Source organism: Miscanthus floridulus, chromosome 12 (genome assembly GCF_019320115.1).
Source record: "Miscanthus floridulus cultivar M001 chromosome 12, ASM1932011v1, whole genome shotgun sequence".
Taxonomy (NCBI): Eukaryota; Viridiplantae; Streptophyta; class Magnoliopsida; order Poales; family Poaceae; genus Miscanthus; species Miscanthus floridulus.
The window spans coordinates 19,418,978-19,563,156 of NC_089591.1; the positions used below are offsets into that span (position 1 = coordinate 19,418,978).

General features: G+C 45.3%; 2 protein-coding genes and 2 pseudogenes across 2 annotated transcripts; all 4 read left to right on the forward strand.

The window, feature by feature from the left end:
* Positions 1-14,949: 14,949 nt before the first annotated feature.
* On the forward strand, positions 14,950-16,303 carry LOC136495603 (uncharacterized). Its single transcript, XM_066491489.1, has 5 exons — positions 14,950-15,082; positions 15,193-15,231; positions 15,723-15,848; positions 15,937-16,061; positions 16,169-16,303. The coding sequence occupies exons 1-5, from the start codon at positions 15,070-15,072 to the stop codon at positions 16,301-16,303; spliced, it is 438 nt and encodes a 145-aa protein (XP_066347586.1). The 5' UTR covers positions 14,950-15,069.
* Positions 16,304-23,693: 7,390 nt separating this feature from the next.
* Positions 23,694-27,841, forward strand: LOC136496360 (transketolase, chloroplastic-like). Its single transcript, XM_066492017.1, has 7 exons — positions 23,694-24,174; positions 25,032-25,122; positions 25,215-25,320; positions 25,420-25,702; positions 25,795-25,943; positions 26,369-26,522; positions 26,632-27,841. Exons 1-7 carry the CDS (start codon positions 23,740-23,742, stop codon positions 27,586-27,588), a joined length of 2,175 nt encoding a protein of 724 aa, XP_066348114.1. The 5' UTR covers positions 23,694-23,739; the 3' UTR covers positions 27,589-27,841.
* A 2,691-nt stretch (positions 27,842-30,532) lies between these two features.
* On the forward strand, positions 30,533-108,435 carry LOC136495604 (amine oxidase [copper-containing] gamma 2-like; annotated as a pseudogene).
* Positions 108,436-111,212: 2,777 nt separating this feature from the next.
* LOC136495605 (amine oxidase [copper-containing] gamma 2-like) lies at positions 111,213-121,602 on the forward strand (annotated as a pseudogene).
* The last annotated feature ends 22,577 nt before the right edge of the window (positions 121,603-144,179 follow it).

Here is a 144,179-nt window from a genome sequence, read left to right on the forward strand (position 1 = left end):
TCCTAATCCTGTCCTTCTCCTTTGGGAACCTCCTACTATGGGATTTCATGCGGGGTCTCCTCTCCTTTGAGCTCAAACTCCAGCAGGGTCACTCCCTCTGTCAATCCTATATGCATGAGCACATAGATAATTATATAGAATGCACAAGGGATGATATGAATGATATGGTGCAATGCATATATATACATTCTTAACAACATGATGACAAGGTGATAATATGATTAACTTAGTTTTACTGAGTAGGTGCATATCTCTTCTCTAGTACAAGAAACATACACTCACCACTTTCTAGCAACCTAAGGTAAAGTTGTTCATCATCAGTAAGAGGCTGAAAACCTGAAGCTAACAACTTATCTTAATTAGCCTAAGCATCTAAATAGCAAGCATCAAGCTCACACAAAGCAATCAAGTCAAGAACCTAGACGCAAGTGAATTATAGAGCAATAAATAACTAAGTGCATACAACCAAACAAAACTAGGCTTAACTAATGGTACCGGCAGGTTATATATATCACCAACATGTTAAAAAGTATAATGGTTGGAGCCAAACCAATTTTATATAAGCCTTTATTAATTTATCAATTAATTTAGATGAAAATTGGAATTGCTATGTCCAGTGCTCAATAAATTCTAGAAACATTACAGCAGCCCATACATGCTCCCAAGAACCTACTGTTAAAATTTCATGCCCATAAGTTACATAGATCTACCACAATTAATTTCAAAAGAAACTAGCATTTAATCAAGCTAAATTACAAAGTCATACTCAAAGCATGCCTACTGTAGGTTTAATATTTTTCCTAGCTACAACATGTCAAAACAAGACCAACAAAATTGGAATCACATTTTTAGCATCTTCTAAACTCAAGTTATGCATTTTAAAAGATTAAATAGGTAATAAACAAGATAATTTAAACAAGGTATAAAACTATGGCACATACCAAGTTTCATATTTTTAACCGATAGTACTCATCAAGATGAAGCTAACAAAATTTGGGTCACTCAATTTGGACACTCCTAGCTCTAGATATGAATTCTACAAGTTTGCATCAAATTCTGTAAAAGAATAAAAAGAAAAACATCAAAAATTCCAGCCTTGGCTAAGTGCACCTGGCGCACTCCACCCAGAGGTGCTGACAGCTAGGTCACGTGGTTAGTGTGACCCCACCCATCAGCCACAGAGGGCAGAGACATGGCTTGACTGATGAAGAACTCGCCGACGGTGAGGTCTCCGACGATGCGGTCTTCACCACTAGCTTCCTCTCGTCACTCCACACTCAACGTTGTAGGTGGTTGGAGCTATTATAGCCTCTAGCTATGGTGGTAGTTGTAATGGCGGTTCAGCGGTGGCATGCGGTGGTGCTCTGAGCATCTTCAGCCATGACGAGTTCGGGTGAGCTCGACTATGGCTTTAGGGTGACCTAACAGAGATCTAGGGTTAGGGTTATGGCTCATGGAGGCACCGGTGAAGCACAGCCCCATGCATGGTGACATGGCGGTGTGAGCACGACGACGGCGTCATGGTGTCCCGGTGAGCTAGGTGATGGCTTCGTGCAACTGTCTTCCATTTGAGCTTCACTATCCTAAGGCAATGCTCTAACACCTAAAAGCAAGAAAGGAAGAAGACGGGGTGAGCATGGCCATGGTGACATGCATGATAGCGGTGTGGCTGGGCCACGGTGGTGTGGTGCTCATTCTACCTCCGGCAAGGCTAGCATTGGCCAAAGGCCAGCAGCTATAACATGCATGAGCCCTAGCGACTACGGAACATAAAAGAGAGAGTGGTGCATGCATGAGGTGGCCTGGCCATGGCGAGCTCAAGCTCGGCAATGCACTGTGGCCATGGCGACCATGGCGCATTGGCACTTCGGGCTTTACCTATGCTCGAATGGCGTTACTAGCAGTTCAGTGCGATGGAGCGCAACACAGCGGAGTTGTGGGTGAGACGAATCGAGCAGTGGTACGATTTGGGTGGCTAGCTTGGCCGGTGAAGGTGCGACAATGGTGGCGCTGCTGCCTTTCTCCGCTGCAGTGTGGTGTATGGGCGAGAGAGGGAGGGAGAGCGAGAGTGAGTGCACGAGAGTGTGGACGCCCACGTTTCCCCCTTCTGGCTTGATAGGGTACGTCGACGTCGGCGTATGGCCGCCACGTGTCACGCATGGCCTGCACGCAATCATCCACTGCTACTGCCCCTGGCCAATCTGAATTGACACTGAGCCACCACCATTACCGACTAAAACCTGATTTTTGAGCCACTAGAACTCCTAATACATGCAGTGATTTGGCAAACCAGTTCCACCATTTTGTAGAACTACAGGAGTACTACAAATTTGCTTAAAAGAGTTTGGCCAAATTCCAAATGGTTTTCAAACTAAAATGCTCCAAAGTCAACTACATTGAAACTGGAAATCAGTTTTAGACTTAGCCGATTTTTGAAGTTCTAAAACAACATCAAGTGGATTTTTGTGAGCCCTATTTGACTAAGCTAGGCACTAATTCAGCTCTTGACCTTTAAACAATGTTTGTTCTACATGAGCTAAACTACAACTTTATTTAGGGCCACTGTCATGCAAGCTCTCTAAGTAATTAGTCAAGATAGGTCAAACACTCAACATGATAAAAGGGCATTTCTAGTCATACCATCACTTAGAAGTATTTTTAGACCAAATCACCAATATAAACTTGGTTCCATTTGTCATCCTAAGTGTGTCTAAGTTGTTTTGGTGACCAAACAACACCCACTTGCATTACCAAGCATGATCACTAAATATTCACAAGGCAATTTAACACTTTATGAAAATAATCACAACTAGACAATGTATCATTTCATGCTCATGAATGCAAATGTATGAATGATGCCTATGCTCATGCAATGCAAGTGCAAGAATGCAAGCTTAACACTAGGGTGTTATATCCCCTCCCCCTTATTGCAATCTCGTCCTGAGATTGAAGTACCTACCATTTTTCATAAATCACAGGGTAAACTTTACGTAGATAATCCTCGCTTTCCCATGTTGCATCCCGTTCACTGTGATTATTGCACATTACTTTGGAACTTAATCACTCAGTTCTGAGTTACTCTCTCTTTACTATCCAATAGTTGTACCGGCTTTTCCTCATAAGCTAGGTGTGATTCTATTTTGATATCCGCTGTTTCAACTCTTTCTTCAGGAACACACAAGCATTTCCTCAATTGAGACATGTGGAAAACATTGAAAATAGCACTCATCTCTGGAGGTAACTATAGTTTGTAGGACACTCATCTACTTTGTTCAATGATTTTGTAGGGACCTACATACCTAGGTGAAAGTTTTCTTTTTCACACCAAACCATTGTACTTCCTTCATTGGTGATACCTTCAAGTATACATAGTCACCTACCTCATACTCAATAGGTCTTCTTCTTTTGTCAGCATAGCTCATTTTACCTAGATTGAGCGGCTTCAATGTGTTGTTGGATGATACAAACTTGCTCTTCAGCTTCTTTGACAAAATCAATTCCATAATTCCTCCTCTCCCTGGGCTCAACCTAGTTCAAAGGAGTTCTACATTTCTGAACATACAAGGCTTCGAAAGGGGCCATCTTAATACTCTCTTGGTAACTGTTGTTATAGGAAAACTCGGCTAGAGGTAGCCACTTTTCCCATGGCCCTTTTGAAGAGATTACACATGCTCTCAACATGTCTTTCAATATTTGATTCACTAACTTAGTCTGTCCAGATGTTTGAAGGTGATAGGTAGAACTTTGGACTAAGTTAGTGCCCAAATCTTTGTGCAAGTGCTCCTAGAAACGAGCAACAAACTAAGATCCCCTATCTGATATAATGGTCCTTGGTACACCATGTAAACGTACTATATGGGTGACATACAACTCTGTGTACTGATGTGGTCGGTAACTGGTGCTAATCAGAATGAAATGTGCAGACTTCATCAAACTGTCCACAATTACCCATATGGAGACAAAACCTTTCTGAGTGCGCAAAAGCCCAACAATGAAATACATGTTGATTTCCTCCCACTTCTAACCTAGAATAGACAAGGTTGAAGTAGTCCAGGAGGTTTCAAATGATATGCCTTGACTCTACTACAGGTATAACACCTGGCAACATAGGCTACGATTTCTTTCTTCATTTTTGTCCACTAAAAATGTGTCTTTAAGTCTTGATACATTTTACCACTACTAGGATGGATAGACAGTCTAGAAGAGTGAGCTTCATCTAGAAGTTGGTTTCTAAGTTCTCGATCCTTTGGCACTACAAGTCGATCTTTAAATCATAGCACACCCCTCTCATCTAGTCTAAAATGCTTGGTGTGTTTTTCCTTCATCTTTCTTTTAATGTGAAATACACCCACATCGGTCTTCTGACTCTCAATGACCTTGCTCTCAAGCGAGCAACTAACAGTGATATTGTGCAACACAATAGGGTGCAAGAGATTAAATCCATCTTTCAACAGTGAGTCCAAGAAATTACAATGAGACTTCCGGCTTAAGGCGTCTACAACCACATTCGCCTTACCAGGATCATAATGCACTTCTAAGTTATAATCCTTGATATACTCTAGCCATCTTCTCTGTCTTATGTTTAACTTAGGTTAAGTGAAAATATATTTGAGGCTCTTGTGAGAACAAATCTTATGTTAGAAAATTTTAGTTATTGTGATAAGAAACTTATAAGGGAAGGCACAATGCATAAATGCGAATGAATGAGTTATCATGATGCATGCACGTTCCGTACGTCCTCACAAACTTAGGAAAATTTTTAAAATTCTAGCGACATACACGGTGGCATACATACGTTCTCTCGTAATATAAGCGAAACTAGTCGGACTACGCGTTTCGCTGTTAGCATACCTGTAGAAGAATTTTATTTCAGTCCAATCCCCACAGTTATATATATACAGAAATGAAAGTCTAGTCTCTAGGTTTCATTCTAAATACTTCCATATATATATAGAATATATATACTTCTGTATCAAAGCTACCCATGTGTAAATACGTTCATACATACATATAAATATGCATATACAACCATATCAAAACTAACCCACAATTAAATACCTTTGTATATATATATATACTTCAGTACCAAAACTACGTTCCCCCTTAGACCGCATGATATCATCTTGCGGTCATGCCACTTACCTTCTTACGTGGGCATAGGGTATATTGATCCATACATTACCATTCAAGTGAATGGCACCCATACAATAGCGTGCCATATGGACGACGAAATAAAATTACAAGAAAGTAAACCCCCCAAAGTTAGTACTTATTAAGCCACCTAAAATCCTTAACTAGGCATAAAGGAGATGATCACTGGCACACTCTAGACTCAACTTTCAGATTTGAACACACCTCTATATATATATATATATATATATATATATATATATATATATATATATATATATATATATATATATATATATATATATATATATATATATATATATAAGCCGTGCTCCCCCAAGATTTCGTCTTGTGGGCTGGGCCACCCCTGGGGGCGTAGCCCATATGGTCTGTCGTGGATATCCAGGGACGTACCCCCCACAGTATCACTATCCAGTTTTGGCTTTACCCATCTGTTTTAAGTACCATTGGATATATCTAACTACCTATTACTTGTTTGTCTACCGTCCCATCTAGCTACCACCTAGGACCGGCCCCGAAGGTGGTCGGGCTGTGCAGCCGCTTCAAGCTCGTAGTCCTTGTGGGCCCTCTTCAGGTATATTACCAGCATCTCTATGAAAAAGTGGAGTTGGGGGACCACCTTTACATTTTTTTCTAGAGCACCTCAAGGGGTACTCTGGTTTTTAGAGTTTTGTACTCCCACATGGAGTTAGAAAAAATTATCCACAATTGCCACTCATTAATGAAAGCACTAGTTTGACTATTTTCTCACCCAGCGCCCATATGCACGGCTCGACCCCGATGTTTCTTCTTCCCCATGACGCTCTTTCTCTCTCCGCACCTCCTCCCCAAAAACCCTAGCACTGTCGCCCATGTTCCGGCCTCCCTCAGCCCCCTTAGCCACCCAGCTCCCTGTCTCGGCCAGCCAACTGCTGTGGCGGCGATTGTCGCCCAAGCCGCTAGCAGCCAAGCCACAGCCGACCAGGGCTATTGCTGGCCGCCCATTGCCTCCCAAGGGCGACTGTAGGTGCCCAAGGATGGACTGCAAGGAAGTGCACAACGACAACATCATTTAGGGGCAGGGGCATATTAGACCTTTCTAAGAGAAACCTCACAAAATTGCAGCTAGAGCTAGGCTGCATACCAAACAGAGCTAACTGCTTCACAAGCTCTAAATTGGAGCTGCTCCATGGTGAAGTTGGTAGAGGAGAGCTGAAAAAACAAGATCAGAGCAGGCTCAAACAGATCCTAAATGGGGCCTAGCCTCCAAGGTTTGCATCTCGGAAGCCATGCTTATGTGACAACCAACCAACCATGCAGACATGCGCGTTGTGCGATGGTGGTGTCTCTCGTCGTGGAGCGCACCCGCCAGCGTTCAATTCCCAGTCTGGGGATCAAACCAGGTGCTGCACCAAGGATTTTACTAAGAGGGAGCCGAGCTGGTGTATGAGTAATGTGTGTGCGTGTGTGCTCGGTAGACACGTTTCGAGAAATCTAAGGCAGTCTCACCCGTACTTGAGTGTACGGTCAGTACTGGTGTCTAATACGAGTCTTATATGATATGCCAGATGGTGTTATTAGAGGGAAAAAAACCCAACGAACCATATATTTGCATCCTTTGGCCGGGCCAAATTCAACTCAGGCCGGATCCACACCCACCTCCGACCCATCGCCATTCCTCCAATTCCACAGCCCAGTAATATAAACCGTACAATCTTCTGCGCCCGCATCTCTCCCTCCTCCGTGTACGCGAGCCTTTCCCTATGGCCCAACGCTACCTCCCCTGCGCCGCCTTCTCTCGTCTACTCTGGGTGAAAAGGCCGGCGCGCCCGTCGTCCCTTTTCCTCGGTCCTGGTCACGGAGGAGTCTGCGGCATCTGATTCGAAGCTGACTCCCAGGTTCTCCCCGTTGGGCAGCTGCCACGAAATCCTCGACCAGGCCGTCGTCACCCTCCTACCCGACTTCTTGAGGTGACTCCGATCAAATCCCTACATTCTAGCTACTATTATTGGGTCTGATTCTTTGTTGTTTTATAAGCTGACTGTTTGTCTGCAAACAATTTGTAATTTTGAATAAATCATTAATGTGTTAACTGATTTATCATCGCTGTTAAACACTAGTACATGCACACAAAAGCATCTCGATTTAGTGCTCATGATCTGAAGCCATCAGTCGAACTTTGTGTTTGGCACCAGACTTAGTTGCTTCGTGAGTATTGATCTGTTAAACACTAGTACTAGTACATGCACAAAAGCATCTCGATTTTGTGCTGTATGATATGAAGCTATTGGTTGCTGAACCTTGTGTTTGGCACCCGGCTAGGTTGATTCCCGAGTTTTGATAGGATTCTACCAATTCTTGTGCCACCAATTCATTACCATGTTATGGAACATATATATTAGTTAATTAGTTGAGCTCCCACCACTTGTGCCATGCCATATTATGTGATATTTGAACCAATTTATGTCCCTGTAACTAGGGATGAAAACGGTACGGATATTTTCCGACCGTATTCGAAACCGAATCCGTTTAGAGGGGTTGAGATCTGTCCGTATCCGAGTCCGGATATCCAACATCCGATACCGTATCCATATCTGAATACTCAAATCGCATATTTATGATGTCGATATCCGATCGTATCCTATCCGACATAGTTGACACTATCCGTATTCGAATCCGAATCCGGACAGAAATATGAAAACAAATGTAATATCGGTGATATCCGTCCGTATCCGATCCGTTTTCATCCCTACCTGTAACCAATCTGGACGAGCAGCTGTTCCCAGCTCATAAACCTTCCTAAACCAGCTTATGAATCTGTGGGGTTGTTCAAAATGTGCTCCAATGGTCAAACCTTCCTAACCTTGAACTTTACAGCTACAAGGTGGATTACCTATTGTCGAAACTCCATGTTTGATGACATGTTCCTGTTGAGTGTTGAATACAATTTTTGCTCATTATGTGACCCAAAGTCCCAAACATTGTGTAGAAGTAGAACATTTGTTTTTCTGATTTATTTCGTTGCATGTTTGTGATTGATCTGTTAGCATTGTCACATGCATGGCAACCTTTTTCTTGATAGTGTGTAAGGGCAGGTAGCAGATACAGGAGTGAAGTTTATCCTTTATATTCATATTATGGCATCATATGCGGTCACAGGATCTACATGTGCTTGCCCTTGTCGTTTGATAGGAGAAGATGCAGTTCCCGTTAGATGTAGATTCACCCTTATCCAACCCATCTAGAGAACATAGAAGCAATGCAAGGCAACAAAGGAGAAAGCTAAAAGAGGTACTACAGTTGTTCATTAGTTATGTGTTGTTACATAAACAGAGTATCTGTATCTTCATTTGTCTTGGTGCCATTACTGGTCTCTTATCATCATGCTTAAACACTTAGGGTGAGAGTTCTAGGACTGGGGACCTAGCTGCACATGTGGAGCAGAGGGCTTACAACATGCGCCCACAGAATGTTGATCCAGTTATAATGCAAAGGGGAGCAGGATTTGACGCAAGATGCAATAGAACCAGAAAAGGAAGCAGCTCGCTGAAGAAGATAAAAAAAAAGAGTATTGGATATGCGCAACGAATTCCTGGTAGTGATGAATCGATATTCTGAAGCATCTCGACGATCAAATCCAAACAGTGAAAAAACTGATCCTAAACTCTTACAAAGCCAAACCCCACTAGCTTATTTCTCTAGCATCTCCTTAAGCCACATCATCACCAGAGGCCCACTACCATCTTATGAAGCGCGATCCCTCAGCACTTATTGCGTCTCTTGCGCTCACCTCCTGCATGCGCACAGATCTTTTTTCTTGGTCTTCCACTAGCCACGGTAGATCATTATTATCCACCACTAATCAATCCATCCACAAAGCTCCACGATCCATTATTATCCACCACTAATCAATCCATCGACACAGCTCCGTGATCCTTCCTTTCAGCTTCTGTCTAATCTACCTCCTTATAAATTGTTTCACGGGCATAGAAGCCACGCCAAGGGCATGGACGCCAGTACCACAACCACTTGCTATCATTTTACAGCTTAGACGGGTCATCTAGCTCGCCAGCCTGCTTGCATCTTCATCTCTGCCGGTGCTGCTGGCCTCCACTCTGATAGCAGCTGCTCCTAATTTTAAGCTTCCTCTTTTCTCTGATCGCCAAGCTTATTGTTTTGAATTTTGTCAGGTTGTGGTTCAGCTCGAAAAGTGCTGGACGTTTTACCAGCCATATATATTACTATATGTAAGGTCTCTTAGTCTGCTGCTCGATATACACAAGCTCTCATCTCTTAATTTTCTTATTTACATTTGATAAGCACATGCGTCTTCTTTTTTTTACTCTTGCTACTCGCATGTACCTCCATCTCTGAATTTAATTACTACATTGGATGAGCATACGCACCTTCTTCCATCTGTATGATTGGAAAGAATGGATAATAATGTTGTTTTTCCTACCGTATGCAGAATATTGTCATGCATGCATACAAGCTTCTCACTACACTGTCTGCCTATTGCCTAAAGGTTGTGATCAATAGATTGACCATGTTCGATTGTAATTGAGAAGAACTATCATTAGTAATCCTTCATGATGATCATATGCATGCATCATCTCTTCTGGGCAAATCTATTTGCTTTTGTATCATGCATTATCAGTAAAGGCAGACCACTTATCTTATATGGACACTTTAATATGCATTCATTACACTAATACAAATCGTTACACTCCTGACTATATTTTCTTTCATTTCTCTATATATTGTGCACATTCCTATATAGTGGATATCCATGCAAATCCCGCGGCAACACGCGTGTCAAGGGCGTCAGCGCCTAGGGACGCCGGACTACGACTACGTAACTCGTAGTCGCGCTCCAGGCTCACCGCGAGGTTTTACCCCTCCGCAGGTGGCTTGTTTAGATTAGGGAAAGGATAGATTAGATGGGTAATGACTTGCTTGCCTTCTTCATTGTCCACGTACATGGCTAAATAGGCCTTGAGCCTAACAACTAGGAGCTAATTACTCCTCAATCTTAGGAACTAATTTGATCTCTCTTTCTATTCCTAGCCGCTGATTGAAACAGCCTGCTCCGCATGGCCTGAGGCCGATGGCTGTGAGCCAGCTGCGCGTTCAGTAGCGCGACGGACGTCTCGGGCGCGTCGTTTCCTAGAATAGGGGCGGCCCCACATGACATCTCTCCCCCCCCCCCTCGACGAGCAGCTCGTCCTCGAGCTAGAACGCTGGATGCTTGTCGCGGAAGGAGTCCAGATCTTCCCATGTAGCCAAGGCAGCAGGTTCGCCCTTCCACTGGATGAGCACTTGACGCACCCCACGGGCCAGTCGAGCGCGCACAACGCGTTCCGGCTCTGGCTCCACTGCACCATTGTGAATGACCGGCAGAGGAGGTGCTGCAGCTGGCGGCTCGCCCACCCACTTCTTGAGGAGGCCGACGTGGAAGACATCATGAAGCTTGGCGCGTGGAGGAAGAGCGAGGCGGACGACCACCTCGTTGATGAGCTCAGTGACGCGGTAGGGCCCAAAGAAGCGAGGCTGCAGCTTCCCTTTGGGCGCCTGGGACAGAGACGCGACTGGGCGATGGCGAAGGTGGAGCAGGACCTAGTCGCCCATTGCGTAGGAGACGTGACGGTGCTGCTTGTCGTAGTGGAGCTTCTGCACAGCTTGGGCTTGCTCCTGCCGGTACTGGACATCCGCCAGGAACTCCTCGCGCTCGGCCATTGTCTTGGCCACCGCAGCCACTCGCGTGTCCCCCGGCTCATCAGACCGGATGGTAGGAGGGTCGCGGCCGTAGACCACCTGGAATGGCGTGGCGCGCAGTGACGTCTGGTACGCCGTGTTGTAGGTGTACTAGGCCCATGGCAGCCAGCGAAGCCACTGGCGAGGACGGTCACCGGTGAAGCAGCGAAGGTACATGGCGATGACGCGGTTGGCCGCCTCCGTTTGGCCATCCGACTGTGGGTGGAACGCCGACGTCATGTGCAGCTTGGTACCCATGAGCCACATCAGCTCCTTCCAGAACACAGAGGTGAACACCGGGTCGCGGTCAGACACGATGGACTGCGGCATCCCATGAAGGCGCACGATGTCGGTGAAGAACGCCTGAGCCATAGACTCCGCTGAGTACGGGTGGGCGAGGGGGATGAAATGGCAATACTTGCTGAAGCGATCCACCACCGTTAAGATGACGGACTTTCCTCGTACACGCGGCAGCGCCTCCACGAAGTCCAGCCCGATGTCCGCCCAGATCACCGTCGGAACCGGCAGGGGAAGCAGCAACCCTGCGGGGTGAAGATGTTCCGACTTGTAACGTTGGCACGTGGCGCAGGCACGCACGAAATCCTGGACGATGCGGCGCATGTCGGGGAAGTGGAAGTCCCGACGAAGGCGATGCAAGGTGCACTGCACCCCCTCATGGCCGTCCTCGTGCACCGCGGCTAGGAGCTCGGCTAGGAGAGGCGACGCTGGTGGCACGTACAGCCGGCCATCATATGTCACCAAGTCATCAGTGAGAGCCCATAGCGCTCTGCGTGAACCTGCAGAAACCTCGTCCCGGAGGGCGACCAAGGCAGGGTCAGTGGCCTGAGCCTGACGCAGGCGGTCGATGTAGTCGAAGCGCGGAGCGGAGACGGCCAGAACGGCGCCGTCATCTGTGTCGCAGCGGGAGAGAGCGCCCGCCACCATGTTCTGCGCGCCGGGCTTGTATTCCACCGTGAAGTCAAACCCGAGCAGCTTCCCGACCCAGTGGTGTTGCGGGATCGTGGCGAGGCGCTGGTCGAGGAGGAACTTCAAGCTGTAGTGGTCCGTACGCACGGTGAAGCAACGTCCCCACAGGTACGGCCGCCAGTGTCTAATGGTGTGGGCGAGACCGATGAGCTCTCGCTCGTACGCGGCGAGGGAGCGATGCCGTGGGGCCATCGGTCGACTGAAGTAAGCGATGGGGTGCTTGTCCTGGATCAGCAGAGCCCCGAAGCCGTGGGTGGACGCGTCGCACTCGACGACGAATGGCCGTGTGAAGTCCGGTAGTGCCAGGACCGGCGCCGAGGTGACTGCGGCTTTGATGGCCTAGAAAGTAGCGGCAGCGGCGTCGTTCCAGGTGAAGCCGTCCTTCTTGAGCAACGCCGTAAGTGGGGCCGCGATGGCACCATAGTCGTGGACGAACTTGCGGTAATAGCCCGCAAGGCCCAAGAACCCCCGTACTATGCGAGCCGAACGGGGTTGGGGCCAGTCGGAGACCGCCTGCACCTTGGCGGGATCCATGGCGACACCGGCGTCGGAGATGACATGCCCCAGGTAGGCAATGGAGCGCTCGCCGAAAGCGCATTTGGAGCGCTTGATGAAAAGTCAGTGCTGCTGCAGGACGACGAAGACGCCCCGCAGATGGCGCAGGTGATCGGCCCACGATGCACTGTAGATCAAAATGTCATAAAAAATACCAGTACGAAGCGCCGAAGGAAGGGCCGCAGCACGTCGTTCATCAGAGCCTGGAATGTTGTCGGGGCATTGCACAACCCGAACGGCATGACCAGGAACTCGTATAGGCCATCATGGGTGCGGAATGCCGTCTTGGCGATGTCGTCGACGCGCATGCGGACCTGATGATAGCCTGAGCGAAGGTCGAGCTTGGTAAAGAACTTGGCGGCGTGAAGCTCGTCTAGCAGCTCGTCGATGACGGGAATGGGGAAGGCGTCCTTGACGGTGATGGCGTTCAGAGCACGGTAGTCGACGCAGAACCGCCACGAACCGTCAACTTTCTTGACGAGGAGGATGGGCAAAGAGAACACCGAAGAGCTCCGACGAATGAGGCCTTGGTGCAGCATCGCGGCGCACTGGCGTTCCAGCTCATCCTTGTGTGTCGTCGGGTAGCGGTAGGGGCGCACCGTGACCGACTGCGAACCCGGGACAAGAGTGATGCTGTGGTCCCGGGATCGGATCGGCGGTAGGCCGTGCGGCTCGACGAAGATGTCGTCGAAGGACGCGAGCAGCTCGGCCAGCAGAGTCATTGTGGCAGTGGTGGTGCGGACGGCGGGCGCCTCAGGCCCGGGAACCCCCTGCCAGCAGATGGACTGGCCCTGCCGCTGGAACGTCATGGTTCGGGCGCCAAAATCCCACAGGACAGGGCCCAGCGTCGCCAGCCACTATGTGCCCAACACCATGTCGTAACCTGCAAGCGGCATGATAAAAAGATCGGCGTGGAAGAGGTCGTCGTGGATGGTGATCGCGGCCTGGCGGATGACGCCGACGCAAGACACACGTTCGTCGTTCGCCACTGTAGCCGTGAGGCGAGGACGGCGTTGGAGGGGTAGACCGGTGCGCTGCGCCGCGGACTCGGAGATGAAATTGTGAGTAGACCCCGAGTCCAAAAGCGCGATGAGTGAGGTACCGCCGAGGTCAACGCCGAGCTGCATGGTGTCGGTGAAGCGGACGCCCGCGATGGCGTGAAGGGAGAAGAGGGGCGACTCCTCAGCGGCCGCCAGTTCGGAGGATTCCGGCAGATCCTCCGTGTCCTCCACGGCGCCATCTAGTAAAAATAGGCGTTTGCAGACGCGGTTGTGACCGCGAACGAATTTCTCGTTGCAGTTGTAGCAGAGGCCCAGCCGGCGGCGCTCTTCCTGTTCGGCTGTGGAGAGACGCTTGATCGGTCGGCCCTCCATGGTGACGGTGTTTGGGGCAGGATGATTGGCCCCCGGTGGTGCAGGCAGCGCCAGGCGATGCGGAGGCGCGGGCAGCAGTCCCCTTGTCGCTGCTCGCAGGGCTGGCGCCGCGTACTGCTCCTATAACTCCAGCTTGCGGGCGAGGCTCATAGCGCCGGCAAGGGTTTGCGGATTGTGGACCTCGACGTCGAGGCTGAGCGGCGGCTGAAGGCCCCCGGTGAAGAGCTGGACGCGCTGGTCCTCATCGAGGCACCCAGCACGGGGGAGGAGCGCTTGGAAGCGGTCCTAGTAGTCCGCGACGGTGCCCGTGTGCTTGCATGAAGCCAATTCGTGGAGGGGGTTGGAGCGCAGCGGTGGCCCGTAGCGGAGATGGAGAAGGTCCTTGAAGCGGCGCCACGAGGGAATGCCCTCGTCTTCCTGGACCTGGATGTACCACATCTGGGTGCCCTCTTCCAGGTTGTAGGAAGCCATCCACACCTCTTCCTCCATGATCCGCTGCTGGTGGAAGTAGGACTCGCACCGGTTGATGAAGATCAGCGGATCAGACTTGCCATCATAGCGTGGAAAGTCGAGCTTCTGGAACCGCGTCGGCCGATCCTGATGGTGTTCGCCTGTCCCGGCCTTGGAGGATGACGACCACGAGGAACGCTCCTCGCTCAGGCGCTTGATCGCCTGGGTATTGGACTCGACTGAGGTCTGGAGCGTCGTTAGGGTGGCGGCTAACGCGTCCAGGGTGGCCTGAAGGGCGGCGTTGGGCTGCTCTCCCATGACGTCGGCTGGAGGTGGTGCTGGATGGGTGGAGACAGTGGGGCGCGGTGGGGAAGGCTGGGGGGAGTGAGTGCGAATCGACGGCGGCGGTGGCGAGCCGGAGGAGAACCCGGACCGCGATACCAGGTTGTCAAGGGCGTCAGCGCCTAGGGACGCCGCACCGTGACTACGTAACTCGTAGTCGCGCTCCAGGCTCACCGCGAGGTTTTACCCCTCCGCAGGTGGCTTGTTTAGATTAGGGAAAGGATAGATTAGATGGGTAATGACTTGCTTGCCTTCTTCATTGTCCACGTACATGGCTAAATAGGCCTTGAGCCTAACAACTAGGAGCTAATTACTCCTCAATCTTAGGAACTAATTTGATCTCTCTTTCTATTCCTAGCCGCTGATTGAAACAGCCTGCTCCGCATGGCCTGAGGCCGACGGCTGTGAGCCAGTCGCGCGTTCAGTAGCGCGACGGACGTCTCGGGCACGCCGTTTCCTAGAATAGGGGCGGCCCCACATGACAACGCCGGGTATTCATCTAGTACCCATACAAGTAAACATCCACCCTTGCTTCTGTCTCCTGCCACTCCTATCTTAATTACTGTCACTAACTCCAGTGTATTTTAACTACTCTTTGCAGCTAAGGTATTAAATGCGGATGAAAGTGCACTAATGAATGGTGTGTCCCCTTTCTATTATCTTTTGTTGCTGAAAGAGTTTTCTTAACTGGATATTCTGAATGTTTACAGATATTTTTCTATCTGAGCTGCACAAACAATAATTGTTGAAGAGTATTAATGGCATCCATTCATAATTAATGTACTATATTTTTCCTCTAAAAATGACCATTTATTTTCACTCAACTCAAAGCTAGTTCAAATGGGCCAGCCAAAAGCAAGATTAAGAAGAATGAAAATATAATAGAACATATGCATCTGTTATTCATGTAAAATGTGTCATCTGAATTAACTGAAACAACACTTCAGATTAGTTATCAGTGATAAACCAGATGATCTCATTTACATCGCAGTCATATTACCATTTACTCTTTTTATGTGTTACATAGTTCAAACTGGCCTGGAAATACCCTGTCTGCGTTTTGTTATAAATCTGTTATGTACAAGTAAAACCTTTATAAATTCACAGTTACCTCTTTAAAATTTATACCAGAGTGGCACCCATATTGTTATGCTCCGGATGTTGTGTATTCATCTACTCTTAAAGAGGCGAGTTGGGAGGTTGAGAAGTTGGTTTTACAGGTTACTCCTTCTATGGTAGCACTTGTATCCTTTTCAGGTGAACCTTTCATTGATTGACATTCACCTATTGGTTATTCTGGTTTCAAGTCATTCGTTTCATGACAAATTAATTTTGTATACTGTAGGAGATACACAACATTTTGCTTGCTCTGGTACCATTGTTGAGTTATCAGATGGTATTATCTTAATTGTGACAGTTGTAAACTTGTTGAAACATCAAGATGCAGATGTACTTGCTGAGAAGCTTAAGGTTGGTCCATCCTTGTATTCTTTTTGGGTAATGCCTTTCTGTATTGGTGAAGTTTGGGTAATGCCTTTTTACAAAAACTAATTTTTGCCCTTTTTTCTCCTCTGTAGATCAATGTGTATTTGCAAAATGATGAAGTTACCAACGGTGATCTGTTGATCTATGATTTTTATCACAACATTTGTTTGATTAAAACTAAAATTGTGAGGCCTCTCCGTCGTCCAGAAAACTGCAAAATGATGTAGTTCAAGTGGACGGGTAACCTTTCCCCAAGCCACAAGACAGTGTCCTCCACGAGCATCTTTGCGGCCCCTCCAAAGAAAACTTCTCCGCAGTTTGTCCACAGCTTTCATTGCCCATGGTGGGAAATCAACTGCCATTGCCAAATAAATAAGCATGGCTGTGAGGACAAACTGCACCTGAATCCTTCGTCCTGCCCATGTCATGAGGTCTGCTTTCCATCCCAGAAGCCGATCAGCTATTCTATCTATAGTAGCTTGGATTTGTTCCTTAGTTAACTTCTTGAGAGAGAGAGGCAACCCCAAATATTTGCAGGGAAAATCCATGAGCGCATAGGGGAGAAGTTCCTGTACCAAGGCCAGTTCTGTATGCCCACACCTGATTGGTAACACATTGCTTTTCTGCAAATTGGTTTTGAGACCTGAAGCATCACCAAAAAGTCGGAGGATGTTCATTATGACAGCAATATCCGTTGCCTCCGGCCGGAGAAAAAGAACCACATCATCGGCATAGAGAGATATACGATGTTGAAGAGCACGAGATGATAGTGGCTGCAACAAAACATCAGCGGCTGCCTTGGCTACCATATGTCCCAACACATCCATAACAAGAATAAAAAGCATGGGTGATAACGGGTCACCTTGCCTTAGTCCTCTCCGGTGAGAAATACGCTCCCCAGGGATCCCATTCAAAATTACTTGAGTAGAAGAGGAGGAGAGTAACCCGCTGATTATGTCCCTCCAGATTTGGCCAAAGCCTAAGTGCTGCAGAACCTCAAGCAAAAAGGGCCAAGAAACTGAATCAAAGGCCTTTGAGATGTCTAATTTTAGAAGGATTCTGGGCTGCTTTTGTTGATTGAGAAATCTTGCCGTTTGCTGAATTAGCATGAAGTTGTCCTGTATGAAACGCCCTTTCATAAAAGCACTTTGATTGGGAGACACCATCTGCTGCAGCCGACATGCAAGTCGATTCGCCAACATTTTAGTGATCAACTTAGCAAAACTATGTACCAAGCTGATAGGCCGAAAGTCTTGTGGTTGCTCAGCTTCCTCCTTTTTAGGTAGAAGAGTGATGTAAGCTGCATTAAGTACCTCAAAACCAGCAAATCTCCTACTCCATACAGCAGAAACTGCAGCCATAATATCTTTCTTTATAACCGGCCAGCAAGCCTTGTAAAATCTGCCAGTAAAACCATCTGGACCGGGCGCTTTGTCCGGAGGCAGTTGCTTGATTGTTTTCCACACCTCTTCTTCAGTAAAAGGGAGCTCAAGATCAGCCAAATCATGGGAGAGGATCCCAAGCGCATCAAGGTTGATAGTACGCGCTCTGTCCAGGCTTGTCCCAAGCAAGCCCTCATAGAATTCATCTAACAATCTTGCTTTGTCTTCATGTTTGGTGTAGATCTGGTCACCTGAAACCAGCTTGCCTATGAAGTTCTTCCTCTTGCGGTGACGGGCATGGAGTTGGAAAAACTTTGTGTTGGCGTCCCCATCACGTACCCAATCAATTCTTGAGCGAAGACGGGCAATTGTCCGCTTGAGGGATGCAAGAGCAAGGCAATGCTTCTTAAGATTATTTTTCAGCCAGTCTTCTCTTGGTGAGAGGGTGCGACTGTCCTGGGCGATCTCCAGCTGATGGAGGATTTCACAGGCAAGGGCTAGCTGAGAATTAACGTGACCCACTGATTTATCACTCCAACTCTGTAAAGCTTTAGTGGCAGCTTTGAACTTGAGGTTCAAGGTGGAGAAAGGACAAGGACCAGCCGGCACTGAGGCCCAAGCAGCTGCTATAGTTTCCTGAAAACCCTCAAGCTTAGGCCAAAAAGCTTCAAAATGAAAGCGTCTGCGACCTGATTTATTATCCTGAAGTCCAAGCAAAAGAGGGCAATGGTCTGAGTCCTCCGAAGCCATGCTTTGCAGCAGACAGTTTGGGAAAAGATCCTCCCAGTCCACTGAACAAAACACCCTGTCCAGCTTTACCAAAGTAGGATTATTTTGCTGGTTTGACCATGTATACTTCCGACCATGTAGAGGAATTTCCTTGATAGCAAGATCATTAATTAAACGTCTGAAACGACCCATCATTGCTCGGTTATAGTTATCATTATTCTTGTCTTCCTCTTTGTAAATCAAGTTAAAATCGCCAACAAGAACCCATGGATCAGGACAGCCCCCTCTGATATCTCTCAGCTCCTGTAGAAACTGGATTTTCTCATCCATGCCCTGAGGACCATACACACAGGTTAACCACCAGGAAACACCATTAACCGGGCATAGTTGAACAGTTACGCTGTTGTTATTCACATGGCAGGCCCCTGCAGTACCAAGATGACGACGCCAAGCAACAAGAATACCACCGCTAGCACCTACAGAGGGGAGCTCAGCAAACTCTGAGAAATCAGTCCCCAGAGCAGACAGGATCACTCGCCTGGCTGACGTAGAGATTTTTGTTTCCTGGATGCACACAATATCTGACCGGGAAGCTTCCACAAGAGTGCGGAGAGAATCTTGCCTTGCTGTAGAATTGAGGGCCCTTACATTCCAAATTAAAATTTTAGCTGGATCCATTACAAGATTGTGAAAAAACGACCAAGAGCACAGACCAGAGCAGCTTATGTGGCTACTACATCTTCACCAACTTGATCATCATCCTCACAGAACTCGGGGATGGACCAGTTGAACAGGGCAGCCAAACCAATCAGATGGATGTCAGGAAGTGGGTTTTCAAAAAGCTTACAATACTCCTCTTCAGCCTGCTGACAGACACCATTCTGCTCACTAATGATTTCCAGCGAGCGCATAACCTTCTTTTTCGACCGCCTTGCCCAGTCCACCGGTTGGAACTCAGCCACTGCCCCCGCAAGACGTCGACTACGCCGTGGAGTCTCACCAGGTGGCAGAGCTTTTGCGCAACGTTTGCTGATGGTGGGGACTGGCAGCAGGCCTGCTGTCCGACGGGAGAGCTTGCTGATGAAGGTGTCATGGCTGGGGACGGAGCCGGAGCTGCCACATCCCCCGCCGGTATACACGGAGATTTGGGGGAGACCTCGGCCTCCAGCTCTATCGTCGGCGCCAACGTGGAGCTCTCTGGAAGAGCAGCCCCGCGCGGGCGAGAGCGGCGACGCGAGTAGACTTGTAGCAGGTTCGCAGAGCGTTTGCCCAAACCCGGAGGCGAACCCAGAGACCTGAACTCTGGTGGGGGAGAGGTCCATGGGGAGGCAAGAGCAGCCGGCGACCTTGGGGGATTTTCTTCAGTGGCCAAGCCTGAGGTGGGGTGCGGCGGTAACCATGGTGAGGCCGGCAAGACTAGGGGATTCCCCTCCGTTGCCTCACCATGGCCCATGACGAAGTTGTCAGCGATTGGGCCTTGCGCCTCATCAGGTCCAGGACCAGCCCCTTCCATCAGCCCAGGAGGAGCAGCAGTCACAAAAGAGTTTCTTTTCAGCACAAGCTTGTTCAAGACTCTCCTATCTCAAAATCTCAGCCAAGAGAACTTGCTTCAGTGATAAAGATTGGAGGAATTTACTGCCCTATCTTTGATGAGCATCTCTCTGTTCGGGCTTCCCATACTATTGGTCGTGCTACTAGTTTTATTGTTAACTGATGTTCTAGTTCCGGTGTTCATCAAATCCAGAAGGTTTCTATTGATGAACCTAGGCATCCTGCAAACAGTTCCAGAAGCATTCCAGCTCAAGCTAACGTGGGTCTGACTTCCCAAGGTGATCGCCTCATTCCACCCCCAGACACTTGTTCCCGCCGCTACTTCAGGTGCTTAAGTCCTAGACACCTTGTCAGAGACTGCCTAAGTAAAATTCGTTGCTTGTTCTGCCACAATTACGGTCACAAGGCCAAATAATGTGCTAAAAGGCGTGAGGCATTTAATCTCAAATGGGTTCAAAGGACTAGTAAGCCTTTTCTAATTGTTGTGCCAAGTAATACAGTGGCTGAGCCGGTTATTCAATTTGCACTTAGACCCAATCTCAAATGGGCACCACACCCTAATCCGCGCAGTACGTAGCGAACTCCACTTAAGTGAATTCGCTACCGCGATCAGTCCGCAGCACGCGCAGCTTCTTGCCGCTCTCCGCCTCCGCACGTGCCTTGAACTTCTTGACCGCTTCCGCTGCCTCGGTCTTGCTGGTCAGAAGCTGCAGCCACATGAACCGGCTGCAGTCATCCACCAGCAGGATGAAGTACTTGCGCCCGCCGTGCGTCGCCGGCGTGATCGGCCCGCAGAGGTCACCATGGACCAGCTCGAGGGCCTCTGTCATGCGGTACTTCGTATGCCATGCAGCCAAGCAGATGGGCTGCTCCACCTTTAAATCGAGCAGGTACAGCAGTTCCGGGACCTCTTCACCTTGGCAAGAAGGCGCTGCTCCCGGTCTCTGATCCTAAGGACATCGTCCTTGATCAGTACCTCGCTGCCGCGCTCATCCAGCTAGCCAATGCTGACGATGCTTGAACGCAGCTGCGGGATTTAATATACATCCGTCAGGACGCAGTGTTTGCCATTCTGGCACCTGAAGATGATGGTGCCGCGCCATCGGATCGCCACCCTTGAACCGTCACCGAACTTCACCGTGCTGGTCACGTTGCGGTCGAGCTCAGAGAAGGCTGCCTTGGAGCCCGTCATGTGGTTGCTAGCGCCGGAGTCCAGGTACCACCGCTGCTCCTGCTCGCCGCCCACACATCCGAGGTGGACTTGGGCGCACGGTTCGTTGAGGTTAACAGCCTTCAGAGCCTTGCCGTGCCCTTCCACCGCCATCACCTCTCCCTTCACCTTGGCCTCAACGTCGTGCAGTGCACAGAATGTCGCCATCAGGAGAGTGGCCTCATAATCCTCATCAGTCTGCGTTAAATGAGCCTCAGCCTTCTTCTCCTTCTTGGGATTTGAGCACTCCTTTGCCCAATGGCCCTTCTTCCCACAGCGTCGGCAGGCGTTGGAGTCAACCTTCTTCTTCTCCGAAGAAGCCTTGCCGCGGCACTTGCCATCACCACCGCGGCTGGAGGAGGCTTCCCCGGACTTTTTCTCTTTTATCCGAGCAGCCCACTCCTCTATCAGCAGCAACTTGCCGCTGACCATTGTTGTTGTGGCCTGCTCCATGCGCTCGTCCACCACCCGCAGACGGTCTGTCACATTCTCCAAGTGAACCTCCAAGTGAGTGAATCGCCACAACGAGGACTAGCTTGCCGGCAAGCAAGTGAACCTCGGTAAAAAATCATTGTGTTCATCATTGATTCCGAGGTGATTGGTCATCATTGTTATTCATCTTCGTGATTGATTGGTTCATTCATCTACACGGCGGTATAACCCTCTTGATCACTCTATTTACTTTACCGCAAACTAGTTGACAAGCTCTTTAGTGTAGCTAGTTGTGAGAGCTTGCATGCTTGGTCGGTGTGGCTCTTTAGTTAGCCTTTAAGAGCACACTAACATAGGGTAGTGTCATTGCTTTTGTGTGAATTGACACTATCTAAACTAGAATTGTGGTAGGTGGCTTGCATTTTGAGTAGGCTAGCGCAACACTCGCTTCGCCTCATAATTGTCTAACCATTTGGTTAAGTGTTGTTGTAGAAATTTTTATTAGGCTATTCACCCCCCCTCTAGCCATTAGGACCTTTCAACATGTAGCAGGTAGGCTTAAAACTAAGAGACATAAAGGTGACACTACGAAGAAGAAAAAGAAAGGGCCAGCACTGATGTCCTATTTGCTAGGACTATGGGCATCGTTAGCACAATTGCAAGCAAGGACACCTAGATGACATTGAAGTTATGAAGGTCGTGAGGTAAGAAATGTGTCTATGTTGTGCCTTATCAAATAGTTGTAAACAACCTTCTAACTAATCTCTTATTGCTCAATGTAGAGGACCATGAAAGAAGAAGGGAAAGATTACAAAGTCAGCTCAAAGTTCTATTATGCCTTTAGAGGATGAAGTACCAGCACCATCTATGTTTTTTTCACCTAGGTAATGCAATCTTTGCCATGTTCATATCTCTACTCTGAACATACTACTCGTGATGATTTCTAATTACATTCTTTAATAGCATAGTTAAATCTTGGGAACTACAACTAAGAAGTCTCCAATTAAGAAGACAACAACTAAGAAGAAGAAAAAAAGGCTTAATCTACATCTGGACCTTCAAAGAGTTCAAACTAGTAGAGTTGATTAGTTCTAAATTTTGTATTTGATTGAATGAAACATGGTTTCCAATTTAATTACCTTACCCCTCTCTAACCGTAGCCAAAGCATGGAGATTACAAGCCAGAAAAACAAGACACATGGTAACATCAACTCTAGAGCATCAAAAAGGTAAGATGTTACATTTCATATGGTACTTTCTTCCTGATCTTGTTACATCCAACGTCAACTTCGATACATCTACATGTGCAGGTCAAGAAGAGGATCTAATCAGCCTGAGCCAATTTCCATCAAACTTCATTCTCCAATCAAAGAGAAGGCCAAAGGAGAAACAAACAACTTGCTTCAAAGCCAAAAAAATACTATGCTGGCATTTGACAGGCTTGCAATGGGCACTAGGAATTAAACAACTGACCTTGCTAGTCTGCAAAGAGCACAAGAAGCAAAAAAAAAGGTTGAGCTTGTGATTCTGTATGTAGATGGAGCTCTATGAACTATAATGTAGTGCAACTCATGTATGTAGAACAATGCAAACTTGAACTCATGTGTGTTATGAATCTGGTAATGTATGGAGATCTCTAATATATGCATATATGGTGCGGACCTATTGTATGGATTTGTTAAGCTAATGTGGGTGTGCAAGTTGTGGTTCCTCTTTTTTTTCTTTAAGTATGCTGATATTGTGATGAAATTTGTGAAGCCTGTGCATGAAACTAGGTGTACCTACTCTTACTTATAATTTAAAAATTATTGATTACTTATTTGCAATCTTTAATTATGAGAGCCTTATGTTTTAGTTCATAGGTATATTTGCGATATTTATGCTTTCTTTATTTGACAACCTATCCATTTATTCTTTTTCTAAGGATATACATGGTATTTTGACAACCACTTAACACCGTTGTTGGACCAAATGGATGGTAGTGCAATTTAGAGAAGAAAAATTTAGAAAAGAAACTCTCAACTCAGTACAAGAGAAAAAAGTTCAACTTTTTAAGTGCATAAACAAAATTTATTTTAGCATCAAATAGATAATTCTCTATATACTATATCTCTTTCTCTGTCCTAAGTCCTACCTATCCAAACGCCTAACAACCACGAATTTCACTAGAGAAAACACGTCGAGCGAGACGTGGCATAATTCAGTTGCTTCCACGCCGGCCCCACCACATTTGGTGAGCAGCCTACACTTTCCGGTGACCAGGTGTCACGCCAGTACGCCACCTCCGCACTGCCGCATTGACTGGCCCTCTTCGTTAACGTGACCGCGACGCGCGTCCGAGAAGCATCCGCCCGCAACCATGGTGACACCAGCCTCCACCACCCCTGCGTCCACTGCTTCCGCTGCCGCGGCGCCCGGCTCCGGCCGTGGCGTCCTCCGCCTTCTCCGCTCTTCCACCTGCTCCCTCCTCCCTTTGGCTGCCGCGGCCAGGCCAGGCGCGCGGCTGACCACCGCGCTCCGCGCAAGAACCCAGCCGGCGGAGCCCGAGCTGGTGGAGCAGTCGGTGAACACGATCCGGTTCCTGGCCGTGGACGCCGTGGAGAAGGCGCAGTCCGGGCACCCAGGCCTCCCCATGGGCTGCGCGCCGCTGGGACACGTCCTGTTCGACGAGTTCCTCCGCTTCAACCCGAAGAACCCCGCCTGGTTCGACCGCGACCGCTTCGTGCTCTCCGCCGGCCACGGGTGCATGCTCCAGTACGCGCTTCTCCACCTCGCCGGGTACGATGCAGTCAAGGTGAGCTGGTTCGTTGCTAAACACCGGTGTTGATGTTGATGAATTCCGGGCTGCAAAACTTAAATATGTACTATTGTAGTCCCGAAAGGGGTGAATCCTTGCGGAGTGATAATGATCACGGCAATCAGTTGGACGCAAGTCGTAACTCTTCCCATCGTTCAGTTTTTTCTTAAATCAATGGCTCCGTCCCATAAAAAGAGTCACAGACTTCAGAAAAATTAAAAATAGTCCCACAGGAGTCATATTAGTCAAACTTGTTTGACTAAGTTTGTAGAAAATATTAGTAATATTTGTATGTGCAAATAAGTTTATTATAAAAATGTTAATATTTGTACTATAAATATTAATATTTTTTTATATATTTGGTGAAATTCAACATATTTTCTTTCTTACAAAGCGAGAATGACACTTTTTATGTGATGGGGGAGTACAAAGGAATAAGTTCATTTGGACATGAATTTTGCAAGCATCGTATAGGGTAATCACTTCAATTTCACACAAAAAAAAAGTAGGAACAGTTATATTTTTCCTAGGTTCCAAACATACCCTTAACCTTAAGGTTTCTTAGAAAGATTTGACGAAAGTTTGTGAACCGAAATTGGTAGATGGTAGAGATTTATATTACGGATTTAGTGCTTGGGAATTAAAGTAAACTGTTCTGAAAGCAAAAGGGCTCATAACTCTTAAGCTTTTCACAGTGGTACTGATCCACCAACATGTTACTCTGTTTCATATCCTGTTTTGCTATGTTCTTTCAATGCATGTGTGCTCATTTCTCATTTCTATGTGACTATCCCTCTTCGTCTCGCATGATCTTACTCTGACTTTTATATTTACAACCATGTTTATTGTCGCAGATGGATGATCTAAAAGCTTTCCGACAATGGAGAAGCAGAACTCCTGGTCACCCAGAGAATTTTGAAACACCTGGTGTTGAAGTCACCACTGGTTGCCAGCTGAAACATTTTAAATTTTGTTTTTCCTCTTATGCCTTCGTCTGAAAGTTAAATTGATATCTAAACTTTTCTTATGTCATATAGGTCCTCTGGGGCAGGGTTTTGCAAATGCTGTTGGATTAGCACTTGCTGAGAAACATCTAGCTTCACGTTTCAACAGGACTGACATGAAAATCGTGGACCATTACACGTAAATTACTAGCCACTTGCATTATAATTGGAGTTACTTTCGTGATGCACAAATTAGGATGTTGGTAATATGGTGTTGTTACTCGGTGTTCTTACTTAGGTATGCTATACTTGGGGATGGTTGCCAAATGGAAGGTGTTTCTAATGAAGCGGCCTCTCTTGCTGGTCACTGGGGCCTTGGAAAATTGATTGCTTTCTATGATGACAACCACATATCAATTGATGGTAATACAGATATTGCATTCACTGAAGATGTGCTTGCACGATATGAGGCACTAGGATGGCATACTATCTGGGTGAAGAATGGCAACACTGGGTATGATGACATACGTGCCGCAATAAAGGAAGCGAAGGGAGTTAAAGACAAGCCAACTCTCATCAAGGTAACTGGCAGTCTGGTAATATTATTTATTTATTCATTTGCTTGTCATTTTGCTGCAGCTCCATGAGATAAATGGCACATTATAATTTATAGGTGACTACCACTATTGGTTTTGGATCTCCGAATAAGGCCAACACATATAGTGTTCATGGTACTGCTTTAGGTTCAAAAGAAGTAGAGGCAACTAGAAGCAATCTTGGCTGGCTTCATGAGCCTTTCCATGTTCCAGATGAGGTGAAGAGGTATGTTTTATTCAGCAATGATGTTATTGCTAAACTCATGCTGCACTGTAAGAGAAAATTACTATAAATAGCTAATTGAGTTCTGTTTCTCAAAGAGGGGTGTGAGCTATAATAAGCAAACAGTAAATCACCATGATATATTTGCACCTGGTCTCAAAAGTAATGGAGGGGTCAGAAAGAATTCTACTACACAACGATGATCTAAGAACCACCTGCACCCATGCTTTGTTTCATTTTTCTCAGATGAAATTGTTCTTCCTGTACAAGATCTTAAATGTTTGATCTGGTTGAAGTAAAATATTTAATGGTTCTGGTTATATGTATGATGTGATTTGGATAAAAATATTTATACTCAGAGTAAATTAGTGTATTTAAACTCAATATGTTCTGCACACAAGTGTAATTATGTAACTTATCAATCGCAGGCACTGGAGCCTCCATATTGATGAGGGTGCTTCACTTGAAGCTGAATGGAATGCCAGGTTTGTAGAATATGAAAAGAAATACCACCAGGAGGCTGCTGAGTTAAAGAGCATAATTTCAGGGGAACTGCCTTCAGGATGGGACAATGCTCTTCCAGTTAGTGCTCTTCTGAACGTCAACTGTCATGTGTAATCAATATTCCGTTATCCATGTGAATGATAGATATATTTGCATTTAAATGTTCTGTTTGTTTGTCGCGTTGCAGACCTATGCTCCTGAAATCTCTCCTGATGCTACTAGGAACTTATCTCAACAGTGCTTGAATGCACTTGCCAAAGTGATACCTGGATTTCTTGGAGGTAGTGCTGATCTTGCAACATCAAATATGACAATGCTTAAGATGTTTGGTGACTTCCAGAGGGATACTCCTCAAGAGAGAAACATTCGTTTTGGTGTGAGAGAGCATGGGATGGGTGCCATTTCGAATGGCATCGCTGTTCATAGCCCTGGTCTGATACCTTATTGTGCAACATTCTTTGTGTTCACTGACTATATGAGAGCTTCCATCCGCCTTTCAGCCTTAAGCGAATCTGGAGTGATCTTCGTGATGACTCATGACTCCATTGGCCTTGGGAAAGATGGGCCAACCCATCAGCCTGTTGAGCAGTTATTCAGCCTCCGAGCAATGCCTAACATTTTAATGCTTCGTCCAGCTGATGGAAACGAGACATCAGGGGCCTATAAGATTGCAGTTCTTAATAGGAAAAGGCCCTCAATCATTGCCCTCTCACGGCAGAAGCTTCTGCAGCTGAAAGGAACATCGGTTGATGCTGTTTCTAAAGGAGGATATATTATTTCCGATAACTCATCAGGCAACAAACCTGATTTCATTCTCATTGGCACTGGTTCAGAGCTTGAGATTGCAGAAAATGCAGCAGGTGAGCTGCGGAATAAGGGGAGAACCGTACGAGTGGTTTCACTAGTTTGCTGGGAATTATTTGAAGAGCAGCCTGAGGATTATAAGGAAAGTGTTCTCCCAAATGAGGTTACTTCTAGAATTAGCATTGAGGCTGGGGTCACATTTGGATGGGAGAAATATATTGGACAGAAAGGCAAAGCTATTGGTATTGACCGTTTTGGTATAAGTGCTCCTGCGGGGAGAATATATAAGGAACTTGGTTTGACAGTGGAAAACGTCATTGCAGCAGCCGAGGCCCTATAAATGGTCATCACATTACTGAAATACACATATTTTGATGGGTATGTTCCAGTATTAAGATTTCAGTGATGCCACTGGTTTGAAGCACTATTTGTGGTCATGTGGTTGTATATGAACTTTTAAGGATCTCCTTTACGAGCTGCAAGTTGCCTGTTCACTTAATGATGCGTTTGCTCCTACAATCATACTTTGAGAACCTAATGTCATGAAATAAAATGCTGGTGATATTATCAGCCAAATTGTGATTTTATACTATATTGTGAATTTGTGACATTCATTTCCTCAATTCTGTTCTACTTCATATGCAAAGATAACGATCAGGCCCTCGCCAAAAAAAAAATAGTAATAACGATGAGGCTTGCCAAGTTCAATAGACACATATTTCCTTGGCTAGGAAGAACTACTTGAAGTTATTACTCACCTTTGCAAATGGGGTTAATTGGATTGCTGGAAAACGCCGCTATAATTCACTTTTTTTGACATTATAATTCTAGTACTCTCTTAATTACACCACACTCTATATTTGGCGCAGCCTTGGGCCTACATTTGGGGTGGCCTTGGGCCAGAGGGGAGGCTATATACGTTATATTTTCATATGGACTGTAATCCCTCTTTATTCTTCTTCATCTCTGTGCCCCTTTTTGCTCTCCCCTGCTTGCTCTCCATTGGCGTCAACCCCAATATGCCGACAACTACCCTCATCTCCTCCACCACTTATATGGTCTATTTCACTAGCCCTTTTCCTCGTGCATTCGCCCACAATAGCATAGTTCTTCTCTCTCCATGGGGGCAGTATGGCACGAGGTTCTCCACCACATGGTGGTGGATCGGAACACCAGCGGCGGCGGCCCACGAGATCTCTTCCTCGGATCCAGACCGAGCGCAAGGTCTAGGTGGTAGCAATGCACTCGAAGCCTCGAAGTTCAAGACCAGAGGTGGGAGGGTAGGGAAGCTCATCACACGTGTCAATGTGACGACAGGCCATGCATGGCTGCACACGAGCGCCTCTGCACCAATGAGCTCTGAATCGACATAACTGGGCCCACTCGAGGTGCTGCCATGTTAGGTTAAAGGGGAGGCAGCGTTGATATAGGTGTGACCAGTGTCGAGTGTTGAGCCGACGAACAACAGATGGGCTGGGGTAGACATGCCAACAAGGACCGAGCGGCGCAGACATAACACTTAGGGTCAGCGGTGCGACAGTGGTGGTTGGCCGGCGAACAACAGTTGGCCAGATGATGAGCATGCAAGTCGAGCTTTTTGCACTTGGTCCGGTGGCAGCCGGAGTGGGATAGCTGATCTCGCCCCCTGTCCTGACGTTGACCGGTTGACCCTGAAGGGGACCGTGATGCCTAAGAGGGGAGGTGAATTAGACAACTTAAAATTCTACTTCTCTAAACTATGACCTCTTTTTCTATCTTTAGTAAAATCTATGCAAAAGATAAACTATCTAAATGTGCAATTACGGTTTTGCTAGTGTGTTGCTATCCCTACCGCAAAAGGAGTAATGTGTATAATGAAAATGCGGAAGCTAAAGAGCAAGGTAGAGTCGTAGAGATATGCAAACTCCCGTCGACGACTCCGGTATTTTTACCGAGGTATCGAGAAGCGCACAAGCTTTCCCCTAGTCCTCATTGGAGCCCCTCGCAAGGAATCCCTCGTAAGGGCCAAGCTCCCGATCGGATAACTCTGTAGATAGCTCCGGGCCTTACCCACGCGCAAGTGGGTCTCCGGTTAAGCCACTCGTAGCAAAGTCTCTCATGGACCGCTCCCCGCCATCTTCACTATCAAGCTTCCAGCCAAAACGCCGCAGGTCTTGTTCCCTCCGGTAGACAGTGGTGGCCACACCATAAACGCGGTTGGTGTGATCTCGCAAAACTATAAGCCCCTCCGATGTACAACAATGGTGCGCGCAAGCACCGAGTGGTAAGAGGTATGCAAACCTCACTAAACACTAGGCTAAAACTTAGAGCAAGCGCATAAGCGGTGGTCTAATCAACCTAGGCACTTCGCAAAGCACCTACGCTAATCACTTAATGAATCACTAAGCACTATGCATGTGGATATCACTAAAATGGTGTATCAACATCCTAGATATGTTTCCTCAGCTCTACTCTTGTGAAATAGCCGGTTGGGGGGGTCTATTTATAAGCCCCATGGAGAAAGTAGCCGTTAGGGACGAAATCCCGCTTTTCTGCTACTGACCGGACGCTCATGTCATCCTGATCGGATGTGTCCGGTCGTCCCGACCGTTAGAGCCACGATCAACTGATCGAACACTGCTGGCGTCCGGTCACATGCCACCGGACGCGTCTGGTCGCAATTTCGCCGCTCTGGAACCTCTCTGTACTCGATTGGACGCTGTTGTTCCTGCGTCCGGTCGATTAGCCGCCAGCGTCCAGTCAATACTAAGCTGTTGCCGGGATTATGAACAGTGCCACCGGTGCGTCCGGTCACTTTTAGTCTTCAGCGTCCGATCACTGCTGCTGACGCCTGCTGTTGCCGAGCAACTGATCGGAGCGTCCGGTCGCTTTAAGGACAGCGTCCGGTGCTGCGTTCGGTCACCTCTGTGAGCTCGTTTCTTCGTGATCTTACGTCCGGTTTGGTTCCTATCTTCGTGCTTGGACTTTGCTTGATATCTTGGGTCTTCTCTTATGCTTCTAGGGTCTTGCTTAAGGTGTTGATCATCGGATCATCACGTCGCCTTCGTCCAAGTCACGCCTTGTACCATATTGAACTACAAAACAATCACTTACAAATTCATTAATCCAATTTAGTTGTGTTGGTCATCAAACATCAAAATCCAAAGTAAATGGGCCTAGGGTCCGTTTTCCTTACAGACCCTAGGAGGGGCTAAAGGAGGAAGAAAGAGAGAAAAATGAGGACTATGAGGGTATTTTGGTCTATTCAAAAGTAAATAGCTTTGCAGCTAGCCTATTGTGGGGAGATGTATAATGTGACAGTTTCTAGCTGTAAGTAAAATCACAATTACACATCTTAGAACAGGTGAATTTTAATGGTGTTTCTCGCTACCACGAAAATTGTAATGACACCATTGCAATTAACCCTTATAAATGAAATCAACTTTGCATCTACTCCCCCGTCCCAAAAAGAGTGTCATTTTTTACTTTCAGACATCTTGTTTGACCATCCGTGTTATTCAAATTTTTTGTATAAACATAATCTATTTTGTTATGATTTATTTTATCATTAGAGATACTTTAATAATGATTTATTTATTTTATAATTTATACAAATTTTTAAATAAGACGAACGGTCAAATACGATGTCTGAAAGTTAAAAACGTCACTTTTTAGGGGACGGAGGGAGTATGCACAAGTAACTAGGGCACGTGCACTGCATCATCAGGACATCAGCCCTCTTGCTATCTCATCTTTTTGCTCAGAACGTTTACTCTCTTCGTCCTGCAATACAGTGCGTTCTAAAAATTCTAAGACAACTTAAGGGAACACTCAAATGACGCATGTACCCATTGATTATTCCAATTATAGAGTTTCTCCTCAAATTATAGCTTCCTTTTTAACAAACATTAACAAATCTAAACATAGTCATTATGTAGAATATATTGTATTTTAATATAAATTTTAGAAGTCACACTACACTCTATTTTAAGACGGAGGTTGTAAGTGGCAAACTGAAAACGACTGATAGGTCTATGGTAATAAAACATGATGTATTAGAACATGTGATGTGAAGAGAGAAATTATTATATATTATATATATATATAAACTAATGTTGAGGCTCTGTAGCCTAAGTGCTTGCCTCCACCATTAAATTTGCTCTCACCACAGTCCTGACGAAATTATTGGACGTCTCTCATCTTCAAACTCGCCGGCCAGTAGCCAAAGAAAAATCTTTGCACTTAGAACAACGTAGTTCCTTCAAAAACAATAGTCCGTACACGTCACCACAATCCTTCAAAAACAATGTAGTTCCCAACCGGCAACTGCCAAAGAGCGACGCCGCCTCGCCATATATACTGACCCGCTTCTCACTCGGTAGCTCATTCCAAGACCAAAAAGAAGACAGCCGCTCTGATGGATCACTCCACCTCCGCTCGGCCTTCCGCCTCCCACGTGGAATCGACACACCCACCACCTCACTCTTCGATGACGCCACCGCAGGAAGCAGCTGCACCCGCTTCGCGCCATGGGGGTGCCGCCAGGCGGACCGGATTAAGCAGAAGCCGAAGCCGGAGCCGCCGTCGCACGAGAACGACGTGCCGCTGCATCCGCTCGACCCACTGACGGTTACCGAGATAAACCGCGCGTGCGAGTTCCTCCGCGCGCACCCGCCGTTCGCGTCGTCGCCGTCGTCCATGTTCGTGCACTCGCTGGCGCTCGATGAGCCGGACAAGCCCGTCGTCCTGAGCTGGCGGAAGGGCGCCGACCCGCTGCCCCCGCGACGCGCCGTGGCGGTGGTCCGGTTCCGCGGCGAGGCCTTCGTCCTCGCCACCTCGCCAGCGGCGCCGTGACTCCTCTGCCTGTCCCAGCTTCCGGGTACCCGACCATGACCATGGACGAGCAGGTGTCCCTCTGCTATGCCCCTTTCAGTGACCCGGCGTTCAACGCCACCATCCAGCGGCACGGCGTCCATATGTCCGATGTCGCCTGCCTGCCCGTCTCCCTCGGGTGGTACGGTCCCACCGAGGAGAACCGCTAGCTGATCAAGATCCAGTGCTTCTCCGCGGAGGGCACGGCCAACTTCTACATGCGCCCCATCGAGGGCCTCACCGTGCTGCTGGACATGGACACGAGGGAGGTCATCCGCATCTCCAACCGCGGCGCCGGCATCCCTATCCCGCCCGCCGCCAACACCGACTACCGGTACGCCCGCCACATGCAAGAAGACGACGACGGCGACCAGACATCCAAGAGTGAAGCGGGGTTCCCGAAGGTGCGGGCGCCGTCGATGAAGCCAGGGCCGTCGCGGCCGGGAGTGGAGCCGGTGGACAGCCACACGGTGCGGTGGGGTGGGTGGGAGTTCCACATGAAGGCGGACGCGCACGGCGACATGGTGGTGTCGCGCGCACGGGTGCAGTGTTGGCCCTAGATTTTCGGCACGGGTGAGCCGACCACTTATCAGCATTACCGACTATACACTATGGCTAGAGATAGAAGAAGGGAGGAAGAACAGAGCGCGCACACACACAACACAAGCACCAGCGTTGGTCGGAGCTCTGCAGAGGAGATGGCAAAACTGAACTCGCTCTTTGCCTCCACGCGCGCCTTGAACTTCTTGATCGCCGTCGCCGCCTCATCCTTGCTCATCAGGAGTTGTAGCCATATATAGCGACTACAATCATCCACGAGCAGGAGGAAGTACCACCGATCACCCATTTGTGGCTGGTGTGATTGGCCCGCAGAGATCACATGGACCAGCTCGAGGGTCTCTGCCGCGCGGTACTTTGCCGTCTTCGGGAACGTCAGCCTTCTTTGCTTCCTGGCCAGGCAGCTGTCACACAGCTCGCCTACGTGCTCGATGTGAGCCAGCCCAGTCACCATCTTCGCCATTAGGAGAGTAACGTCATCATCATCATCAGCCTGCGCCAGATGAGCCTAAATCTTCTTCTCCTGCTTGTGATTTGGGCAGTCCTTTGTCCAATGGCCCGTCTTCCCGCAGCGCTGACAGGCGTTGGGGTCAACCCTCTTGTTCTTCTCCGAAGAATGTAACACCCTAGGTGTTAGACTTGCATAATTTGACTTGCATTGCATGAGCATGAGCATCAAGCATTCACATTTATGCTTTTACATTTGAAACATGTGATTGAGACATATAAAACATATTGGTTATTTTATGTTTCTTTGTATATATGCATATGATCATGAGTGAATACATGTAAATGGTTGATGTGAGTCACTAAAACATCTTAGCTACACTTAGGATGACTAATGGAACATTGTTCATGAAGATCACTTTGTCTAATCAAGTCCTTAAGTGATGCTATGTATGTGGACCTAGAAAGCTTTATGTGTAACCAATGTATGAAATGATTATGTGACCTTAGGAATAGCTTAAACATGTTTAGAATGTCATTATGAACAACTTTGGTATTCATGACTGAGGGTAATTTGGTCACTAAGTCATGGTTCAAGTGTTAGTCATCATTTGAGTGTAGTAGGTTTGACCTAGTTTGAACCATATGATAGAGACTTTGCATGTATGTGGTCACTAAAGCAAAGTTATAGTATTTGAGTAGAGCAACAACTTTTATTTTTGGGTCATGAGCTAATTATATGAATAGCTTAGTCTTTTTGAGCTCACAAAAAGTCAACAATTCACTGATTTCCAACACTTAGAAAATTTCTAAGTGTTTATGCTTTTACAGTTTTGTCATGCCTACTTTGGGATGATATTCCTCGGTATTGGTTGAGATTTAGATCTAGATCCTTAAATAAGATTTGTAGCTGGTATATAGGTCTATGATTTTGGTTTAGGAAGTTTTCGCTAATATGCCTTGGATCAGGAGTTTGAACGCTGTCAAGTTGCGTGGTCAGTCGGGCGATCGAACGCTGATGACTGAATTGGCTTGGCTTCGGTGGCCGACTGGCGCATAGACGCTGGCCGCCGCGTGGAGGAAGTGAAGCCGCGCATCGCCATTGCCCTGACCAGCCAGGCCACACCGAGCCAGGGCGCGCCTTCAACATCCCCAGCACTCGCCCGCTCCCTCCCTATGCTCACATTTCATTTTCCCTGCCTCCTTCACCGGCCGTAGCAGCGCAGTAGCTCCGCCGATGCCATTGCTGGCCTTAGCTCGCACCGCGTCATCCCTTCGCCATGCAGCAGTGCCATCGTACTCCCACCATCCCACCGCACCGTACTCGCTAGCTAAAAGCGCACGGTGAGCCGTCGTGCCACGCGTGGTCCTCGCCGTTGCTTCACCACCGTACTCCGTCGTCGTGGCCGCAGCGCCTCCAACCGCCTTTCGCCGTAATAGTTGGTGCCACTGTCGACGAAATATGGTCGACAGTCTACCTAGGGGTATGCCCAAGGTAGTAGATTATCGGTAGACAGATGCGTAAGCCACAAACAAGACGGTGACACAAGACAGACACGAGGTTTTATCCAGGTTCGGCCGCCGCAAAGGCGTAATACCTACATCCTGCGTCTGATTGTATTGCTGTATGTCAATGAGAGATGTTTTTTAGAGGGGTCCCCTGCCCACCTTATATAGTCCGGGGGACAGGGTTACAGATCTGGAAACTAATCCTAGCCAGTTACAATTGCCATAGGTGGCCGGACAAGGATTCCTATTCTAACCGACCAGGATCTTGCTTGATCTCTAAATCTGTCTTGACTCCTTACGCGGGACTCCGAACAGGTTGGCCGGGCCATGTGTCGTCTTTTAGTGGACCGGACCCCCTGATCCGGGCCGGCCCAAGCCTAGCCGTAAGGGTATAGGGGTTAATACCCCCACAGCTAGTCCCCGAGCACCATGTATTATGCTGCGACACGCCGTTTGATCTCCTTCGACTAATGCAATCCGTCTTCATGTCATCTTCAACTGATTGAAACATTGACCAATCAAATGCGCCAACATTCTGATCAGAACAGAGAGCAGTAGACCATGATTATAGCCAAAGATTCCGGTTGTCCGAAGAATGCATGGTGCTCTTAAAGAAAAAGATTTCTTTCCTTATCAAGTGTGCCCACTTGTATTTCTGATAAGAAATGTAAGTGACCCTTGGATAGTAGTAATCCTGACAATCAGTCAAAGCGTATGGGTCGATTAAATAAACACATTCACCGCAAGGTGAAGTGTGCTCACTTAGTCCCCGAGCCTAGTAGTAGGTGACGCAGGCACGTGGTGCCAGGGTCTAAAAAGAATTTCTACTAAAGTTAAGAATCCAATCGTCGTACAATCAATACGAGATGCACCGGCAGGTGCATCGTACCGATGTAGTCCCCGAGCTTGCTAGAAGGCAAAGTATAAGCCTTGTAGCAAGGTCCAAATAAATGCCTCTCAACTGTATGTGAGTACACATCACATGTAGCCGAGGAGAGCAGTCGCCGAGCATTGTTCAGAATAGTCCCCGAGCATGATAGTGGTCTGGATAGTCTCCGAGCACGGTAGTGGTCTGGGCAGTCCCCGAGCACGATAGTGGTTTGGGAAGTCCTCGAGCACGGTAGTGGTCTGGGCAGTCCACGAGCACGATAGTGGTCTGGGCAGTGCCTGAGTACGATTGTGGTCTAGGCAATCCCCGAGCACGATAGTGGTCTGGGCAGTGCCCGAGCACGGTAGTGGTCTGGACCATCCCTGAGCACGAGACATGCAGCGAAGAAACGAATGCCACTTGTACTATTATTTGGTGTATTTATTTATCTTCTTACTCTGTCAAGTCCAATCTGACACGTCGGGTCAAAAAAGTAGATGGGTATAGCACGTCATACTACCCTCTTGTCCTTTCAAGCAAACAGTCACTTGGCACCTGTATGGAGGTGCGTCAGTGTGGGCCCTCTCACACTGGCAACGAAGAGGTGCATACACTAATAACGAAGAGGCGCATATATTGGCATAGATCTCAAGGTTGTGAAAACAACCGTCTGCAGCGCGTGTGCACGTCTCCCAAGAATCTCAGGCAGATGAAACGGTGGAACTCTTGGTTATTTATAGAATTGGTAAGTTACTTTTTACTGAACCCCATTACCATTCGCCGCCGCAACCTTCTTCTTCCTCTTGCCAACCCTAATACCTCCGAAATCATCACCAATCACCCCTCCACCGTATCCACCTTCATCAGCAAGGGCGGATTCATGGCAAAGAGTGACGCCCAGAAGAAAGCCGGAGTCATGGCGAAGGAGTGGTGGAAGTCAAGAAGCAATGAGTAGACCATCGAAGACCTCGTCATCATGGGAGTACTCCACAACAAGGAACTTGCAGGATGGCGTGCGCCAAAGGGCGAGGGGTACCCCGATCCACAACCAGGTGAAATTGTGGTTTTTGAAGATTTCTTCAAGCGGGGTTTTGGGGTTCCAGTGCACCCTTTCCTTCAGGGGCTCTGTTTGTATTATGAGGTTGGGATTTGTAATCTGCATCCCAACTCGATTCTTCTTGTCTCCACCTTCATTCATCTTTGCGAAGCATATGGTGGCTTCTAGCCCCATTTCAACTTCTTTCGCCATCTTTTCTAGTCTACAAAAGAAAGGAAGCGGTGGCTCGAAGATAGCCGGAGGTGTGTACCTCAATCTTTGTGACGGGATGAAGGCCCAGTACTTGCACTACCCTTGGAACACATCACTGGATGACTAGTACAAGAAGTGGTTCTACATCCGCGAAGAGCCGAACACGATCACACTGTGCGACATGGGGTTCATTCCAAAGAAGAAGAAGAACTGGTCAGAAAAGCCCGAGCACCTGGAACAGATCCAAGAACTACTTGGGATGATCCCGTGGAGGAAACTGGATGGTCCGAGTGTGGTCGGAAACTTCATCAGCCAAAGGATCCAACCCTACCAGAGGAGGGTAGATCTTGGCTACGAGTACCAAGGTAGCACAGACCCAACGAGGACTAGGCAAGAGGCGCTTGACAAGATCAAAGTCAAAGCCAGAATTGGAGAGCTTAACTTTGCTGATCCAAATTATGTTAGATTGAGCGACATCAAGCACGCTTTCAAGCTCGCCCGACCTCCCCCAAAGGTAAATCATTCTGCCTTGTACCCATAGTTTTATATTGTAACAGAAACTTACTGTGTTATCTCCTTTGTGTTTCCCAGATTAATGGTCATGATAGAGCAACAGTATTCATGTCTCCGCCCCCTAGTGCAGATTGGCCGCAAGTTGCCAGCCCAACCGCCCAGACCAGCGCCGGGATCGAAGACATCGACTGGGCCATGCTCGGAGTTGGGGAGGAGGCAGCGACCAGAGCTGCTGGTAAGCGGACGGCAGCCATCAAGCGTTGTTAGGCGATCTTTACATTGTTAGACGATGAAATAGAGGATGCAGACATCTTTCGACTCGTCCCTCGAAAGAAGAGGAGGCAACTGGAGTCGATGGAACAAGGTGGCTCCTCTGTGCCAAATAAACCCGCATCGCTGACCACTGCAATGTGGAGGACAAGCGGCAAAGGGGTCGAGCATCAAGCCCCGGCGCCGGTGCTGGTCGTAGAGGGAGACCAGGTGGCACCCGCAGAGCACGTGGAGCAAGCGCGGCCAAAGAGACGTGCCTTCGCCACATTATTCCGTGCTTCCAAGCTATAAGTATTTGTAACCTTGATGTAAGCTTTCAATTTATATTGAATAATGTTGTCTTCTAAACTTAGCTCAGATATATTAGGTCAACGTCCACCGAAAATCCTGACCAACTAGCCAGGAGCGGCATGGCTCCACCAGTAGTGTCAGAGAAAACTGCCCAGCAGCCGGTTATGGAGGAACCTATAGCAAAAAGTTCGTCGGAGCCTCAGCGGACGAGCGGCCAGACAATAGTCCCTAAGCAGGTGGTCGAGGGGAGAGCCGAGCCAAGTACAGGTGCTCCGAGCACTAACCCTGCTGAGGGGGACACTTTAGCACCAAGGGTAACAGACCAAACCAAGGAGCAGCAACCGGAGGTGGCACAGAGCATGTTTGCTGATGCTACAGCCCATGGGAAGGCCATAGTGATCGCAGAAGCTGCAAACTCCGGACCAGCACCGCTACCCAAAGACGAGGCCGAAGAGGACGAAGTAGAAGAGGTCCTAGGCCGTCCCTAGGACAAACGACAACATGTATATGTGTCGCGCTGGCGGAACAACCAATGGGTTGTGCATGAGGAAATCCCAGAGGTCGAAGAGACCATGAAAGTTGAACGAGCGGCGAAACGTCTAGTGACGGAAGTCCAGGTATGTTTTGCTTGACCACTTGATCCTGCTATCCAGTCAAACTGTCTGACTTAGCTTTTTACATGCAGGACTTAATGAAGACTGCAAGGTACCAAAAGAAGTGCTTCGACCAGATTGAGGGGATCACAGCAAGCAATAAAGAACTGGCAGCCTAGGTGGAACGCTTGTGCCACCAACTTGAAGCCGCCAACCATGAGAGGATGGAGCAAGAGGCGCAGAAACAGAACCTGGTCGTCCAGCTCAGTAACAAAGAGCAGGAAAAAATAAGTAAGTTGTCACTTTATCACAACGAGTGCATGACACGTGTTGTTGCATTGTTGGTAGTCATAGCTGTAGTGTAGGCTTAGAAGCCGAAGTAGTCCATCTCCAAGAGGAGAATAGCCGTGTGGTCATAGAGTGTGGTTGCCTGAAGGAGGACAACAAGAAACTAGCGCACGACCAGTCACAACTCTAGGACCACACAACCAAGATGAAGGAGGAACTGAAAAGTAAGTGTTCTAGATCACCTTGCTCACTTTTGTTGCCCGCCTTATCTTGTCATGATATGATTGTTTAATTGCTTGTGTGGTTTGTAGTTTTAAAAGTCAATGCCAAGATGCATCTGGAAGCCGTGATGAAAGATCATGATGGCTGGAAGGCGCGGTGCCAAGAGATCACCGAGGATCAGAACACATGGAAAGACTGGTGCCAGGAGGTGGCAACAGGCATTTTGCCAGTCCTCAACCTTATCGACCCAGTGCTTATAGAGGAAGTGCCAAGGACGCCATAGCTCAGTCTGGTCGATAGGTGCCGAAAGGCATGGGGATGGTTCTAAGAGTTCATGAAGGAGGCGGGTGAGTACACAGGTGCACATGTGCTAAGCATGGTGCATGCTCACTATCCCTTGATCGATCTCAAACGCCTGGAGGCTGGATACCCAAAGGAGGTAGATCCAGACAAGGCTGAGGAGCTTCGGATGACCCAGCTAGACTTGTCTTCAAAGATAATTGGCGACATTAACCTGTGTGGAGGCGGGACAGCACCTGTATAGGGTACGCCATCAACAAGCCAGCTAGAAACACCATCAGTTGTGAGCCAACCGGTGAAGCCTGCGGTCTCAACCAGCCAGGCATCGATGGGGCCATCCTCTTCAGCTCGACCAGTACAAGAGTCCCTGAGACTCGAGCAGGATGTCGAGAGCAGCGAGCAGCAGGTGCCGCATGCCTCGACCAGCCAGTAGGATAGGCTAGAGCTGTAGAAGAAGGATGTAGTTGTGTTATTGTAAACTTGTACCTTTTTAGGCAAGCTTGTAATAACGTAACTGTATATCAGCATAAGCTTGTTTGTTTTTTTGGAAAACGTATTTAAGCTTGGAACTTGCGTTGGTGTAACTAAGTGCGAACATGTTAGCATTCTGTTGAGTTGTACCAGTTTAGTCGACACATCATTCTGAAAGGTTTGTATGACCCTGGTTTGCCATGTGGTCGGAGTGTGAGGTGCATAGCCTGTGCACATGTAGACGTAGACAAATCAAACCAGAGGAGACCTACCGATCACCCATAGTGTAGAGAGCAGATCCCATGCATGCGTTGGGAAGAAACGGAGATAGGGCCTACTCCAAAAACCCAGGAAGGAATGGTGGTTGGTTTTGACTGGTTGAGGTAGAATAATAGTAGACTTCAAAGTGACACATTAGAGTGGTCGGAGAAATCATAACAGCTTTATTGGATTAAATCGAAAGTACAAAGGGAGTACATATCTTAGTAGTTAAGCATAGAAACGCCTAAGCTTATCGATGTGCCATGAATTGGGTACATCTGTACCGTCCAGATGAGCTAACCTGTAAGACGTTGGTCTTGTAACTTCCTTGATCATGAAGGGCCCTTCCCATGGAGTTGCGAGTTTATGGACACCAGCCTGATTCGTCTTCCACTTTAGGACTAGGTCCCCGTCCACGAAGGACCGCTCCTTAACGTTCTTGTTGTAGTACCTGCGCAAAACAGTAAGGTATTTGGCTGTACGTATGCAAGAATTGAGCCGCTTCTCTTCTACACTATTCACTTCTAGATCCCTCGCTTCATTGGCCTTGTCTTCGTCAAAGTTCTCTACCCGTGCTGATTTGAAAGCTATATCTGCAGGGAGCACTGCCTCAGCACCGTAAACCATAAAGTATGGTGATATGCCGATATTGCGACTGGGCATGGTTCTGAGGCCCCAGACCACGGTGGGTAACTCTTTGAGCCATCTTCCGGGGCTTTGTCATTTTCTCTGTACATCCTCTTCTTAAGTGTGTCCAAGATCATACCATTTGCTCGCTCAACCTGTCCATTAGCTCCAGGGTGCGCCACCGAGATGTATTTTACCACTATGCTCCTTTCATCGCAGAAGTCCCAAAAAGCGTTCTCGGTGAACTGAGTACCCAGATCAGTGATGATGCTGTTGGGTATGCCGAAGCGGTGGATGACCTGGTCAATGAACATGATGGCTTTTTCTGAAGATGCCTGTACCAGAGGCATGTACTCTATCCACTTAGAAAATTTGTCAATCAACACAAAGACACATGTAAATTTCCTTGGAGCCAGCTTGAAGGGCCCGATCATATCTAGTCCATAGCATGCGAAAGGCCAAGAGGCTAGTATTGTCTAAATCTCATGTGCTGGTATATGGATTCTCTTGGTGAAGAACTGACAACCCTCACAATGGTGGATTAGCTTCTCTGCATCGGCTATAGCTGATGGCCAATAAACCCTACTCGAAAAGCCTTGCCAACCAACATTCTCGAGGCCGCGTGGTTGCCGCAGGAGCCAGAGTGGATTTGGTCTAGGAGATGTTCGCCATTCTCCTGGGTTATACACTTCATCAAGATTTCCTCCTTTGCGTTCTTGCGCCATAATTTGCCATCGACGAGAAGATACTGCTTACTGCGCCGCATCAGGCGTTCGTTTTTTGTCCGATCGGTGTAACCACTACCATCTATCAGGTACTTGATGAAATGTAATCTCTAGTCTGGCTTCTTAGTGGTCGGAGGTGGTTCGATGGCGTTTGACGCCGGAACCGTAGCCACCAAAAGCTGGTCTAGAGGCTTGTCGACTGTGGGATCTTCCTCTTCGATGGAAGGCGTGAGCAAGTCTTGAACAAATACGCCATGTGGGACTTTAGCTCGGGATGATCCTAACTTTGACAGCGCATCTGCTGCTTGATTTTTGTCCTGGACCACATGTGTGTACTCGATGTCGTAGAACTTGCCTTCCAGCTTTCTGATCGATTTACAGTATGCATCCATCTTTTTGCTGGTCATGTCCCAGTCCTTGTTGAGCTGGTTCATGACCAGAGCCGAGTCTCCATAGACATAGAGATGTTTGACACCGAGCTCGACTGCAATGCGCAAGCCATGCAGGCATGCTTCGTATTCGGTGGCGTTATTAGATGCTAGGAAATGAATCATGAGGATGTACCAGAGCTGCTCCTTGGATGGTGATACAAAAAGGACTCCTGCTCTAGCGCCATCAATGTTGAGAGAGCCGTCGAAGTACATCTTCCAATACTCATCGGGCCCCTAAGAGGCAGGTGTGCTTAAGTCTATCCACTCGACGATGAAATCGACAAGTGCCTGAGACTTGATTGTAGTATGGCTTGCAAATTCTAGGGAGAAAGGGCATAGCTCCATTGTCCATTTGACGATGCGCCCGTTCGCATCCTTGTTGCTAATGATGTCTCATAGAGGATACTCAGTCATGACCACCACACGGTATCCATCGAAGTAATGTTTCAACTTTCAGGATGTTATCAGTATGGCGTAGATCAATTTCTAAATCTGTGGGTACCTGGTCTTGGATTCATTGAGTACCTCACTGATGAAATAGATTGGTCGCTGTACCTTGTAGATGTGGCCGGGCTCGTCATGCTCGACCACCATGGCAGTGGAGACTACTCGATTAGTTGCCGCAATGTAAAGCAGGAGGGTTTCGTCTTCTCTAGGAGCAGTGAGGACCGGAGGTGACGTAAGGTATTGTTTTAGCTGTGTGAAGGCAGCGTCTGCTTCCTCTGACCACTCAAACTTCTCGGATGCTTTGAGTAGTTTAAAGAACGGTAATCCTTTTTCACCGAATCTTGATATGAAACGACTGAGAGCAGCCATGCATCCGGTAAGCTTCTGAACATCCTTCACCTTTTTGGGTGGCTTCATGTCCAAGACAACTTTGACTTTCTCCGGGTTAGGGCGTATGCCGTCGTGACTGATGATGTTGCCTAGTAGTATGCCAGAAGGAACACCAAAGATGCACTTCTTTGGGTTTAATTTCCATTGGAATGCATTAAGGGCTGCAAAGGTGCGTTCTAGGTCGTCAACAAGGGTGTGTGCTTCCTTGGTTTTGAGAACTACATCATCAACATAAGCCTCGATGAGGTCGTCTTTTATCTTGTCTTTGAGATAGGCCTATATAGCGCATTGGTAGGTAGCCCCGACGTTCTTGAGCCCGAATGACATGGTCGTGTAGCAGTAGGCGCCAAAAGGCGTGATAAAAGATGTCTTGATCTGGTCATCCTTTTTGAGAGCGATCTGGTGATAACCAGAGTAGCAATCGAGAAAGGAAAGCAGCTCGCAACCGGCCGTTGAATCTACGACCTCGTCTATGCAAGGTAAGCCGAAGGGGTCTTTAGGGCAGTGTTTGTTGAGATCAGTGTAATCAACGCACATTCTCCATTCATTATTCTTTTTGCATACAAGAACCGGGTTGGCTAACCACTTCGGATGATACACTTCTTTAATAAATCTGGCTGCCAAAAGCCATGTAACTTCTACCCTAATCGCCTCCTTTTTGTCGCAAGCGAACCGTCGTAGCTTCTACTTGATAGGTTTGGCCTTGCCGTCGACATTTAAGGAGTGGTCGATCAAGTTTTGAGGTACACCGGGCATGTCAGCAGGTTTCCACATGAACACGCTCACGTTGCTCCTCAAGAACCTAACGAGTGCATCTTCCTATTTAGGATCCAGGTTGGCCCCGATAAGGGCCATTTTGCTGGGATCACCATTGACCAGCTGGATTGTTTTGTGCTCTTTGGACTTGACGTTCTTGCATGGGGCCTCGAGTTCTAGGATCTCCAAGTGGTCGGCTAGGGTCTTCTTGGCATCGAGCGTGGTCTTAGCCATGCGAATAGAGAGGTCGTGAGCCTCTACTATTTTGAAGCTATCATCCTCACAAGTGTAAGCTGCGTGCATGCTGATGTGGCGCTATAGACCGCGTCCATGGTCCAACTGGTGGACCGATTATGATCCAATCGGTGGGATCTAATCCCGACCATCCAGAGCCGATCGGATGGCATGGTGAGTCCTACGCCGCTGCACATGAACTCTGGCGAGCACACCATGGCCGCCAGCAAGGCAGTCATGGTGGCGAACCTCTGGTACGGTGGTTCCAGCCATCTCGAGATGAAACAAAAGCATATACTCGATCTACGAAACCTCGCGAACTCGTTGAGAGGCAAATTGGGGGCGGAATCACGCTGGTGGCTCGGTTCCGCGGCGGCTCCATGGCCGGCTTCAACTGGGGATCACCGGTATGGTGTTCCAGGGCATGAAATAGAGAATGGAAGGTACGGGGAGGGTCGGGAGCTCACCGCGAGTCCGGTGAAGGCATTCTTGGCGTTTGGGACTACTCCAGAGGTGAGGTCGACGGCGGTAGTGCTCTGGAGAGAGGAAGAACACATGGGTGAGGGGGAATCCAAGGAATCCATCACCAAAACTTCAAATAGAAGGTACCTACGAGCATGGAAGGTCACTATGGAGCTTTGAGTAGCGTGGGCATCAAGCTTCGAGGCACGGGCGAGGGAGAGCTATGGTGGCGGTGGGATTTGGCTGCGGGTAGAGGATGGGAGAGAAGGCGGGGCTTGGCTCGGGGTTTTATTGGCCGGATGGTGAGCGGAAATAGGAAGGGAAGCGGGGATGAGGGCGTGATTGGGTGCTTTCCTTGCAGGAATGCCGGCGCGGTGGCTTGCCGTACATGGGAGCACCATTACCGGGAGCAAGAAAGGAATGAAGTAGCGCGAGGAAGAAGGAAAGGGCCGGCGCTGATGGGCGGGTCCCATGGGGTAGTGAGGGAGGAAAGAGTAGCGTGCGGTGTAGGCACGCGGGTGGTCAAGGCCGAGTGAGCTGGGTGCTGGGCTGGGCCACGCGCTGGCATGCGGTGTGCACGCGGGAGGAGAAAAAGGGTCACACAGTGCGGGCCAGTGCTGGCATGCGGGGTAGGCCGCCGAGTGGGCCGGTACGGCAGGATGGGCCACGTGCGGTGCTGTTGCAGGCCAGTGCGGGTAGGGAAAAAAAGAAAAGGCCAGGCCTGAACCAGGGGTTGGGCCAGAATGGAAGAAAGGAGAATTTTTTTCAAAAACAAAACCTTTTCCAAATCTATTTTCTCTATTTTCAATTCTAAGCCAAATTCAAATGGGATTTGAATTCAACTTCAAATCATCTAACCCTACACTCAACCAAAAACAATATGCTTCGGCATGAATGCAACAAACATGTTTCTAAACCTTATAGTTTATTTTATTTATCCAATATTTATTATTTGGCCTAAGTTGAAAATACCTAGAAAATGTAATAAAGGCTAAGAATTAATTGCTAATTTGTAGTAATTTTTTTGGGTGTTACAAACCTACCCCCCTTAAGATGAATCTCGTCCTCGAGATTCGGATGGTTCAAAGAGATTGGGATAGTCAGTTTTTAGATCTTCCTCTCTTTCCGAAGTTGCCTCATCCACTGAATGTCTGTTCCACTAAACCTTGCACATTCTTATTATTTTGCTCCTTGTGATTCTCTTCGCTGTTTCCAAGATTCTCACTGGATATTCTTTGTATGATAGATCCCCTCGAATATCTAGTTCTTCCAAAGATAGTTGTTCCTCAGGTACTCTCAAACATTTCTTAAGTTGCGACATATGGAAGACATCATGAACACCTAAAAGTTGCTCTAGTAATTCTAGCTGGTAAACAACTTCTCCTCTCCTGTTGATGATCTTGAATGGTCCCACATACCTGGGTGACAACTTTCCCTTGGTATGAAATCTCTTAACTCCTTTCATAGGTGAAATTTTGAGATAGACAATGTCACCGATTTCAAACACCAAATCTCTTCTTCTCATGTCCGCATAGCTTTTCTGTCGAGACTATTCAACCTTCAAGTTTTGCCTTATTGTTTGTACTTATTTTTCTGCCAGTTGCAAAACATTCGGTCCAAAGACTTGACTTTCCTCCATTTGATTCTAAAACAATGGGGTTCTGCACTTTCTACCATACAATGCCTCAAACGGTGCCATCTTAAGACTCTTTTGGTAGCTATTATTATAGGAGAATTCGGCATAAGGTAAACTTTTATCCCAACTTGTCCCATACTGTAGAGCACAAGCTCTTAGCATATCCTCTAAGATCTTATTTGTTCTCTCGGTCTACCCATCTGTCTGCGGATGGTAAGCTGAGCTAAAGTTCAACTTCGTATCCATTGACTCATGCAATTTTTGCCAAAAATGTGATGTGAACTGTGTACCCCTATCTGAAATAATCTTCTTTGGTACTCCATGTAAACATACAATCCTTTCCATATATAACTATGCTAACTTTGCACCCGAATAAGTTATCTTGACTGGAATGAAATGTGCCACTTTTGTTAGACGGTCCACAATTACCCAGATAGAGTCAAATCCTCTCTGCATATGGGGTAATCCAACTATGAAGTCCATTCCAACTTCTTCCCATTTCCACTCGGGTATCTTCATAGGCTATAGCAAACCTGCTAGCCTCAGATGTTCTACCTTTACTCTTTGGCACGTGTCACATATGGCCACATGTTTAGCTACATCTCTCTTTAGTCCATACCACCAGTATCTCTCTTTAAGATCAAGATACATTTTAGTACTCCCTAGGTGTATGGAATAGGCTGAGTCATGAGCTTCCCTCAAGATAGACTCCCTAATAGATTTCACTTATGGCACACAAATCCTTTTACCAAACCATACTGTCCCTTGATCATCCATGTGGAATCCTGGGGCTTTACCGATCACTATATGCTCCACAATATCCTTGATCCTCTCATCATTTAGCTGTCCCTTATGAATCTCTTGTTCCAGAGTAGGTTCTACCTCTAACCCCATGGTGTTGGCCACAATACCCAAATTTAGGTATTTGAACTCCTCACACAACTCTTTAGGTAGTTGAGTTGTATAGGCCATGTTCACAAAACTCCTTCTACTCAAGGCATCTGCTATAACATTAGCCTTTCCCAGGTGATAGTGTATATCCAAATAATAATCCTTGATTAACTCTAGCCATTTGCACTGCCTCAGATTTAGATCTAACTGTGTGAATATGTACTTCAAACTCTTATGATCCGTATAAATCTCACACTTATGACCAATCAAGTAATGCCTCCAAATCTTGAGAGCATGCACCACAGCTGCTAATTCCAGATCATGAGTCAGATAATTTAACTCATGTTTTCTCAGCTGTCTGGATGCATAGGCAACAACTCTACCTTCTTGCATAAGAACGCCACCTAGACCTTGCCGTGAGGCATCACAATAGATAGAGAAGCTTTTGGTGAGATCAGGTAAGATAAGCACTGGGGCAGAAGTCAGTCTCTTCTTCAACTCCTCAAAATTGTCCTAACATTACTTAGTCCATACAAATTTAGCATTCTTTTCTAACAAGGTAGTCATGGGCATGGCTAACTTAGAGAATCCCTCAATGAATCCCCTATAATACCCAGCCATACCTAGAAAACTCTGAATCTCACTAACATCCCTAGGTGGCTTCCAACTCAACACATCTCTAACCTTCCTAGGATCCACTGCTACTGCTCCATTAGAGATTATGTGACCAAGGAAAGATACTTCTTTTAGCCAGAACTCACATTTGCTAAACTTGGCATAAAGCTGATGTTCTCTAAGCTTCTGCAACACCAACCTCAAATGTTCTTCATTCTTAGAGTACACTAATATGTCATCAATGAACATGATGACAAACTTGTCAAGGTACTCCATGAACACTTTATTCATTAGATACATGAAGTAAGCAGGTGCATTTGTCAGACCAAAAGGCATGACTATGAACTCATACAGTCCATATCGGGTCACAAAAGCAGTCTTGAGGATGTCAGTACGTCTTATCCTCAACTGATGGTATCTAGATCGAAGGTCGATCTTGGAAAACACATAAGCCCCTTTCAACTGGTCAAATAGGTCATCAATCCTAGGTAGTGGGTACTTGTTCTTAATTGTGACCTCATTAAGTGACCTATAATCTATGCACATCCTCTGTGCACCATCCTTCTTCTCTACAAACAGTACTAGTGCACCCCAAGGTGAAGAACTAGGTTGAACATAACCCTTATCTAACAATTCCCTTAATTGTTTCTTAAGTTCTGCTAATTCATTCACTCCCATTCTATAGGGTCTCTTAGCTATGGGTGCAGTTCCAGGTAAAAGTTCAATTATAAACTCGATGTCTCGTTCAGGTGGCATACATGGCAATTCCTCAGGGAAGACATCTGGGTACTCATTTACTATCCTTATATCTTCTAAGGTTGTGCCCTCCAACTAATTAACCCGGTAGATTTCTGCAGCTGACTGAGTTGCCACATACACAACTTCCTCTCCAGATGAAGTGGTAAGATTCACAGAACTATTGCCACAATTAATAACTACTTTCTACAACCTTAACTAATCCATACCCAAGATGACATCAATACCGGTTGAGTTTATGACTATAAGATTTGCTTGAAATTCTACCCCCCTTATGCTGAGGCTAGCATCTAAGCATATCCACTCTACTTTCATTACCCCTCCAGGTGAGCTTACTAACATGTGTTTCTTCATAACACTTATTGGAATACCATGCTTCTTTATGAATGTATATGCTATGAAGGAATGCAAAGCACCAGAATCAAAAAGTACTATAGCTGAGTTTGAGTTGACCGGGAACGTACCGATCACCACATCTGGTGACTCCTAAGCTGTTTCAGCAGTCACATGGTTCACCTTCCCCCAAACATAATTCTGTTGCGAGTTAGCCGTCCTCTTGGGGCATCTATTGGAGTAATGTCCTGACTCTCCACAATTAAAGCATTTATTATCATTAACTGCATTTGGCGCTTTCGGTGCGCCATTCCTCTATGGAGCATTGGGGGCATTCTTCCTCACAGGTACATTGTTGGGCTACTGTTGGCGCTGAGCTAGTGCCTTGTATTGTTGTTGCTGCTGTGCATGCTAGGGTTGCTAGTTGTGGTTGGGACCTGCCTGACCTTGATAGCGCTGCTGAGGTTGAGCTTGTTGAGGGTTGGTACGGAAGCGAGAGTTGCTCCCGGATTGCTGTCCTTGAAATTTCCTCTTTTTGTCCTCCATCTGGCGGCACTTGTTCTCGATCACTAAAGCCTTATCCACCAGCTGCTGGAAGTTAGCAAAAGTGTGAGACAGCAACTGGTACTAGAGACCATCACTCAGACCTTCCATAAATAGCTCCTACCTCTTTCCGTCCTCATCTACCTCAGTCAGTGCATACCGTTACAATTGTATGAACTTGTCACGATATTTAGCAATAGTCATGCTCCCCTGCTTGAGAGCCAAGAACTCCTTCTTTAGCTTCATCAGTCCCACATGCACGTGGTGAGAGCGGAAGGCACTACAGAACTCAGCCCAAGCGATGGGATTAGCTTCGATGCGGCCAAAGCGGAATGAGTTCCACCAATCCAGTGCAGCTCCTTGCAACTGTCCAGAAGCATACAAAACCTTCTCCTTATCATCACACTGGGCAATCTCCAGTTGCCTCTCAATGGCACGTAGCCAGTCGTCAACCTAAAGTGGGTTGGCAGAGTGCTTGAATACAGGTGGGTGTCTTTTCAGGAACTCTCCCCTCTTATCTCTGGCATGAGGGGGTGCATTCCCATTCCCTTGCCCCATGTTCGAGGAGCCCATTGAGATAGAGGAGTCTAAGGAGGATCCTAACTTGGGGGTTTTTATTTTCATCATCCATACGGCGTGCTATTGTATGGATGCCATTCACTTGAATGGTAATGTATGGATCAAATGCCTCTATGCCAAGGTAAGAAGGTAAGTTGATGAGTGGCATGACCGCAAGATGTGAGCGTGCGGTCGGGGAGAGTTAGCTTTGGTACAGCTATGTATGCATGCTTGCATGTGTATATGGTGCGTATTTAATTGTGGGTATAAATTGTCATCAGGTAGCTTTGATACGGCAGTATATGTATGGGTATACATATATGGAAGTATTTATATTTACATTCTACATATATAATTGTGGGGTTTGGGCTGAAATGAAATTCTTATGCAGGTACACTAACAACAAAACATGTAGCTCGACTAGTTACGCTATATATGAGAGAACGTATGTATGCCACCATGTATGCCGTTAGAAATAAATTTTTCCTAAGTTTGTGAAGATGTACGGAACGTGCATGCATCATGATAATAATTAATCAATACTTACATGGTCCTCCCCTTATAAATTTCTTACTCGGTTATGTAACTCTTATCCATTATGGCCTTGTCTCACAAAGGTTGTACTTGTTGATGGTACAGATGGCAACACCAGTTGGATGTGAGAATTTCCTGATGGTGTTCAGAACTCCTGCTTTGCTTTGGAGAGTTTTGCACTTTGCGGGGTATCATGAGCCACCTCTCTATCATTGGAATGAAGAGTACCTGGAGGGACGGCCATGGTATGAGGTGCAACTAACCATACCAGCCCGCACACAAGCACCTTTCTGGCAGGAGTGGAAGGCGGAATCCGAAGGGAAAACACCTTGGGAGGCTACCCAAGTAGTGGTCTTTGAGGTTTTGAGTCGGATCTGTAAGCAGCATGGGGATGCACTTACCGGCAGTGCCACTAGTATGTTTCCTCGGGTGGATCCATCCATAGCAATATGGGAACAACACAACCAAAATGCATTGATCCAAGATCGAGATGAGGGGTCCAATAGCTCTAGTCCCGCTATGAGTGCCATGTTTGCGGTGATGAAGATGTTTTGTACATGCCAGGACACCAGGAATTTCTGGCAAGAATCATACACCACTTGCATGGACAAGCTCATGAGAGCTGAAGCCGCTCAACGTAAGCTCAAGAAGCATGTGCGTAGGCATAAGAAAGCAGCAAGTGAAGCCTGATGGGAATCTGACCAAGCCTATGCAGCTTTGGGAAATGTCCATACCCAAATGGAGCAAGTGGATCAACAAAGAGCAGCAGCCCAAGAAGCAAGAGCTGATGATCAAGCATTGCTTGTAGGACTATAGGAGCAGCTGGAGGCCACCCATGTCGAGGCATCCATAGCTACGTGCTAGCGAGACACAGCAAACAACCATGCCACTGTAGTAAGAATAGAACGAGATAGGCATCATGCCATCAGTGCTATGCAGGACACTGCTGAGAGGGATTTGCGTTGGCAACTTGTATAGGCTCAGCTTTGAGTGATGGACCTTCAACATGAGGTGCATTATCTGAACAACTAGCTGAACCCAATCCTTGATGGGGAAGAAGGTGGTCCAAACATGGAAGAAGATGATGATGAGGACAAGGAAGAAGTGGAGCTAGAGGAGGGAGATGATCCTATCTCTAACCTCGACAGTGATCATAATGAGGATTAGATCGCTTAATGATTAGTGGAAATGCTTCATGTATCATCACTATCTATGTATTGGACCTGTAGTTTGAGTTTGGTATTGGTGATTGGACTATCATGTAATATTGGTATTTACATGTTATCTCATGTTTGGTTAAATGCTAATGCAATTCTAGTTCATTTATCAGTGATCATGATTTGAATGTTAACGCGCTATGAGTCCGATAAATGATTGAATTGGTGGTGTCAAGTTACAAGAATGAGTTATTATGCTTCTATTTTTATTGTATGAATTTAAGATTCTCTCAAGTAAATTCAGTTTGGCATGATTGTATAATTCAACTGCAATCTCCTGACATCATCCAATAATCACTTATTGTTGCAACTTTGCAGATGACTCGCACCCGTGCAGGAGCTAGTAGTAGCCATGATGGCAATGATGGTGACTTACCACCACCGCCACCACCATCTGCTCAGGAGTTCTTTGCCCAATTCTTGGGAAGCCAAATAACTATGGAGGAAGCTCTGTGCCTCATTGCGTAGAACACAGCTCATGCCCACCCACTCCAACAGGGGCCTGAGCCAAACCAACATAGTACCTTCAAGGACTTTCTGGATACAAATCCTCCTATCTTCAAGGTGGCAGAGGAACCGCTATAGCAGATGAGTGGCTCAATACTATTGAGTAGAAGTTTCATCTGCTAAGGGTCACTGAGCACCAGAAGGCCGAGTATGTGTCCCATCAGTTGCAGGGATCGGCAGGGATTTGGTGGACACATTTCTTGTCCTCTCTACCTGCTAATGCACATGTAACATGGGAGCAGTTCAAGTTGGCCTTTCGGGGACATCACATTCCCTAGGGTTGATGCATATGAAGGCAGCTGAATTTATGAGGCTCACACAAGGGACTAAGACCCTTATAGAATATATGCATGCTTTTAAAAACCTATCCAGGTATGCCCCAGGTTTTGTCGATACCGAAGAGAAGAAGATAGAGAGCTTCAAGCGGGGTCTTGGCATGAAACTGATGAAGACTATGGCAAATTCCAAGTGCGCCACCTACAATGAGTTTATTAGTGATGCTTTGACCTAGGAAAACCATAATAATATGCATGCGGCAGCTAAGGGCCGCAAGAGGGCAATTGAGGTAGGTGCCTCTAGATCTTCACAGTCTAGAGCTCCTATAATAGCTAGACCACAGTTCTACCCACCTGCACCTAAGTTCAGGCCTCCGCCACCAAAAGCTCAGAACAGTAGGCCTCAGAAGGTATTTCGTAAGGCGTTCACTATTGCCTTACCCAAAGGGAATGGCGGTCAAGGAAGCTCCATAAGACCTAGGAGCAATCAACCATGCTACAACTACAATCAAGTGGTTCATTGGGCCAAAGAATGCCCCCACCATAAGAAGAATGGTAGTAAGAATCAGAACAATCAGAGGCAGGTGAACTCGAGGGCACATCCTGGAAACATGCACTATACTGCTGTTGAGGAAGTGCCTGCAGGAGAAGTTGTCACGGCTGGTATGTTTCTTGTCAACAAGCATCCCGCTATTGTTTTATTTGATTCAGGAGCTTCTCATTCATTTATGAGCCAAGCATTTGCATCTAGACATGATCAGAAAGTAATTGAAGTAAGCAAGGGTGGTTATAATATAAGTTCAGCTAGGGCTACTATTTCTACAAATAAGATAGTCAGAAATGTGCTCATCTCTATACAAGAGAGGGGGTATACGATGGATTTGATAGTATTGCCCGGATTATCTTTAGATGTGATCTTAGGCATGAAATGGATGAGCGATCATGGTGTTCTTCTTGACACTAGCACTCGTACTATTATGTTGAGAGAACCCAAGGGAGGAAATGCTTTTCTAGTACCACTTTCCTAAAATTTTGAACTCCAGCACTTAGCTTGTGCTATCCAAACCACTACCCTTTGTGATATTCCAGTGGTTTGTGAGTTTCCTGATGTATTTCCAGATGAGTTACCAGGTTTACCACCTGATAGGGATGTGGAATTTAAGATTGAGTTAGTGCCAGGTACGGCACCTATCTCAAGAAGACCTTATAGGATGTCACCAAATGAGCTAGCAGAACTTAAAATTCAACTACAAGATCTATTGGACAAAGGTCTCATTCAACCTAGTTTATCTCCATGGGGATGTCCATCATTGTTTGTAAAGAAGAAGGACTAGTCCTTGAGAATGTGTGTGGATTATAGGCCACTAAATGTTGTGACCATCAAGAACAAGTACCCGTTGCCTCGCATCGACATCTTGTTCGATCTGTTGGCAAAAGCAAAGGTATTCTCTAAGATTGACTTGAGATCAGGCTATCATCAGATAAAGATCAGGCCAGAAGATATACCAAAAACTGCTTTCTCCACTAGGTATGGCTCGTATGAGTATTTGCTTATGTCTTTTGGACTAACAAATGCTCCTACCTACTTCATGTACCTGATGAATTCGGTATTCATGCCTGAGCTTGACAAGTTCGTGGTCATGTTTATCGATGATATACTGAGTTATTCAGAGAACGAGGTAGATCATGCTGAGCATCTGAGGATTGTTCAATCTAGATTGAGGGAGCATAAGTTATATGCAAAGTTTAGCAAGTGTGAATTTTAGTTGAGTAAAGTACCTTTCTTAGGTCATATCTTGTCAAGTGAAATATCTGTAGACCCATCGAAAGTACAAGAGGTCATGGATTGAAAGGCCCCGACTTTGGTTCATGAAGTTCAAAGTTTTCTAGGGTTAGCAGGCAACTATCGTCGTTTCATTCCAGATTTCTCCAAGATAGCTAAGCCCATTGAAAGGATCAAAATGCCCAAGAAGGGGGGGTGAATTGGGCTAATTCTAAATTTCTTTGTAATAAATAAACTCTATGGTTAGCCTAATTAACCCCTTGTGCCTAGAAAGTGTTTCCATTTATCTAATGCACAAAAGTTTAGCACCATAAGTTCCAATCCTACTCTAGTATGGCAATTCTAGGAATGTAAATGACAAGAATTGAATTGCTCAAAGTAAATGCTCAAAGTAAAGAGAGAAGGAGGAACGCAGTGATGTTTTGCCGAGGTATTAGAGAGTCACCACTCCCCACTAGTCCTCGTTGGAGCACCCGCGCATGGGTGTAGCTCCCCTTGATCCACGCAAGGATCAAGTGCTCTCTATGGGTTGATTCTTCGACACTCCATCGCGGTAAATCACCCACAACCGCTCAAAACTTGTGTTGGGTCATCCACAAGCTCTCCGAATGATCTCCAAGCTCCCAATCACCCCAAGCCATCTAGGTGATGGCGATCACCAAGAGTAATAAGCATGAACTCTCATTTGACCATGACAAGCCTAATGAGAAGGGTGGATGCACACTTTGCTACTCTTGATCTCACTAATGAGGGCTCTCTTTGGGATTCTCAAATCTCAATCACCTCACTAGGACCTTGCTCTTCTTGGTACTCTCAAAGGTGTTTCTCAGCTATTGGAATGAGCAAAAGTACCCCCACACACGAATGGAGGAAGTATTTATAATACGGGCTGAAAAACGAACCATTATGTGCCTCTATGGGGGGACCGAATGCTCTGGTCATGTTGACCGGACGTGCCGGTCTGTTCACCCTGAGCTCCAATGTTTATAGTGTGACCAGATGTGGGCCAACGTCCGGTCAGCACTGACCGGATGCGTCTGGTCGAGATTTTCCCTCTCTAGAACCTTACTGGAGTCGACCGGACGCTAGCCCTCAGCGTTCGGTCACTTGACCTCAGCATCCGGTCACACCAGATGAAATCACCTTGGTCAAATGAACTGACCGAACCCTGAGCCAGCATCTGGTCACACCAGAGCCAGCGTTCGGTTAGTATTTGACCCTCCATTCACTTCCAACTTTCAAACATACATGAATGAAGTTTGCTCCATTGGATCTAAGGGCTATTTTGGAGCTACCTAGTGCTAGATTTAGCAAGTGTACACCACACCTAACTCACTAGACTCACCTAGGTCAAGCTACCCATCCATACCCCCCTTAATAGTACGGCCAAAGGAAAAATAAAGTCCTAAACTAATCTAAGTGTCTCTTCAACGCCAATCGACACTTAGAACTAGTCCATCCTTAACCTTGTCGTTCATCCTTTGAAAACCGAAATGATTTTCATCGTAGGGGCATGACCACCATGATTGCCCAATCGATCTCCATTACCATGACCTAACTTAATTGCCTCTGCAAAACACACATTAGTCATAGTAATCATGTATTATCATTAATCACCAAAACCCAACTAGGGGCATAGATGCTTTCAATCTCCCCCATTTTAGTGATTGATGACAATACTACCTTGAGTATGTGAAAGAGATGAGGTTTTTAACAAGCTTGGCTCATATAAGCTTTGGGCAATAAGAACAAAAGTGTTAGGCAAGCTTATATGACCCAAGCCAACATGATGTACTCAAAGAATATGAAATAAGCATAAGTACAAGTAACAAAGCTCATTCGCATTGGAGTAAAACACGAAAGCAAGAGCAAATGAGCTTAGCACAACTGATATGACATGTAAATAATACAAAGTAGAGAGCACACATGTCATATATCACAATCACATAGATATCACTATCACATAAGAAGTTTAATGCATAAAAAGTAAACACACAACGAATGCATAATAGTGTATCACACATAAAAACCAAATATAATAGATAGTCTAAGTAAACTAAGCTCTCCCTAAGTCGCTCCCCCTAAGTCTAGCATGCTCGAACCCTCTCCCCCCTTGGCATCAAACACCAAAACCTAAGGGTCGATCGGCGGGGCTGTAGCGGACGTGCAGTCATTTGAGGAATGTCCCGGTAGTCCTCATCTGAGCTGTCACTAGGGTCACTCTCGACCATCCCCTCCTACTGAGCAAGCTGCTCCTCCTTAGTAGCTACAATACCCCTGATAATAGCATCCTATTGGGATGTAGTCTCTGGTACATCTGGACGACGGCATAGCTGACTAGGTGACTGTGGTGTACTATGGCGGGTCATCTGAGTCAGGTTGTATGTAGGGAACTCTATAGTAGCACCACTGTACTCAGCTAGCATCTCAGGTGGCCTCACTATAACTACCTTGTGAATAAGAAATGTGATCCAATGGGCATAGGGCAACTGTCGATGACCACTGAACCCCTCAGCAATAGTTTCCTCCATCTCTGATAGAAGGAGATCCCAAATGTTAAACACTGTCTACTGCAACAGAGAGTTGAGAAGCCATAGCTGTAAGCGAGTCAAGCCCTCATGATACCCCATCCTTGGAATTAAGGTCCTCCTCATAATGGCATCCAGCACTCTAGCTGTAGGAGTGGGATCACTGGGAGTCCTACTCGACCCCTTGCCAAAAGGCTCCTTGAAGCAGTGGCGAACCAAATCTGTGGGAGGCACCATACCGCCATGAGGGCATCTAGGAGGCACTGTCTATCCATAGCAAACATCATGTAACCTGATGGGCTGCTCCTAAAGCTTGAGTATCTCCCTGACCCTAGTGCTGGTCAGCTTGTAATCTCTGCCTCTGAATGCAAAGTGAATGTATCTGTGCTGCGGGTCAATCCATAGTGTAGCATAGAACTAACGGACTCAAGATGGAACATATAATCCTATCCATCCAATCAAGTCTGTTAGCCCTGGTAGATATGCAAGGTACGGGCGAATGTGCTCTCCAGCTGCTGCAACTATAGACTCAATGTTGCACACCCTCTGAGGTCTGAATACAGCTCCACTATTAAGATATGCTTTGTAGAAATCCTCCTAGAGTGGTGTGTAGAAATCCTTTGATGCTCTATCATCCCTCCTCGGCGGGAACCACTGCTCAAAGTCCACAAACCTGAGCTGCTGCACCTGCTTGGCCGTGGTGACCCTCAAGTCCAAGTGTGTCATAGGAGGCGGACCCTGTGGTCTGGGCGGTGGATGAGAACCCCTCCGTTGTGTATCTACCCTTGGTGTGGCTAAGGTGCCTGCTCTGTCTCCTCGGCCTACTGTCCCTCCTGAGTCTGCTCTACTAATGGTGCCTGCTGCTATGACTCCCCTTGAGGCTAACCCTCATCAATGGCAACATGCCGTCCTCCAATCATGAGAGTCCTAGCTGGACCACCATGAAGGCGCTCAACCTGCTCAAGTGTAGCCCTCGCTTCTGGTGAAAGCTGATCTGTGATCCGAACTCCACTACGAGCACCTCCTCTCTTGGCATGCTCTGCAGCCTCTACAACTGTGGCTACTCTAGCTATATCTGCATCTAGATACTTGCGCAAAAGAGTTGTGCTTTTTCATGACAAGATGATAGCATTCTTCATGCTCACTCTTTGTTTCCTCATGAAGCGCACAAACGTCCGACCATAGTGCATGGACGTCTTTGTGGTTCCTCACCCTATTGAACACATCTTTACAAAGGCCTCTAAATATGGTGTTTCTAGCCTTTGCATTCCATTTTTCATAATTCAACTCATCGCCTTGGAGTTTAGTAGCATCCCGAGGTTTTGGGAAGCCTTGTGAGGCGGCTCTAAGTATTCCAACATCTAGAGCTTCTAAGTACACCTTGAGAATGTGTGTGGATTATAGGCCACTCAATGCTATGACCATCAAGAACAAGTATTCATTGCCTCGTATCGACATCTTGTTCGATCAGTTGGTAAAAGCAAAGGTATTCTCCAAGATTGACTTGAGATCAGGCTATCATCAGATAAAGATCAGGCCAGAAGATATACCAAAAACTACTTTCTCCACTAGGCATGGCTCATATGAGTATTTGGTTATGTCTTTCGGAATAATGAATGCTCCTGCCTACTTCATGTACATGATGAATTCGGTATTCATGCCTGAGCTCAACAAGTTCGTGGTCGTGTTTATCGATGATATACTGATTTATTCAGAGAACAAGGCAGATCATGTAGAGCATCTGAGGATTGTTCTATCCAGATTGAGGGAGCATAAGTTATATGTAAAGTTTAGCAAGTGTGAATTTTGGTTGAGTAAAGTATCTTTCTTAGGTCATATCTTGTCAAGAGATGGAATATCTATAGACCCATCGAAAGTATAAGAGGTCATGGATTGGAAGGCCCCGACTTTGATTCATGAAGTTCAGAGTTTTCTAGGGTTAGCAGGCTACTATCATCATTTCATTTCAGATTTCTCCAAGATAGCTAAGCCCATTGAAAGGATCAAGATGCCCAAGAGGGGGGGTGAATTGGGCTAATTCTAAATTTCTTTATAGTAAATAAACTCGATGGTTAGCCCAATTAACCCCTTGTGCCTAGAAAGTGTTTCTATTTATCTAATGCACAAAAGTTTAGCACCCTAAGTTCCAATCCTACTCTAGCATGGCAATTCTAGGAATGTAAATGACAAGAATTGAATTGCTCAAAGTAAAGAGAGAAGGAGGAACGCAGCGATGTTTTGTTAAGGTATTGGAGAGTCGCCACTCCCCACTAGTCCTCGTTGGAGCACCTGCACAAGGGTGTAGCTCCCCCTTGATCCACACAAGGATCAAGTGCTGTCTATGGGTTGATTCTTCGACACTCCATCGTGGTGAATCACCCACAACCGCTCACAACTTGAGTTGGGTCATCCACAAGCTCTCCGGATGATCTCCAAGCTCCCAATCACCACCAATCCATCTAGGTGATGGTAATCACCAAGAGTAACAAGCATGAACTCTCACTTGACCATGACAAGCCTAATGAGAAGGGTGGATGCATACTTTGCTACTCTTGATCTCACTAATGAGGGCTCTCTTTGGGATTCTCAAATCTCAATCACCTCACTAGGACCTTGCTCTTCTTGGTACTCTCAAAGGTGTTTCTCAGCTGTTGGAATAAGCAAAAGTACCCCCACACACGAATGGAGGAAGTATTTATAACATGGGCTGAAAAACGAACCATTATGTGCCTCTACGGGGGGACCGGATGCTCCGGTCATGTTGACCAGACGCACTAGTCAGTTCACCCCAAGCTCCAATGTTTACAGTGTGACCAAATGCGGGCCAATGTCTGGTCAGCACTGACCAGACACGTCTGGTCGAGATTTTCCCTCTCTGGAACCTTACTGGAGTCGACCGGTCACTTGACCTCTCAGCATCCGGTCGCACCAGACAAAATCACCTTGGTCAAATGAATTGACCGGATCCTGAGCCAGCATTCGGTCACACCAGAGCCAGCGTCCGGTCAGTATTTGACCCTCCATTCATTTCCAACTTTCGAACATACGTGAATGAAGTTTGCTCCATTGGATCTAAGGGCTATTTTGGAGCTACCTAGTGCTAGATTTAGCAAGTGTGCACCACACCTAACTCACTAGACTCACCTAGGTCATGCTATCCATCCATACCCCCCTTAATAGTATAGCCAAAGGAAAAACAAAGTCCTAAACTAATCTAAGTGTCTCTTCAACGCCAATCGACACTTAGAACTAGTCCATCCTTAACCTTGTCGTTCATCCTTTGAAAATCAAAACGATTTTCATCGTAGGGGCATGACCACCATGATTGCCCAATCGATCTCCATTACCATGACCTAACTTAATTGCCTCTGCAAAACACACATTAGTCATAGTAATCATGTATTGTCATTAATCACTGAAACCCAAGTAGGGGCCTAAATGCTTTCACCCATGACTAGGCTACTTTAGAAAGATGAGAAGTTCAAGTGGACACCTAAATGTGAAGCAGCATTTCACACCCTTAGGACTCTATTAACTATAGCTCCTGTTTTAGCACAACCCGACATTGAAAAGCCTTTCGATGTGTTTTGTGATGCATCGGGTATAGGTTTGGGGTGTATGCTCATGCAAGAAGGAAGAGTTATTGCATATGCTTCTTAGCAATTGAGAAAACATGAAGTCAACTACCCTACTCATGATTTAGAACTTGTAGTAGTAGTTCATGCATTAAAGATATGGAGACATTATTTGTTGGGCAATGTTTGTCATATCTATACTGACCACAAAAGTCTCAAGTATATCTTCACCCAACCTGAGCTGAACATGAGACAACGAAGATGGCTAGAGCTGATTAAGGACTATAATTTGGAAGTGCACTTCCATCCAGGGAAAGCCAATGTTGTAGCCGATGCACTTAGTCAGAAATCTCATTGCAACACTGTGGAAGCATTGTTGGAAGATGGATTTAATTTGTTACATCCTGTTGTACTGCACAATATCATTATTAGTTGTTCACTTGAGAGCAAAATCATAAAACTGTAGAAGATAGATGTAGGTATATTTCACATCAAGAGAAAGATGCAAGAGCAAGAAACTAAGCATTTTAGATTAGATGAAAGGGGTGTGTTATGGTTTGAGGACTGACTTGTATTACCGAAAGACCATGAGCTTAGAAATCAAATTCTAGATGAAGCTCATTCGTCCAAATTGTCTATCCATCCGGGTAGTAGTAAGATGTATCAAGATTTGAAAACCCGTTTTTGGTGGACTAAGATGAAGGAGATCGCGGCCTATGTCGCTAGATGCGATAACTGTAGTAGAGTAAAAGCTGTTCATATGAAATCTGCTGGATTACTTCAGCCATTGCCTACCTAGGTTGGAAATGGGAAGAAATTAGTGTGGACTTTATCACAGGCCTTCCGTTGACACAGCAAGGTCATGATTCCATATGGGTCATTATAGATCGTCTCACCAAGTCAGCACATTTTATGTTGGTGAACACAAGGTTCTAGTTGGGAAGTACGTTGAGCTATATGTTTCTTAGATCGTGAGACTACATGGAGTACCCAGGACTATAATCTCAGATCGAGGACCCTAGTTTATAGCTCATTTCTGGGAGCACTTGCACCAGGCTTTAGGGACTAAACTGATTAGAAGTTCAGCATACCATCCACAAACTTCAGGATAGACTGAGCGAGTGAACCAAATCTTAGAAGATTTGCTGAGAGCTTGTGTTATATCTTTCAAGGGTTCATGGGAGAAATGGTTACCTTTAGCTGAGTTCTCCTATAATAACAGTTATCAAGCAAACATCAAGATGGCTCCTTTTGAAGCCTTGTACGGCAGAAAATGTAGAACCCCATTGAATTGGATTGAGCCTGGTGAAAGGAGATACTTTGGTATTGACTTTGTCACTGAAGCTGAAGAGCAAGTGTGTATTATCCAACAACATATGAAAGCATCTCAATCCAGGCAAAAGAGTTATGCTGATAAAAGAAGAAGACCACTGACTTTTGAAGTGGGAGACTACGTATACTTGAAAGTGTCACCCATGAAAGGAGTGTAGAGATTTGGAGTAAAAAGGAAGCTTGCACCTAGATATGTAGGGCCATACAAGATTATCGAACGAAATGGAAATGTCGCTTATAAGCTACAACTTGCACCAGAGATGAGTGCAATATTCAATGTATTCCATGTTTCTCAGTTGAAGAGATGTCTTCGTGTACCTGAGGAAGCTATTGCACCCACCAACATAAAGCTTCAATCGGATTTGACCTATGAAGAGAAGCCAATTCGAGTGTTAGAAGAGATGGAAAGAGTGACATGGAGTAAGATTATTAAGTTCTATATGGTGGTGTGGAACAATCACAGTGAACTAGATGCCACATGGGAATGAGAGGATTATTTACGTGAGGTTTATCCCGCCTTTTTCCAAGAATGGTAGGTCATGCAAATCTTGGGACGAGATTTTTATAAGGGGGAGGGGCTGTAACACCCTAGGTGTTAGACTTGCATAATTTGACTTTCATTGCATGAGCATGAGCATCAAGCATTCACATTTATGCTTTTACATTTGAAACATGTGATTGAGACATATGAAACATGTTGGTTATTTTATGTTTCTTTGTATATATGCATATGATCATGAGTGAATACATGTAAATGGTTGATGTGAGTCACTAAAACATCTTAGCTACACTTAGGATGACTAATGTAACATTGTTCATGAAGATCACTTTGTCTAATCAAGCCCTTAAGTGATGCTATTTATGTGGACCTGGAAATCTTTATGTGTAACCAATGTATGAAATGATTGTGTGACCTTAGGAATAGCTTAAACATGTTTAGAATGTCATTATGAACAACTTTCGTATTCATGACTGAGGGTAATTTGGTCACTAAGTCATGGTTCAAGTGTGAGTCATCATTTGAATGTAGTAGGTTTGACCTAGTTTGAACCATATGATAGAGACTTTGCATGTATGTGGTCACTAAAGCAAAGTTGTAGTATTTGAGTAGAGCAACAACTTTTATTTTTGGGTCATGAGCTAATTATGCGAATAGATTAGTCTTTTTGAGCTCACAAAAAGTCAACAATTCACTGATTTCCAACACTTAGAAAATTTCTAAGTGTTTATGCTTTTACAGTTTTGTCGTGCTGACTTTGGGATGATATTACTCGGTATTGGTTGAGATTTAGAACTAGATCCTTAAATAAGATTTGTAGCTGGTATATAGGTCTACGATTTTGGTTTAGGAAGTTTTCGCTAATATGCCTTGGATCAGGAGTTTGAACACTGTCAAGTTGTGCGGTCAGTCGGACGGTCGAACACTGATGATTGAATTGGCTTGGCTTCGGTGGCCGACCGGCGCACAGATGTTGTCCGCCATGTGGAGGAAGTGAAGCCACGCGTTGCCATTGCCCTAACCAGCCAGGCCACACCAAGCCAGAGCGCGCCTTCAACAACCCCAGCACTCGCCCACTCCCTCCCTGCTCTCACATTTCATTTTCCCTGCCTCCTCCTTCGTCGCCCGCAGCAGCGCAGCAGCTCGGCCGACGCCATTGCCGGCCTTGGCTTGCACTGCATCATCCCTTCACCATGCAGCAGTGCCATCGTACTCCCACCATCCCACTGCACCATACTCACTAGCTAAAAGCGCACGGTGAGCTGCCGTGCCACGCGCGGTCCTCGCCATTGCTTTGCCACCGTACTCCATCGTCGTGGCCGCACCGCCTTCGACTGCCTTTCGCCATAATAGTTGGTGAGCTAGCTTCGTCATAGCTTGTAGATGCTTGGTCGAGCCCCCGATCAAGTAGTCACGGTCACCGCCAGCGTATCGCCGTAGTCCCGCTCCGCCATGGCCGCCACCGTCAAGCTTAGCTTCGCTAATCCGTCTAAATAGCTAGCCTAGTGTGTGCGCTAGGTCTCGGAGGTCACTGTGGTTCTGGTGCCATCGCTATAGATGTCACCGTCGGTGAACTCCGGTCGATTCCGCACGCTCCTTTGTTGTTGCCGTCGCTGACACGTGGGCCCGTCTGGTGCGTGGGTCCTGACTGTCAGCGGCTCAGTAATGAAGATAGCTCTTTTATTTTTAGTTTTGGTGTGCAACTTTGAAAAATTATAAGTGGAGTTGTAGAGATCCAAATCTTGTGAACCAAATTTTGTAGTGTTCCATAGAAAGTGTAGTATTTTCTAAAAATATGATAGGTACAATTTCTGATGTTTTTATTAAGGATTAAAATGCATTTAGATAAATGCTTTTTGTATGTTTACACTTTTGTAAATTATATATCTTGAGCTAGAAAACTCTTAAAATTGTGATTCCAATTTTGTGGGTTTTGTATTGACATGCTCTAGCTAGAAAAAATAATAAGTTTGCTGTAAACTTGATTTAAGTATGGTCTTTCTATGTATTTATTAATAAATGGCATTTTCTAAGGAAATTTGTAGGGATAAAAATATGTAATATATTGCTATGCAAATTTTTGTACAATAGTATGGCACTAATGTGAAGCTAGGAAAAATATATAATCTATTGTTTGACACTTTTCTATAGGGTTTTCTATTTTCACTAAATTAACCCTTGCTAGCTTATCATTTTCGCATAGGAAGTTATACATGTGTCAATGGTATGAAATTTTCACAGTAGCCTATTATGAGTTTTAGGAGTCCACTGTATTTTTTTGAGAATTTATTATGCACATTGGGTATATATTTATTATTTAACCTAATTATCTAGTTAAATTGATAAAGGCATTTAAATGAATAGTTTGGGAGTGGAAATTATGTTTTCTTGAGTTTATTTGATGTCCTTGAACTGTTGGTATGCTTGGTGAGGTCAAATTTGGAATGTTTATATACAGTAAAAATATCGTTGCTTTATAATTTGGGTGAAAATGGTTTTTGGACAGATTCTGTGGTTTGGTATGTTGCATGGTAAAAATGATGTTTGCTGTAAAAATGGTTAATAACAAAGCTATAGGTAACTTCTTCATATATCTTGTGTTAAAATTTCAGGACAATGGGCAAAAGGGTTTAGGAGTTATAGCTGTTTAAAGTTAGTATTCCGAAATGCTCGCTCTCTGGAATTCCTGGATAGCACTGGATTGATTGCCTATTTTCGGTAGGATAGAATGTGAACTAGCTTTTTGTGATTAAATAAGAGTTGTAGACAATTTCATAAGCTTTCTAGAAAGTCCAAGATCACAATATTTGGATAAGTAGGACTTCAGTTATGAGTAAAACAAGTAGCTGCTGTTTTGTGGTGTAATAAATAAATTGTTGAAGTGTTTGATTAAGTAATCAAGAAGAGATATGCACAAACTCAGCAAAATGTGATGCACTTGTTATTACTTTAACACCATGCTATTAAGAATACTTACACGAATGCATTCATCAAGTGTCAACATACTATACTTCTCAGCATATATGCATTCGCAAAATCTTATGCCATATTCATGCATCTAGGATCGACAGAGGAGATAACATTGCTGGAGTTCAACGAAGGAGAGGAAGGGGACCAGCAGAAGATTCCTCAAGCCGCAGCTTCCGAAGGCGAGGAGCAGACCCTTGAAGAGCTTCTAGAGTGCCCTGGCCATCGCCCACTTCTTTTCTAAAAGGCAAGCCCTGGAGCATTCTAAGTCTCCCAGTGTTTTATAAAATATTACTCGAGTCCTTTATGATTGATGCATTAGGTTATAAGAGTTGATTGGAACCACTTGATGCATATAATTTCCTTGTCCAGAAATATCCCTTTAACCCTGTGTAGGTCCAGGATCGAATATATGCTTAGCCCTGCTTAGACCGGTAGAAGTCGGGTGATTTCCTGTCACCTGCGAGATATAGGTGGATACCGAAGCACGGTTGGATGTATGTGCTATTGTGGAAAAGAACCATGGGGTAAGGTAAATCGAGGTCGGGCGGGGTCTATGTGTAGGTTGACTCATGTGATTCCGTCTGTGCCGATTAAGGACCGTACCGTTGTTGGCGCTTCTGACAAGATTAAACGCATGCCTATCACTTAGCTGGCTAGATAACTCGTTCCGACCGCGAAGCCGAGTAGCTCAACTCAGGCCGAGCCCCACTCTGTCAGAGTGTGCACTCTGGATGGTAGTAAGAATGTGCGGGGAAGGCAGACGTGAGCCCAAGGGTAGGCTGGGCCTAAACGTCCTAGCAGTTGGTTGTCCCTGATTGTGCAGTGCTGGGCGAACCCACGACATGTGTACTTGAGTTGTACCAAAGGTGACTAAGGTGACCGTTGATCAGGTCCGCCTGAGTTTGTGTTAGGAATAAATTCCCAGCTGGTTGAAATTGATTCGAATCGCCATCTCTCCCGGATAGTGAGAAACTTGGCTAGTCCCAACATCGTAGTAATTGCATTATGGAATATGATGGTTCGGGTAAACATGGAATTACTGTACCTACTATGGTTACTATTGTATGCTCTTAAAATGATATACCACATTTTTGGCACAGTATATCATGGATATTGCAAGAGTTGCTTCTATCCCACTGTGGATGAGGAGTAAGCCTTGGGTAGGCTTCTCTACTAATCCCTCTATATGCTTTTGTGGACTGTGATCGTAGGTTGGCACTGTATTAAACTATGTTGGCAAATGCTACTTTCAAACTTAATTTGCTTCCGCTATTATCTATCAAACTTGGTTTGTAATAACTCTGTTTCATACTCTAATGATGGAAATGTATCTATGAACTTTATGTAATTTGTGACATGTATGTTGAATCATGTACGATCTTGATTGTTTGTGGATCGTTTATTGAGACCCGTCGTGGTACTCAATAGACTACCAGGTTTATATAGGCTCAAGTATGATAGTGCGACCGCTTGTGGGCTACCATTGTACTTGTGCTCTTATAAATTGGTCAGTTCTGCAACAAAGAAGCCTTGCCATGGTGCTTGCCATCGCCACCGTGGCTAGAGGGGGCTACCCTAGAGTTTCTCTAGGCAGCCTACTCCTTCTCTGTCAGCAGTAGCTTGCCACTGTCCATCGTTGTTGTGGCCAGTCACATCCTCAATGGTGAGGGTGGATAGGTCCAGCATTGTCTCTATGGAGGAAGCGATATGTATGTACTTCACTAACACGGAGTGGAGGTACTTGGAGACCACCTCTTCTTTGTCGATGGTGACGCCATGGCTCCTCAACTTGCTGATGAGCGTCTACAGGTGGAGGGAGAAGTCCTTCACCGATTCACCATCATTAAACTTGAGGTTGGCATACAACTGCTTAAGTAGCTAGGCCGTCGCCTTCTTTGCACGGTCAGAACCGACGCACATCGTCGCAATGGCCTCCCACACCTCCTTAGCAGAGCTCTTCACCCCCAACGGCTCCCTATACTCCACTAGCATAGCAGCGAGGATAGCCTCCAATGCTGACATGCCATCTTGTTTGTTGTCGGTGCCCTTATCAATAGCATTCCAGAGCCATCGGGCTCTGAGCTTGACCTTCATGGTCACCGCCCACTCACCATAGTTGGTGCAAGTTAGCGTCGGCCAACTGGTGCTGCTAACTTCCTACACTGTGTGCATGATGACCTCCTATCGTTGCTGGGCAGCCACAGCAGCGCCACTACTGTCGCCCATCTCCAAACCATCCATCATCGCTAGCAGTTAGTCCAACGATGGCACTTGTATGGCTCTGATACCACTTGTTGGCCCCTAGATCTCCAGCATGGATGAGCCAACCACTCACTAGAAATAGAGCCGAGCACTCCTAGGGTGGTGCCAAGCACTCCAGAAATGGTGCCGAGTAGTCCTGTAGTGGTGTCGACCACTCCAGGACAAGTGCCGACCACTCCAAGACTGGTGTGGAGCACTACTACAGTGGTGCTGACCACTCCAGGAGTGGTGACAAGCGGTCCAGGAGTAGTGCCGAGAACTGTAGTTGGGGTGCTGAGCACTCCAGGTGCTGTGTTGACCACTCTAGCGATACAGGGAACTCCTTCAACACCGATCGAGTTCGCCTTACCTCCAAGCGACATCACTGAGTTTGTGGATGCTTTCTACGATGGTGAGGAGGTGCGGTTTCATAGGCTAGATGACATCATCGGTGGCATAGGACCCTTAGGCCTAGCAGGTTGGCTGCTCAATGACCTAGTGCTGCTTCTCATCAGTGCAGAGGAACCACCCATGTTCATGCTGGCCGAGCGCGATGCACATTGGCGATGGGCAATGCTAGAGGAGATGAAGGCGATCGAGGAAAACAAGACTTGGGAGCTCATTGATCCACCTCCAGGATGCCATCTGATTAGCCTAAAGTGGGTGTACAAGGTCAAACAGGATGAGCGTGGCACCATTGTTAAGGACAAGGCATGCCTCGTTGTCCGAGGCTTTGTCCAGCGTGAGGGTATCGACTTCGAGGAAGTATTTGTGCTGGTAGCGCACATGGAGTGTGTCCGACTGCTACTAGCTTTGGCAGCAGCATAGGACTGGCGGGTCCATCACCTGGACATAAAATCAGCCTTCCTTAATGGCGAGCTGGCAGAGACAGTCTTTGTCAGACAACCTTTGGGTTTCACCATCAAGGGAGCGGAGCACAGGGTGCTCCGACTGCGCAAGGCACTCTACGGGCTGCGGCAGGCCCCACGAGCGTGGAACGCCAAGCTTGACTCCATGCTGGGTGAGCTTGGGTTCACACAGTGCGTAACCGAGCATGCATTTTACACGCGGCTATGGGGAAAGGAGGAGCTCATCATCGACATGTATGTGGATGACTTAATCATCACTGGTGCACATGTGGAGGACATCGACAACTTCAAGCGTGAGATGGTGGCTTGTTTTCGAATGAGTGATCTCGATGTGCTCTCCTACTACCTCGTCATCGAGGTGAGATAGGGAAAGGAGATGCTCACGCTCGGTCAAAGCGCATACACCTTGAAGCTATTGGAGTGGAGCGGCATGGCTGAGTGCAAGCCGTGCATGACTCCGATAGAGGAGCGACTGAAGCTGACGAAGGCCAGTACCATAGTGAAGGTAGATGCAACCCTCTACCAGAGCATCGTCAATGGTCTGCGCTACCTAGTCCATATGAGGCCGGACATTGCGTTCATCGTAGGCTATGTCAGCCGCTTCATGGAGGATACCCAAGAGGATCACTGGAATGTGGTGAAGCAGCTACTGTGCTACATCAAGGGTATGGTGGATGAGGGGATTGTTTTTCCCAAGACCAGTGGAAGTAGGTTGCAGCTCACTGTGTTCAACGATGCAGACATGGCGGGGGACATCGATAGATGATGGAGCACCTCTAGTGTGCTTGTTTTCCTTGGGTTGGCTCCAATCTCATGGATGTCACTAAAACAGAAGGTGGTGGCGCTGTCTACGTGCAAGGCAGAGTATGTTTCGGTGGCCATAGTGGCGTGCCAAGCTATGTGGCTACGTCAGCTACTAGGCAAGCTAACCCATGTGGAAGCTCACCCACCAGCACTAGAGGTGTACAACCAGCCCAACATCGCCCTCGCAAAGAATCCAGTTCTCCATGACCAGAGGAAGCACATCGATGTCAAGTTCCACTTCCTCTAGGACTGTGTCGATGGAGGGCAGATTGTCATCGAGTTCGTTGAAACTGGTCGGCAACTCATAGATGTCCTCATCAAGTCACTCGGCCGTCTTTGATACATGGAGCTAAAGAAGATCGGCATGGAGGGAGTTCTAGGGTTAGCAGCAGGATTAGGGAAAGAATGGGTTAAGTAATCTACTGCTCCCCTATGTGAACGCATGGTAGGGGATAGGTGCCGAAAAGGCTACCCTGCCGCATTGTAGCCACAGTAAGGGTAGACACCAAAGTTAGTCCTGTTGTCACATCTAATCACTGTAGCAGCATGACAGCTGACATGTCTGTGTACTAGGATTAGATGAGTAGAGTTGTATATATAGTTTCCCACTACAACTCAGTAAAGAGAGAGTTCAGTTTTGCCATCTCATCTTCATAGCTCTGGTCAACGCTAGTGCTTGTGCTGTGTGAGTGTGTGCTCTGTTCTCCCTCCCTTCTTCTACCTTTAGCCATAGTGTATGATCAACAACGCTGATGAGTGGTCGGCTCATCAATACCGGAGATCCAGGGCCAACATGCAGGACCCTGGCACGGGCGCACACTAGGAGGTGCTGTACAAGGGCATGGCGTCGGAGCTATTCATGCGGTACACTACTACAAAGTCGATTTTTAGGGGCAGCTTGTAACCCTTTTGTAGGGGTAGTTTGGCCAGCCGCCCCTATCAAACCGTCTCTACAAATCATGCATTTGTAGGGGCGGTTCCTAGGCCGCCCCTACAAATCGATTTGTAGGGGCGGCTCGTACTACTAGCCGCCCCTATAAATCAATTTATAGGGGTGGCTGTAGTACCAGCCGCCTCTATAATACCTATTTGTAGGGGTGGTTCAATCTAGAAGTGCCCCTATAGTACGTTTTCCCACAAAAAAATTAAATTTATAATTCAAATTTGACCAGAACATTGTTTGTTTCTGCGTATTCCGTCCAGCATTCGCGCTGCCGAACGCCCCGCGACCAACATTCCAAACCGCGTTTGCATTGCCGAACGCCCCGCGACCAGTGTTCTGACCGCGACTACAAGCACAAGAGTATTATATAAACTACAATTACAAGTCCAATTCACAAAAATATATACAATCCATCATTAAATATACAAATTCCATACACATTGTTATCAACGTCCTAGAGCTAGCCTTTTAGTCTCACGAAGGTGTTGGTACTGAGGATTTCTACCTAAGTCAAACCCTCGGTCATGGTAGGCGCCTTTGACGTGTACAATCTGGTCCAATGTGAAGTTGCAAAGGTCATCGACGAGCTCTAAGAGTTGGTCATCCTTGTATGGGTCTCTTTTCATTCCTTTCTCTTCTCTCCACTACAAGAGAATAAGTTTCGGTTTAGTATTTCATACCATGTACGAAGTTTTTATACTACGGGTGAAGAGGTTCAAACTTACCCTTAAGGGGTGTCTCCTGTAGGCATCGGTGTTACTCATCATAGAACATATAGTATCCACAATGTACACTCCCAGGCTTCTGCTTGGGGCACTGTGTGTTTTGCATATGAAAATGTTAAGTAATGCTTTTGACAGCCATGTAACGGAGTACTAAAGAAGTAAGTTACACTTACCGCACATAGTGTTTTTATAGCCAGCTTTTCATTCCTTGCTGGATCATGCCTTCCGTGATGATTAGTGACATAGAACCTAAATGCCCTGTTCGAATTATTTTAGCAAATACAACTTGTTAGAATCCAAAAGTGAACGTTATAAGTATGTATACAAACATATAAGCTAATGAGGATTGTCGATATGTATACGTCTTGAGAATCGATATGAAGTCTTTGTATGTCACCGGGTACCTATCTATTGAATCAAAGACCCATGCCATGCTCCTCCCGACATCGACGGCTATACAAATCTAGTGGTCGCTGCATGGATTCAATCATAGAACTAGATAAGCTCTTTTGCATCGAATAAAATATATCGAACAAAGCTTTAAGTATAGAGTTAAACTTACACGAAGTTGTATGGTAGCCATATAGTAGAGTGTTGTTAGAGATTTTTGAAAGCCAGGGCAATGTATGCCGCAACCTTAAGGGACTCTTCCCTTAGTTTCGCCGTACGGATGCGCTCTTTCTCTCGAAGAGTCTTTACGGCAGCTAGCTCTTTGGCATCCAGTGTCTACTGTTTAGGGTAATTAAAATTTTTTTGGGCTATAGCTTGAGGGTCTAGATACCTGGCTTTCACACTTGGCATTTGTTTGACAATGTGCACTTGCATTCTACAAATCATGGCGTGGGTTAGTTACAACAAAATTCAAAGATTACATTCATATCATATCGGGAGGACAAGGACTTACATGCACCACGTGCGAATTAGATTCATCTCTATTTCTCCTAGGTGAAAGCATATGTGCATGTCATTGAAGTCAAAGAAAAATTTTCCGGCTGGGCTTCCAAATGTGCCGGTGGGGAAGCATGCTTGTATGAGATTTATGCTCGTTGGGAGAACACGCAAGTACCAATCATGGAACCTTCTCATTCCAAGTGGTAGGCGCTGGATGTCCTAGTTTGGTAGGAAGGGCTTGCCTCTTTCATATATTTTCGGGCAATCCTTTGACCATTTGATGGCATCAACATTTGGATACTACTTTGCAATTTGGTGGAGTTTGCTAGTGACGGCCTCCTCAGAACCCCGTGATAGGAGTTTTTAACTTGGTTCTCAGGCTTTAACTGGTCATGGGAAAACCACTTGGACACCGACGAGACGTCTTTCATTGGAACAAAAACTGGCCTTATGGTGATTGGATGCTTCTTTCGAAGTTCCCATTCAGGCATGTTCTTATCTTCTTGTGCATCACCTTCTTTAGGAGGCACTCGTTGTTCATGTATCGGTTGTGCTTGTTGAGAAGACTATGGCATCTCATCATGCACTTGCTCGGTATGAGATGAAGAAGGTTGTGGCATCTCATCAGGCACATGCTCGCTAGGAGGCATGAAAGAATGTGACATCTCAGGAATGTGGTGGTCACGAGACGGTGAAAATATCTCCCCGACTTCAACAACTCGCTCCAAATTTGGAAGAGGGGGAGACGGCAAAGCTGTAGTCAATATAATGTCCCATTTGTGCTAGAGGATGAACTGCTCCATAACGTCTCCGAGTAACACCAGCCCCTCGGGAGTTGCGTAGTCTATCCTCCACTACATGAATTCGGGCTTCACTGTATGCACCTCGACCCTAGTGTAGTCCAACGGTATTTTATTATTGTGGTGTAAGCCACTGGGAGGATGTGCGACACCCGTTGCCACCTCCATCACAGTGTTCTATCGGCCGTTGAGAAACACCAAGGTGCAACTAGTTGGTTCCCGTATGCGATCGACGGGGTTTGTGGCTGTAGTGGAACCTTGGCTGCTAGGAACTTTTGGAGGGCTGCCAACTAATGCCAGTTCTCCCGGCAGCATCACTAATATCCGTGGCTCCGTAGACAGTCCTTGCTACTCCAGTGACTTCACGTGGATGGTTGCGTCCGTGGCTGGGAGTTCTAGATGGATGGCCTCGTCCGCATCAAGGTATACATACTAGTACTTGTCACAGTACCACCATCTCTTTCATATCTCTGCTAGGTCTCGGCAGGCTTCACACATACGGTGCCAATACATATTCACTATGCTTGTGGCAGTTGCCGAGTCTAGCAGAGCGAGCTAGCAAGAGGCCATGTGAGACAAAAAGAAAAAAAATCCAAAGACGATGTCGATTTTAGCTGTTAAGAGATCTTAATAATATATACGTATATTATGTGTCGACTAGCTACAGACATATTCCCATGGGGTCCAGTGGTGGCCTGTTGATCCGATCCCCTAACAATAAATCTTTGCCGAGTGCAAACTGCTTTGTCAAGTGTCACAAATCGGGCACTGGGTTAAGACCTTATTTGCCGATTGTCGCACTTGGTAAAGAATTGCACTCGGCAAAGAGCTCTTTCCCGAGTGCCGGACACTCGGCAAAAAAAAAGGCTCTTGACACAGGACTTTTTTGCCGAGTGCCAGGCTCTCGGCAAAAGTGTGACACTCGGCATAGGCTACCCCGCGTAACGGTGTTCGGCCATGTCCTTTTTTGCCGAATGCCTGCTGTTAGGCACTCGGCAAAGAAGGTTTTTTTTTTTAAAAAATTCTTTGCCGAGTGTCCCAGATCTGGCATTCGGCAAAGAAATTTTTTTTGGAAAATACTTTGCCGAGTTCCCCTGATACGGCGCTCGGCAAATTTTTTTTTCGAAATGTCTTTGCCGAGTGCCCCTATGAAGGCACTCGGCAAAGAGGAAATTTTTTTTAAAAAAATTAAAAACCCTTTTTGCCGAGTGCCTTATTCTTGGGACTCGACAAAGACCCCCTTTGGCGAGTGCCATGTCCCGGCACTCGGCAAAGTTTTTTTTTTGTTTTTGGCCTCCAAATTTTTTGTGCCGACCTTTTAAAGTACGAGGAACTCCTAGTTAGAATTTGGAGATTTTTTGTGGCTTTTTGATATATTTAGTTACTTTATTTCGTTTACTTGATTTTTTTTGAAAAATATAAATTTGAACTGCATGTGGTACGAATAATGGAATTTAATGATTCAAAAAATGAGTCATGTTACTGAGTATAGTGTGAGGCCGTATCCAGGAATGGACCCGAAATTTCGGACATCTTGTTCACGAAACATGACCGTGAACTTGCGTGCGAAGTGTTTTTAAATTCTATAAAAAGCAAATGAAGTCCAAAAATCATGAAACTTGTTGAGATGTCGTGATATCATATGTGGAGGCAATGATAAAAATTTGAGAAGGTTTGGTGCACGTTATCATGTACGATGCTTACAAACCAGGACATCTCCACATGTGATATGCATATGTCTCCGCCCACGCCCTGCCCCCGGCCGGCCCTGCCCCCAGCCACCGGCCCTGCCCCCGGTCGCACCGGCCCTGCCCCCGGCCGCACCCCGTGGACCGCCCGCCCCGACGCCGCCCATGCCCAACTCCGGCGACCCCGACTCCGCCCCCGACGCCGCCCGCCCCTACCCTCGGCGCCCGTCAGGTATGCCTTCTCTCTTGTTGTTGTTGTGGTAGTGATAGTTGTAGTAGTATTAGTTGTACTAGTAGTGCTAGTGGTAGTAGTAGTATTAGAAGTAGTGGTGGTAGTAGTACAACTAGTGGTAGTAGAATTAGTGGTAGTAGTAGTAGAAGTAGTGATAGTAGTAGTAGAACTAGTGGTAGTAGTTGTAGCAATAGTGGTAGTAGTAGTAGTAGAACTAGTGGTAGTAGTAGTAGCAATAGTGGAAGTAGTAGTAGAAGTAGTGGTACTACTTGGATATATTCTTCTGTATGGATTGATATCCAAACTACATGGCTTCTCTTGAGACATATGTGCTTGTCGGCCATCGTGCCGTTGTTTTTTGCAGGTTTTAGAAACCTCACCGTGCAGGGGAGGTTCTGCAGATTTTTTTTAAATGATAGTATTTTGTTCCATTTTTGTAGAGAAGAGCCCGTCGGAGCCGAGTCAGAGTTCCCATCTCCATGGTGGTCTGCCTGCACCACGTCGCCTCACCACTGCACCAACCCGCCATGGCCCCACTAGCCTGCCTTCGCCGCCACCCTAGGTATAACCCCTCTTTCCATATCATGGTCGTAGATTGCATAACCCAGTTAGGCGTTTCCCGTTCGAAAGAGATACGGTTGGAGGTATGCAGATCTTTGCATATCTATGACCGTATCTGTTTTGGATTATCCATGTTTTTTGGATAGCCCACGGATGCGTAGATGGGTTAGTTTCCATGGTCTGCTCCAGTCCGAGATAGAGTTTCAGCATCACCTCCTTGTTGTTCTCCAGATACGCACTCTTCTTTGGCAGACGTGTATCTGGAGAACAGCAGGGAGGTGCTGCCGAAATTCTGTCTCGGATAGGAGTAGAGCATGGAAACTAACCTCATCTATGCATCTGTGTGGGGGTATTAACCCCTATACCCTTACGGCTGGGCCTAGGCCAGCCCAAATCAGGGGGTTCGGTCCACTAGAAGACGACGCGTGGCCTGGCCAACCTGTTCAGACTCCCGCGTAAGGAATCAAGGCAGATTTGGAGATCAAGCAAGATCCTGGTCGGTTAGAATAGGAATCCTTATCCGGCCACCTATGGCAATTATAACTGTCTAGGATTAGTTTTCAGATCTGTAACCCTACCCCCCGGACTATATAAGGCGGGCAGGGGACCCCTCTAAAAACATCTCTCATTGACATACAACAATACAATCAGACATAGGACGTAGGTATTACGCCTTTCGTGGTGGCCAAACCTGGATAAAACCTTGTGTCTGTCTTGCGTCACCATCTTTTTTGTGGCTTGCACATCTGTCTGTCGATAATCAACTACCTTAGGCATACCCCTAGGTAGACTGCCGACCATATTTCATCGATAGTGTACGTACTGCTCTCTAAGCGAACAAGATGGTCATCATCTCCGGCTTCGTGGCTACGCCGAACGGCCTCACGTTCACCGTTGGCCAGATCACCTGGACCACTAGCTCCGACGACTTCATCTCCATGATCATAGAGGAGGTGTGGATTCAATCCACGTCGACCACTACTTTACCTGCATCAGCTACGGCTCCGACCATGGTGGATCTGGCTCCAACCACGGTGGATCTGGCTCTGACCACGGTGGATCTGGCTCTGACCATGGTGAATCTGGCTCCGACCACGGTGGATCTGGCTCCGACCATGTCCGCATCGCCTTCAGCCACGTCGACAACCCATCGTCCGCTTCCTTGCTACAAAGGGAAGCAGATCGACAACACCGACCTGCTTGACTCCATCGATCGGGTCGGCACCAAACTTGCTGAAACCCTAGCTCTGGTAAGTTCCATTCAAAGACAACCTAATGAGCAGGTAACCGCAACCCACAACAGATCTACCTGACCAGCTCAGGCTAGTCATCCTGCACGACTCGGTACAGATCTCGTGGTCACATCTACTCCTGAAGGGTGCTCCGCTCGTCGCCGGCCAGCCTCCACGACGGGTCTCCGGCTCTCTGAGTACGAAGCCTCGATGAAGAACTACTAGGCCTAGCCTTATGGCCTATAAAACACTACCTCCAACTACATGTACAATATACAACGCTGCTCGGATCTGTGTTTTATATGTCGACCTCAGCCAAAGCCACGCAACTTCGTCAACATGGTCCGGATTGAGGATTATCAAGAAGGATCGGTCCACATAGTTCAAGAGGGTGGCTCAAGCTCTTCGTCCGGCATCGCATCTAATGCCTCTATTCGCACCGAGCTCCAGCATCACGATGATGAAGGCGTTGAATACGATCTGGATATCCCAGACCACGCCCCGAGATACCCGCGATTCCCGTCCTTCCCACCAAGGCAAGGAGATTTGATCAATGTTGTCAGTAATGACGAACCACCGGCAGTCGGTGAGATGGAACAAGAAAGGCTGGCACGCGAAGCAGGTAATATTGATCGATTTAATCACCGACAAATTGAAGCTGAGGCAGAAGAGGAGGCCCAACGCATAAGGGTCTAGCCACGCGATCTTAATAATGCCTTTGACAGGGTGGGGGACAAGTAGGTCTTCAGGACTCCAAGTGCCAACGTAGCCGTTGCTATGGCGACAATGCAACGACTACCCAATACCCCGAAAACTCAGGCAGTTCGTGATGATATACAAGCTTACCTGATGGCTGCTATGGCCCAGACCACAGAAATTGTAAATCAAGCCCGGGCTCCATCCGTATCAGTCAAATCAAGCCATAGCCGCTAGTACTCAAGTCGCTCATAGCCACTCAACCAACGTGGCTCACGCAACAACAACCCATTAGACAACCGTCAAGGCAGAAACGGTGGCCATGATGGTGGTCGGGATGACAACCGCCATCGGGATGACAACTTTCGCGACTTCTGGGATGACAACCACCGATACAACCACGATAATCGCCATGATAACCACGGTCGTAGGGTTAATCAGGGTAGCAACCGAGATCACCATGATGGCAATAACGATCTCTGCCATTACCTCAGAGAACGCGATCTGCGCGATCACATCAACCAAAGAGCCAATGATGGTGCATCCCACAAAAGTTATTACTGTATGGAATATGATACTGCCCACGGCCCTCCGGGTTTGAAGCAGTTTACTCTGCATCTTCACCAAGTCATATGGCCCAAGAACTTCAAGCTCAAAAAACTTCAGAAGTACAATGGCAAGGAGAACCCCGAATTATGGGTCATGCTCTCTGAAACCACGTGTAGATTAGCCATGGCTGACGAGCATGTTGTGTCTAACTACTTCCCAGTCGCTGTTGGTCATGCAGGTCACCAATGGCTAGTCAGCTTGCCGATGAACTACTTCAATTCTTGGCAAGAGCTCAAGCAAGCTTTCATCGACAACTTCATTGCCACTTGCGAGCAACCCGGCAACAAATATGATCTGCAGTGAATACAAGACCAGAAAGATGAGCCACTACACGAGTACGTCCGACGTTTCTCAGAGATGCGCATCAAGGTCCCATCAATCTCTGACAATGAGGCAATCGAGGCTTTCATCAGTAGTCTCTGCTTCCACGATGCCCTACGGGACAAGCTCCTCCGCAAGAGACCTGAATCAGTCACAGCGCTCCTGGCCACTGCCAAGAAATATGTGGATGCCAACGACGCTAAAAAGATAATCATTGAAGAAGCAGCAAGGGTTCCACACTCCGACCACCCCCCACACCACGACGACTACCACGGTAATCGTGGTCGGAACGACAATTTTGACCGCCGCAACTAGCGCAACGACCCCCACGACCACCATGACCAGCGTAATCAGCAGCGTAATCGTCGTGACGATTACAGGGGCAAGCATGCTTGGGAAGATGACGGCGAGGTCAACATTGTAAAGAAAGGTGGCGGACGTCGCAACTACGAAGAAGACTACGCCAAAGCATTGAAAGGACCCTGCTAGCTCCATCCCAAGTCAAACCATACCATGGAGATTTGCCATGTTCTCAAGTCTATCTACACGCATCAATAGGCTCCGAATATGTCCGACAAGCCTAACGACGCAGGGGAACAGCGCAACAAGGACAACGAGGATGAAGACGCAGATCCTCGTCACAAGTACGTCAAGCCAACCGATCATGTCCACACTATCATTGGAGGCAAAGTGTCCATTGAGACCAAACGAGAATGAAAGCTGCTCGCCCACGCCTGCTTGAATGTGGCCAACATCGACAACCTCATCACCGATCCGCGGCTCCCTCCTTGGTCTCACCGTGAGATCTCCTTCAGCAGAAAGGACCAATGGGCCACAATACCTGAGCCAGGACGTTTCCCTCTGGTCCTTGATCCTTGTATCAACAGGGTCCGGTTCGATAGAGTGCTGATTGACGACGGCAACTCCATTGATATACTGTTCAAGAATAGTTTGCCAGCTCTGAAGATAACCCCGACTGATCTCAAGCCATACGAGGCACAGTTCTAGGGTGTTCTCCCCAGACAAAGCTCTACTCCTCTTGGGCAGATCACGCTACCTGTGCAATTTGGTACCCTAGACCACTTCCGCACCGACTACGTCAACTTCGTGGTCGCCAACTTCGAAGGCACCTACCATGCTATCCTTGGTTGACCAGCGCTCACCAAGTTCATGTCCATACCTCACTATAGGTATTTGGTTCTCAAGATGCCTACTGAGAAGGGGGTTCTAACTCTCAAGGGCAATGTGTACGCAGCTTACACCTACGAGGATGACAGCTTCAAAATAGTAGAGGCTCACGACCTCTCTATTCACATGGTCGAGACCACACTCGACGCCAAGAAGACCCTAGCCGACCACCTGGAGATCCCAGACCTCGAGGCCTCACGCAAGAACGTCAAGTCCAAAGAGCACAAAATGATCCAGTTGGTCGATGGTGATCCCAGCAAAACGGCCCTTATCGGGGCCAACCTGGATCCTAAATAGGAAGACACGCTCGTCAAGTTCTTGAGGAGCAATGTGAGCCCGGTGTACCTCGGAACTTGATCGAGCACTCCTTAAATGTTGACGGTAAGGCCAAACCTATCAAGCAGAAGCTACGATGGTTCGCTCGCGACAAAAAGGAGGCGATTAGGGTAGAAGTTACATGGCTTTTGGCAGCTAGATTTATTAAAGAAGTGTATCATCCAGAGTGGTTAGCCAACCCGGTTCTTGTACGCAAGAAGAATAATGAATGGAGAATGTGTGTTGATTACACTGATCTCAACAAACACTGCCCTAAAGACCCCTTCGGCTTACCTTGCATAGACAAGGTCGTAGATTCAACAGCCGGTTGTGAGCTGCTTTCCTTTCTCGATTGCTACTCTGGTTATCACCAGATCGCTCTCAAAAAGGACAACTAGATCAAGACATCTTTTATCACACCTTTCGGCGCCTACTGCTACACAACCATGTTGTTCGGGCTCAAGAACGCCAGGGCTACCTACCAACACGCTATATAGGCCTGCCTCAAGGACAAGATAAAAGACGACCTCATCGAGGCTTATGTTGATGATGTAGTTGTCAAAACCAAGGAAGCACATACCCTTGTTGACAACCTGGAACGCACCTTTGCAGCCCTTAATACATTCCAATGGAAATTAAACCCAAAGAAGTGCATCTTTGGTGTTCCTTCTGGCATACTTCTTGGCAACGTCGTCCGTCACGATGGCTTACGCCCTAACCCGAAGAAAGTCAAAGCTGTCTTGGACATGAAGCCACCCAAAAAGGTGAAGGATGTTTAGAAGCTTACCGGATGCATGGCCGCTCTCAGACGTTTCATATCAAGATTAGGCGAAAAAGGATTACTGTTCTTTAAACTGCTCAAAGCATCCGAGAAGTTTGAGTGGTTGGAGGAAGCAGACGCTGCCTTCACATAGCTGAAACAATACCTCATGTCACCTCCAGTCCTCACTGCTCCTAGAGAAGACGAAACCCTCCTGCTTTACATTGCGGTAACTAATCGAGTGGTCTCCACTGCCATGGTGGTCGAGCGCAACGAGCCTGGCCATGTCTACAAGGTATAGTGACCAATCTATTTCATCAGTGAGGTACTCAATGAATCCAAGACCAGGTACCCATAGATTTAGAAATTGATCTATGCCATACTAATAACATCCTGAAAGTTGAAACATTACTTCGATGGATACCGTATGGTGGTCATGACTGAGTACCCTCTACGAGACATCATTAGCAACAAGGATGCGAATGGGCGCATCATCAAATGGGCAATGGAGCTATGCCCTTTCTCCTTGGAATTTGCAAGCCGTACTACAATCAAGTCTCAGGCACTTGTTGATTTCATCGTCGAGTGGATAGACTTAAGCACACCTACCTCTCAGGGGCCCAATGAGTATTGGAAGATGTACTTCAACGGCTCTCTCAACATCGATGGCGTAGGAGCAGGAGTCCTTTTCGTGTCACCATCCAAGGAGCAGCTCCGGTATGTCCTTAGGATTCATTTCCCAGCATCTAATAACGTCTTTGAGTACGAAGTATGCCTACATGGTTTGCGCATTGCGGTCGAGCTCAGTGTCAAATGTCTCTATGTCTACAAAGACTCGGCTCTAGTCATCAACTAGCTCAACAAGGACTAGGACACGACCAGCAAAAAGATGGATGCATACTGCAAATCGATCAGAAAGCTAGAAGGCAAGTTCTACGGCATCGAGTACATACATATGGTCCAGGACAAAAATCAAGCAGCAGATGCGCTGTCAAAGTTAGGATCATCCTGAGCTAAAGTCCCACATGGCATATTTGTTCAAGACTTGCTCATGCCTTCCATCGAAGAGGAAGATCCCACAGTCGACAAGCCTCTAGACCAGCTTTTGGTGGCTACGGTTCTGGCGTCAAACACCATCGAACCACCTCCGACCACTAAGAAGCTTGACTGGAGAGTACCTTTTATCATGTACCTGACAGATGGTAGCGGTTACACCGATCGGATAGAAAACGAACACCTGATGCGGCGCAGTAAGCAGTATCTGCTCGTCGATGACAAATTGTGGTGCAAGAACGCAAAGGTAGAAATCTTGATGAAGTGTATAACCTAGGAGGATGGCGAACATCTCCTGGACCAAATCCACTCTTGCTCCTACAGCAACCATGTGGCCTCGAGAACGCTGGTTGGCAAGGCTTTCCGAGCAGGGTTTTATTGGCCGTCAGCTGTAGCCGATGCAGAGAAGCTAGTCCGCCATTGTGAGGGTTGTCAGTTCTTCGCCAAGAGAATCCACATACCAGCACACGAGATTCAGACAATACCAGCCTCTTGGCCTTTCGCATGCTAGGGACTAGATATGATCGGGCCCTTCAAACCGGCTCCTGGGAAATTTACATGTGTCTTGTGCTGATCGACAAATTTTCTAAGTGGATAGAGTACATGCCTCTAGTACAGGCATCTTTAGAAAAAGCCATCATGTTCATCGACCAGGTCATCCACCGCTTTGTCATACCCAATAGCATCATCACTGATCTAGGTACTTAGTTCACCAGGAACACTTTTTGGGACTTCTACGATGAAAGGAGCATAGTGGTAAAATACGTCTCGATGGCACACCCTAGAGCTAATGGACAGGTCGAGTGGGCAAACGGTATGATCTTGGACGCACTTAAGAAGAGGATGTACAGTGAAAATGACAAAGCTCCTAGAAGATGGCTCAAAGAGTTACCAGCCATGGTCTGGGGCCTCAGAACCCAGCCCAGTCGCAATACCAGCGTATCACCATACTTTATGGTTTACGGTGCTGAGGCAGTGCTCCCAGCAGATATAGCCTTCAGATCAGCATGGGTAGAGAACTTCGATGAGGACAAGGTCAATGAAGCGAGGGAGCTAGAAGTGAATAGTGTAAAAGAGAAGCGGCTCGATTCTTGCGTACGTACAGCCAAATACCTTGTTGTTTTGCATAGGTACTACAACAAGAACGTTAAGGAGCGGTCCTTCATGGTCGAGGACCTAGTCCTGAAGTGGAAGATGAATCAGGCTGGTGTCCACAAACTCGCAACTCCATGGGAAGGGCCCTTCATGATCAAGGAAGTTACAAGACCAACGTCTTATAGGTTAGCTCATTTGGATGGTACAGACATACCCAATTCATGGCACATCGACAAGCTTAGGCGTTTCTATGCTTAACTACTAAGATATATTCTCCCCTTGTACTTTTGATTTAATTCAACAAAGCTGTTATGATTTCTCTTACCACTCTAATGTGTCACTTCGAAGTCTACTATTATTCTAACTCAACCAGTCAAAATTGACCACCATTCCTTCCTAGGTTTTTGGAGCAGGCCCTATCTCCGGTTTCTCCCAACACATGCATGGGATCTGCTGTCTACGCTATGGGTGATCAGTAGATCCCCTCTGGTTTGACTTATCTGTGTCTACGTGTGCATAGGCTACGCACCTCACACTCCGACCACAGGACAAACCAGGGCCATACAAACTTGTTAGGATGACGTGTCGACTAAACTGGTACAACTAAACAGAACGCTAACATGTTCTCACTTAGTTACACCAACACGAGTTCCAAGCTTAAATACATTTTATACAAAACAAATAAGCTTATGAGAGATACAGTTACGTTATTACAAGCTTGCCTAAAAAGGCCCAAGTTTACAATAACACAACTACATCTTCTTCTACAGCTATAGCCTATACTATTGGCTGGTCGGGTCACATGGCACCTGCTGCTCGCTAGGCCTGGCATCATGCTCGAGTCCTAGGGACTCTTGTACTGGTCGAGCTGAAGAAGATGGCCCCACCAATGCCTGGCTGGTCGAGACCACAGGCTTCATCAGCTGGCTTAAAACTGATTGCGCTTCCAGCTGACTCGTTGATGGCGTACCCTGTACAAGTGCTGTCCCACCTTCACATAGGTTAATGTCACCAATTATTTTTGCCGACAAGTCCAGTTGGGTCATCCGAAGCTCCTCAGCCTTGTCTGGATCTACCTCCTTTGGGTACCTAGCCTCTAGGCACTTGAGATCGATCAGGGGGTAGTGGGCACGCACCATGCTTAGCACATGTGCACCTGTGTACTCACCTGCCTCCTTCACGAACTCCTGGAACCATCCCCATGCCTTTCGGCATCTATCGACCAGTCTGAGCTGCGGCATCCTTGGCACGTCCTCTGTAAGTGCTAGATCGATAAGGTTGAGCACTGGCAAAATGCCCGTTGCCACTTCCTGGCACCAGTTTTTCCATGTGTCCCGATCCTTGGTGATCTCCTGGCACTGCGCCTTCTAGCCATCACGTTCTTTTATCACGGCTTTCAGATGCTTCTTGGCATTGACTTTTAAAACTGCAAATTGTGCAAGACATTAAAACGTCATGCCACGACAAGATAAGGCGGGCAACAACAGTGAGCAAGGGGGTCTAGAACACTTACTTTTTAGTTCCTCCTTCATCTTGGTTGTGTGGTCCTAGAGTTGTGACTGGTCGTGCGCTAGTTTCTTGTTGTCCTCCTTTAGGCAATCACACTCTACGACCACATGGCTATTCTCCTCTCGGAGACAGATTACTTTGGCTTCTAAGCCTGCACTATAGCTGTTACTACCAACAATGCAATAACACTTGTCATGCACTCGTTGTCATAAAGTGATGACTTACTTGTTCTTTCCTGCTCTTTGTTACTAAGCTGGACAACCAGGTTCTGGTTCTGTGCCTCTTGCTCTGTCCTCTCATGGTTGGTGGTTTCAAGTTTGTGGCGCAAGCATTCCACTTCGGCCGCCAGTTCTTTGTTGCTCGCTGTGATCCCCTCAATCTGGTCGAAGCACTTCTTTCGGTACCTTGCGGTCTTCATCAAGTCCTGCATGTAAAAAGCTAAGTAAGATAGTTTGTCTATATAGCAAGATCAGGTGGTGAAGCGATGCATACCTGGACTTCCGTCACCAGTCGTTTCGCCGCTCGTTCAACTTTCATGGTCTCTTCGACCTCTGGGATTTCTTCATGAACAACCCATGGTCGTTCCACCAGCGTGACACATATACATGTTGTCGTTTGTCTTGTGGACAGCTCAGGACCTCCTCTACTTCATCCTCTTCAGCCTCTTCTTTGGGTAGCGGTGCTGGTCCGGAGTTTGCAGCTTCTACGATCACTATGGCTTTCCCACAGGCTGCAGCATTGACAAGCGTGCTCTGTGCTCTTGACTCCGTCTGCCGCTCCTCGTTCAGACCCGTTACCCCTGGTGCTGAGGTGTCACCCTCTGTAGGGTTGGTGCTTGGAGCACTTGTGCTTAGCTCGGCTCTCCCCTCGACCACTTGCTCGGGGACTGTTGTCTGGCCGCTTGTCTGCTGAGGCTCTAGTGGACTTTCTGCTATGGGTTCCTCCATGGCCGGCTGTTGGGCAGTCTTCTCTGACATTGCTGGTGGAGCCACGCTGCTCCCGGCTAGTTGGTCCAGATTTTCAGTGGATGCTAACCTAATATGTTCGAGATAAGTTTAGAAGACAACCGTAATCAATATAAATTGTAAGCTTACATCAAGGTTACAAATACTTACATGTTGGAAGCACGGAATGATGTGGCAAAGGCGCGTCTCTTCGGCCATGCTTGCTCCACGTGCTCTGCGGGTGACACCTGGTCTCCCTCTGAGACCAGCGCTGACGCTAGGGCTTGGCGCTCGACCTCTCCACCGCTTGTCCTTGGCGCTATAGTGGTATGTGATGTGAGTCCCACCGGCACGGAGGAGCCACCTTGCTCTGTCGACTCTAGTTGCCTCCTCCTCTTTCGAGGGATGAGTTGAAAGATGTCTGCATCCTCTGCATCGTCGTCCGACAAATTCAAGATCGCCTGATGACGTTTGCTGGTCATCAGCTACTTACTAGCAGCTCTGGCCGTTGCCTCCTCTCCAACTCTGAGCATGGCCCAGTCCACGTCCTCACCCCAGATGCTAGTCTAGGTGGTCGGGTCAGCAATTTGCGGCCAATCTACACCAGGGGGTGGCGACACAAACACTTTCGCTCTATCCCGACCATTAACCTAGAAAATAAATAAGCGATCACACAGTAAGTTTCTACTACAATATGAGACTACGGGTACAAGGCAAGATGAGTTACCTTTGGGGGAGGTCGAGCGAGCTTGAAAGCGTGCTCGATGGCGCTCAATCTAACATAATTTGGATCAGCTAAGTTGAATAGCTCTCCAATTCTAGCTCTAATTTTGATCTTGTCAAGCGCCTCCTGCCTCGTCCTCGTTGGATATGCGCTACCTTGGTACTCGTAGCCGAGATGTACCCTCCTCTGGTAGGGCTGGATCCTTTGGCTGATGAAGTTCCCAACCACACTCGGACCGTCTAGTTTCTTCCACGAGATCATCCCAAGAAGTTCTGGGATCTATTCCAAGTGCTCGGGCTTCTCCGACCAGCTGTTCTTCTTCTCCAGAATGAACCCCACGTCGCATAGTGTGATCGTGTTTGACTCTTCACGGATGTAGAACCACTTCTTGTACCAGTTGTCAAGCGACGTGTTCCAAGGGCAGTGCAGGTACTGGGCCTTCATCCTGTCATGAAGATTGAGGTACACACCTCTAGCTATCTTTGAGCCACCGCTTCCTTTCTTCTGTAGACAGAAAAGATGGCGAAAGAAGTCGAAATGGGGCTAGAAGCCGCCATATGCTTCGCAAAGATGAATGAAGGTGGAGACAAGAAGAATTGAGTTGGGATGTAGATTACAAATCCCAATCTTGTAATATAGACAGAGCCCCTGAAGGAAAGGGTGCACTGGAACCCCAAAACCCCGCTTGAAGAAATCTTCGAAAACCACAATCTCACCTGGTTGTGGATCGGGGTACCCCTCGCCCTCTGGCATGCGCCATCCTATGAGTTCCTTGTTGTGGAGTACTCCCATGATGACAAGGTCTTCGATGGTCTGCTCGTTGCTTCTTAACTTCCACCACTCCTTCGCCATGACTCCGGTTTTCTTCTGGGCGTCACTTTTCGCCATAAATCCGGCCTTGCTGATGAAAGTGGATATGGTGGAGGAGTGATTGGTGATGATTTCGGAGGTATTAGGATTGGCCAGAGGAAGAAGAAGGCTACGGCGGCGAATGGTAATGGGGTTCGGTAAAAAGTAACTTACCAATTCTATATTATAAATAGCCAACAGTTTCACCGTTTCGTCTGCTCGAGATTCTTAGGAGACATGCGCACGCACCGCAGACGGTTGTTTTCACAACCTCGAGATCTATGCCAATATATGCGCCTCTTCATTATCAGTGTATGCGCCTCTTCGTTACCAGTGTGAGAGGGCCCACACTAACGCACCTTCCTTATAGGTGCCAAGTGACTATTTGCTTGAAAGGACAAGAAGGCAGTGTGACGTGCTATACCCGTCTACTTTTTTGACCAGACGTGTCAGATTGGACTTGATAGAGTAAGAAGATAAATAAATACACCAAATAATAGTACAAGTGGCATTTGGTTGTTCACCACACGTCTCGTGCTCAGGGATGGTCCAGACCACTATCGTGCTCGCAAACTGCTTGGACCACTACCGTGATCGGGGACTGTCCAGACCACTATCATGCTCGAGGACTGTCCAGACCACTATCGTGCTCGGGGACTGAGCAGACTACTATCGTGCTCGGGGACTGCACAGACCACTATCGTGCTCGGGGACTACGCAGACCACTATCGTGCTCGGGGACTGAGCAGACCACTACCGTGCTCGGGGACTACTCCGACCACTACCGTGCTCGGGGACTGTTCCGACCACTGCTCGGTGACCGCTCTCCTCAGCTACATGTGATTTGTACTCACATACAGTCAAGAGGCATTTATTAGGACCTTGCTACAAGGCTTATACTTCGCCTTCCAGCAAGCTCGGGGACTACATCGGTATGATACACCTGCCGGTGCATCTCATATTGCTTGTACGACGATTGGATTCTTAACTTCAGTGGAAATTCTTTTTAGACCCTGGCACCATGTGGCTACGTCACCTACTACCAGGCTCGGGGACTAAGTGGGCACACTTTACCTTGCGGTGAATGTGTTTATCTTATCAACCCCTGCGCTTTGACTGATTACCAGAATTACTATTGTCCAAGGGTCACTTACATTTCTTATCAGAAATACAAGTGGGCACACTTGATAAGGAAAGAAATCTTTTTCTTTTTTCTTTAAGAGCACCATGCATTCTTCGGACAACTGGAATCTTCAGCTATAATCATGGTCTACTGCTCTCTGTTCTGAACCAGAATACTAGGACATTCGGTTGGTCAATGTTTCAATCAGTTGGAGATGACATGGAGACAGATCGCATTAGTCAAAGGAGATCGAATGGCATGTCGCAGCATAATACATGGTGCTCGGGGACTAGCTGTGGGGGTATTAACCCCTATACCCTTATGGCTGGGCCTGGGCTAGCCCGGATCAGGGGGTTCGGTCCACTAGAAGACGACACGTGGTCTGGCCAACCTGTTTGGACTCCCACGCAAGGAATCAAGGCAGATTTGGAGATCAAGCAAGATCCTGGTCGGTTAGAATAGGAATCCTTATCCGGCCACCTATGGCAATTATAACTGGCTAGGATTAGTTTCTAGATCTGTAACCCTGCCCTCCGGACTATATAAGGCGGGCAGGGGACCCTTCTAAAAAACATCTCTCATTGACATACAGTAATACAATCAGACGCAGGACATAGGTATTACGCCTTTCATGGCGGCCGAACCTGGATAAAACCTCATGTCTGTCTTGCGTCACCGTCTTGTTTGTGGCTTGCGCATCTGTCTGCCGACAATCAACTACCTTGGGCATACCCCTAGGTAGACTGTCGACCATATTTCGTCGACAATCCGCAGGTGGGATTAGGACCTATCCTCACCTATTAGAAAGTAGGAACACCATGTAGATGCAATTGATGGTTACATTACTCGCTGATACATATGTTAGAGGATGGATGACTGTTAGTGGATGTACACGGGCTGGAGACATCAGAGTGATTACACCACGAAATGGATGAACACGACCAATGCTTTCTTGAATAGTGCATTTGGCAAGGCTACTAAAGGACATTACCTAGTTTTGTGTCCCTACAGCAAATGTGAAAACAGGAGAAGGGTAAACAAGATGGAAATGGGTAAACATCTTATGAAGAATGGATTTACGCCGGACTACACCTGGTGGGTCCACCATGGTGAAGCCCATCGTATGAGAGAGGAGGTGGTGAGACCACAGGTGGAGGCTTTTGATGCTGATGCTGGGGTAGCAGACATGTTAGATGACTTTCACCTAGGACAGTTCGATGAGGGATGTGAGAAGGAGGAGATGGAGGCAGCCGAACAGGCATTCTATCACATGATGGACTTGGCACAGAAACCCCTTCATGATCGATCAACGGTGTCTCAACTAGATGCCATTGGACGCTTAATGGGGTTGAAGTTCGAGTTAAACTTGAGTGGACTTGGCTTCAATAAGATGTTGGCCGTGATTGGCACCCTACTTCTGGAGGGCCACATTCTGCCAAAGAGCATGTATGAGTCACAGAAACTCCTTCGTGCACTTAAGATGCCGTATGAGCAGATACATGCTTGTTCGAAGGGGTGCGTCCTATTTAGGAAAGAACACGAGCATGCAACGTTCTATCCAAAGTATAAATCCTCTAGGTACCTAGAGGTAGACTCTAATGATGGCTAGAAGAGGCAACTTACAATCCCCGTGAAAATCCTATGGTACCTTTCGTTCCTACCGAGGATCCAACGGCTATACATGACCAAGGAATCCATGAAATAGATGACATGGCACAAAAATGGCAAACGGTACAATCCTGACAAGATGGTACATCCATCCGATGGTGAAGCTTGGATCCGCTTTAATGACAAACATCGTGACAAAGAAAATGAGGCTCATAATGTACGTGTCGCGCTGGCAACAGATGGGTTCAATCCTTATGGAATGATGGCTGCCCCATACACATGTTGGCCCATCTTCATTATCCCCCTTAATCTCCCCCCGGTGTCTCCTTTCAATGACATAACATATTCTTGTCATTGATAATTCCTAGACACCTAGGGAGTAATATGGGTGTGTTCATAGAGCCCATGTTTGATGAATTGGTCCGTGCTTGGGACGAAGGGGTATGGACATACGATTGAGCTACAAAGGCAACCTTCAAAATGCACGTTTGGTACCACTACTCCCTGCATGACTTCCTGGCGTATGGGATATTCTGTGCCTGGTGTGTTCATGGGAAGTTCCCATGCCCAATATGCAAGGAAGGTGTGAGGTTCATTTGGTTGCAGAAGGGTGGCAAGTATTCGTCGTTCGACATACATCGTCAATTCCTACCTCTTGACCATCCATTCAAACAAGACATCAAGAACTTTACGAAAGGTTTCAAAGTGACAAACCCTGCACCGCGGATGATGACTGGTGCTGAGGTTCATGCTCAGATAGATGCTCTCATGCCCAATGAAGAAGGTGGTTTTGTGGGATATGGTGAGCAACATATGTGGACTCATATCTCTAGCATAACGAGGCTCCCCTATTTCGATGACCTTCTTCTGCCACATAACATTGATGTAATGCATACTGAAAAGAATGTCTCTGAGGCACTTTGGGCAACACTCATGGACACTAAAAAGTCTAAGGACAACCCTAAGGCTAGAGTGGACCTAGCAACGTTGTGCGATAGACCAAATCAAGAGATGCAACCTCCTAGTCGTGGCAAGACTTGGAGAAGGCCTAAGGCCAATTTCATCTTGAAAAAGGACCAAAGGAGGGAAGTACTTGAATGGATCAAGACGCTAATGTTCCCATATGGGTATGCAGCGAATCTAAAGAGGGAGTGAACTTAGGCACTCTGTGAGTCAACGGGATGAAGAGTCATGACTACCACATATGGATTCAGTGGCTTCTTCCAGCGATGGTTCAAGGTTATGTCCCGGAGCATGTCTGGCAAGTGCTGGCAGAGTTGAGCTACTTATTCCGCCAGCTTTGTGCCAAGGAGCTCTCTTGGACCGTCATTGATGACTTGGGAAAAGCAGCACCCATGTTGCTCTGTAAGTTGGAGAAGATCTTTCCACCCGGCTTCTTCTTGCCGGTGTAGCATTTGATTGTACACCTCCCATATGAGGCATGGATGGGGGGCATGTAGAACCATTGGTGCTATCCAATCGAGAGATGTCTGAAGACTCTTCGCAAAAAATGTAGAAATAAAGCCAAAATTGAGGCTTCCATTACAGAGGCATACATTCTAGAAGAGGTGTCGAACTTCACAGAGAAATACTACATTGAGAAACTTCCTAGCGTTTATAATCCACCCCCTCGTTACAATGCTGGCGAAAATGAATCAAACCTCAGCCTTTTCCAAGGGCAACTCAAAAGCGCAAGTGCATCGACCACTAAGCAATTGAAAAATGAAGAGTGGTGCAGTATCATGCTATATGTGTTGACCAACCTTGTCGAGGTGTAGCCATTCATTGGGTAAGTTCTGAATGAACTTGTTTTATTTTGCCATATGTCCTTGTTTCTTCGTCCAACCCCCTTATTTCTCGTTGGTACAGGGAATTTCTTCGTCAATCCTAGCATGGATCAAGGCAACCTACCCCGCAAGAAAATGATATCCTTCTTTCATAGGGTGCGGGACTAGGGAGCCCTAGTTTCATTTGTTGGTTCAAATAGATAGCCCAGACTGATGCGCCTATAAGTGATGAGCTAAGACAGGTTGCAAATGGCTGTGCCGTTAGGGTCAAGTCATTTACCGGTTATGAAGTGAATGGATATCGTTTTCACATAGCAAGCTACGAGCAGAGTTGGCCCAATCGAAAAACCATAAACAGCGGAGTTGTTACGCCCGACACTGATGGACTCGACTATTATGGAAGAATTGAAGAAATCTACGAACTATCATTCTATGGTTCCAAACCTCTTAGTCCTGTCATATTCAAATGCCACTGGTTTCATCCTAGACTAACGAGACGGACCCCTAAGCTTGGGCTAGTCAAGATTCGACAGGATTCCGTCTATCCAGGAAAAGATGTCTACATTGTGGCTCAACAGGCCGTCCAAGTTTATTATACGTCATACACGTGCAAAGACACCGAGCATCTTAAGGGTTGGTCTATTGTGCACAAGGTATCGCCACACGATAAACTACCTGTCCCAAACGATGAAGATTATAACTTCAACCCAAACACATATGATGGAGAGTTCTATCAAGAAGAGGGTCTACAAGGGAGGTTTGACATAGACTTAACCAAAGAGATAGGAATGGAAGTAGACAATGAAAGGGATAATGACGACGACACTGGAGACAAATGCTTGAGCGATTACGTTTAGGCAATGACAATGAAGACAACATTCCTCCTTCAGATAGTGTTGATGAGTTGGACAATGTTGATAGTGATGATGAAACCTATGATCCAGATAATCTTAATCATGAAGATTATTTCTAATACATGTAATACTATATTTTTTGTAATTATGTTTTGTTCATTTTTTCAAATATTTCTAATACATGTATTACTATGTTTTTTGTAATTATGTTTTGTTCATTTTTGCACCTATTTCTAATTATGTCTTGTTTTTCTTTTTTATTTCAGGTGATTGAACAAAGATGGCGGGCGACCGTCATAGGTCCATGAACTCGATTTACCAAAGACCACGCCAGCTGTAGGAGGAGGCGGAGGGGGTAGTGGAGGGATTAGACAGGAGGAGGAGGAGGACCGCTAGACGTAGGAGGGAGCCGTCTCCTCCCACGCCACGTGAGGAGGAGCCAAAGGAGGAGGTGGCGCCCGTGGACGAGTCGGATGATAAGTTGGTTCGGCAAACAGACGAGGAGGAGGGGCCGCACGAGGACAATGAGTTGGAGGCGGTAGGCACGGGTTCCGCTTCCTCCGACTCCTCTTCGGGTGTCTACTTGCGAGGTCCCATGAGCCTCCGACAGGTTCCGCTTCCTCACCAACACCCAGTGATTCACCCCGAAGGGCAAAAGTAAGTAACTTTATATGTTATCACCACTACTTCATATGATATGATGAAAAAAAACTAATAATTTTTCTTAATCACTTATGCTGGAACTGGGTGGTTGTGTCGGGTGGTTGCGCACGGCTAGTCAATGGCATCCTAGGTCTTCTGTGCAGGCAACACTTCCCCGACATTTTCACGTACGCATCGAAGATGGAGCCGGCCTACTCATTTGACCACTACGCCATCGCCACCGATGCGGAGTACCCCAACAAGGCGGCGCGGGTGAAGGCAGAGTTTTGGGTAAGTCTCCCTCGCACAACATTGCTCAATACGTCGCATTCATTGGACTTTTCTTGAAATAATGGATGGATACATCGCTTTTGTATGCAGACTTATTACAGATGCGAGGTGGGATTTGAGGCCAGAGCGGAGCAGGTGACTACCAAAGCCTGTAAAAAACTTGTCACCGACATGCATCACGAGGTACGCATCCAGGCCTTCTGTTCCAACTGAGAAAGACGCAAGAGAGATGCAGCTGACCTAGGAGCAGTACCTTGAGGTAAATGAAGAACATCAATATTGATTCGTTTTGAGATTAAGTTGGTTTAATTTGATCTTCTTATATGTCCAATACTTAATGACGTGTAGATGATTCCCTGGTGGTGCCAAGCGTATCCCGAGTGCTGGGCGATGATGGTGGAGAGGTGGTTCACGGAGGAGTACCTCAAGATGCACAGGGATGCCTAGGACCATCGTTTGTAGATGCAAGGTCCAGCACACCATCAAGGCAGCCACAGCCTCGCCGAATACAAACAAGCATGGGTATGCAAATTCATTTATCTATTGTGATGCTCAGTTCTGCCTGATTTCTAATCATCGTGCTGTCTTTCTCGCAGTCGGCGTCACATAGTGGCCAGGCTTGCTCGGACTTCCAGGCATGGTGTATGGCCCACAAGGGCAAGGCGACATCCGATGTCTCCTTCAACCTAGAGGACCCGCCCAAGGCATACACGAACCCGAGCGTCCACTCCCGCATTAGTGAGTACACTGAGGTGGCAAGGTCGCTCCATGGGTCAGACCACGATCCGAGCACCCAGGACTTTGATGGAGAGGCCATCATGAAGGCGGGGCAAGGCAAGAAGCATGGGTGATTCTGGCTTTGCGACGGCGTCATCGACACGGCCTCTACTCCCTCTCTCTCTCTCTCCTAGATCCGAGCACGGAGCATAAGCGAGAGCCCGGCCATTCGCACATGGCCGACCGCTGCACAGCACCAGGTCGACGCACTCGAGGTTATTCATGTTTTACTCGTCATACATTGATCTTTACACACCTTAATTAGCTTTGCATTATTGAAACATTAGAGTGAAATATTGCAGGCCCGGCTGGAATAAGAAATGAGACAACGTCAGGAGCTGGAGGCCGGGCACCAAAGGATGGTGGCCCAGCTGGAGGCCGAGCGGGCCGAGTGGCAGGCCCAGGCGCAGAGGCTGACGGACATTACGGAGTTCCTACAAGGGCTTGGGCAACGTGTGGGCTTCTCTCTGTCAGCTGGGCTGTTGGTTCCACCTCCGCTTCCGCGTCCTACAGCTGCAGCTACTCCTGTGAGTATGAAAGTTTTTTACTTTCGCTTGTGCTTTGCTTGTATGGCCTCTACCTTCCTAGATTAGCTATCCAAATAATCTTGTCTCACATGCAATCTTTTCTCCTTTGTGCAGTCTCTATCTGACGGTGGTTCGAATAATTCACCTCATGCACCTCCGAATGATGGAGCTGGGCCTTCACCACAGTCGCAGTGGCCGAGATGAGTGCACGTTGTATTTTTTCATTTGTTGTTCACTTGGTGATGGACTTGTGATGCACTTGTGGACTTTGATGGACTTGTGGATTTATTTAGATGGACTTGAGCACTTATTATTATATATGTGATATATATTGTGATGGATGTGATATGTGCGGATGGATATGTGGATGGATGAGATATATATGTGATGGATGAGATATATATGTGATTAATGAGATATATATGTGATGGATGAGATATATATGTGATATATGTTTGTATGAATTTATTTATCATGATGGAATGTAAAAAAAATTAAAAATTATCGTTTTGGGTCACTTTGCCGAGTGTTGCACTCGGCAAAGGACCCCGTTGCCGAGTGCCATAGTCATAGCACTCGGAAAAGCTGAAAAAATGAGCGCTCGGAAAACCATTTTTTCAGCTTTGTCGAGTGCCATGACCATGGCACTCGGCAAAGAATTTAAAAAAAAAACAAACTTTGCCGAGTGCCGGTCAGAGGGCACTCGGCAAAATTTTTTTTAAAAAAATTCAAACTTTGCCGACTGCCGGCCAGAGGGCACTCGGCAAAGAATTTTTTTTAAAAAAAAATTTAAACTTTCCCGAGTGTCGGAAAGAGGGCACTCGGCAAAGAATTTTAAAAAAATTCAAACTTTGCCGAGCGCCGGCTAGGGGGCACTCGGCAAAGAATTTTTTTAAAAAAAATAAAAAAAATCTTTGCCGAGTGCCTGCAAGATTAGCACTCGGCAAATCCACCGTCAACGGGGTCAGCGCTGTGATGGTCGCTTTTCTTTGCCAAGTACTCCGGGGCTCTCGACAAAGCCTTTGCCGAGTGCCCGATAAAAGACACTCGGCAAAGAGGTCTTTGCTGATCAATTTTTTACCGTGTGTTCTTTGCCGAGTGCCCCGGGGTACTCGGCAAAGAAAAACGACCGTCACAGCGCTGACTCCGTTGACGGTAGATTTACCGAATGCCTCAGACACTCAGCAAAGAACCTGAATCTAGTAGTAAATGAAATGAAAGGATCAGCCGGGGCAATTATATTGTTGGCAGTGGTTTTCCACATCACGTGATGGGTACACCCACGCAACTATTATTTTCAGCCATATATGCCTTTGGCTAGTCTGAAAGTACCGTTACCTGATTTGTTGTGAGAAAAAAATATTATTTATTAACTAAAAAAGTATGGCTTATAAGTCAAGCGATCGGAGCGTCCTACCTCATCTTCCAAGTCGGCGGCCAGCACCCAATCAGTATGCTGTGAAAGAAAATAATGGACGTCATTTTCCTTCTTTTTATTAGCCCGTGTAGATCGTCGAAATGTCCAATGATACGTGGAGATTAGGATAAGCACTGACACATGTTTGCTGTACCGAACGAGAGTATGTACATACTCAACCCCATGCATACTGTACGTACGACGACAGGTCGGCTTGAGCGGGATCCTGATGGTTGGCACTACTAGATAATAGACTTTAGAACGATGTTCCAATTTAGCATTAGCCTCGGTATTTTTTATCTTTGGAACTAAAGAATCCTTTAGTCTCGGTTGGTAATACCAACCGGGACTAAAGGTTCCTGCCCAACGGTCGTCCGCGGGGCAGGGATCTTTAGTCCTGGCTGGTATTACCAACTAGCCGGGACTAAACCTTTTAGTCCCGGTTTAGGTGATACCTCGGGAATAAAGATTAATCTTTAGTCTCGGTTTGGCCTCCTAACTGGGACTAATTATCCCGACCTATAGACCAGCTCATTTCTTCCTCCCCGAGCCCGAGCCATTCCATTCAAACTCACTGTCTCTATTCTTCATATTGCTGTTGTTCTTGCTCTCTCCCTCTTTATTGGTGTTGCTCTTCGATTTTGGAGGTAACGAACTTAATCCTCTTATGTTTTATCAGTAGCTTATCTCATTTTGCGATGTAGATGCATGCGTAACTTTATATGTTGGAATTTATTATGATTTTATATGTCATTTTTAGCTCAAAATCACATGATGATTTGCATATATATTTGGATAAACAAAAGTTAAATTAGTTCATCAAAATCACACCTCGCTCGTCCTCGCTGGAGCACGTGCCATCCTCGTCCCCGACGGCTTACGTGATCTTAGAATTAATTTTTCCATGAAATGAGAAACTTAGAAAATAGTTAGAAAATTATAGAAAATCCATACTAGTTGAACTTGCGGACCGTGTTCAGCTCGACGAGCATGTTCTCTACCGAGCGGTAACGGACGTCAAGGAGGAGCTTTGATTTTACGAGGGAGAGCGGCAACGGTCGTGGAAGACCGTGTTCCCTTCCTCATAGAATCGGAGCTCTTCCTTGGCTAAGTACGGTGCCATCCGGTAGAGAAATGCTCACCAAGATGATCACGTAAGCAAGGTCAACTAGTATGGATGGTTATTTATTGAAACATGTTTTTGAGCTATGTGATTTCTATGTCATTTTTATCTCAAAATCACATGATGATTTACAATAATAAAATCACTTGATAGTTTGGTATTTTACTATTATACATAGTACATATTTCATGGTTTAGTTAGATAAATAAATAATTTTAGTTTTGTTTAAATATATTATTTTAGAAAATTTGAAATTTACACTACTTTGCAAAAAATAAGTATAGAAAGTAGATGACAACTGGTACCGGGTCCTCGGCCTCTCGTTCGGTTGCGAAACGACTAAGGCCAGAACTCCCTCTCATTATCTGCGGCAAGTGTAAGCAGAAGATTGTGATGGAGTACCGAGTCAAGAGACAGGGACCCAACAAGGGTCGTGTTTTCTACAAGTGCCCGGATCGCGATGTGAGTTTCTTACGTATTTGATTATTATGGCTAATTGACATGCTTTTCTTGAATATTTTTGACTAAATATTTTTTTGCTTTAATTTCAGTGGGAGGGCAATGGATGCGATGATTGGTACTAGAAGAAAGATTATGCTACATACGTGCAAAATTCGGGTGCGCTTGAGGTAGCGGCCGCTGATGATGAGGTAGTGAGCCAGCAGGAGAAGCTTATTGATATTCAACAGAAGAATGATTTGTCTATTTTAGTTGCATACAGTCATGAAATAATTATGTTACTGAAGTGCATTGTAGTTTTAGTTTGTTTAGTGATAGTTAGGATTGCTTACGTTGTTGCTAGGCTTAGTTAATTAATCAACCGTGTGTGTGTCATCTATGTTGTGTAATAAAATACTTAATTATGTTCAAGGTTTTCATAATTTGTCGTGTAATGCAGATTATGTCACGTCATTGGATGTACAATGCCGATCGCCGCTCCTAAGACTTTATTGAGGGCGTGCACTATTTCTTAGGTGTGGTCGAGGCAAATAAGCGGGATGGTTTCATGTGCTGTCCATGTGCCATATGTAAGAATTTAAAGGAATATTCAAGCTCAATGAGTCTTCATTCACATTTGCTTAAGTCAGGTTTCATGTCAAACTATATATGTTGGACTAAGCATGGAGAAAGCGGGGTCATGATGGAAGAAGGTGAAGGAGAAGATTTAGACATTGATGACATTATTGCTCAGTATGGTGCCTTTGCTGATACTACAATGGGGGGAGATAAAGAAGAGGTAGTGGCAGAAGATGATCTCGGTGATGCTCTTGGCGATGCCATTCGTGATGCACAACAAGAATGCGAAAGTGAAAAAGAGAAAGTTAAGTTCGAGCGCATGCTTGAGGATCATAGGAAGTTGCTATACCCGACGGCCGAAGAGGGGCAAAAAAAGTTGGGTACAACACTAGAATTGCTACAGTGGAAGGCAAAGAATGGTATATCCGACAAGGCATTTGGGAATTTATTGAACCTCATAAAGAAGATGCTTCTGAAGCCAAATAAATTGCCCACCACTATATACGAAGCAAAAAAAGGTTGTCTATCCTTTAGGATTAAAAATCCAGAAGATACATGCATGTCCTAATGACTACATCCTCTACCATGACAATGAATACGAGAATTTGGATGAATGCCCGGTATGTAAAGCAGCGCGGTATAAGATCAGGCGCGATGATCCTGGTGACGTTGAGGGTGAACAACGTCCTAGAAAGAAAATCCCTGCCAAGGTTATGTGGTATGCTCCTATAATACCACGCTTAAAACATTTGTTCAGAAATAAAGACCATGCAAAGTTGTTGTGGTGGCATAAAGAAGACCGTAAGGTAGACAATATGCTGAGACACCCAGCTGATGGGTCCTAGTGGAGAGCGATAGATAGGGAATTTCTAGAGTTTGTAAATGAGGCTAGAAACTTAAGGTTTGCCTTAAGTACAGATGGTATGAATCCTTTTGGAGAGCAGAGCACTAGTCATAGCACTTGGCCAGTTACTCTATGTATCTACAACCTTCCTCCATGGTTATGCATGAAGCGGAAGTTCAATGTGATGCCGATCCTCATCCAAGGTCCGAGGCAACCTGGCAACGACATTGATGTCTATCTGAAGCCATTAGTTGAAGAACTTCTAGTTTTATGGAACAAACTAGGTGTATGTGTCTGGGATGAGTACAAACAAGAACACTTTGACCTACGAGCAATGTTGTTCGTAACAATCAATGATTGGTCTACTTTAAGTAATCTTTTAGGTCAGACAAACAAAGGATATAATGCATGCACACATTGTTTTGATGACCTTGACAGTATATATTTGAAAAGATGTCGAAAGGTCGTGTACCTTGGCCATCGTCGATTCCTTCCTTTGAATCACCAAGTAAGAAAGAAAGGTAAGCATTTTAAAGGTAAGCCAGACCACCGGAAGAAGCCTCATAACCGAACCGGGGAAGATGTAGTCGCAATGGTTAAGGATGTGAAAGTAGTATTTGGAAAGGGATAAGGCAGCGAATCTGTTCCCAAAGATGCTAAGGGACACACACCCATGTGGAAGAAGAAGTCCATCTTTTGGGAGCTACCCTATTGGCAAGTCCTAGAGGTCCACAACGCAATCGACATGATGCACCTGACAAAGAATCTTTATGTGAACCTATTAGGATTCATGGGTGTGTACGGGAAGCCAAAGGATTCACTTGAAGCACGCCAGGACTTGCAGGGCATGAAAGAACAAGACAACCTTCATCCAGAGAAGATAGATGATGGACGTCATTACTTAAGTCCTGCTAGCTACACGCTTAGCAAAGAAGAGAGGGACAACATGTTTGAATGTCTAAGTAGCATCAAGGTCCCATTGGAATTCTCCTCCAATATAAAGGGTATAATAAATATGCTAGAGAAGAAATTCCTAAACTTAAAGTCCCACGACTACCATGTGCTTATGACATAATTGCTTCTAGTTGCTTTAAGAGGAATTCTACCTCCACATGTATGTCTAGCCACCATGAAGTTATGTGCATTCCTCAATGCAATTTCTCAGAAGGCAATCAATTCAGTGGAACTAGATACTCTACAGAATGATGTGGTTCAATGTCTTGTCAGCTTTGAGTTGGTGTTCCCTCCATCCTTCTTTAATATCATGACACACCTCCTAGTTCATTTGGTGAAGGAGATTAGTATTCTTGGACCTGTGTTCTTACATAACATGTTCCCCTTCGAGAGGTTTATGGGAGTCTTGAAGAAATATGTGAAAGTCCATTCTAAGCCTGAAGGAAGCATCTCCCAGGGCTATGGAACAGAGGAGGTCATTGAGTTTTGTGTTGACTTTATTCCTGACCTCGCCTCGATTGGTGTTCCCGAATCGCGACACGAGGGGAGACTCAGTGGTAAAGGAACTTTAGGGAAGAAAACATATATTGGCACGGAAGACGATTATTTCAATAAAGCACACTACACAGTTCTTCAGAACTCGTCATTGGTGTATCCGTACATCGAGATACATAAGGAGTTCTTATGATCCAAGTTTCTAGGGAAGACTGAAGCTTGGATTAGGTGTCAGCACATAGAAAGTTTTAGTGGCTGGTTGCGAAAAGAATGTTAAAGCGATGACAATATTGATGAGCAACTATATTTGTTGGCTAGGCAACCATCATGGCATATCCTCATGTACCAAGGGTATGAGATAAATGGGAATACATTTTACATAGTTGCCCAAGATAAAAAGAGCACCAATCAAAATAGTGGTGTTCGCATAGATGGCATAGATTCAAATAGGAATATACAAACATATTATGGCCGCATAGAAGATATATGGGAACTAGACTACGCACCTAATTTTAAAGTCCCTTTGTTTTGGTGCAATGGGTGAAGCTGACCGGAGGAGGGGTAATAGTCGACAAAGAGTATGGAATGACAACAGTGGACCTCAACAATATTGGGTACAAAGACGAACCATTCGTCCTTGCTGTCGATGTGAGTCAGATGTTCTATGTGAAAGACATGTCTACAAAATCAAAGAGAGGAAAAAATGAAGACATCAACTCAATGATCAATGAGCCAAAGCGCCACATAGTTCTTTCTGGGAAAATAAATATAGTGGGAATTGAAGACAAGTCAGACATGTCAAAAGATTATGAAAGAAATGTTCGAATTCCACCCTTCATAGTGAAGAAAGATCCAAGCATCATGTTAAATGATGAAGACACTCCATGGTTACGATAAGATCATAACCAAGGGTCATACGTCAAGAAGAAATTCACTGTTGTGCCCGCATGATACAACGATGCACTGTTGTGACATAGTTTTAGAAAGTCTATGAGATTCAAAAATTTATGACTAGTGTTTGATAAAACTTTCTCAAATGAGAAAATGAGCTATGTAACAATTGTAGATCTTGCTAAGATGATCAAACTTGGTATTCAGAGATTTTTCATCTGAGGTCATTTAGTGTCTCATTTGAGCAAGTTTGACCAAGTCAAATTTGGTCAAATGAAAAAACAACACTTTGACTCTAGTATTATGAACTCTAAATGACTTCAAATTGAAAAGTTTTGAATACGAAGTTTGTTAAAATCATCAAGATCTACAATTGTTGTTTTGGTCAACTTTTCATTTGAGATAGTTTGGATGGTTCAAATTTGTGATTTTTAAATTTCGACGCCTATAAACTAGTTTTCGGAACCCTAGATTCTCTCAAATTGAAAAGTTTTGAATACCAAGTTTGTTCAGATCATCAAGATCTACAATCCTTATATAGGCCATTTTTTCATTTGAGAAAGTTTGAACAAAATGTAATTCAAATTTCACAAGTGTGTGACATAGTTTTAGAAAGTCTATGAGATTCAAGATTTTATGACTAGTGTTTGATAAAACTTTCTCAAATAGGAAAATAAGCTATGTAAGAATTGTAGATCTTGCTAAGATGATCAAACTTGGTATTCAGAGATTTTTCATCTAAGATCATTTAGTGTCTCATTTGAGCAAGTTTGACCAAGTCAAATTTGGTCAAATAAAAAAACAACACTTTGACTCTAGTATTGTGGACTCTAAATGACTTCAAATTGAAAAGTTTTGAATACAAAGTTTGTTAAAATCATCAAGATCTACAATTGTTGTTTTGGTCAACTTCCCATTTGAGATAGTATGGACGGTTCAAATTTGTGATTTTTAAATTTTGATGCCTACAAACTAGTTTTCGGAACCCTAGATTGTTTCAAATTGAAAAGTTTTGAATACCAAGTTTGTTCAGCTCATCAAGATATACAATTGTTGTTTTGGTCAACTTACCATTTGAGAAAGTTTAGATGATTCAAATTTGTGATTTTTAAATTTCGACGCCTACAAACTAGTTTTCGGAACCCTAGATTGTCTCAAATTGAAAAGTTTTGAATATTAAGTTTGTTCAACTCATCAAGATCTACAATCCTTATATAGGCCATTTTTTTATTTGAAAAAGTTGTAGAATAAAAATACTATATTTTCTTTATTTTTATAGGTTCAACAAAAATTTCCTGTCATTTTGGTCAAAAAACCGAGAAAAAATTGAAACATTGACGTTACAATAATGTGATAATAAATTTCCTATCGAATAATATTAGTTTTATTAATTTTAAGTTACAAATATATTTTTGCATTAACAAAATACTTAGTATTAGTAACATTTATATTCTATATTCAAAAAAGAAATTAAAAACTTTAGGTTATAGAATTTTCCTATTTACAATAAATAATTATTTAATCAATAGTATTTTTTAAAATAAATATTGTAAAGTATTGAAGTTGCTATAGAATTAATTAGTATTAAACAAGGAGAACAAAATCAAAATCCCAGGCATTTCCAATTACTTTGGCGGGCTGCCAAAATTTTCAGGCCTTCAGTCCCGGCCCAGGCCAGGAACCGGGACTAAAGGGTGGGCGGACTTGCCCGCCCAAAAATACCTTTAGTCTCGGCTAGTAACACCAACCGAGACTAAAGATCCTTTAGTCTTGGACCTTTAGTCTTGGTTCGGCTTACCAGCCGAGACTAAAGGATCTTTAGTTCCGGTTGGTGTTACCAGCCGGGACTAAAGGGTCCCGGCCTATATATATCGAACAGTTCCTCTGTTCATCTTCTTCTTTTCGATCTACAACGTCGATCTCATCTCTGCCGCGCCCGGACATGTCGAGCTCTACCGCGCCGCCGTCGTCATCTACCCCCGTCCGGCCTTGTCGTCGAGCCCCGCTCGACGGCCGTCAAGATTGTCTCCGCCGTACGTCGTCCTCGCGCGGCTCAGCTCGGCCCCGTGGCCGGCCAGCATGCCCGCCATGGCCATCCGCCCCTAGCTTGCTAGCTATAGCGCTCGGCCATTTTTTTTAGATACTTTTTAGATAGTTTTTTAGATAGTTTTTTAGGTAGTATTTGATATATATGTTAGATTAAAATGTATTAAAATTTAATTAGTAGTTTATTCTTAGTTTTTTAGATAGTTTTTGATATATGTTAATTAGATTTAAATGTATTAAAATTTAATTAGTACTTTATTTAGATAGTTTTTTTAGATAGTTTTTGATATATTTAGTAATTATTATTCTATCTCTCTCTATATATGTGTTAGATTTAATTTTGATTTAGTAATTCTATCTATGTATATATGTTAGGTTTAATTAGATTTAGTAATTAATTCTATCTAGAGATTCTATATGTATACATATATATGTACTTAATTATTTCTATGTGTATATATACATGTACTTAATTATTTCCATGTGTTGAGAGAAAGAGAAAATTGTATCTAGAGAGACATTCTATGTGTTATCACATGCATATCTAGAGATATATACATATACACTTATTCTATGTGTTGAGAGAGAGAGAGAAAATTATATCATTCTATGTGTATATATACATGTACTTATTTCCATGTTTTTGGATCAAAAGTGTTTTTGATTCGATTCCAAAGCCTATACCTTATTATTGTTTATCCTTATGAAATATTATGTGTTATTATATTTAATTAGATTTAGTAATTCTATATGTGTTATCACATGTACTTATGTTATATGTCATAGTAATTATATCTATGTGTTATCTTGAAGATACAAATGGCTGCTTCGGATGATAACTTTAATGATGACATAATGGCGGATATTATCAATGCCGGCACCAATGCGGATGTAGATGACATGGGTCAGTACTTTGCTGATTATGAGGATATCCTGAATATCCCGGTGGTTGAAGATCAACAAATTATCGCGCAAGAAAATACTGGCGAGGTATATTCGATTATCTATCATCTCTTATAGATGCATGCGTACATATATTTGTTGTTAATCGTTGTGTTTCTACTCATGTAGCCGGTCTCTGGATCTACATCAACCACCGGCAAGAGTAGGAAAGTCTGAGGGCCAAAAAAGCTATTAGAGGGCCGTTTCATAATATCAGAATTCGACACCGACACCGGCAAACCATTGGGACCACATGCTCAGACATATGTCAATTAATGTGGATTCATTGTAAGAGATAGGATCCCAGTTAGTGCTCGTGAATGGAAGCAGAAGATATCCGCTCCTAATGTTAGTTTTGTATCTGATCGTGACAAGAACCTAGCTTGGAGAGATATCACTCAGCATTTCACATTACAAGCAGATGATGCTTTGAAGGAGCTAGTGAGGGATTGGACAATGAAGAAGATGACAACATTATTCTAGAGTTGGAAGAAGACATTGTATAAAAAGTTTATCTTGAAGAATGAAACACTGAATTTCAATGCTAAGGCGTTTGTCAAGTTGGAGTCCCATTAGGATAACTTCGTACAATACATGACATCTCAAGAGAGTGATGAACGTGTGATGAGGAATCAGCAGAATGCCCGACAGAAGCAATACCATCATCGCATGGGATCAGGTGGTTATAGGAGTGCTATTCCCAAGTGGTAGAACCTAGAAGCAGAGATTACTGCCAAGGGAATCATACCTGAAATAATAGAGAAGAACTGGCCTCAACGCGTGAAGAATTGGTTCTACGCTCATAGGGAAAGCCTAGACCCAGACATTGGCAAGCTAATTTTTGGCCAAAAAATTGAGAGAGCAACACAGAGTCTAGCTCGTGCCAGGGAAGAAGCTGATAGTAGTGTTTTTAAGCCCAACAGAGAAAAGAATGAATTGACATATGCCCTAGAGAATCCCAAACACGGTGGTCGAACAAGAGGCTATGGGGTGGTTCCGTGGCTACAAGCATTCTCAGCAGACAAGGATACCTACAGAAGCCATCAGAGAAAGAAGGATGAGGAGGTAGACCGAATCCGTGTATTGGAGCAATTTGTTAATGAGTCACGACAAGCATTGCTTGAATCACATGAACGAGAAAAATCTCTTGAGGCAAGAATGCAGGAGGAGATCAAGAGGCAAGTGCAGCTAGCAATGAGTCAAATGCAATCGCAATCAACGCTGGGAGTCACCATTAGCCCCGTTGGTTAGATGAAAAGCAGTTGTGCTTCCATGGAGCTGCTAGTTATTCAAGGTGACGCTGGGTTGCGCTTCCCTGTTGATGACATTACCGAGCCTCTAACAACATGTGAGCTGCACATTCCAGATAGTAATAATGCATCAATCATGGTGGCTGTCGGGGTTGTATCTCCAATAGACTGAACGAAGACACCAAGAATCCATGGGTCAGTTATTCAACCTGGATATGCTAGCGTCTCGGTCGATAGAGTGCTCAAAGGTTACATCAATGTTCCTCTTGACATTGAAGGCGGTGATGGGGAGAAGACACTAGGAGAAGCAGATAAGATATTTATTCAATGGCGCAAACGCTTCATCATCATTCCTGGGGCGCCACCGCTTCCCCTATCTCACCCTAGGTACGAATGAAAGTGAATGAAATATTATTTTCCATTAATTTTATATTGGCTTCAAAAATAATTGACCCACAACTTGTTTTTGTAGCAGGGTCTCCCCCCAGCCTAGCTCAATCATTCATTCCCCATCTCATCACAGTGTCACGGGGGGCGAGATGACTTTATCCCTATGGCGATCTCCAACTCCTATACCGGCCCCATCGCCTCCACAATGATCTCTAACTCCTACACCGGCCCCACCGCCTCCACAACGATCTCCAACGCCTCCACGCCGGACTCCAACACCGGCCTCATCGCCTCCACGCTGGTCTCCAACACCGCCCCACCTCCTCCACAGCGACGCACTACAAAGACGTCTAAGGTCCCGGCGGCAAAGAAGAAAAAAAAGAGTTATTTCTCAAGAAATACTTCCTGAAAAGACTGATGAGCAAATAGAAGCTGAAGAAGACAAAAAAGTGAAAGATTTTTTTATAGATATCCAAAAGCAGAGACAAGCGAAGCTTAAGGAGAAGTCGTACTTTTACATACCACGAGATCAGCTGAGGCAGAAGGTCGAAGCTCACAAGAAAAAGATGCTTGAAGTTCGTAAGCCTCCGCCACTATCAGACTATGACCGCTCCCTCATGAAGTCACATGATGCACATAAGAAAAGGAAAAGAGCATCAGGGAATGATGTCCCACAGCTTGGACAACAGAAGCAACCAATGCAAAATCTTATTATTACTAATGAATATGGTTCTAACATAGAAGTCTATCGACCAGACAACTCTGGAGAAGTGTCGGTTCAAGACCTTAATGCTTTTTTTGAACAAACTGGTTTAACCTTGGATCAATTGACGGGCAAAGCTCCAATCCAGAACCTGGAAGTTGATACCTGGAAGACTTATAAATTTGGCAAAAGTCTGTACAACCCTGCGGCTCTGAATGAATTGGGTACGCAAATATACTTGCTCAACAAGTGGTACATGCAGGCGTGTGGCAGGGGTGAGCAGTGGATCTTTGTCAGATTTAGAGACCATCATTACTTCCGTGGCGATGACATCTTACATATTAGTTTCGAAGAATTGCATCAACTATACCACTTGGACGCTCTAGACAAATCAATCATTAGCTACTTTTGTTTGTAAGTGATTCTTACTTTTATTTAATAAACTCACTTCCATGCGTACGTGTATATAATTATCCTCACATGTAACTTATATTTATATACAGATTCCAGATGTTAGAGCTCCAAAGAATACAAGACACCAGTGTTGACTTCATTGATCCTTATATCGTATTCAAAACCGATATTATTGTCAAGGAGCACTGGGTATTTGAAGCACAGACGAATATCATGAAGTCCTTTGTGAAGCAGCACGACAAGACAACAATATTTTTCCTGTACAACTTTGAGTAAGTGTTAATAATAATATAGTCTACACATTTTATGTAATATCAATACAACTTATATGCATGTACGTGTGTGTATAAACCAATGCAGGTTTCACTGGATACTCATTGTCATTGAGTTAAACTCAAGTCGGTTAGTAATCTTGGACTCATTGAGAAAAGAGCGGGCACTATACCAAGATATGATAGATATTATTCGGGGGTAATTTTAATCTCTCGCGCACAACTATTATTGAATAGACTTTGCCATAATTTATTAACGATCGTACATTATTGGTCGCACAGGGTTTGGAAAGAGTTTATTCGGCAACACCGTAAGGAATTGCAAGGCACCACTTAATGTAGTTGAAATATCAAGTAAGTTATACTATATATACTTCCTACACGTGTTTAATTACTATATCGTACTTCAATTTACGTGTGAGATGATGAGAATAATCTTCTTCTCGTACAGTGGTGTTGCGGCAGCAACCAAGTAATAACTTGTGTGAATACTACAGTTGTGAATTTATCACTGCACACATAAGAAGAACTCCTGAAGATGTCCTCAGAGTACGTATATATCAATTTTTTATTTATTTTGAAATGAATATATATATATATATATATATATGTGTATTAATACTTTTCCTTTTATTTCAAATGCAAGACTAAATGGTTGAAACGAAGGGTCATGCAAAAAGACTATCTGAAAGCAGTTCAAGAGTCAATAGCAGGATATCTTCTAGAAAAAGTGCTAAATCCCAACGACGAGTTCTACTTTGATCCTAAGGAATTAATGATGTAAATTAAATGTTTATTGATATCGTTATTTTCAAGAACAAGATTATGAAAGTGTTGTATATATACATATATATATATATATATCTATAATATATATAGTTTCATACTTTATTCGAATATAATAATGCTCGAGATGAGAATTAGATGTAATTATATGTGTGCGTGTATTTATATTAACAGCGTAGAATACGTACATAAAAATATATTATATATTAAACAAATATATGTAACTGAACTGAAAATAAATTAAACAAAAAAAAGAATAAGAAAAGGAACCTTTAGTCCCGGTTAGGGTTACCAACCGGAACTAAAATGTGCGGCCACGTTTGCTCGGTTGGAGGGCTTTAGTCCCGGTTGGTAACACCAACCAGGACTAAAGGTCCCTCTTTAGTCCCGGCTCGATGACCCGGGACTGAAAGTTCCACCTTTAATTTCGGGATCGTTGTCCCGGCACGGTAACCAAGACTAAAGACCATTACCGCTCGGGACAACAAGTTCATCCTGTAGTAGTGCGGCCTACTCGCACCTTGGGCAGGCCCGCGAGAACGAGGACATGCACGGCACGCTGCTCTCCGAGAACGTCATCGGCGTCATCCACGACCACTACGTGACGTTCCGCCTGGACATGGACGTTCGAGACGGCGCAGCAGGAGACGGCCCCCGGCGAGTCGCCCCGGAGGAGCTACCTCAAGGCCACCCGGCACGTGGCGCGGACCGAGAAGGACACCCAGGTGCGCCTCAAGATCTACGATCCGGCGGAGTTCCATGTCGTCAACCCCGCCAAGAAGACGTGGGTCGGCAACCCGGTCGGCTACAAGGTCGTCCCTGCCGGCACTGCCGCGAGCTTGCTGGACCCGGAGGATCCGCCGCAGAAGAGGGGTGCTTTCACAAACAATCAGGTAATTAGTAGTTACAGACAGAGGAACTGTCATCTGAGTTGTTTACATAGTATTAATTTGATTTCACCTTTTAATCTGTGATGAACACCCCCCCCCCCCCCCCCCCCCCCCCCCCCCCCCAATGCAAATTGCAAACAGATCTGGGTGACACCCTACAACAAGAGCGAGGAATGGGCCGGCGGTCTCTTCGTGTACCAGAGCAAAGGGGAGGACACACTAGCTACTTGGTCCGAGAGCTACGTACCTTCATACACGCGCACTGTATCCACACTTAGTTGATATTCCATCCAAAAGCTTAGCTAGTTCGATCGATCAAGCGTTAATTAAACTCTATATATGTATGACGGACGAGCAGGGACCGTCCGATCGAGAACAAGGACCTGGTGCTGTGGTACACGCTGGGGTTCCACCACATCCCGTGCCAGGAGGACTTCCCCATCATGCCCACCGTGTCCTCAAGCCTCGACCTCAAGCCAGTCAACTTCTTCGAGAGCAACCCCATCCTCAAGCAGCGGCCCACCAAGGAGGATGATCTGCCGATCTGTGCCGCCACCGCCGCGTAATCGATCAGTGCCGCATGCGACGCCATCCATGGACGACGGCCGCAGGCGATGTTTCGGTGCATCTATCGTGAGTCGGTGGGCATGGACGTGGGCGCATATGTATTCCGTCCTAGCCTAGGAGGGCGAACTAATTAACTGGACCCATCCATGAGCTTGCAATATTTGTTGTGTGTTCTTGCTAGCTTTAGTACGTACCTCGTGTGGCCGTATCTCATCTGTGTTATGTTAAATCAGAACTTTGATCAGCTAATGCGTGGAGCATATTGGTTGTTATATGATGACTTCTGTCTCATAGAGCCACTACAGGTACGAATAGCAGATTCAAGCCCTCCTTACAGTGTTTCATTGTTGAGTAAACTGAGATAAGCTGTCATGTCCCTAGCTAGAAATTTGAGAGTAGGAACCAGAATTGGGCAATGAGAGACATCCACAGAAAAATAGTCGTGCAGGTTCTTCTTGTATATACCCCCATTGTCCTTTCTGTTCAGCAAAGTGGCTTATATACTCCTACACCAGACTCTGGGCCTAGCCCAAACGTAACACTACTACAGCCCATGGCTATCACACTCGGCCCATGGACCAACCAACTAACACCGTTCCATCTTAATTTGGCGTAGGTCAGACGTCAGTCAATTTTCTTTAGATGACGGAAAAGGCTCGGCTTCATCCTCGAAAATAGAGGAATCAAACCGCACTCAGTACAGTAGGGTTGCACGCTCAATCAACCAAACAACCAAGGTCATTAGATGATTTTTTAGAAAAATACCTTTATGCAACAAGAAATTAAGGCATTTTGAGAAAGCATCTTTTTTTTTTCTAGAAAGCACCTTTGACAAAATGCGTTTTATAAAGAGACATGTTGTAATGTCTGGACTTTTCTTCAGTGTGGACCTTCGTGCATACACGAAATGGTCGTATTTACCCGACGCACAAGCCTCATGCGGATGGGGCGAGGTGGTTGTTTTACCCAACACGAAGTATTTTGTAAGGCTCAACCTTTTTCAAAAAATGTACGGCTGCCTTCTCTCCCAATCCATCCGTGCCCGCTGTAGTCCTCTTGCGTCGATGGTGGCAGCATCTCGCAAGATGTTCTTGTGACAGGAGCAACTTAGGTAGCCTGCTTGCCGCTGTCCTTTCTCATTGCTTGCTGCGAACGAGCGGAATGGCTTGTCACAGCTCTAGCATCAATCTCTGCATATATAAAAGAGAACTATGTTGACCAACTTTTTTATAAGGGTTATGGGACGTGACCTCTCAAGCCTAGGCGTTGTCTCAAAGACATTCTATAATAAGCAAGCGTATGTGAGAGTCTTGCCCTGAACTATTTCCTAAATACTAAAACAACCGCATCTAAAACTAGAATTTGGCGCTTGAATATATAATGCTTGGTCATAGTGCGAGTGAGGCTGCAGCTTAGCGATGGTCCACAGACCATAGCATGTGAAACTTGGGCGCCAGGATGTCCGACGATGAAAAGCTAGCTTCTTTGGAACCTGTTACTTTTCGCGCCCGTCAAGCTAAAGCTGTGGCTTGAAAGAGCTCTAAGCACCGTGATCGGTACTCGCCTATTATTTGACGCTGCTTTGAGGTCCATAATTAGTTTTATATTATAATCTCATTAGTGAAAGAAAATGTTAGTATACGCTTGTCTGATGTCAATGGCTACCTTACGACACAGGTCGACTGGATCATATACATGATTGCCGTTTGTAACATTGACTAAATGAAAAACATTTATAATTATCACAAATATTATCAGTTTATTATAAATACAAGTTTTACGGTGGTTGGAAGAAATATGGACCGTCCATCGATCCAGATCGGACGATGAAAAATTAGGAAGTACTAGCAAAAAAGTACCCAGAAGTACCAGAAAAATACCAAAACATGCAGGACCAGTACCAAAATACATGGGACCGGTACCTTTAAATTTTTAGTTATTATTAAAAAATAAAGGGTACTCCAGTAATTTTACTCCTCAAGTACCTGTACATGCATACAAATTTCTACCCCTTCGTAGTCTGTAGGCTGTGTACGTATACATGTTCGCGAGAGATATAAAAAAAAGTTCGCAATATACACGTGGCCCACCGCCGGGCCGGCCGCCGCTCGTCGCATGCCGCCCTCGGCCGCGCCGCCCTCAGCCTTGTGTGCGTACACTGGCCCACTGCCTGTTGCGCCCGCCGCCCACCTACCGCGGACGCGCCACCCTCAGCCGTGCGTGCGTATGCGGCCCACTGCCCGTCCGCCGCCCCTTCCCCGTCAGGCCGCCTCTGTCCCACCACCGAGGAGAGAAGCTGGCCAGGGGGATCGAGCATCGCCCTACTACACAAATCTTAACAGTGAAGGGCAAAAATGATTAACCGAGGCGGTAAAGGTCTGGAATAAGCCAACCGCCTTAGTTAATGCTATTATCGGAAGCGGTTGAGTTACGTAGCCCGCCACAGGTTAATAATTTTAGGAAATAAGAAAACCCACCGAGCCTAGTACCATGCATCGCCATTTTCCACGCCGCCGAGGGGCGCACCTGCCATGGATCCGGCCGCCCTCCACCGGATCCAGCTGTTGGGGGACGCGCCTGCCATGGATCCGGACTCCTTACGCCGCGTGTAACCTCGCCGCCGTCGCCATCGTCATGAATCTGAGAGGGAGGGAGGGTGAGGGACGGATTCGCCCTAGATCTGAGAGAGGAGCGAGGATGAGGGGCATACCTCACTCCTCCGCCGGGCCACGCGACCACCACCGCCGGAGCACCAGATCCACGCAGCCAGGGGCGCTGCCACCGTGTCGGGTCCTCCACGCAGCCGGAGGCGTTCCTGGCCGTGGTCCGGTGCGTCATGGTGAGGAGGCGGTGTCCTCGGCCCTGTCGAGTCACGGACAGAGGAGGGGAGGCGTGATGAGGCGGTGTTGCGGCTCGGCGTGGTCTCCCGGCGAGGAAGAGGGACGCTGAGGAAGGAGAAACGACCGGGGTCGAGGTAGGCGCTGGTGGGGATGAGGCAGAGCGTGGTGTCACAGACGAGGCCTGACCGCTTCGGGATGGCGGTGCGGGTGTGGCTTGCCGCGACCGGTGGTGGCGACGATGTGGCGGAGGAGAGCTGGGTGATGGCTTTCCTTGCTGGAGGAAGCAAGAGCAAGGGGATGGAGTGGCGGCAGCAGTTGAAGGAGGGAAAGAGGGAGGCATGCAAGTGAAGAGCTGAGGGCTGGTTTGAAACCCTAGCTCGGTGTATATATATGCGACTATCGTATTGGGCCTGCTAGTGGGCTTCGAGCCTATTTTTCGAGGTGGGCATCTTATAACAACCGCCACGGATAATATCGATTAACCGTGGCAGTTGCATAAACGTAACCACCTCTGTTAATGTATCAAACGAGATGGTTCCAGTTAGGACAACCGCCTCGGTTAATAAGCATTAATCGAGGCGGTTACTGGCCCGGCTGTCCTGCCTCGAATAACCAAGGTGAGCAACCAGCCCGCCCACCTCCGAGGCCATTTGGTAAACTATGTGCAAAAGAATTTGTGTAGTAGTGTTGTCCGCGGAAGGTGACCGACAGGGATGTGCGTGCATGATGGCGAGCTGCCTGCTGCTCGGTGATGTTGGCGTGGTCGAGGTCGACTTCAGCGACGGCGAGATCCACAGTCGGCTGTCACCCACTGCAGTTCACCTTATCCTCGATCACCCGTTCCACCTCGTTTCCTCCACCACCACATTGTGCATCGTGCCATCGACAGGACGTGCCAGTGGGCAGTAGCCTGGATGCGGCGTCGTTCTGATGCTTGCTCTAGCTACATCATGCGCTCGGGAACCCGCCTGCCGCTAGGGATGGCAAGCTCTGGTGGTGGCATCGGTGCTTGGAGGTAGAAGCTTTTTGCCATCAATGCGGGCATCAAGGGCGGCATGGCGCTGTTCTCCATCTTGTCATCCGCAGTCGCCGCTCCCACTAGTACACTTGTGATTTCTCTTGGCACCACTCTTTTTTTCACTAGCGGTTTGTAAAGAGCAGGTGAAAGCTCTAGTTTGGTTTTGGTGAATTGATGAAACCCTAAGTGCTAACCTAGTTTATCAAAGTGATTATGAGATAGGTAGCACATTCCAAGTGGTGAAGCAAATGAAGATCATGACATGATGATGGTGATGCCATGGTGATGATCAAGTGCTTGGACTTGAAAACAAGAAAGAGAAAAACAAAAGGCTCAAGGCAAAGGTATAAATGGTAGGAGCCATTTTGTTTAGTGATCGAGACACTTAGTGAGTGTGATCACATTTAGGTTCGATAGCCATACTATTAAGAGGGGTGAAACTCATATCAAATGTTGTTATCAAAGTGCCACTAGATGCTCTAACTCATTGCATATGCATTTAGGATCTAGTGGAGTGCAAACACCCTTAAAAATGTTTGTGAAAATATGCTAACACATGTGCACAAGTGGTTGGCACACTTGAGCAAGGGTGAAGAAGATAGAGTTGAAAAGGAGTTAGTCACGCTGGTCATAGAGTGATCGGACAAGTCCGATATGGTTACCGGACGTGTTCGGTATTAACGACAAAATCAGCGACCGGACACGTCCGATCACGACACCGGACGCATCCGGTGTGAATCTACAAAGTCGATGGTCAGTAAAAACTCGACCGGACAGTTGGGTGCATCTGATCTTGGAGTGACTAGACGTGTCCGGTCGGAACTGTGGTGCTTACTGGACTCAACCTGACACTGTGTCTTTTGTGTCCGGTCGGCCCTAGGTACTCTCTGGAGTTCGGCCGGACACTGTGGCTTAGTGTCCAGTCATTTCTATTTTAGTGTTCGGTCACACGTAAGTGTGGCAGCAACAGCTACTATGATTTAAACTGGACACGTGACTGGTCTGGGAGTGACCGGACGCGTCCGGTCGACCTATCGGACGTGTCTGGTGCAGCATCCGGTGCACTCGAGCAGCGAGTCCGGTCGATGCGCAGTCAGCCCAATAATTGAGCCAACGACTCTATTTCATGGGGGCTTCTATTTAAGCCCCATGGCTGGCTCAAGCTCAATCTCTTGGTCATTTGCATTGACATAGCAACCTTGTGAGCTTAGCCAAAGCCCTCCCACTCATCTCCATCATAGATTCAACATCTTTGTGAGATTGGGAGTGAATCCAAGTGCATTGCTTGAGTGTTTGCATCTAGAGGCACTTGGTGTTCATGTTTCACTGTGGGATTTGCTTGTTACTCTTGGTGGTTGCCGCCACCTAGATGGCTTGGAGCAGCGAGGATCATCGAGCGGAGGTTGGTGATTGTCTCTGGCTCTGATCGTGGTGATTGTGAGGGGTTTTTGACCTTTCTCCGGTGGAGAGCCAAAAGGTACTCTAGTGAATTGCTGATGGCTTGTGTGATCCTCATCTTGTGTTGGTTGTGCGGCACCCTAGTGAGGGTTTGGCATGTGATGCCAATTAGCGCATGAACCTCTAAGTAGTTAATCGCCACAACAAGGACTAGTTTGTCGGCAAGCAAGTGGACCTCGATAAAAAAACATTGTGTCATCATTTGATTCCGAGGCGATTGGTCTTCATTGGTATTCATTCTTGTGATTGATTGGTTTACTTCTCGACTCGGTGGTATAACCATCTTGCTCACTATCTTTACATTACCATAAAATAGTTATCAAGCTCTTTAGTGTAGCTAGTTGTGAGAGCTTGTTAGTTTGGTTAGTGTGGCTCTTTAGTTAGCCTTTGAGAGCACACTAACTTAGTATAGTGACTATAGCCATTGTGTGGTTAGAAACTATAGAAACTAGAATTGTGGTAGGTGGCTTGTATTTTTAGTAGGCTAGCGCAACACTTGCTTCACCTCATAATTGTCTAACTGGTTTGTAAGTGTTGTTGTAGAAATTTTTAATAGGCTATTCACCCCTCTCTAGCCATTAGAACCTTTCAAGTGGTATCAGAGCTGAGGTCACCGTGATTTGAGGCTTAACAACCTTCAGTGTAAAAATGGCTCAAATCAACAACACCAAGAAGCCACCCCAATTTGATGGCTCAAATTATCCCTATTGGAAAGCTAAGATGACAACTTATATCAAGTCATGCTGCTTTGGATGAATAGGAAGGTTTGGAAGATGGTGAAGACCAAAATTGAGATTAAGGATGAAGAGGCTCACACCGCCGTTCGAAGAGATGCTACTCCAAAATAATGACATTGCTCTTAGTACCATCCATGATGCTTTGGATGAGAGAACATTTGAGCAAATCAAGAACATTGAGAGAGCTCATGAGGCATGGAAGAAATTAAAGGAATCATTGGAGGGCACTCAAGCTGTGAAGGGTGCAAAGGCATACATTCTCAAAGAGAAGTTTGCAAGGTTCAAAATGAAGGAGGATGAGAGTGTGCTGGAGATGTTCCATAGGCTTCAAGTGCTTGTCAATGATCTCAAAGCACTTAGAGAAGAGGTGAAGGACAAGGACTTCTCCCACAAGTTCTTGAGATGTTTGCCTTCAAGATTTGGCACATTGGTCACTATTCTAGTGAGGAGTGGTTTGGACACCATGACACCAAACCAAGTGTTGGGAGATATAATGACTGATGATACATATAGAGATGATGATGAGAAGGAAGAAAAGAAAGAGAAGAAAGATGAGAAGAAGGATTCGAAAAAATAAGAGTGTGGCATTCAAGGCCACATCATCCAAGGGCAAGGCAAAGCAAGATACATCAGGTGAAGATGACGGCTCATGGGATGATGATGATTATGAGAAGATGGCTCTCTTTGTCAAGAGATTTGGCAAGTTCATGATGAAGAAGGGCTACCATGCTAGAAGAAAGAAGTCTTCATCCAAAAACAAGGAAGAGTCAAGAAGGTGCTTCAATTGTGGAAGCAAAGATCATCTTGTTGCTCAATGTCTATACAATAGTGACAAAGATGATGATAAGAAGAACAAGAAGAAGGACAAGAAGGAAAAGAAAGAGAAGAAGGACAAGATGACTTTCAAGAAGAAGAAGGGTGGTTCATATGTGGTCACCTGGGATAGTGATGCTTCCTCAAGTGATGATGATGATAGTGATGATGCCAAGACCACCAAGAAGAAGGCACTTGCAAGCATTGCTATCAATGAGAAGCCTTCTCTCTTCGACACTCCATCATGCTTCATGGCTAGGGCCACTAAGGTATAAATTTGTGATGATGGAAGTGATGAAGAACATGATAATGAAAATGAAAATGATAGTGATAGTGATGATGATGAACCTACTAAGGATGAACTATTTGACATGCTAGAAGATGCTAAAGAACACTTTGGCATCAAGAGAAGGGAATGTAAAAGCTTGTGTAAGGAACTAAAAGCCCTTAAGCAAGCCTTTGATGAGCTCAATGCATCTCATGAGAGGCTAGAGGAAGCCCATGAGAAGCTTGGCAAGGCTCATAAGAAGCTTGAAAAAGCTCATTCCTCTTTGCTTAATGAACAAAATAAAAAGAAGCATGTTGAGACTTGTGATGTAGGCTTAACTTGTGATATAATTGATGAATCATTATCTATGCCTATCATTGTTGCTCCCATTAACCCTTCTTGTAGTACTTCAACTTCCACCTCATCTAGTAGTGATGGTTTCACTTGTGATGCCTCATTAATGGTTGAGAATGAGAACCTCAAGAAGGAAGGTCAATAAGCTCACTCACACCTTGGCTAAGGCCTATGGTGGCTGAGGACCACTTGCTTATATGCTTGGGTAGCCAAAGAGCTTCTCTCTATAAAGAGGGATTGGGATATACCCCCAAGAAAGGCAAGGCGACTTTTGCTCCTCATAATACTAGTTTTGTGAAGAACAATGGTCGGTTTTGCACTAGTTGCAAGCAAGTTGGTCATAAAGAGCATGAATGCAAGAACAAAAGCAAAAATGCTAATGTATCCTCAATTAAGCTTGATTCTTTCTATATGCTTACCAAGGGTGCTAATGGTGTAAAGGCTAAGTTCATTGGTAAACCATGGATGGGCTCAAAGAAGAAAGCCATTTGGGTGCCAAAGATCTTGGTCACTAACCTTCAAGGACCCAAGCAAATTTGGATACCTAAAAAGAATTGATTTTCTTTTGTAGATCAATTACAAAGCCAAAGGAAGGCATTGGGTTCTTGGTAGTGGATGCACTCAACACATGACCGGTGATGCAAGAATGTTCAACTCAATCAACACCAATGGCAATGATGGTTATGATAGTATCACATTTGGTGACAATGGCAAAGGCAAGGTCAAAGGGCTTGGTAAGATTGCAATATCCAATGACATGAGCATATCCAACGTGTTGCTCGTAGAGAGCTTGAACTTCAATTTGCTATCCATGGCTCAATTGTGTGATCTTGGATTCAAGTGAACATTTGGGGTAGATGATGTAGAGATCATAAGTGTAGATGGCTCTAACTTGATCTTCAAAGGCTTTAGATATGAGAATATATACTTGGTTGATTTCAATGCTAGTGAAGCTAAATTATCTACATGTTTGTTCACTAAGTCTAGCATGGGTTGGTTATGGCATAGAAGGCTTGGTCATGTTGGAATGAAACAATTGAATAGATTAGTTAAGCATGACTTGGTTAGAGGCTTGAAAGATGTTGTATTTGAGAAGGATAAGCTTTGTAGCTCTTGTCAAGCCACAAACAAGTTGGAAACACCCATCCTAAGAAAAGCATGATAAGCACTAATAAGGCATTTGAGTTATTGCACATGGACTTGTTTGGGCCAACTCAATACACTAGCATCGGTGGTAACAACTATGGCTTTGTGATAGTGGATGATTATACTAGATACACTTGGGTATTCTTTCTAGTGGACAAAAGTGATGTGTTTGCAACATTCAAATCATTTGTCAAGGGCATTCACAATGAGTTTGAAACAACCATCAAGAGAGTTAGAAGCGATAATGATAGTGAGTTCAAGAACACTAGAATTGATGAGTTGTGTGATGAATTTGGAATTAGACATCAATTCTTCAACCAAGTACACTCCACAATCAAATGGCCTTATTGAGAGAAAGAATAGAACACTCATTGATATAGCAAGGTCTATGCTTAGTGAATATAATGTGAGTCAATCTTTTTGGGCCGAAGCTATCAACATAGCTTGCTATTGTAGCAACTGCCTCTATTGTCACCCATTGAAAGAGAAGACACCATATGAGCTCTTGAATGGTAGAAAGCCCAACATTGCATATTTTTGGGTCTTTGGTTGCAAATGCTATATCTTAAAGAAAAGGCACTAGATTGGGCAAGTTTGACAAGAAATATGATGAAGGATTCCTACTTGGCTACTCCACTACAAGCAAAGCATATAGAGTTTGGAATTTGGATAGTGATACTCTTGAGGAAGTTCATGATGTTGAATTTGATGAAACCAAGGGTTCACAAGAAGAGAATGAGAACTTGAAAGATGTTAGAGGCATTCAACTTTCAAATGCCATGAAGAACATGGATGTTGGTGCAATTGAGGGCTAGGCAAGTAAATGATGATGAAGATGATCAAGTGAGAGTGCTCTCTAACTCAAATGTGCAAGATGATACAAATCAAGCTAGTATAAGTAGCTCTTATGATAATGAACAAGATCAAGTGGCTAGTACATCATCTCAACCCAATGATCAAGCAAGTGCAAGCAATCAAGTTCCAATACTCGAACCAACCAATATTGTAAGGGATCATCCATTGGATACTAATCATTGGTGATATTTCAAGAGGTGTGCAAACTAGATCAAGATTGGCTTCATTTTGTGAGCATTTCTCATTTATGTCATCCATTGAACCAAAGAAGATAGATGAAGCATTGAAGGATGTTGATTGGGTGAATGCTATGCATGAAGAATTGAATAACTTCTCAAGAAATCAAGTATGGAAATTAGTAGAGAGACCAAAGGGACACAATATGATTGGAACCAAATAGGTCTTTAGAAACAAGAAAGATCAAGATGGGATAGTAGTAAGGAACAAAATAAGATTGTCCCGGCGGCAAAGAAGACCCAAAAAAAGAGTTATTTCTCAAGAAATAGTTCCTAAAAAGACTGATGAGCAAATAGCAGCTGAAGAAGACAAAAAAGTAAAAGATTTTTTTATAGATATCCAAAAGCATAGACAAGCGAAGCTTAAGGAGAAGTCGTACTTTTATATACCACGAGATCAGCTGAGGCAGAAGGTCGAAGCTCACAAGAAAAGATGCTTAAAGTTCGTAAGCCTCCACCACTATCAGACTATGACCGCTCCCTCATGAAGTCACATGATGCACATAAGAAAAGGAAAAGAGCATCAGGGAAGGATGTCCCACAGCTCGGACAACAGAAGCAACCAATGCAAAATCTTGTTGTTACTAATGAATATGGTTCCAACATAGAAGTCTATCGACCAGACAACTCTGGAGAAGTGTCGGTTCAAGACCTTAATGCTTTTTTTGAACAAACTGGTTTAACCTTGGATCAATTGACGGGCAAAGCTCCAATCCAGAACCTGGAAGTTGATACCTGGAAGACTTATAAATTTGGCAAAAGTCTGTACAACCCTGCGGCTCTGAATGAATTGGGTACGCAAATGTACTTGCTCAACAAGTGGTACATGCAGACGTGTGGCAGGGGTGAGCAGTGGATCTTTGTCAGATTTAGAGACCATCATTACTTCCGTGGCGATGACATCTTACATATTAGTTTCGAAGAATTGCATCAACTATACCACTTGGACGCTCTAGACAAATCAATCATTAGCTCCTTTTGTTTGTAAGTGATTCTTACTTTTTATTTAATAAACTCACTTTCATGCGTACGTGTATATAATTATCCTCACATGTAACTTATATTTATATACAGATTCCAGATGTCAGAGCTCCAAAGAATACAAGACACCAGTGTTGGCTTCATTGATCCTTATATCGTATTCAAAACCGATATTATTGTCAAGGAGCACTGGGTATTTGAAGCACAGACAAATATCATGAAGTTCTTCGTGAAGCAGCACGACAAGACAACAATACTTTTCCTGTACAACTTTGAGTAAGTGTTAATAATAATGTAGTCTACACATTTTATGTAATATCAATACAACTTATATGCATGTACGTGTGTGTATAAACCAATGCAGGTTTCACTGGATACTCATTGTCATTGAGTTAAACTCAAGTCGGTTAGTAATCTTGGACTCATTGAGAAAAGAGCGGGCACTATACCAAGATATGATAGACATTATCCAGGGGTAATTTTGATCTCTCACGCACAACTATTATTGAATAGACTTTACCATAATTTATTAACAATCGTACATTATTGGTCGCACAGGGTTTGGAAAGAGTTTATTCGGCAACACCGTAAGGATTGCAAGGCACCACTTAATGTAGTTGAAATATCAGTAAGTTATACTATATATACTTCCACACGTGTTTAATTACTATATCGTACTTCAATTTACGTGTGAGATGATGAGAATAATCTTATTCTCGTACAGTGGTGTTTGCGGCAGCAACCAAGTAATAACTTGTGTGAATACTACGTTTGTGAATTTATCACTGCACATATAAGAAGAACTCCTAAAGATGTCCTCAGAGTACGTATATATCAATTTTTTATTTATTTTGAAATGAATATATATATATGTATTAATACTTTTCCTTTTATTTCAAATGCAAGACTGAATGGTTGAAACGAAGGGTCATGCAAAAAGACCATCTGAAAGCAGTTCAAGAGTCAATAGCAGGATATCTTCTAGAAAAAGTGCTAAATCCCAACGGCGAGTTCTACTTTGATCCTAAGGAACTAATGATGTAAATTAAATGTTTATTGATATCGTTATTTTCGAGAACAAGATTATGAAAGTGTTGTATATATACATATATATCTATAATATATATAGTTTCATACTTTATTCGAACATAATAATGTTCGAGATGAGAATTAGATGTAATTATATGTGTGCGTGTATTTATATTAGCAGCGTAGAATACGTACATAAAAACATATTATATATTAAACAAATATGTGTAACTGAACTGAAAACAAATTAAACAAAAAAAAAGAATAAGAAAGGGAACCTTTAGTCCCGGTTAGGGTTACCAACCGGAACTAAAGGGTGCGGCCACGTTTGCTCGACTGGAGGGCTTTAGTCCCGGTTGGTAACACTAATCGGGACTAAAGGTCCCTCTTTAGTCCTGGCTCGATGTCCCGGGACTGAAAGTTCCACCTTTAGTTCTGGGATCATTGTCCCAGCGCGATAACTAGGACTAAAGACCGTTACCACCCGGAACAATAAGTTCATCTGTAGTAGTGCGGCCTACTCGCACCTTGGGCAGGCCCGCGAGAACGAGGACATGCACGGCACGCTGCTCTCCGAGAACGTCATCGGCGTCATCCACAACCACTACGTGACGTTCCGCCTGGACATGGACGTTCGAGACGGCGCAGCAGGAGACGGCCCCCGGCGAGTCGCCCCGGAGGAGCTACCTCAAGGCCACCCGGCACGTGGCGCGGACCGAGAAGGACGCCCAGGTGCGCCTCAAGATCTACGATCCGGCGGAGTTCCATGTCGTCAACCCCGCCAAGAAGACGTGGGTCGGCAACCCGGTCGGCTACAAGGTCGTCCCTGCCGGCACCGCCGCGAGCTTGCTGGACCCGGAGGATCCGCCGCAGAAGAGGGGTGCTTTCACAAACAATCAGGTAATTAGTAGTTACAGACAGAGGAACTGTCATCTGAGTTGTTTACATAGTATTAATTTGATTTCACCTTTTAATCTGTGATGAACACACCCCCGCCCCCCCCCCCCCCCCCCCCCCCCCCCCCAATGCAAATTGCAAACAGATCTGGGTGACACTCTACAACAAGAGCGAGGAATGGGCCGGCGGTCTCTTCGTGTACCAGAGCAAAGGGGAGGACACACTGGCTACTTGGTCCGAGAGCTACGTACCTTCATACACGCGCACTGTATCCACACTTAGTTGATATTCCATCCAAAAGCTTAGCTAGTTCGATCGATCAAGCGTTAATTAAACTCTATATATGTATGACGGACGAGCAGGGACCGTCCGATCGAGAACAAGGACCTGGTGCTGTGGTACACGCTGGGGTTCCACCACATCCCGTGCCAGGACTTCCCCATCATGCCCACCGTGTCCTCAAGCCTCGACCTCAAGCCAGTCAACTTCTTCGAGAGCAACCCCATCCTCAAGCAGCGGCCCACCAAGGAGGATGATCTGCCGATCTGTGCCGCCACCGCCGCGTAATCGATCAGTGCCGCATGCGACGCCATCCATGGACGACGGCCGCAGGCGATGTTTCGGTGCATCTATCGTGAGTCGGTGGGCATGGACGTGGGCGCATATGTATTCCGTCCTAGCCTAGGAGGGCGAACTGATTAACTGGACCCATCCATGAGCTTGCAATATTTGTTGTGTGTTCTTGCTAGCTTTAGTACGTACCTCGTGTGGCCGTATCTCATCTGTGTTATGTTAAATCAGAACTTTGATCAGCTAATGCGTGGAGCATATTGGTTGTTATATGATGACTTCTGTCTCATAGAGCCACTACAGGTACAATAGCAGATTCAAGCCCTCCTTACAGTGTTTCATCGTTGAGTAAACTGAGATAAGCTGTCATGTTCCTAGCTAGAAATTTGAGAGTAGAACCAGAATTGGGCAATGAGAGACACATCCATAGAAAAATAGTCGTGCAGGTTCTTCTTGTATATACCCCCATTGTCCTTTCTGTTCAGCAAAGTGGCTTATATACTCCTACACCAGACTCTGGGCCTAGCCCAAACGTAACACTACTACAGCCCATGGCTATCACACTCGGCCCATGGACCAACCAACTAACACCGTTCCATCTTAATTTGGCGTAGGTCAGACGTCAGTCAATTTTCTTTAGATGACGGAAAAGGCTCGGCTTCATCCTCGAAAATAGAGGAATCAAACCGCACTCAGTACAGTAGGGTTGCACGCTCAATCAACCAAACAACCAAGGTCATTAGAGGATTTTTTAGAAAAATACCTTTATGCAACAAGAAATTAAGGCATTTTGAGAAAGCATCTTTTTTTTTCTAGAAAGCACCTTTGACAAAATGCGTTTTATAAAGAGACATGTTGTAATGTCTGGACTTTTCTTCAGTGTGGACCTTCGTGCATACACGAAATGGTCGTATTTACCCGACGCACAAGCCTCATGCGGATGGGGCGAGGTGGTTGTTTTACCCAACACGAAGTATTTTGTAAGGCTCAACCTTTTTCAAAAAATGTACGGCTGCCTTCTCTCCCAATCCATCCGTGCCCGCTGTAGTCCTCTTGCGTCGATGGTGGCAGCATCTCGCAAGATGTTCTTGTGACAGGAGCAACTTAGGTAGCCTGCTTGCCGCTGTCCTTTCTCATTGCTTGCTGCGAACGAGCGGAATGGCTTGTCACAGCTCTAGCATCAATCTCTGCATATATAAAAGAGAACTATGTTGACCAACTTTTTTATAAGGGTTATGGGACGTGACCTCTCAAGCCTAGGCGTTGTCTCAAAGACATTCTATAATAAGCAAGCGTATGTGAGAGTCTTGCCCTGAACTATTTCCTAAATACTAAAACAACCGCATCTAAAACTAGAATTTGGCGCTTGAATATATAATGCTTGGTCATAGTGCGAGTGAGGCTGCAGCTTAGCGATGGTCCACAGACCATAGCATGTGAAACTTGGGCGCCAGGATGTCCGACGATGAAAAGCTAGCTTCTTTGGAACCTGTTACTTTTCGCGCCCGTCAAGCTAAAGCTGTGGCTTGAAAGAGCTCTAAGCACCGTGATCGGTACTCGCCTATTATTTGACGCTGCTTTGAGGTCCATAATTAGTTTTATATTATAATCTCATTAGTGAAAGAAAATGTTAGTATACGCTTGTCTGATGTCAATGGCTACCTTACGACACAGGTCGACTTGATCATATACATGATTGCCGTTTGTAACATTGACTAAATGAAAAACATTTATAATTATCACAAATATTATCAGTTTATTATAAATACAAGTTTTACGGTGGTTGGAAGAAATATGGACCGTCCATCGATCCAGATCGGACGATGAAAAATTAGGAAGTACTAGCAAAAAAGTACCCAGAAGTACCAGAAAATACCAAAACATGCAGGACCAGTACCAAAATACGTGGGACCGGTACCTCTAAATTTTTAGTTATTATTAAAAAATAAAGGGTACTCCAGTAATTTTACTCCTCAAGTACCTGTACACGCATACAAATTTCTACCCCTTCGTAGTCTGTAGGCTGTGTACGTATACATGTTCGCGAGAGATATAAAAAAAAGTTCGCAATATACACGTGGCCCACCGCCGGGCCGGCCGCCGCTCGTCGCATGCCGCCCTCGGCCGCGCCGCCCTCAGCCTTGTGTGCGTACATGGCCCACTGCCTGTTGCGCCCGCCGCCCACCTACCGCGGACGCGCCACCCTCAGCCGTGCGTGCGTATGCGGCCCACTGCCCGCCGCCGCCCCTTCCCCGTCAGGCCGCCTCTGTCCCACCACCGAGGAGAGAAGCTGGCCAGGGGGATCGAGCATCGCCCTACTACACAAATCTTAACAGTGAAGGGCAAAAATGATTAACCGAGGCGGTAAAGGTCTGGAATAAGCCAACCGCCTTGGTTAATGCTATTATCGGAAGCGGTTGAGTTACGTAGCCCGCCACAGTTAATAATTTTAGGAAATAAAAAAACCCACCGAGCCTAGTACCATGCATCGCCATTTTCCGTGGTAGGATCCACGCCGCCGAGGGGCACACCTGCCATGGATCCGGCCGCCCTCCACCGGATCCAGCTGTTGGGGGACGCGCCTGCCATGGATCCGGACTCCTTACGCCGCGTGTAACCTCGCCGCCATCGCCATCGTCACGAATCTAAGAGGGAGGGAGGGTGAGGAACGGATTCGCCCTAGATCTGAGAGAGGAGCGAGGATGAGGGGCATACCTCACTCCTCCGCCGGGCCACGCGACCACCACCGCCGGAGCACCAGATCCACGCAGCCAGGGGCGCTGCCACCGTGCCGGGTCCTCCACGCAGCCAGAGGCGTTCCTGGCCGTGGTCCGGTGCGTCGTGGTGAGGAGGCAGTGTCCTCGGCCCTATCGAGTCACAGACAGAGGAGGGGAGGCGCGATGAGGCGGTGTTGCGGCTCGGCATGGTCTCCCAGCGAGGAAGAGGGACGCTGAGGAAGGAGAAACGACCGGGGTCGAGGTAGGCGCTGGTGGGGATGAGGCAGAGCGTGGTGTCATAGAGGAGGCCTGACCGCTTCGGGATGGCGGTGCGGGTGTGGCTTGCCACGACCGGTGGTGGCGACGATGTGGCGGAGGAGAGCTGGGCGATGGCTTTCCTTGCTGGAGGAGCAAGAGCAAGGGGATGGAGTGGCGGCAGCAGTTGAAGGAGGGAAAGAGGGAGGCATGCAAGTGAAGAGCTGAGGGCTGGTTTGAAACCCTAGCTCGGTGTATATATATGCGACTATCGTATTGGGCCTGCTAGTGGGCTTCGAGCCTATTTTTTGAGGTGGGCATCTTATAACAACCGCCACGGATAATATCGATTAACCGTGGCAGTTGCATAAACGTAACCGCCTCTGTTAATGTATCAAACGAGACGGTTCCATTAGGACAACCACCTCGGTTAATAAGCATTAATCGAGGCGGTTGCTGGCCTGGCTGTCCTGCCTCAAATAACCAAGGCGAGCAACCAGCCCGCCCGCCTCCGAGGCCATTTGGTAAACGATGTGCAAAAGAATTTTTGTAGTAGTGTCGCCGCGGAAGGTGACCGACAGGGATGTGCGTGCATGATGGCGAGCTGCCTGCTGCTCGGCGATGTTGGCGTGGTCGACTTCAGCGACGACGAGATCCACGTCGGCTGTCACCCACTGCAGTTCACCTTATCCTCGATCACCCGTTCCACCTTGTTTCCTCCGCCACCACATTGTGCGTCGTGCCATCGACGGACGTGCCAGTGGGCATAGCTGGATGCGGCGTCGTTCTGATGCTTGCTCTAGCTACATCATGCGCTCGGGAACCCGCCTGCCGCTAGGGATGGCAAGCTCTGGTGGTGGCATCGGTGCTTGGAGGTAGAAGCTTTTTGCCATCAATGCGGGCATCAAGGGCGGCATGGCGCTGTTCTCCGTCTTGTCATCCGCAGTCGCCGCTCCCACTAGTACACTTGTGATTTCTCTTGGCACCACTCTTTTTTTCACTAGCGGTTTGGAAAGAGCAGGTGAAAGCTCTAGTTTGGTTTTGGTGAATTGATGAAACCCTAAGTGCTAACCTAGTTTATCAAAGTGATTATGAGATAGGTAGCACATTCCAAGTGGTGAAGCAAATGAAGATCATGACATGATGATGGTGATGCCATGGTGATGATCAAGTGCTTGGACTTGAAAACAAGAAAGAGAAAAACAAAAGGCTCAAGGCAAAGGTATAAATGGTAGGAGCCATTTTGTTTAAGTGATCGAGACACTTAGTGAGTGTGATCACATTTAGGTTCGATAGCCATACTATTAAGAGGGGTGAAACTCATATCAAATGTTGTTATCAAAGTGCCACTAGATGCTCTAACTCATTGCATATGCATTTAGGATCTAGTGGAGTGCAAACACCCTTAAAAATGTTTGTGAAAATATGCTAACACATGTGCACAAGATAATACACTTGGTGGTTGGCACACTTGAGCAAGGGTGAAGAAGATAGAGTTGAAAAGGAGTTAGTCACGCTAGTCATAGAGTGATCGGACGAGTCCAATATGGTGACCGGACATGTCCGATATTAACGACGAAATCAGCGACCGGACACGTCTGATCACGACACCGGACGCGTCCGGTGTGAATCTGCAAAGTTGATGGTCAGTAAAAAGTCAACCGGACATTGGGTGCATCTGATCTGGAGTGACTGGATGTGTCCGGTCGGACCGTGGTGCTTACTGGACTCAACCTGACACTGTGTCTTTTGTGTCCGGTCGGCCCTAGGTACTCTCTGGAGTCGGCCGGACACTGTGGCTTAGCGTCCGGTCATTTCTATTTTAGCGTTCGGTCACACATAAGTGTGGGCAGCAACAGCTACTATGATTTAAACTGGACACGTGATGGTCTGGGAGTGACCGGACGCGTCCGGTCGACCTACCGGACGTGTCCGGTGCAGCGTCCGGTGCACTCGAGCAGCGAGTCCGGTCGATGCGCAGTTAGCCCAATAATTGAGCCAACGACTCTATTTCATGGGGGCTTCTATTTAAGCCCCATGGCTGGCTCAAGCTCAATCTCTTGGTCATTTGCATTGACATAGCAACCTTGTGAGCTTAGCCAAAGCCCTCCCACTCATCTCCATCATAGATTCAACATCTTTGTGAGATTGGGAGTGAATCCAAGTGCATTGCTTGAGTGTTTGCATCTAGAGGCCCTTGGTGTTCGTGTTTCACTGCGGGATTTGCTTGTTACTCTTGGTGGTTGCCGCCACCTAGATGGCTTGGAGCAGCGAGGATCATCGAGCGGAGGTTAGTGATTGTCTCTGGCTCTAATCATGGTGATTGTGAGGGGTTCTTGACCTTTCCCCGGTGGAGAGCCAAAAGGTACTCTAGTGAATTGCTGGTGGCTTGTGTGATCCTCATCTTGTGTTGGTTGTGTGGCACCCTAGTGAGGGTTTGGCGTGTGATGCCAATTAGCGCATGAACCTCCAATTAGTTAATCGCCACAACAAGGACTAGTTTGTCGGCAAGCAAGTGGACCTCGATAAAAAAACATTGTGTCATCATTTGATTCCGAGGCGATTGGTCTTCATTGGTATTCATTCTTGTGATTGATTGGTTTACTTTTCGACTCGGTGGTATAACCATCTTGCTCACTATCTTTACATTACCAAAATAGTTATCAAGCTCTTTAGTGTAGCTAGTTGTGAGAGCTTGTTAGTTTGGTTAGTGTGGCTCTTTAGTTAGCCTTTGAGAGCACACTAACTTAGTATAGTGACATAGCCATTGTGTGGTTAGAAACTATAGAAACTAGAATTGTGGTAGGTGGCTTGTATTTTTAGTAGGCTAGCGCAACACTTGCTTCACCTCATAATTGTCTAACTGGTTTGTAAGTGTTGTTGTAGAAATTTTTAATAGGCTATTCACCCTTCTCTAGCCATTAGAACCTTTCAAGTGGTATCAGAGCTGAGGTCACCGTGATTTGAGGCTTAACAACCTTCAGTGTAAAAATGGCTCAAATCAACAACACCAAGAAGCCACCCCAATTTGATGGCTCAAATTATCCCTATTGGAAAGCTAAGATGACAACTTATATCAAGTCATGCTGCTTTGGATGAATAGGAAGGTTTGGAAGATGGTGAAGACCAAAATTGAGATTAAGGATGAAGAGGCTCACACCGCCGTCGAAGAGATGCTACTCCAAAATAATGACATTGCTCTTAGTACCATCCATGATGCTTTGGATGAGAGAACATTTGAGCAAATCAAGAACATTGAGAGAGCTCATGAGGCATGGAAGAAATTAAAGGAATCATTGGAGGGCACTCAAGCCGTGAAGGGTGCAAAGGCATACATTCTCAAAGAGAAGTTTGCAAGTTCAAAATGAAGGAGGATGAGAGTGTGCCGGAGATGTTCCATAGGCTTCAAGTGCTTGTTAATGATCTCAAAGCACTTAGAGAAGAGGTGAAGGACAAGGACTTCTCCCACAAGTTCTTGAGATGTTTGCCTTCAAGATTTGGCACATTGGTCACTATTCTAGTGAGGAGTGGTTTGGACACCATGACACCAAACCAAGTGTTGGGAGATATAATGACCGATGATACATATAGAGATGATGATGAGAAGGAAGAAAAGAAAGAGAAGAAAGATGAGAAGAAGGATGCAAAAAATAAGAGTGTGGCATTCAAGGCCACATCATCCAAGGGCAAGGCAAAGCAAGATACATCAGGTGAAGATGACGGCTCATGGGATGATGATGATTATGAGAAGATGGCTCTCTTTGTCAAGAGATTTGGCAAGTTCATGATGAAGAAGGGCTACCATGCTAGAAGAAAGAAGTCTTCATCCAAAAACAAGGAAGAGTCAAGAAGGTGCTTCAATTGTGGAAGCAAAGATCATCTTGTTGCTCAATGTCTATACAATAGTGACAAAGATGATGATAAGAAGAACAAGAAGAAGGACAAGAAGGAAAAGAAAGAGAAGAAGGACAAGATGACTTTCAAGAAGAAGAAGGGTGGTTCATATGTGGTCACCTGGGATAGTGATGCTTCCTCAAGTGATGATGATGATAGTGATGATGCCAAGACCACCAAGAAGAAGGCACTTGCAAGCATTGCTATCAATGAGAAGCCTTCTCTCTTCGACACTCCATCATGCTTCATGGCTAGGGCCACTAAGGTACAAATTTGTGATGATGGAAGTGATGAAGAACATGATAATGAAAATGAAAATGATAGTGATAGTGATGATGATGAACCTACTAAGGATGAACTATTTGACATGCTAGAAGATGCTAAAGAACACTTTGGCATCAAGAGAAGGGAATGTAAAAGCTTGCGTAAGGAACTAAAAGCCCTTAAGCAAGCCTTTGATGAGCTCAATGCATCTCATGAGAGGCTAGAGGAAGCCCATGAGAAGCTTGGCAAGGCTCATAAGAAGCTTGAAAAAGCTCATTCCTCTTTGCTTAATGAACAAAATAAAAAGAAGCATGTTGAGACTTGTGATGTAGGCTTAACTTGTGATATAATTGATGAATCATTATCTATGCCTATCATTGTTGCTCCCGTTAACCCTTCTTGTAGTACTTCAACTTCCACCTCATCTAGTAGTGATGGTTTCACTTGTGATGCCTCATTAATGGTTGAGAATGAGAACCTCAAGAAGGAGGTCAATAAGCTCACTCACACCTTGGCTAAGGCCTATGGTGGCTGAGGACCACTTGCTTATATGCTTGGGTAGCCAAAGAGCTTCTCTCTATAAAGAGGGATTGGGATATACCCCCAAGAAAGGCAAGGCGACTTTTGCTCCTCATAATACTAGTTTTGTGAAGAACAATGGTCGGTTTTGCACTAGTTGCAAGCAAGTTGGTCATAAAGAGCATGAATGCAAGAACAAAAGCAAAAATGCTAATGTATCCTCAATTAAGCTTGATTCTTTCTATATGCTTACCAAGGGTGCTAATGGTGTAAAGGCTAAGTTCATTGGTAAACCATGGATGGGCTCAAAGAAGAAAGCCATTTGGGTGCCAAAGATCTTGGTCACTAACCTTCAAGGACCCAAGCAAATTTGGATACCTAAAAAGAATTGATTTTCTTTTGTAGGTCAATTACAAAGCCAAAGGAAGGCATTGGGTTCTTGGTAGTGGATGCACTCAACACATGACCGGTGATGCAAGAATGTTCAACTCAATCAACACCAATGGCAATGATGGTTATGATAGTATCACATTTGGTGACAATGGCAAAGGCAAGGTCAAAGGGCTTGGTAAGATTGCAATATCCAATGACATGAGCATATCCAACGTGTTGCTCGTAGAGAGCTTGAACTTCAATTTGCTATCCATGGCTCAATTGTGTGATCTTGGATTCAAGTGCATATTTGGGGTAGATGATGTAGAGATCATAAGTGTAGATGGCTCTAACTTGATCTTCAAAGGCTTTAGATATGAGAATCTATACTTGGTTGATTTCAATGCTAGTGAAGCTAAATTATCTACATGTTTGTTCACTAAGTCTAGCATGGGTTGGTTATGGCATAGAAGGCTTGGTCATGTTGGAATGAAACAATTGAATAGATTAGTTAAGCATGACTTGGTTAGAGGCTTGAAAGATGTTGTGTTTGAGAAGGATAAGCTTTGTAGCTCTTGTCAAGCTGGCAAACAAGTTGGAAACACCCATCCTAAGAAAAGCATGATGAGCACTAATAAGGCATTTGAGTTATTGCACATGGATTTGTTTGGGCCAACTCAATACACTAGCATCGGTGGTAACAACTATGGCTTTGTGATAGTGGATGATTATACTAGATACACTTGGGTATTCTTTCTAGTGGACAAAAGTGATGTGTTTGCAACATTCAAATCATTTGTCAAGGGCATTCACAATGAGTTTGAAACAACCATCAAGAGAGTTAGAAGCGATAATGATAGTGAGTTCAAGAACACTAGAATTGATGAGTTGTGTGATGAATTTGGAATTAGACATCAATTCTCAGCCAAGTACACTCCACAATCAAATGGCCTTATTGAGAGAAAGAATAGAACACTCATTGATATAGCAAGGTCTATGCTTAGTGAATATAATGTGAGTCAATCTTTTTGGGCCGAAGCTATCAACATAGCTTGCTATTGTAGCAACTGCCTCTATTGTCACCCATTGAAAGAGAAGACACCATATGAGCTCTTGAATGGTAGAAAGCCCAACATTGCATATTTTTGGGTCTTTGGTTGCAAATGCTATATCTTAAAGAAAAGGCACTAGATTGGGCAAGTTTGACAAGAAATATGATGAAGGATTCCTACTTGGCTACTCCACTACAAGCAAAGCATATAGAGTTTGGAATTTGGATAGTGATACTCTTGAGGAAGTTCATGATGTTGAATTTGATGAAACCAAGGGTTCACAAGAAGAGAATGAGAACTTGAAAGATGTTAGAGGCATTCAACTTTCAAATGCCATGAAGAACATGGATGTTGGTGAATTGAGGGCTAGGCAAGTAAATGATGATGAAGATGATCAAGTGAGAGTGCTCTCTAACTCAAATGTGCAAGATGATACAAATCAAGCTAGTATAAGTAGCTCTTATGATAATGAACAAGATCAAGTGGCTAGTACATCATCTCAACCCAATGATCAAGCAAGTGCAAGCAATCAAGTTCCAATACTCGAACCAACCAATATTGCAAGGGATCATCCATTGGATACTATCATTGGTGATATTTCAAGAGGTGTGCAAACTAGATCAAGATTGGCTTCATTTTGTGAGCATTTCTCATTTGTGTCATCCATTGAACCAAAGAAGATAGATGAAGCATTGAAGGATGTTGATTGGGTGAATGCTATGCATGAAGAATTGAATAACTTCTCAAGAAATCAAGTATGGAAATTAGTAGAGAGACCAAAGGGACACAATGTGATTGGAACCAAATAGGTCTTTAGAAACAAGAAAGATCAAGATGGGATAGTAGTAAGGAACAAAACAAGATTGGTAGCACAAGGCTATACACAAATTGAAGGTCTTGACTTTGGAGAAACATATGCCCCGGTTGCTAGATTGGAAGCAATTAGAATCTTGCTAGCCTATAATTGCGCCCACAACATCAAGCTCTATCAAATGGATGTTAAGAGTGCATTTCTTAATGGTTACATCAATGAAGAAGTATATGTTGAGCAACCTCCCAGTTTTGAAGATGACAAGAAGCCCTGACCATGTGTACAAGTTGAAGAAGGCATTGTATGGCTTGAAGCAAGCACCTAAAGCATGGTATGAGAGATTGAGGGACTTCCTACTCTCTAAAGGGTTTATGATGGGCAAGGTTGACACCACTCTTTTCGTCAAGAAGATTGGAAAAGATTTATTTGTGTTGCAAATCTATGTTGATGACATCATATTTGGATCAACCAATCAAGATTTTTATGAAGAATTTGGAAAGATGATGGCTAATGAGTTTGAGATGTCCATGATTGGAGAGTTGAGTTACTTCCTTGGTCTTCAAATCAAGCAATTGAAGAATGGTATATTTGTGAGTCAAGGCAAGTATATCAAGGACATGATCAAGAAGTTTGGCATGAGTGATAGCAAAGCTATTAGTACACCAATGGGAACAAATGGCAACTTGGATAGTGATGCAAGTGGCAATATGGTGGATCAAAAATTGTATCGGTCTATGATTTGAAGCCTACTCTATGTGACCGCATCAAGGCCGGATGTCATGTTTAGTGTATGCATGTGTGCAAGATTTCAAGCCTCATCAACAGAAAGTCATTTGAAAGCTACAAAGAGAATATTGAGGTACTTGAAGCATACACAAAATATTGGTTTGTGGTATCCCAAAGGAGCAAAGTTTGAGCTAGTTGGTTACTCCGACTCAGGATTATGTGGGATGCAAGGTTGACAGGAAGAGCACCTCGGGCATATGTCAATTGTTGGGAAGATCACTTGTTTCATGGTCATCAAAGAAGCAAAATAGTATTGCATTATCAACCGCCGAAGTCGAATACATATCCACCGGTAGTTGTTGTGCACAAATACTTTGGATGAAGGCCACTTTGAGTGACTTTGGAATCAAGTTCAAGAAAGTGCCATTGCTATGTGACAATGAGAGTGCAATCTAGTTAACCAACAATCCGGTTCAATATGCAAGAACAAAGCACATTGATGTCCGCCACCATTTCATAAGATATCACCAACAAAAAGGGGACATTTGCATTAAGAGTGTAGGCACCGAAGATTAACTTGCCGATATATTCACCAAGCCATTGGATGAGAAAAGGTTTTGCAAGCTAAGGAATGAGTTGAACATATTAGATTTCTCAAATATGTGTTGATGCACCCCCCCCCACTTATATGACATGCCTCTCCTTTGAGCAATCCAAGGTAAAAGTTGAATTGGCATGTCATACATCCTTGCTAAGGACTTGTTTAGTGCATCTAGACATCTTTCACATTGAATAGGCTCATTCATGAAAATCAAATGATTTTGGTGATTATATGGTACCACTATTGCTTCTATACTTATTTTGATCTAGTGGTAGCATATGACATGTTTGTGGGTTCGTAAACCTAGTGTTTGATCTAGAAAATGAGCTCTAAGTGTTTAACTCAACATGGTACAAGATAACCCTTATTTGGAGGTGTGAAAAAGCTTGTCCTTGGATCAAACCGAGTTAAATATCTTTGGCAAATGATCTAGATTGGACCAAATTTGGAAAATTGATCCTCACCCCATTGATTGACGTTGATAAATCTCAACCTATCCACATTTTGAACCTTTGTGGTCATTGATGACAAAGGGGGAGAAAAACAAAGATATTAGTGATATTAGTATGACAGGGAGAAAAAACAAATATATTAGTGTACTAAGATAGTGAAAAGACAACAAAAGGGGGAGAATTTGACATAGGGGGAGAGATATATTTGTATGGGATCAATTAAAATTTTGAGCACACAAGTAGGGGAGCAAGCTCATGAACTTGTATGGTGCATTTGAATGTGCATTTCATATGTTTGCTTGCATGGCACAAGTATTAAATTTCAATATCTATGCTTGTGTGGTGTATGCTAGTTGTAGGTTTGAATGACGAAATGAAAATCTAGCATGCATAGGTTATCTAGTGATTTCATTTCCAAGTGGTATCGAGCTAACCATGGTGCTAAGGATGGTATAATGGTGCACTCTGATTGGTATCATGCTTCAAAGGTCCATCTTTTATACCTTAGCGTCATTTGGTAGACATTAGTCTCCTATATTTCCTATCAAAATATATGTGCAAGCTTTAATCCAAACTCTTAGCACATATGTATGGGGAGCAATTCCTACCATATGGAGTTCATGAAACTTGTCCATATCCTTTTACACATAGTAAATATGCTTGGACAAGCAACATGGATTCAATTGAATTTGAATTCATATCTTTGTGAAAGGGTTGTCACCAATTATCAAAAAGGGAGAGATTGAAAGCTCTAGTTTGGTTTTGGTGAATTGATGAAACCCTAAGTGCTAACCTAGTTTATCAAAGTGATTATAAGATAGGTAGCACATTCCAAGTGGTGAAGCAAATGAAGATCATGACATGTTGATGGTGATGCCATGGTGATGATCAAGTTCTTGGACTTCAAAAGAAGAAAGAGAAAAACAAAAGGCTCAAGGCAAAAGGTATAAATGGTAGGAGCCTATTTTGTTTTAGTGATCGAGACACTTAGTGAGTGTGATCACATTTAGCTTTGATAGCCATACTATTAAGAGGGGTGAAACTCGTATCGAAATGCGGTTATCAAAGCGCCACTAGATGCTCTAACTCATTGCATATGCATTTAGGATCTAGTGGAGTGCTAACACCCTTAAAAATGTTTGTGAAAATATGCTAACACATGTGCATAAGGTAATACACTTGGTGGTTGGCACACTTGAGCAAGGGTGAAGAAGATAGAGTTGAAAAGGAGTTAGTCGCGCTGGTCACAGATTGATCGGATGAGTTCGGTATGGTGATTGGATGTGTCCGGTATTAACGACGAACTCAGCGACCGGACACGTCCAGTCGCCAGTGTGAATCTGCAAAGTTGATGTTCAGTAAAAAGTCAATCAGACACTGGGTGCATTCAATCCGGAGTGACTAGACGCGTCTGGTCAGACCGTGGTGCTTACTAGATTTGACCTGACGCTGTGTCTTCTGCATCCGGTTGGCCCCGGGTACTCTCTAGACTCGGCCAGACACTACGGTTCAGCGTCTGGTCATTTCTATTTCAGCCTCTGGTCACATGTAAGTGTGGGCAACAATGGCTACTATGATTTAAACTGGACACTTGGTGGTCTGGGAGCGACCGGAAGCGTCCGGTCGACCTATCGACATGTCCGGTATTCACGAACGGTGCATGTAGTGCACTCGAGCAGCGCATCCGGTCGATGCGCAGTCAGCCCAATAATGGAGCCAACGACTCTATTTTGTGGGGGCTTCTATTTAAGCCCCATGGCCGGCTCAAGCTCACCCTCTTGGCCATTTGCATTGACATAGCAACCTTGTGAGCTTAGCCAAAGCCCTCTCACTCATCTCCATCATAGATTCAACATCTTTGTGAGATTCGGAGTGAATCCAAGTGCATTGCTTGAGTGTTTGCATCTAGAGGCACTTGGTGTTCGTGTTTCACTACGGGATTCGCTTGTTACTCTTGGTGGTTGCCGCCACCTAGATGGCTTGGAGCAGCGAGGATCGTCGAGAGAAGGTTGGTGATTGTCTCCGGCTCCGATTATGGTGATTGTGAGGGGTTCTTGACCTTTCCCCGACGGAGATCCAAAAGGTACTCTAGTGAATTGCTCGTGGCATGTGTGATCCTCATCTTGTGTTGATTGTGTGGCACCCTATTGAGGGTTTGGCATGTGATGCCAATTAGCGCGTTAATGTAGATGGGGATCCTGATCTTCCATCAGGTGATGGTAACTATCGTTGTGGTGGAGAATGACACACCGATCTGGCTTCAGATCGAAAGATCGAACCCTACAATCTTAGCACCACAGCTCCTCTGGTTATCAACCAAGTCACGGACCAGGTTGACCTCACCAAGAAGGCTAATCCTTGCCTGTGCAACGAAGAACACAAGCAAGAACAAGAAAGAACACAACCAAATTACAGATGAATGATTATCGCACGAAGTTGGGGTCTCACAAACCGATGAACGGCAAAACTGTTATTGACAGAATAATCTAAGCAAAATCCAAACCCTAATGGAGGGGTGACAGCTGTTTATGAAGACTCTAGGGTCATGCAAGACCCCTGGACACGCCCCTAATGGGCCCAAACTCGATACATGGTCCAACGGATCAAAAGACGGTGTCGCAGCACCCTGGCAGATTTTGGATGCTAACTTGTTTCGATGATTCCCGTTGATTATGAACAGATTTTGATGTGAAACCACTTGTATTGGCTTCCTTATAAAATTGTATTTCCATCCATATGTGGATCATCGAAAACGGAGTTCAGATGCGTCCTGGATGATCAGTTTAAGGCAGACTGGTCCTGGAGGCTGAGGCAGACTCAAATTCTTGTTGGACTGGGCCTCCGGCTTGTGTTGGACGTCCTTGCTGGTCATCATCACCTCCACCACTTCCTCTAAGTCCTTCATGACCCTCTCCAATGTTCCTAAGCAAGATAACATCATTAGGTAGTAGTCTATTCTCAAAAGTATGAAAAGTATCGCTTAAGAACGAGCTCACCTCTAAATTGAGTTGTCGCTTTTGAGCCTGGGTCATTGGACCTTGCATAACGGTTGGAGGATCAGCGAGTACCTCTGAAGAAGTGATGTCCTCATCATCCTCCCCCTCTTGAATTGGAGTCGTCCTTGACTCATGCTCATCTTCTTCTCCCAAATAAGGTTTCAAATCTACAATGTTAAAGGTGAGACTAACCCTGAACTCGGGTGGCAATTCAAGTTTGTAGGCATTATCATTTATTTTCTCAATGATCTTATAAGGACTAGCTGCTCTTGGCATTAATTTAGACTTACACAGCTTAGGAAATCTATCTTCTCTCAAATGTAACCAAACCAAATCACCCGGTTCAAGTTTAATCTCTTTTCTACCTTTACTACCAGCAATTCTATACTTTTCATTCATTCTTTCAATATTTGCTTTAGTTGTTTCATGCAACTTACGAATAAAATCAACACGCTCTCTAGCATCACTATGTATTCTCTCAGTGGTAGGTAAAGGCAAAAGATCAATAGGAGCACGGGGGTTAAAACCATACACTACCTGAAAAGGACTTACCTTGGTGGTGGAATGTTCCGCCTTATTATATGCAAACTCCACATGCGGCAAACACTCTTCCCACATCTTCAAATTGCGCTTCAAAATGGCTCTCAACATGGTGGACAATGTTCGATTCACAACCTCAGTTTGCCCATCAGTTTGGGGATGACATGTTGTAGAAAATAGCAGCTTGGTCCCCAATTTATTCCACAACGTGCGCCAAAAATGACTAAAGAATTTTGTATCGCGATCTGAAACAATAGTAGAAGGCATACCATCCAAGCGAATGATTTCTTGAAAGAAAAGATCAGCAATATGAATAGTATCATTGCTCTTATGATAAGGAATAAAATGTGTAATCTTAGAAAAACGATCAACCACCACAAAAATACTATCCCTCCCCCTCTTAGTCCTTGGCAAACCCAACACAAAATCCATAGATATATCAGCCCAAGGAGTAGAAGGAACAGGAAGAGGCATATACAAACCATGTGGATTCAACCGTGACTTAGCTTTTTGACATGTGGCACACCGAGCCATGTACCACTCTACATCTTGCCTCATCCTTGGCCAAAAGAAGTGTGTGGACAGCACCTCCTCCGTCTTCTTAGCACCAAAATGTCCTATCAATCCACCTCCATGTGCCTCCTGCAACAACAAAAGACGAACGGAACCAACTGGAATGCATAGGTGGTTAGCTCTAAACAAAAACCCATCACTGATCATAAACTTATTCCATGTGCGTCCCTCTCTACAATTAAGCAACACATCCTTAAAATCAGGATCAAGCACATATTGTTCTTTAATGGATTGAAGACCAAAAATCCGGCAATCAAGTTGGGACAACAATGTATATCTTCTAGACAAAGCATCAGCAATCACATTATCCTTCCCTTTCTTGTGTTTGATAATATAAGGAAAAGATTCAATAAATTCAACCCATTTAGCATGCCTACGATTCAGATTATTTTGAGAGCGAAGATACTTAGGCGATTCATGATCAGAATGAATAACAAATTCTTTAGGCCACAAATAATGACGCCACGTCTCTAAAGAACGAACAAGTGCATACAATTCTTTATCATACGTGGAATAATTAAGAACAGGACCATGCAATTTTTCACTAAAGTAAGCAACTGGTTTACCATCTTGCATCAAAACACTACCAATGCCAACTCCACTAGCATCACATTCTAGCTCAAAAGTCTTACCAAAATTTGAAAGTTGTAGCAATGGTGCGTGTGTAAGCTTGTCCTTCAAGGTGTCAAAGGACTCCTCTTGTGCCTCTCCCCAATGAAACACCACTCCTTTCTTCGTCAACTCATGCAATGGGGCAGCAATGGTGCTGAAATCTTTGACGAAGCGGCGGTAGAATTCTACAAGACCAAGAAAACTCCTCACCTATGTGACGGTTTGGGGAGCCGGCCAGCTCTTTATGACTTCAATTTTCATCTCATCCACCTCAATTCCCTATGGAGTTACAACATAGCCAAGAAAAGAAACTCGATCCGTGCAAAAGATGCACTTCTCAAGGTTACCAAATAGACGTGCATCACATAAAGCATTAAAAACAACACATAAGTGATCCATATGTTCATCAAAAGACTTGCTGTAAATCAATATATCATCAAAGTAAACTACCACACAATGTCTAATAAAAGCTCTTAAAACCTTATTCATTAAGCGCATGAAAGTGCTAGGTGCATTTGTCAAACCAAAAGGCATTACTAACCACTCATACAACCCGAATTTGGTTTTAAACGCAGTTTTCCATTCATCTCCAAGTTTCATTCTAATTTGGTGGTAGCCACTTTGCAAGTCAATCTTAGTGAAAATTATAGAACCACACAACTCATCTAGCATGTCGTCTAGCCTAGGAATAGGATGGTGATACCAAATAGTAATATTATTGATGGCTCTACAATCAACACACATACGCCAAGTTCCATCTTTCTTAGGAACCAAAAGTATAGGAACGGCACAAGGACTAAGGCTTTCACGTACATACCTACGGTCCAATAGGTCTTGAACTTGTCGTTGAATTTCCTTAGTCTCCTCGGGATTGGTTCGATAGGCAGCACGGTTGGGCAAGGTTGCTCCTGGAATCAAATCGATTTGATGCTCTATCCCTCTCATAGGTGGCAGCCCCGGGGGTATCTCAGCTGGAAAAATGTCCTCATACTCCTACAAAAGGTTAGTGATAGTAGGAGGTACCGAGCTAACAATATCATCAAGCGAAAACATAGCTCGTTTGCATACCAAAGCATAGCAAATATCATCATCAGAAATTTCAGTAAAGTCACATTTTGTTGCAAGCATAACACCACCCTTCAATTTAATCCCCTCAGCCTTAAAAATAGATGTAGACTTATCCTTTTAGGTGGGAAAATAGAATTAGCAACTTGCTGATTTTCAGATTGAACATCATTTAAACTAGCAGCGCGTTCTCTATCAGCTTGTACAATTTGAGCAGGGGTCAAAGGTACCAAAGCAATTTTTTTTCCTTTATGCACAAAAGTGTATTTATTACTTCTACCATGGTGTATAGCATCATTATCATGTTCCCAAGGATGACCCAATAAGAGTGAACAAGCTTGCATAGGTACCATATCACAATCAATAGAATTAGCATAAGAACAAACTCTACAAGTTTGTGTTACCTTTACTTTACCAGAATCATTTAGCCACTGAATATGGTATGGACGTGGGTGTGGGCATGTGGTCAAGCCAAGCTTCTTGACCAAATCAGAACTCACCAAATTGTTGCAGCTACCTCCATCAATAATGACACGTGCTCGATGGTCGCTGATGACAAAGAAAATCTAGAACAAGTTATGGCGTTGTAGCTTCTCAGGTTGCTGGACTTGTGAGCTGAGCACCCGCTGTACAATGATGCTCCTATAGGACGCCGTGGCCTCGTCACCAAGGACTTCACCATCATCCTCATTTGCATCTTGGTCTTCTTCATCCTCAATGTCAGAGGTACTGATGTAACCATCTTCTGTAGCAATATAGGCCGCTGACATGGGCAGTCCTTCTACACATGGCCAATGCCATGGCAGCGGTGGCACTAAATACCCAAAGTGCGTCCCGTCGATGCAACGAATGAGGAACTCTTGGTAGGCACCTGCAAAGAATTTTTACCTAAATATGAAGGTCGTGCGGGAGGTGCCTTAGGTGTAGTGGAAACTCTAGAGGCTGTTGGTCGCTTGCTCGCTGGTGGAGGCGCCCAAAAAGTGGTTGGCTTGGTCAGCCTCGAAGATGGTGCTGAGCATGGTGTGTATGTGCTAGTGCTGACCTTGCTCTTGCCCTGCTATTCACGCCCCTGCAATTCCTTTTCTACAAGCATAGCAAACTGAAACAACTGGTTGACATGTTAAATTCTTTATAATCAATAATGTCCTGAATCTCACACCTCAAACCCGAATAAAAACGACAAATGGCATCTTCGTTTCCCTCCACAACACTACAGCGCATCAATCCCATTTTGAGCTCACCATAGTATCCTGTACAGATTTATCTCCTTATTCTAAATGCATCAATTTCTTACGCAAGTCTCTATGATAAGAAGGAGGAACAAAATGATCACGCATAGCTACCTTAAGTTCTTCCCACATACCAGGTAAAGCATTCTGTGCAGCTAGCCCATTCCACCAAATAATGGCAAAATCCTTAAACTCACTAGTAGCTTGTCTAACTCTATGCTGCTCAGGTACAAGGTGGGCACTAAACTTTTGTTCTACTGTCATCTCCCAATCAAGATATCCCTCAGCATCATAATGACCCGAAAAAGATGGTATTGTGAACTTAATTTTAGCATAAGGATCATCGGACACACAGTGATTATTACCTTGGCGGTGGTGGTGGACACCACCCATACCTGTCATGTTGCGGTGAAGACATTGTCGTAATCTCTCTTGTCGGAAAGCTGCTCGACCTATGTTCCCATTGCCATCATACACCGTGTCTTGACCATCGATGTTGCTGCCGGAGACGTCGTTGTTGCCCACCACAAAGGTTTCCAACTCAGTAACCTTGTCGGTTAGCGTGGAAAATTCGCTTGTCCAATCTCTCTATGCTATTGCCAATGTTGAGTTCAATGAGTGCGTTAGTGACGGCCTTCCTGACGGCCTCATTCATCCTTTTTTGGGCATCCTCTACAATAGCTTGTAGTTTCTCTAGACTGACACACTCATTGAAACCCTTAGGATTGTTATCTCTAGTTTGTTCACCTCCTACCATTGAAAACACAAAAACAAGAACAAATAGGTGAAAGTTATCCCTACCAAATGACTACGTGGTTGCAGTGGTGTCACTTTTCATAGCAAGTGAAAGCGTCTTACCAAGCTCTTACAAAGTTCTTACCAACACAAGCAGTGGGTGGTACAATCAGCGGCTGGTTCGTGATACCTGTGAGGCAGTGGTACCGAGATTGCAAGGCCCTTTATCTGTACTGATCTAAAGAGTTTCTGGAGCTTGGAAGGCGCACAAAGAGTAATATGTATATCTGGCACACAAGTCAGTAACAAAAAGTAATGCTGAATTATAGTCCAAAGTACTTGTTCTCGTTGCTGGTCTAAAATGTTCCAAGTACCAGGTGTGTGACAAAAGTATGGTGGATAGCAAGGTGATAGGTGTATTTTTTATTTTATTTTTTTGATATTTTTCCTTTACTTAGGAGCACAAAAGAAGTAACCATAGAAAATATGAGCTGAAACAAGTGAAAGACGTGGCCTGTGGAATTTTCAGAAAACTTACTCAAAATCGACAAAAACCTTGTGACCACGAAAAGATGATCTTGTGACCACTTTTTGACCAATTTAAAATTTTTGAACCCAAACAATGTGAGGGATGGACGGATCCGAATTTTTTTTTGATCGATTTTGATATATGGAACGTCAAAATCGGAGTTCATATGCGAAAACTAGACCAGTTTTAAGAATTGGCTCCAAATTAGAGGACAAAACGGGAACAATGTGCGCAAAACTGGTCACAACAGCAAAGATTTGATGGAAAACGATGGGGGAAAACACATGAACTGGACTCTAACATGACCTAACCAGCAATAAGACCTCGACCAGGACACAAACTCAACACAACGGCCTCTGAAACTGAAATATGCAAAGGCTATGACGCGGGAGATTCTAGGACAGGAAAAACGAGTATGGCACTGGACTATGGGACGAATGCGAAACACTCAAACTAGGGAATAAATGTGAACCTGACGGTATACCTTAGCTCTGATTACCACTTAATGTAGATGGAGATCCCGATCTTCCGTCAGGTGATGGTAACTATCGTTGTGGCGGAGAATGACACACCGATCCGGCTTCAGATCGAAAGATCAAACCCTGCAATCTTAGCACCACAGCTCCTCTGGTTATCAACCAAGTCACGAACCAGGTTGACCTCGCCAAGAAGGCCAATCCTTGCCTGCGCAACAAAGAGCACAAGCAAGAACAAGAAAGAACACAACTAAATTGCAGATGAATGATTATTGCACGAAGTTGGGGTCTCACAAACCGATGAACGGCAAAACTGTTCTTGACAGAATAATTTAAGCAAAACCCAAACCCTAATGGAGGGGCGACGGCTGTTTATGAAGACTCTAGGGTCATGCAAGACCCCTGGACACGCCCCTAATGGGCCCAAACTCGATACATGGTCCAACGGATCAAAAGACGGTGCCGCAGCACCCTGGCAGATTCTGGATGCTAACTTGTTTCGATGATTCCCGTTGATTACGAATAGCTTTTGATGTGAAACCACTTGTATTGGCTTCCTTATAAAATTGTATTTCCATCCATATGTGGATCATCGAAAACGGAGTCCGGATGCGTCCTGGATGATCAGTTTAAGGCAGACTGGTCCTAGAGGCCGAGGCAGACTCGAATTCTTGTTGGACTGGGCCTCCGGCTTGTGTTGGACGTCCTTGCTAGTCATCATCACCTCCACCACTTCCTTTAAGTCCTTCATGACCCTCTCCAATGTTCCTAAGCAAGATAACATTATTAGGTAGTAGTCTATTCTCAAAAGTATGAAAAGTATCGCTTAAGAACGATCTCACCTCTAAATTGAGTTGTCGCTTTCGAGCCCGGGTCATTGGACCTTGCATGACGGTTGGAGGATCAGCAAGTATCTCTGAAGAAGTGATGTCCTCATCACGCGTGAACCTCCAAGTGAGTGAATCGCCACAACGAGGACTAGCTTGCCGGTAATCAAGTGAACCTCGGTAAAAAATCATTGTGTCATCATTTGATTCTGAGGTGATTGGTCTCCATTGGTATTCATTCTTGTGATTGATTGGTTTACTCCTCGACTCGGCGGTATAACCATCTTGCTCATTATCTTTATATTACCGTAAACTAGTTATCAAGCTCTTTAGTGTAGCTAGTTGTGAGAGCTTGTTAGTTTAGTTAGTGTGGCTCTTTAGTTAGCCTTTGAGAGCACACTAACTTAATATAGTGACATAGCCATTGTGTGGTTAGAAACTAGAATTGTGGTAGGTGGCTTGCATTTTTAGTAGGCTAGCGCAACACTTGCTTAGCTTCATAATTGTCTAACTAGTTTGCTAAGTGTTGTTGTAGAAATTTTTAATAGGTTATTCGCCCCCGTCTGGCCATTAGGACCTTTCAGCCGGCGCCACTAGAAATAAAGCTGTGGATATAGATTATGAACCGACAGTGTAGATTCATTTTTACTAGCTGTTTTCTTAAGTTTACCGCTAGTAAAAATACATGATTTCTATTGCGCGGTAGCCTTAAAAAAACAGCCAGCAAAAATGTATTTATAGTGGCAGTTTTCGTAACCTAGCATCAATACAAATAGACGTCGAATATTAAAAATTAAGTACTAAAATTTGAATTTTTGAAACGACCTCAAATGGAGAAATAACCAAAATAAAAGTTGCAGATGTCAAAAAGTTATAGAACTTTGTTGTTTACAATATTTCGATTTGAAATCAATTGATATTTCAAAATATTATTTGAAATTTAATTTTTAAATGGTTGAAGAACTCTGATCTATCTTTTTAATCTCTAGCTAAAACTTGTAACTACTCTTTCTCCCTCATACTATCTTCAAATTACTTGATTTTTTCCTAAAATTTTGTAAAATCATGTTCTATCAAGTTATTGTATTCTTACATCTACTATTTTGGTCATCTTTCTTGTGAACATGTCAAAATTTGAGTGTCAAAAATAACAACTTCAAACAACATTTTGAAATATCAAATAATTTCCGCTGAAGAAGTCATGAACATAAAAGTTGTAGAACTCATCAAGATCTACAACTTTTATTTTAGTCATTTCTTCATCCGACCAAGTGGTAATAAATATTGTTCACAAATGACATCTCTTTTATAGTTTCATAAACTATGTGAAAGATTTATGAATTTATGAATAATATAGACTAACACTTTGTCGAATGAAGAAAGGACCAAAATAAAAGTTGTAGATCTTGGTGAGTTATACAACTTTGTTGTTGATGACATTTGCAGCCAAAATCGTTTGCTGTTTCAAAATTTTGTTTGAAGTTCTTATTTTTTGAAATTCAAAATTTAA

What these genes read in the sequence shown, in the direction of transcription:
- LOC136495603 (XM_066491489.1), top strand. An exon ending in TGAAAGTGCACTAATGAATG is followed by an intron (nt 15,232 to 15,722) that starts GTGTGTCCCCTT and finishes AATTTATACCAG; the next exon opens with AGTGGCACCCATATTGTTAT. An exon ending in TACTTGCTGAGAAGCTTAAG is followed by an intron (nt 16,062 to 16,168) that starts GTTGGTCCATCC and finishes TCTCCTCTGTAG; the next exon opens with ATCAATGTGTATTTGCAAAA.
- LOC136496360 (XM_066492017.1), top strand. Translation starts at nt 23,740, where the DNA reads ATGGTGACACCAGCCTCCACCACCCCTGCGTCCACTGCTTCCGCTGCC. An exon ending in AAAATCGTGGACCATTACAC is followed by an intron (nt 25,321 to 25,419) that starts GTAAATTACTAG and finishes GTTCTTACTTAG; the next exon opens with GTATGCTATACTTGGGGATG. An exon ending in GTTCCAGATGAGGTGAAGAG is followed by an intron (nt 25,944 to 26,368) that starts GTATGTTTTATT and finishes TATCAATCGCAG; the next exon opens with GCACTGGAGCCTCCATATTG.